General features: G+C 43.5%; 17 protein-coding genes and 1 long non-coding RNA gene across 21 annotated transcripts; 8 read left to right on the top strand and 10 right to left on the bottom strand.

Moving 5' to 3' along the window:
* The first annotated feature begins 2,663 nt into the window (after positions 1–2,663).
* Positions 2,664–3,756, top strand: Edg84A (Ecdysone-dependent gene 84A). Its single transcript, XM_001359185.4, has 2 exons — positions 2,664–3,097; positions 3,178–3,756. Exons 1-2 carry the CDS (start codon positions 3,086–3,088, stop codon positions 3,700–3,702), a joined length of 537 nt encoding a protein of 178 aa, XP_001359222.2. The 5' UTR covers positions 2,664–3,085; the 3' UTR covers positions 3,703–3,756.
* A 905-nt stretch (positions 3,757–4,661) lies between these two features.
* Positions 4,662–5,531, top strand: Ccp84Ag. The gene is made up of 2 exons (XM_001359186.4): positions 4,662–4,762; positions 4,859–5,531. The coding sequence occupies exons 1-2, from the start codon at positions 4,751–4,753 to the stop codon at positions 5,441–5,443; spliced, it is 597 nt and encodes a 198-aa protein (XP_001359223.2). The 5' UTR covers positions 4,662–4,750; the 3' UTR covers positions 5,444–5,531.
* Positions 5,532–7,488: 1,957 nt separating this feature from the next.
* LOC4802270 (larval cuticle protein A2B-like) lies at positions 7,489–8,579 on the bottom strand. Its single transcript, XM_033383877.1, has 3 exons — positions 8,554–8,579; positions 8,022–8,223; positions 7,489–7,962 (listed from the first exon to the last, which is right to left on the bottom strand). The coding sequence occupies exons 1-3, from the start codon at positions 8,577–8,579 to the stop codon at positions 7,519–7,521; spliced, it is 672 nt and encodes a 223-aa protein (XP_033239768.1). The 3' UTR covers positions 7,489–7,518.
* Positions 8,580–8,719: 140 nt separating this feature from the next.
* Ccp84Ae lies at positions 8,720–9,574 on the bottom strand. The gene is made up of 2 exons (XM_033380343.1): positions 9,484–9,574; positions 8,720–9,412 (listed from the first exon to the last, which is right to left on the bottom strand). The coding sequence occupies exons 1-2, from the start codon at positions 9,493–9,495 to the stop codon at positions 8,771–8,773; spliced, it is 654 nt and encodes a 217-aa protein (XP_033236234.1). The 5' UTR covers positions 9,496–9,574; the 3' UTR covers positions 8,720–8,770.
* An 895-nt stretch (positions 9,575–10,469) lies between these two features.
* Ccp84Ad lies at positions 10,470–11,380 on the top strand. The gene is made up of 2 exons (XM_001359183.4): positions 10,470–10,586; positions 10,660–11,380. Exons 1-2 carry the CDS (start codon positions 10,575–10,577, stop codon positions 11,287–11,289), a joined length of 642 nt encoding a protein of 213 aa, XP_001359220.2. The 5' UTR covers positions 10,470–10,574; the 3' UTR covers positions 11,290–11,380.
* Positions 11,381–12,260: 880 nt separating this feature from the next.
* Positions 12,261–12,779, top strand: LOC6897539 (uncharacterized). The gene is made up of 2 exons (XM_002137648.3): positions 12,261–12,534; positions 12,606–12,779. Exons 1-2 carry the CDS (start codon positions 12,383–12,385, stop codon positions 12,694–12,696), a joined length of 243 nt encoding a protein of 80 aa, XP_002137684.2. The 5' UTR covers positions 12,261–12,382; the 3' UTR covers positions 12,697–12,779.
* Positions 12,780–14,385: 1,606 nt separating this feature from the next.
* On the bottom strand, positions 14,386–15,320 carry Ccp84Ac. Its single transcript, XM_001359184.4, has 2 exons — positions 15,202–15,320; positions 14,386–15,119 (listed from the first exon to the last, which is right to left on the bottom strand). Exons 1-2 carry the CDS (start codon positions 15,307–15,309, stop codon positions 14,436–14,438), a joined length of 792 nt encoding a protein of 263 aa, XP_001359221.4. The 5' UTR covers positions 15,310–15,320; the 3' UTR covers positions 14,386–14,435.
* A 1,657-nt stretch (positions 15,321–16,977) lies between these two features.
* Ccp84Ab lies at positions 16,978–17,859 on the bottom strand. The gene is made up of 2 exons (XM_002137647.3): positions 17,756–17,859; positions 16,978–17,694 (listed from the first exon to the last, which is right to left on the bottom strand). The coding sequence occupies exons 1-2, from the start codon at positions 17,765–17,767 to the stop codon at positions 17,071–17,073; spliced, it is 636 nt and encodes a 211-aa protein (XP_002137683.2). The 5' UTR covers positions 17,768–17,859; the 3' UTR covers positions 16,978–17,070.
* A 1,326-nt stretch (positions 17,860–19,185) lies between these two features.
* LOC4802264 (larval cuticle protein A3A-like) lies at positions 19,186–20,207 on the top strand. The gene is made up of 2 exons (XM_001359182.3): positions 19,186–19,293; positions 19,377–20,207. The coding sequence occupies exons 1-2, from the start codon at positions 19,282–19,284 to the stop codon at positions 20,091–20,093; spliced, it is 729 nt and encodes a 242-aa protein (XP_001359219.2). The 5' UTR covers positions 19,186–19,281; the 3' UTR covers positions 20,094–20,207.
* A 1,331-nt stretch (positions 20,208–21,538) lies between these two features.
* LOC117184119 (uncharacterized) lies at positions 21,539–22,163 on the top strand. The gene is made up of 2 exons (XR_004469328.1): positions 21,539–21,698; positions 21,754–22,163. It is a non-coding gene; the product is annotated as an uncharacterized lncRNA (long non-coding RNA).
* Positions 22,164–23,931: 1,768 nt separating this feature from the next.
* Positions 23,932–59,030, bottom strand: pb (homeobox proposcipedia). Of its 3 annotated transcripts, none has more exons than XM_015182221.2 (9): positions 57,927–59,030; positions 56,763–57,370; positions 45,289–45,303; positions 27,369–27,526; positions 26,977–27,091; positions 26,424–26,555; positions 26,190–26,362; positions 25,372–26,123; positions 23,932–25,109 (listed from the first exon to the last, which is right to left on the bottom strand). In XM_015182221.2, exons 2-9 carry the CDS (start codon positions 57,286–57,288, stop codon positions 24,575–24,577), a joined length of 2,406 nt encoding a protein of 801 aa, XP_015037707.2. In that variant the 5' UTR covers positions 57,289–57,370; positions 57,927–59,030; the 3' UTR covers positions 23,932–24,574. The 3 variants fall into 3 exon arrangements, with proteins under 3 accessions (XP_015037707.2, XP_002137681.2, XP_003736700.3); XM_002137645.3 differs by lacking the exon at positions 57,927–59,030 and adding an exon at positions 57,446–57,552; XM_003736652.3 differs by lacking the exon at positions 57,927–59,030 and adding an exon at positions 57,446–57,552 and having other exon boundaries at positions 27,369–27,511.
* A 2,452-nt stretch (positions 59,031–61,482) lies between these two features.
* Positions 61,483–62,493, top strand: zen2 (zerknullt-related). Its single transcript, XM_001359181.4, has 2 exons — positions 61,483–61,635; positions 61,706–62,493. Exons 1-2 carry the CDS (start codon positions 61,576–61,578, stop codon positions 62,453–62,455), a joined length of 810 nt encoding a protein of 269 aa, XP_001359218.2. The 5' UTR covers positions 61,483–61,575; the 3' UTR covers positions 62,456–62,493.
* Positions 62,494–64,243: 1,750 nt separating this feature from the next.
* Positions 64,244–65,282, bottom strand: LOC6897536 (sperm-associated antigen 1A). The gene is made up of 4 exons (XM_002137644.3): positions 65,054–65,282; positions 64,738–65,001; positions 64,556–64,678; positions 64,244–64,476 (listed from the first exon to the last, which is right to left on the bottom strand). Exons 1-4 carry the CDS (start codon positions 65,155–65,157, stop codon positions 64,269–64,271), a joined length of 699 nt encoding a protein of 232 aa, XP_002137680.2. The 5' UTR covers positions 65,158–65,282; the 3' UTR covers positions 64,244–64,268.
* Positions 65,283–69,732: 4,450 nt separating this feature from the next.
* On the bottom strand, positions 69,733–71,555 carry zen (zerknullt). Its single transcript, XM_001359179.5, has 2 exons — positions 71,413–71,555; positions 69,733–71,348 (listed from the first exon to the last, which is right to left on the bottom strand). Exons 1-2 carry the CDS (start codon positions 71,482–71,484, stop codon positions 70,284–70,286), a joined length of 1,137 nt encoding a protein of 378 aa, XP_001359216.4. The 5' UTR covers positions 71,485–71,555; the 3' UTR covers positions 69,733–70,283.
* Positions 71,556–73,404: 1,849 nt separating this feature from the next.
* Positions 73,405–76,329, bottom strand: bcd (bicoid). Of its 2 annotated transcripts, none has more exons than XM_001359180.4 (4): positions 75,927–76,329; positions 75,787–75,862; positions 74,624–75,717; positions 73,405–74,535 (listed from the first exon to the last, which is right to left on the bottom strand). In XM_001359180.4, the coding sequence occupies exons 1-4, from the start codon at positions 76,080–76,082 to the stop codon at positions 74,251–74,253; spliced, it is 1,611 nt and encodes a 536-aa protein (XP_001359217.3). In that variant the 5' UTR covers positions 76,083–76,329; the 3' UTR covers positions 73,405–74,250. The 2 variants fall into 2 exon arrangements, with proteins under 2 accessions (XP_001359217.3, XP_003736699.3); XM_003736651.3 differs by having other exon boundaries at positions 75,787–75,799.
* A 3,984-nt stretch (positions 76,330–80,313) lies between these two features.
* On the top strand, positions 80,314–81,853 carry Ama (Amalgam). The gene has a single exon (XM_002137643.4). It carries the CDS (start codon positions 80,584–80,586, stop codon positions 81,571–81,573), a length of 990 nt encoding a protein of 329 aa, XP_002137679.2. The 5' UTR covers positions 80,314–80,583; the 3' UTR covers positions 81,574–81,853.
* Positions 81,854–97,814: 15,961 nt separating this feature from the next.
* LOC6897534 (uncharacterized) lies at positions 97,815–98,405 on the bottom strand. Its single transcript, XM_002137641.3, has 2 exons — positions 98,167–98,405; positions 97,815–98,106 (listed from the first exon to the last, which is right to left on the bottom strand). The coding sequence occupies exons 1-2, from the start codon at positions 98,266–98,268 to the stop codon at positions 97,852–97,854; spliced, it is 357 nt and encodes a 118-aa protein (XP_002137677.1). The 5' UTR covers positions 98,269–98,405; the 3' UTR covers positions 97,815–97,851.
* Positions 98,406–103,933: 5,528 nt separating this feature from the next.
* On the bottom strand, positions 103,934–114,811 carry Dfd (homeotic protein deformed). The gene is made up of 5 exons (XM_001359178.4): positions 114,007–114,811; positions 113,501–113,601; positions 113,258–113,435; positions 105,108–105,523; positions 103,934–104,826 (listed from the first exon to the last, which is right to left on the bottom strand). The coding sequence occupies exons 1-5, from the start codon at positions 114,809–114,811 to the stop codon at positions 104,509–104,511; spliced, it is 1,818 nt and encodes a 605-aa protein (XP_001359215.3). The 3' UTR covers positions 103,934–104,508.
* Positions 114,812–121,896: the final 7,085 nt, after the last annotated feature.

The following is a 121,896-nucleotide window of genomic DNA, read 5'->3' as shown; positions in this document are numbered from 1 at the left end:
CACGGCAGCCCGTATCTGTCCATTGTCCGTCGTCCGCTGTCCGAGTGGTGTCCGTCCGGCGACTGAGACGTGACGTGACGAGTAACTGGCGTAATTGGCGCTGCACAAATTGATGGATTGCCCGGCGCCGACTGTCACCGCTCCAAGAACAAAACTTGGCGGTATTTTTCGGGTTTCTCTTTGTAATATTTTTTTTTTCGGGTAAATCGATATTTGTGCCATTTTTTATTTGGTCTTGTGCAGCTTTTGACTTATGTCTTTTGTTCTTTGGCTCTGTAATGATTAATTAATTAAAAGTACTTATCAGCTGCGACCGAAACAGCGACGGCGATGGCGACAGAGCAGCCGACGCCTGATGCCTGTTGCACGGAGGCCAAGAGTTGTCCTAACGAGTCCGCCCGGCAGGTTCCCGTTCCCATTCTCTAATTGAATATGTAATTGGCCCAGACGTGCTCATTACGTTTATTAATATGATTTTAAGCTTCCCGCCCCCTGGTTTCCACCTGTGTTCGCAGGCAATTAGAGAGCGAATTCATCACATGTCCCTTCTGGACGATGGAGCGTCAGTCCTAAGCCCAGTTCCCTTTTGGTGGCAGGAGCTCTTCTTGTTGATTGATCCACTCAATTGTCGGCGCCCCCAAATTGTTTTACAGTTCTTAGGGATTCCCTCGCCATACGCCATGCAGAGCTGGGACCACTATGTCAGCAGTTGGGGAAAATGGTTCTCTTTTATTTAAATAAAGAAAATGGTTTCTTAAGCAATGGAAACCAGCTACTTTCTTAAGGTATTCTAGGAAATAATTTTTAGTAACACAAAAGTCTTTTAAATACACATAAATTGGGGCTCCCGTTTTCACATTCCGAAAGATTTATTCGTTTTCAAAACGAAAACATTTTCGTTGACGAAATTAAAAGTAAACGATTTTTATACAACGAAACGAACCTTAATTTCAAAAAGGAAAAAAAAAATGATAACCCATTGATGCATTAACATAAACTTGACATCTATATTTTCTTTCTTAATTAAAATTTTTTTTTAAATATCCTCAAATTTGGCTCGGAAAAAATTGGTCAGGACAACAACAACAACACCTTTAAACGAAACGTTTTGGCTGAAAACGCAATCCGCAAAAGTAAGTGAAAAACGGAGCCCGCCTGAATGATTCTCTTTCCCATTGCTGACAAGAGATGTGCTCAAAAATCAATTCATTAAATACTTTCTTAAGGATAGTCCTCCAGTCCTGCAGTTTTATTTCTGTTTTAAATCAGTTCAAGACATGCTTGAAGAGCATTCCTTCCATGTTCAATAGTAAACAAATATTCACATCAACGCACTCCACCCTCACGAACAATCTCTACTTTAATCCCGCGTGTAATTTGAAGCCATGTAAACATTGTCAGTGGGCACCCGGACCCGTCAACGACCTTGCCTTGGCTGTTTAAGATGCAGAATTATGCAAAAACTACCCGCCAAAGATAAAGACAGGCGGCATTAAGTTCAATCCCGCGCACATCAACAATCTTTCATTTTTGATTCGGATAAGGTGTGAGCGGGACAACTGGCTGAGCGGCCGCTTTATCCGCTGCGCAGCATGGATAGGCTGACCAATCGGAGCAGAGCAGCCAACGATTGGATTGAATATCTTTATAATGAATGCAACCAACAAAAGGATTATTGTTCCCTGGCAGAGATTGGCTGGAATTAGAACATATGGCATTCTAATGTAAACAGATAGAGATACTTACTTAGTTACTCCACTGTAGGCTGGATTTACTACTGCGTACTGCTGCATGAATGCCAAACAACCGGCATTCGAATTATTAATGCTCTAAATGAATTGAGTTTATTGGAATGAAATAATTTTAGTAAAACTCATACAAACCACATTTCAACAACGAGGCACGAGTTAAATGAGTAAGAGTGAGGGATTGATTGCTTCCGAATTCATTCGAATGCATTCTCATTTTTTGCCTGCACATTTGGGCAGCAATCAAAGCAAGCTGTTTTTGTCGTAAAACATGCTAAAGTAGTTTTTTTTTGTTTGAAGGTTTTGCACTTCATTAAAGAAATTAAAATAGCAAAACATAGCTAAATAAATATTTAAAACTAATCAGATTTCCGTCTGAATAACAATTTTCAAATATTTATGGAACTAAAACTTTTAAAATTGGCCGAAATAGCTATAAAATAGCCGATTTTGCAACAGCGTTGGCAATTTGTATTGCTTTTGCCTTAGCAATGCAGTGCGCATGCAAAAATTCGAATTCGGAAAATGCAGCTATATATACGTGGGTATTTTTCCATTCCGTTTTGCGCACTACTTCATTCTACTACTACTACTACTGAATGACGAAAACTGGAAACTACTTGGCACACAAAAGTGTAGCATACTTTTCGCTGCTTATGTAGATATGATGTAGAAAAATGCATGTAATCTGTATGTAGAATACACAGCACGGGCTGAGTTCCTTCCATATGATACATTCATACATATGTATGTATACATATATATCACTTGATCTGAATCAATATCTGGATCAAAAAATATTGTTCTTGACACTAGGGTGCCTCCTCAACTAGTGACATGGTACGAAGACCAAAAGCCTTGCAAGGACAAGCTTATTAATATTGTAGTCGACGTCGTAGTTGATCATCAAATCTGGAACCCCTTTTTATAATTTATGGAAAAACTCTTGGGCCAACCATCTTTCTCTTAGCCTCTTCAAGGAACCACAGATATGATAATGCAGAATGCCTGTCGAGTGTTAATGCAAAAATATGGAAGGGCCTGCAGCTGGAAACGGTCTGGAAACCTGTCGAATGTCTGACAAACTTGTTGCCGCATCTCGACTCCAATTAGGCGAGAGACTGGAGGTCTGATTACGTTGACCTTGCCACACTGTAGAGAGCACAGAACGGCAACAGGTCCCGGCGGGTCCCCCTGCAGATGCAGGGCAGTGTGGCATTGGGTCAATGAGCATCCAGTGTGGTATATAAGCTGGAGACCGCAGCGAAATGAATTTGTGTAAAGTCAGCGACCGACAGGAACAAACCTTAATCATCTTCCATTAAGATCGTCCAGACATGTTGAACAGAGTAAGCATACTCGTATAGTAGATGTGCGGCACTTCCCATTGAAATTTATCAACTCAACCATTCGATCCCATCCCCCACAGATTGCATTTTTTGTGGCCTTTGTTGCCGTGGTCCAGGCGGGTCTGCTGCCCGTGAAATCAGTCGGAAGCGAGGACACCTTCGATGCCCATCCACAGTACACCTTCAACTATGATGTCCAGGATGGCGAAACCGGTGATGTCAAGTCCCAATCGGAGTCCCGAGATGGCGATGTGGTCCGCGGACAGTACTCTGTCAACGATGCCGATGGCTATCGTCGAATTGTGGAGTACAGCGTCGATGCCGAGAGTGGCTTCAATGCTGTGGTTCGTCGAGAGCCACTCTCCAGTGCCACTGCATTTGTGGCAAGGCCTGCGGCTCCCGTAAAGTTGCAGCCTCTGAAAAAGCTGCCTGTCCTGAAGCCGCACTCTCAGGCGTCTGCTGTGGTCCATCGATCCTTTGGCCCGGCCTCAACGGTGATCCACCATGCTCCCGTCACCCATCATGTTGTGCACCATGCAGCCCCATCGCAGGCCATCATCTCGCATCATGTGCCGCATCCACAGCATATTTCTTATGTGTTCTAGATATAAAATTGGTTTGCTGAAGATTTTATTTGAATTAAACTGTTAAAAGTCATTTCTTTATAAGAAATTTGTTTTACTGTCGAATGCAAGGGATTTTTAAGTGGAAAGTACTTTATAATCTCAAGGGAGATAATTGAAAAATGGCTGTAAATGCTGAAACGGCCTCCAAAATGTGGACTTCCGCTACAATTAGCACCATTAAATATGGCTAGGAAATAACCAGCTTGCCATGATTAATTGAAAAGAATAGCCCCAAAAATACCCTACAAATAAGTTAAATCCAAAAGAATATCACCAGAAATACCTAAGCATTGATAAGCATTGACTTCTCTTTGTTTTGGGTGTCCATTCGGAAGTGCGACAGCGCGACACCATAAACATACGCTTGAAATCCCATTAACGTTCAACTGGAGCGACAGACCGGCTCAAAAACTAAACGTTTAAGGTCGCTAACTGGCGGTGGGGGGCAGGGAAGCCATATACCCATATAATGGTTAATGGTTTATGGGTGTGGGGCTGGGGGTGCAAGTGCAGAGACGATTTGAAAAACCGTTGTTATGCATTTGCGCATGCGCTGCATACGATATCGTTTAATAATAGTGCGAACGGGCATTTTTTCGAAAGCGAATGATCATCATCATCATGATGATCGATTCAAAGGCTGGAGTGCACGTTCGGGCATGCGACTTCTGAGGCCAATATTAATTTGTAGAGCCAAGTCCGCTCAAGTCCAATCCAAGCCAATCCAATCAAGAAGGCATTATGCTGGGGGCCTTTGTCACCGATCGCACAAAACTCAGCCTTGGTAGCCGCCCATCGTGTGCACCGTACTACCCAATACCCGATCCCCCCAGTTCGGGGACGGACTGCTTCTAGTCTTGAGCGTCTCGCATTTTGATATGGTCGGCGTCGTTTTGTGACGCAAGTGCACACCGTCATCGGGCAGGTTGCCATCAAATCGGTATATAAGCCCCAGTTGGACGCTGTTAAAATCAGTTCAAAACCAATTACGGTATCTAGAGCAACACCCCCCAAAAACAAAACAAAAATGGCATTCAAAGTAAGGCTCATGCTCATCCACCCCAAGGACTAAAAACCTGTGATATCAAGTGAACAAAGAATAGTGTATTAAAATGTGCCCATGTCTTAATTCCAGTTCGTGGTCCTCTTCGCCGCCTGCATCGCCGTGGCCAGCGCTGGCCTCATCCCGGCTGCTGCTCCCTTGGCCGCCGTCGCCCAGGTGGAGGAGTACGATCCCCATCCCCAGTACACCTACGGATATGACGTGAAGGATGCCATCTCCGGGGACTCCAAGACCCAGGTGGAGAGCCGCGACGGAGATGTTGTCCAGGGCCAGTACTCCCTCAACGACGCTGATGGCTACCGTCGCATTGTGGACTACACCGCCGATCCCATCAATGGATTCAATGCCGTCGTCCGTCGTGAGCCTCTAGTGGCCGCCGTTGCCGCCGCCCCAGCTCCAGTTGTCCGTGCCGCTCCCGTTGTGGCTGCCGCTCCAGTTGCTGTCCGTACCGCTGCCTATGCTGCTGCCCCAGCGCCCCTTGCCTATCATGCTGCCCCGGCTCCCCTCGCGTATGCTGCTGCCCCAGCCTATGCCCCAGCACCTCTGAGCTATGCCGCTGCCCCAGCACCCATCGTGAAGGCCGCTCCTCTGGTCGCAGCCGGACCCGCTTTCGTCAAGACCCAGTACGCTTCGCCTCTTATCTCGTACGCCTATTGAAGTGCCCGAATAGGCGCCACGACCAGATAATTGCCGTTAGTTGTTATTGAATAAATGGATGTGATCTAAATGAAAGCAAAACTTAAAAGTATTATGTGTTTTTGGGAGGGGGAATGCTTAAAATGTATTCTTAATCGTAATATTCATTGCTCTTAGCGAAGAAAAAAGTCCTTAGTGGAAATTTGGATTGTAAGATCTTGGTAGGGACTAGACTGTAAAAGGGAGACACAATTAAGAATCGATATTGATATAACATCTGTAAAAACAACAGAAAATTCCATTTGATCTCGAGTTAAAAGTGAGTCGAGTTGCAGTAATTCGTTATGGAAAATTTCCAACTATTTGCCCCAGATCATATATAAAGATTATCTCAAAAGCCTCCATTCTATGTGTGTGAATAAGACCTTATTTATTTTCCTTCCCCAACAGGAAGCGACCTATATATTGTTTGTTATCTACCCATAAGTTCCAAATTCATTCACTAAATTGTTGTGTCATTCTATTTAATCTTCTCTTGGGCTTCTGTAATCATTATCTTCATTTCCTTTCAACAAATAATCATCTTACTTTCTGCTTTGTCCCACGAAAAGTACTCAAAAGTTTACTCAAAAGAAACCGAAACTCACTTTCACTCTCAACCAACTACAAGCGTTTTCAAGGTCACCTTACAAGAAAGAACGCTCCACTCCTCGACATAAACTGTCAAAATAACACTTTCCGTCCACAGAAGTGAAACAGTGAATAATGTCAACGTAAATGGCCAACACAAAGCCGGAGTCCAACACGTCCAAGAACGCAGAGAATGTCGCGACAAGACAAGAAGCGTTTACACTAAGCAAATAAATTTATTTCGAGTGGCCACTAAATTGCTGTCAAGTTCAGTTTGTAAGCGGCACGGGGGAAACCCGCAGAAGATTTTTGTATTTTGTAGTCATTGCACTGGGGGCCTAGTGTGAACGGGGCTTAAGCGCATTGATGATGGGGTATGGGTCTGGTTCGGGGTCTGGGCTGGTTTTTAATGCGACACGAGCATTGTTGTAATTCGTCTGGTAAACGTTTATGGGCCTCGATGCGAGACGTTGCGCATGCGCACAGCCATTACGAGCTGCCACACTGTGGTTCGGGCTACTGTCGATCTTTGAAGCTCCGGCTGTGGTTGTTGTGACTACTGTGGATCTCTGGGCATGTGTACTTACATGCTAAGCATGGGAACGGGTCCGTTTTTGGCCAACGAAGCGCTCACTCCAACGGTAATTAACAATGAAAATTGACTGTGACCTTAACCTTTGCTGTCCGTGGCTCCATGCACGTTGTCCATTGACTGCTGTCGGTTGTCCATGGTTTGGGGTCTCCTGTCCACTTCTGTGACAGTCATGTGGCTATGGCTGGCCCTCTGCCTTGGCATATTTGCACTTGCCCACGTTCGAAAGTCTGCCGCCTCCTATCTGGTAGCCACTTTAAGATAAAGGAAACAATTTAAGTCCAATAATGTCACGTAAATCATTCTCAAGCCGAGTCGGACACAGGCCCCAGACTTGGCGAAAGGTTCGGACCATGCAGCCATCTGACCTTAACTGGTTTTTCAAGGGGGTGTCCCCGCGCTTTGAATGCACATCCAAGCCAAAAGGCACATTACATGCATTAAAATTCAATAAGCCTTCGAACGCAGATGGTTTTTTATTGAAATGTTCCAATGCGTTTCTTTCCAATCGGATGTCTGCCTCAATTTTCGATGATTGGTGTAAAATGGGTCGGGCCCGAGATCCAACGCCTGTTTAAATTTTGAGGGCCCTTAATGAGTTATTACCAGCAAATTGATTACCAGAAAATTGATTACAAAATACATGTGCTCAGGAGGGCTTTAAAGAAGAGCCAAGGTAATGGTAAATAATCATTGGAGTTGAGGTTTCTTTGGGAGGAATTTAAGGAAGAGCCTAGATTTTGGTTACCTCTCTTAGGGAATTAAAAAGACAATTAAAAAGACACTCTCGATTTTCTGAGCTTACAAATATTCAACAATTTATTCATCTAAAACATTTCGTTAAGGGATGAGGGAAGGATGAGAGCCGTAAGCCTTAGTGGTGCTGATGGTAGGCCACTGGCAGTGGGGCAGCGGCAACGGCCACGGGTGCCACTGACTTCACCACAGTCTTGACATGGTCGAGGGGCACGCGGTTGACGACGGCATTGAATCCGTTGATGGGGTCCGAGGTGTACTGCACAATGCGACGGTAGCCATCAGAGTCGTTGAGGGAGTACTCGCCATGGACGACATCGCCGTCGCGCTCCTCCACCTGGCTCTTGGAGTCTCCGGAGAGGGCGTCCTGCACATCGTAGGCGAACTTGTACTGGGGATGGGGATCGTACTCATCGTCGTGCTTGGCCAGCACGGGCTGGGCATGGGCAACGGCCACAGGAGCATGGGCATAGGCCACAGCAGGGGCTGGAGCATGGTACACCTGCTGGACAGGAACAACACCAGCACTAACGGCAGCCACGAGGGCAAGAACAGCGAAGAACTGGAAGGATGAAGCCAATTAATGAAAGAAAAACCTACTAGACTACCAGGATCACTCACCTTGAAGGCCATGGCTCTAAGTTTGGGAGGTTTGGAGGTTGGTTTAATGGTATCCGTTAACTGTTCCGAAGACAGGGAGGCTGTGGAATGATTTACTGGCCAGCGTGCACTGCTTTTTATACCCCTGCAAAAAGTGCGAAGCTCGAAAAAAGCGAATTGAAATTGATTAATTTTGCTTTTGGCCAAAAAATCAGTTTTGTCACTTTTGATATCATTTTTTTTGTATATTTTTTTTATTATTTAACTTATTAATTTATTGACTGGAAACGGGGCAATTACAATGGCCCACGCAATGCGAAAAAGATATATATATATATACATATATCAATTTATGCAATCTTTTGGGGAATGCAAATGTGGGGCTCTGCGGCTTAGTGTCATAGGCGAAACTCTCAGCGGATTTTGAACACTTTCACTATTCTGCCTTGAGTGGGATATTGTGTTGCCCGATTAATCTGTAGATTGGGAAGGAAAGAGACCTTAAAGAGATAAAAGAGGAGTGTCCGAAAGAGTATTTCAAAATGGAACTGACCTAGACAAGAAATAGAAGAGAACCATATAGAATTCGAAGCGTAAAACATGATAAAGAGATTCTTGTAAGATCCAGACTCTGAGGGAAGGTAAGAATTGATCTTCTTACTCTCAGAATCTTCTACCATAAGACCTCTAGAAAGACCCCACAATGAAAGCCATTCAAATTAACATAACAATCACAATTTATATTCATTAACAAAAACAAAAGTCCGATTTTACAAGTTGGCAATGGTATAGGTAGGGGCTGTGTACCTCAAAGGCGTGGAATAGGCAGCGGTGCGCAGGATGGGTGCTGGGGCAGCCACCGCCAGAGGGGCAGATCGGACAAGGGGAGAGGAAAGCGCCAGCGGAGCCGAACGGACAATGGGGGAGGCAACCGCAAGAGGAGCAGAGCGAAGCACAGGAGCAGCCACGGCCAAAGGAGCAGAGCGGACAATCGGTGCTGCCACAGCAACAGGAGCAGCCTTCACGAGGGGAGCCGCCACAGCAACGGGAGCAGCCTTGATCAATGGCTCAGCCTGCACGGCGACGATGGGCTCACGTCGGACAACAGCATTGAATCCATTGATAGAATCGGCGGTGTAGGTCACAGTACGCTTGAAACCATCGGCATCGATCAGGGAGTACTCGCCGCGGACCAAATCTCCGTCACGCTCCTCCACATGCCCCTTGTTGTCGCCGGAGATAGAGTCCTGCACATCGTAGCTGTAGGAGTACTGGGGATGCGGATCCACCTCCTCCAATTCGACGGTCTTGGCCAGGACGGGGACGGGTGCCGGAGCCACTGCCACGGGAGCGACGGTCCTCAGAACGGCGGCCTGCGCTGCCACGGCGAACAGAGCCAAAGCGATCACGATCTGCGTGGAAGAGATAGGGAATTTTAGTACACTGATAATCCTGTTTTAGTCCTCGCTTTATCCACACGAACCTTGCAGGCCATTTTTGAATGGATTTTTAGTTGGATTTACTGCAGTTGCTGTCTTGGGCTAAAGCCAAACACTGAATGTCTGACCCGTCTCGGGCCATTGGATTTTATACGCGATCCAATGACATTGATGACACCTAATTGGAATTCATTTTTGGCGGTGCCCACTGTCGCGGCGGCGCCTCGAATGCCACCTGCCTCTGGGGCTGGGACTGGGGGCTTGTAAAAACTGTCACGCACCATTTTAAACTCTTTGGTTCTGCTTAAAATGGCAAACTTTAATTATAAAACCAAGCTGCATTTTATTGATTACACAAATCCAATTTTAATTAGTGTTTTGTCAAAAATTTTTAGCTTCAGAAACTGCAAGACAAAGACTGGCATTAGATCTAGGGGTGGAGGAGATTTTCAGAAGAGACGGGCCACCCTTCCGACCCTATGAGGATTATGCAAGCAATTTCCAATATTATACATATACCTTAAAGAAGAGCCGTAGCAAATATCATTCACAAAATTTCCTAAGCATAGAGAAAAAATTTCAAAGATTTGCAGTTCGAAATGAGATTAAAATCATGCGCCACCATATCATTAATATGAACGTGGAATTACTCCTCAAATATGGTCTTACAATAATCCTTATAGAATAATCTGTTGCAACTCCCATTCGAAATCCCTGCACTTGATGGATGCTTTTTTAATGCACTTCCCCATTTACGCTTTCATTAACAGTCGCAGCAAACTGGTTTTTCGGAGCCACAGAAATACCTGTGCATACGCGTATTTCTTGGATAAATTGAATTTATTTCGATGACAGCACACAAAGACATTTTTCGTACAATAGAGCACGATTTCAATGTTACAATTTCCCTCCTTCTCTTCCACCTCCTATCGCTGCTCTCCATCCACGTTTAGCATAACTGAATTGCACTAATTACGCGGAGAGCGTGGTCATTGCCAGCCATTACCAGAAGTTGCTCCATATACGTATAAAAGCAGACTGTTGGCCCAGTTGCCCTCACAGTCCACTCTTCGCCTCACAGCAACCAACAGCAGCAGCAACCGCAGCACAAGCCCCAAACCACAAACCAATCAAAATGGCATTCAAGGTACGATCAGGAGAGAACACAGATACCATACCAAAGACCCAAGATCCTCATTCAGAATGCCCTTCCCTTCCAGTTCATCGCCCTCTTCGCACTGATCGCCGCTGCCAACGCCGGCCTTCTGCCCGCCGCCCAGGTCTACCACGCCGCCCCCGCCGTGGCCACCTATGCCGCACCCGCCGTCGTCAAGACAATTGCCCAGCCCGTGCTGGCCAAGGCCGCCGAGGAATACGACCCCCATCCCCAGTACAAATACGCCTACGATGTCCAAGACTCGCTCTCCGGCGACTCCAAGAGCCAGGTGGAGGAGCGCGACGGAGATGTCGTCCGCGGAGAGTACTCCCTGATCGATTCCGATGGATACAAGCGCACCGTCCAGTACACCGCCGACCCCATCAATGGATTCAACGCCGTCGTCAACCGCGTGCCCCTCGAGCATGTCAAGACTGTTGTGAAGACCGTCGCCGCTCCCGCTGTTGCCCACTATGCTGCCCCCGCTGTGGTCAAGACCGTGGCTCCCGCCTACCACACCTATGCCGCCCCAGCTGTCGTCAAGACTGTGGCTCCCGCTTACCACACCTATGCTGCCCCAGCTGTCGTCAAGACGGTTGCTCCCGTGGCCCACTATGCTGCTCCCACCCACTACGCAGCTCCCGCTGCCACCTACACCTCCTACGCCGCCCCCGCTGTCGCCTACCACCACTAAGTTCCATCCCAGCCATCCCCCATACCCATACCCATGCCCCTTCTTGTTATAGTTATACGAATGCCCCCTAAAAATACACAAATACTTTCCACAAAAAGAGTGTCTCTTCCTGTTCAACGACATCCGCTTTTAAGGATCAATGCAGCCTCAGGCACAGGTCAAGTCCGATTGGAGCTCGCAATTTAATTGAATTGGATTTAGTGCGGTTCATTAGGGTTCCACTCCATTCCATTGCCAATTAATTACGCTGCGACATTGAAATTCCGAACTCCAATGGAGTTTCTTATTCTTTCAATTATTCCATTTACTACTCCATTTGCTACACCCGCAACGATTTCGATTCGATTCGGCTCTGCTCTGGAAATTGACCAATCCTATCAGCAATCAATAAATCATAACAAATTCAGATCTAATAACATGAGCGCATTCATATAACTATGTCACGGATGTAGCTCTAGTAGTCTGGTATATTCTGAGGCAGATCGGAGCACGTGGTCATCAGCTTCCGGTTAGTGCTTGAGTAATTCTCCAATTGTATCTAACGGATTGAAAGTGCCGGCTTTTCCAGCGTCAAGTTCAATTCCAATTCCAATTCATGTTTCTATCATGACGCGGGGGACTCAGTTGCTCAGGAACTGGTTTGACTAGCGGTCAGACGTACGCCAGACAAGATCGAATCTCGAATCGTTCTTATAATCCCATTTGTCGATAGCTGGGTAATGATTTCGGCCCCGCTCCAATAGAAGTAACAAATTCGTTAATTAAAACATTGTATTTGAAAGTGAAATACATGAACTAAAGTTGAAGTGAACTGAATTGAAAGCGAAATTGAAACGGACACAGAGGCGGTCTTAAGGGGTCATTGATTCTTGGAGATATTTTGGAGATTGGAATAAAAAAGGATGCCTTGACAGTCGAAATTGTATTTCAAATTTTACAATAAGGAATATATCACTTAGCCTTGTCCCTACAGTCGGATTTTTCTATACACAGTACACACATTTAAAAAAATTGTTTAACAGGATAGTAATTGTTTCCCATATTCAATATATTAAATTTTTTTTTTGGTTAAGAGACAGAAACTTATGTAACAATGATGTCTTCCAAATCCGGCCAAATGGGTTCAAACGACAGCAACCTTCACTCTACGGATAGCGACTGTGCCTTGCAACTGAAACCCGCACCGAAGCTCGTTTGCATTCCACAGCAGCTTCATCGACACCGCCTATTCACCTCGGATATCAGGTAAGCACTAAGGACATAGGACTAGAAGGGGAACATACGTAACCCTAATAACACTTGGACAACATTAATAGCATCAACCAGCGTCCCAGGGAATACGAAGTTCTTGACAAGTCTTGGTCGGTTCTATACTTCGGGGCGCTCAAGGATAAGAACTCGAAGTAGCGCTGCGCTGGATGACCCTTCTGGTACCGTCTGGCACCCTGATAGACCCTCGCTGAAGAATTTTCAATAAAATTGATTAAAAGTAAATGGTTTAAGCTTAACTATGGATATCTCTTGGATTACTCTTCTAGAAATTAGCTTGCAAAGGAATTTCATTCGTTGCCAAGCGAATGCGGAATATTTCATTACATCATTTGGCAGAGAGTTGAGTCACTTTCCTACTACTTTGGCCATGATTGTGCACTTATCTATGCCACGGTAATGGCTGTAATGCAAAGAGAGAAAAGCTTCAACCCGAAAGCTCCAAATGGTATGGGTTTTATTTCCGAATGGGTATGGATATGAGCAAGGTGAGCAGGCAACTTTTTCGTATCATTCGCCAAAGGGAAGACGGAGATGGAGGTGTGTCTATCTATAAATAGATCTTCGCCTCTGTCTGTGTGTATCTGTGTGTCAAGTGCAATGCTGGGCATCGATCAAGCTCATATCGATTCGATCGGAGTCCATGTCCTTAGTTCCTTGCTTAAGTCTTCTATTTATTTCGTTGAAATTAAGAAACCGTCTTTAACTTTATCTTATCTTAAATTGTGTTCTACGATATTTATACTTTCGGACATTATTGTCCCACCAAGTGCCAGAGCAGAGCACTCGATCCACTCGCATTGCCAAAGCCACGGGCCGCAGGCCACAGGCCGCAGCCAAAGCTAAAGCCACACAATTGAGGAGCGAAAGGCCGAGAGCATCGAGGGCGAACCGGCATTTGGCCGCTAATGTGGTTGCGTTAGACCTTTGTGTGGGAATGTGGAGCAAATTATGTCTTGTCTTGCAATTGGACATACCTCAAGATCGAGTCAGAGTCCATACACCAAGTCGTTGCCGGACTTACTTGGCCGCCAACCGAAACTGATACGAGTATCAGAGCCAATACCCGCGTCCCGCGTATGGCAGCATGGTATGCCTCAAATAATTTGACATTCAATTTGTGTGCGACATTAAAATTGCAAAAAGTGCTATTGTTGCTACCGGATATTTTGGCAAACCAGACCGCCCGCCGCAAGACCCCACAAAACCGGTCTTCGAATGTGGAGCTGTGGCAACAGAAAAATTCGCATTGAATCATGACCAATCGGGAAACACTGTCGCGGTGCTTAATATGTAAATCTCACACTTCATTAAATTAATGCCAATTGTTCTCTCACATTACGCACATATCTTTTGGAATATGCTTGGATACAAATTTTTGTTTTGATTTTAAGGATTTCTTAAGAAGCGTGTGTTCTGTGTATGATTATTTGTTTGCCAATGGAATGTGTCTAATCTTTGAGATTTGATTGTCATCTTGGATTTTGGATTTATTATATTACAAGTCATGTTTGTTGTTTGGGGATTAGATATGTCGGGGAAACATATTTGTACAACCTTGATTTTGATTTCCATTCTAAGTTTATGTGTAATTTTTGTTTAAGTACAAAATCCCGCAGCCAATCCTGATTTATTTAGGATATTTCAAAGCGGACTCTGGACATTATTTCACTGTGTATACCCATGATATATATACACTTTCAACCTCCATAAATGAATTGGAATTTAAAGTTTTTAGGCATTCATCAAAGTTTATTCAAAATATGTACAATATAACTAATCAACAGAACTAAATTAATGTGGAAAATGATAGATCAGAATGGAATGGATGCAAGATAATACTTTCGCTTGTCAGATCTCTAGGAAGGGAGGATCTCCTACTGGTGATGGTAATACTCATGGGCCTCATGGGCAGCATGGGCGGGGGCGGGAGTCTCGTAGGTGGCATAGTGATGCTGGTGCTCCTGCTCCTGCTGCAGCTGCTGCTGCTGCTCATGATGAGAGGTGTAGGCGGGGGCGGTGTAAGCGGGAGCAGTGTACGCTGGAGCAGCATAGGTGGGTGCCGCATAAGTGGGAGCCGGAGCGGCATAAGACACGGGGGTCTTGATCACAGCAGTCGGTGCATGGTGGTATTGAACGGCAGCCGGAGCAGCCACCACCTTGTGGTGCACATGAGCCAGAGGCTCGCGATGGACGACGGCATTGAATCCGTTCACCGAGTCAGCGGTGTACTTCACAGTGCGGCGGAAACCGTCGGCATCGTCCAGCGAGTACTCGCCCTGGACCACATCTCCGTCGCGGGACTCTGACTGGCTCTTGGAGTCTCCGGAGAGGGCATCCTGCACATCGTAGGCGAAGTTGTACTTGGGATGGGGATCATCCGGGTAGACCTCGTGTCCGTGGGCATGGATATCATGGGCCTTCTGGTAGAGCACATGCTGGGGCTGGTGCTGGGGCTGAGCCTGATACAGGACATGTTGTGGCTGCTGCTGTTCGTGATGCTCCAGTGGAATGATGCCAGCGGATGCGGCTGCCAGGCAGCAGGAGACGAGTGCGACCAACTGTGGGCAGAAGACGATTAGATGTGGGATTTTTGGGATTGTTACCAAGCCAAAAGAGGTGTTACATCAGCTACCAACTCACCTTGAAAGCCATTTTGCAAGAGTTTAAGGTTATTGGGCAAAAGAAGCGAAACTTTGTCCTCCTTCTGTGGAGTGTGTGCCTTGAATAATAATCCATTCGGCGCTGCATTTGTATTTATAGACGAAATTTTCGTGGCAGCAGCAACCCAGCAACCAGACCTCATCATTTGGCCATTGTCTCTCCTGGCCTTTCTTTCACTTTTTCACGTTTTTTGGCTTACAGAAATCACTTCAATCTTAATTCATTTGCATGTCTGCCTCTCTTTCGCTCTTCCCCCAACGATTTGCACCCACGAGTCACACCCATTTTGCTATTGTTATGAATGAAACGCGGACGGACACACGAACGAACGGACGACGGACTGGCGGACACTTAGACGGACAGACGAATAAACGGACAAAACGCTAAGAGCAACTACAAAAGCCCGTTACAAACAAAAGACTTAGGCGAGCAACTTGCTTGCGATCAGGGCCGGGACTTGGATCGGATCGGGGACGGGGCTACGGTGCTGCAGTACTCTCTAGTCATGTAAGTAACCCAATAAATCCCACTTTGATCGATGCCCAGCATTGCACTTGACACACAGATACACGTACATACATACGGAGGCAGAAAGAGAGACACACCTCCATCTCCTACTCTATCCTCCCCCTTGGCGAATGACCCACAAAAGTGGTATGGTCACCATACCCATATCAATACCTATACCATTTCGAGCTTTTGGATTGAAGCTTTTCTCTCTTTGCATTACAGCTATTGCTGCGGCATAGATAAGTGCTCGATCATGGTCAAAGTGGTAGGAAAGTGACTCAACTCTCTGCCAAATGATGTAATGAAATATTCCCCATTCGTTTGAAGGCAAAAGAATTTTATTGGGAGCTCATTAGAGCTCAAAAAATAACATTTATAGGATTATGTTAGTGCAAAAGAGCCAATTGAAACTATTTCTTGGACGCACAAAAAAGGTACCTCAAATCTCCAGAATCTACCCAAGAATCAATGACCCCTTAAGGCCGCTTCTGTGTCCGTTTCAATTTCGCTTTCAATTCAGTTCACTTCAACTTTAGTTCATGCATTTCACTTTCAAATACAATGTTTTAATTAACGAATTTGTTACTTCTATTGGAGTGGGACCGAAATCATTACCCAGCTATCGACAAATGGGATTATAAGAACGATTCGAGATTCGATCTTGTCTGGCGTACGTCTGACCGCGAGTCAAACCAGTTCCTGAGCAACTGAGTCCCCCACGTCATGATAGAAACATGAATTGGAATTGGAATTGAACTTGACGCTGGAAAAGCCGGCACTTTCAATCCGTTAGATACAATTGGAGAATTACCCAAGCACTAACCGGAAGCTGATGACCACGTGCTCCGATCTGCCTCAGAATATACCAGAATACCAGAGCTACATCCGTGACATAGTTATATGAATGCGCTTATGTTATTAGATCTGAATTTGTTATGATTTATTGATTGCTGATAGGATTGGTCAATTTCCAGAGCAGAGCCGAATCGAATCGAAATCGTTGCGGGTGTAGCAAATGGAGTAGTAAATGGAATAATTGAAAGAAAAAGAAACTCCATTGGAGTTCGGAATTTCAATGTCGCAGCCAAATTAATTGGCAATGGAATGGAGTGGAACCCTAATGAACCGCACTAAATCCAATTCAATTAAATTGCGAGCTCCAATCGGACTTGACCTGTGCCTGAGGCTGCATTGATCCTTAAAAGCAGATGTCGTTGAACAGGAAAAGACACTCTTTATGTGATAAAATATTTGTGTATTTTTAGGGGGCATTCGTATAACTATAACAAGAAGGGGCATGGGTATGGGTATGTGTATGGGGGATGGCTGGGATGGAACTTAGTGGTGGTAGGCGACAGCGGGGGCGGCGTAGGAGGTGTAGGTGGCAGCGGGAGCTGCGTAGTGGGTGGGAGCAGCGTAGTGGGCCACGGGAGCAACCGTCTTGACGACAGCTGGGGCAGCATAGGTGTGGTAAGCGGGAGCCACAGTCTTGACGACAGCTGGGGCAGCATAGGTGTGGTAGGCGGGAGCCACGGTCTTGACCACAGCGGGGGCAGCATAGTGGGCAACAGCGGGAGCGGCGACGGTCTTCACAACAGTCTTGACATGCTCGAGGGGCACCCGGTTGACGACAGCGTTGAATCCATTGATGGGGTCGGCGGTGTACTGAACGGTGCGCTTGTATCCATCGGAATCGATCAGGGAGTACTCTCCGCGGACGACATCTCCGTCGCGCTCCTCCACCTGTCCCTTGTTGTCGCCGGTCAGCTTGTCATCGACTCCGTAGGAGAAACGGTACTGGGGATGGGGATCGTATTCCTCGGCGGCCTTCACCACAACCTTCTGGGCGACGGCCACGGGCGCGGCATGGGCATAGGTGGCCACCGCTGGGCCGGCGTGGTAGACCTGGGGAACGGCGTATCCGGCGCTGGCAACGGCCACGAAGGCGAGGGCGAAGACGAACTGAAACAGAGGGACTCATTAGATCGTTTCCAGGAGGAGCTCCAATATGAGGAGAGCTCACCTTGAATGCCATTTTAGTTTGGTTTGGGGGCTTGTGGGTTGGTTCTGTGCAGAAGAGAGACTGAGGGCTGAATGATATGGCTTCTGGCCTGGCCAGCGTATTTATAGCCACTCGTATGCACTTTCCTCGGCGACCAGGTCCGCGCTGTACTATGGAGGTGCTTAAGCGTGGCCTTCTGCATATCATGCTCCACATTAGCGCTCAGTCACTGCTGCGCTGCCGTTGACGCAGAAGCTGACGCAGACGCAGACGCTTACGCAGGTCGTGGTCGTGGCAGAGGTGGAGAGTCGAAGAGATTGTCGACATCCAACTGCAATGGCCATAATTATTTAGAAAGGATTCGGTATTTCCCTGCTGCCAGTTGCCCACGTCGCCCACAAATTGGAGCTGAGAGAGATGATTGCATCCACTAATAGCAAAGGGGATTTATCCGAGATCTTTGGATGGGATGAGGACTTGAGAATTGTTTCCAAGTTGCTATGTGGTTGGGTGGCCTTCATTGAGGTCTCTGATTATGCGAAATTGTTGATAAGTGTATGATGTAATCTTAATGAGGTGATGCGATATATAAAGAAGAAATAAAAGAAGGATCTTCAATTTTTTGAATGAAAACTTTATGAACGAAATGGACATCACATCAAATATATGTATGCTACATAATCCTTTCAAGAAAGAGGTTCTCTAGAAGACTTCAACATAATGTAAAATCTCTTTTTCTAGATGAAATTTGGAGCTATTATCTAATCAATTTTTCACTCTAAAAAACTGCCTTCGAGTATGATTGCTTACCCATAACGGAAACATATTAATCCCTAAGCTAAAGTTCAATAACCCTGATACATATTCCCCTAAGAAGCTTGACAAATGTTCTCCCCCAAAAGTTACATAGGTCTTATATAATATTCCCAAAACCTTAATAATAATCAAATCATCTACCTCAGCTCCCAAGAGGATTAACAGAGCTTAAGAGCTACTCTCAAGAATGTAGGAGTGAATATCTGCTGAAAAAAGAATGAAAGATCTGTTGGATTGGTATGAAATATCATAGACCGTTGCTTAGCGATGAAAACGGATCTGTACCAAGAGATTGGCTTCAATTAATATGCTATGAATCGAAAGTTAAGCATAATTAAAGCCAAACCCTTTCAATAACCTTTCTTTCACTCTTTTGTTCTGTGTTATTTGCAGAATCTTTGACCAAAAAAGAACCCAACATTCGCATTTTGCACACCCACAGAGCTTAGGCGCCACGAACAGGAAGTACGAGTTATTGCCCCGCAATTTCTGTACATTCAAAGTCGACGAAACATTAAATAGATTTCGCTGTCACCGCGCAGCAGATCAAATCTGAGCAGAGCAGAGCAGAGCAAAAGCAAAGCAGATCAGATCGTGGCAGGTCCGGGGCAGAGCTGCGCGAACTTGATTTACTATAAAAGTTGACGTCTGTTTCCAGAAAAGTATCATTCGCAGCTCAAGTTCACTTCTGTAAAGAACCCAATCGGCACAGCACAAACACACCTCCCAAAATGGCATTCAAGGTAAGTGCTCTCCCCCACAGAGTGGATCGATCGATGGATTACCACGCCTCACTCTCGCCTCCCGACTGTCCTCCTTCTTGCAGTTTATTTTCGCCCTCGCCTTCGTGGCCGTTGCCAGCGCCGGATACGCCGTTCCCCAGGTGTACCACGCCGGCCCAGCGGTGGCCACCTATGCCCATGCCGCGCCCGTGGCCGTCGCCCAGAAGGTTGTGGTGAAGGCCGCCGAGGAATACGATCCCCATCCCCAGTACCGTTTCTCCTACGGAGTCGATGACAAGCTGACCGGCGACAACAAGGGACAGGTGGAGGAGCGCGACGGAGATGTCGTCCGCGGAGAGTACTCCCTGATCGATGCCGATGGTTACAAGCGCACCGTCCAGTACACCGCCGACCCCATCAATGGATTCAATGCCGTCGTGAACCGTGAGCCCCTCGTCAAGGCCGTCGCCGTTGCTCCCGTTGTGAAGACCATCGCCGCTCCCGTGGCCCACTATGCTGCTCCCACCCACTACGCCGCTCCCGCTGTTGTGAAGACTGTGGCTCCCGCCTACCACTCCTATGCCGCCCCAGCTGTCGTCAAGACCGTTGCTCCCGTGGCCCACTATGCTGCTCCTGCCCAGTACACATCCTATGCCGCACCTGCTCCCGTGGCTCACTATGCTGCTCCTGCTCAGTATACCTCCTATTCCGCCCCAGCTCCCGTTGCCCACTATGCTCATGCCGCCCCAGCTGTTACATACTCCGCGCCCGCTGCCCACTACTCCACGTACGCTGCCCCCGCCGTCAGCTACCACCACTAAGGATCGTAGGACTCGCAGGACTTGCAGGACTCTGAGTTGTACATAGAATTGTTGACTTTATTATTACTGTACATTTATTTATTGACAGCACCAATAAACAAAATGCATACGACATACATATCATGAACAAAGAAGGAGATTTTTCATTGAACTTTTAAAATGGTCTCCTTTCGCTGAGTTCAGAGAATGGTTAAATGGAAGGATTAACTTCCGAAATCAGCTTAGGAATATTCAATTATATCTTCAAGTAAAGCCACTGCTATTCAGAATCCACAAGTTCTTACTCTCAGTTCACATTCCACAAGTTCCATTTAAAAAACTCTCCTTTCGAGCAGATTTCACATTTCTCTGGAAATCCGTGGGTTGCCTGGCTGTAAAGGACCCCTCAAAGGTCGTTCACATTATCCTGTTTTTCTGTTTTATTTATTTGCTGTTCGTTTTTTATTTTCAGAACTTGTTTTTGTCGGACAACGGAAAAAGTTCACAGACCAAAAAGGATTGCTGCTGCAATCGTACTCGTAGAGCGATGCAATTCCTTGCAGTCTCGCCAGGACTTTTGTTTCGCGATCCTTTAAGGATGCGATGCTCATTCGAGGGCAACGAACTGCTTTGGCCTGCTTGATCGTTCCGCTGACGATCCCTATCCCTATCCCTATCCCTAGACCCCCTCTGTCTGACGGGGCAGACAAAATTCCTGTGCTTTTGTCTTGCAGATTTCCATTTGAATGGACGAAGGACTCCTCCCTACCACAATCGCAAAGAATCCTTTGCCTCGCTTTTATCTGTTGTTTGTAATATAAAACGGAAATTATGGGGTCATGACTTTACTTGCATGAATGATAAATACTAAGGGGAACATTCGAATCAGTTTCATTTTCAGTTTCGCTTTTAGTTCTAGCTGAAGTTTTAAGGGTTCTCTGGGGGTTCTGTTCTGTTCTGTTCTTCTTCCGCTAGTTCTTCCCACAGTTAAATAGGAATTTATGTGGGACTGGGGTCCATAGAACACCTGCTGTTGCTGTTCGTCGCTGTTGAAGAACAATTCTGGAGTCTAGAGGGGCGATCCAAGGTTAGAGGTACTCCAATCTCAACTAGCCAACTGCTGGCATCGCTTAGCCCCTTTTGCCGATGCGATTTAACTGACTAATCAAGTGGAAGATTTCAGATTTTTGGGTGCTGTGCTGTGCTGGACTCTTCATCGATAGCGGCCGTAGCCGGAACCCTTCTCAACTTCATCATCATCATTATCAGCCATGGAATATACAGCCCAACAACAATGAGAACTGACAATGCAACCAGACAAAAACAGAAAGCACAAGCTCTAAAAAACAAAAGGAGAGAGAGACCAGAAAAAACCCGATCAAGTGAGTTTAAGGATCGTCGAACCTCAAGCAGGGGGTAAACTGGCTTTCGGCCTCTCGTATAAATAGTGCATCTCCGGTTCTGGCGGCTCATTCAGTGTTTTGTGTTGAGTCCAAGAGGTTGGGCACAGGAGCAGCTTGCGATCGCGCTTTGGGGTGTAGCCGGACCAGCAAAAACTTCACCTTTTGGATAACGTACTTTTCGGATGCAGTTGCGCCCAGTCCATCAAATGGCAGATGTCTAGAGGTAATCCCATCCATTAGGACCAATTATAAAAGAATTAACATTTGAGCTCTTGCAGATTGCCCTTCTCTTAGATGTCAGCCATCGGCGTACTCGAAAATAATGCCAGGAAAATCCTTTCGATTTCGGTCCAGTCACAGCCGCCTCTTCCAACAGCACCACTTCCAACAAATCCTCTGCACAATCCACACACACACACAAAAACCATTCTAGGACCAGAACCCAGACGGAGCTAGCTAGCCTCCTGGCCCACACACCTTTTTGGCCCTCATCACGAAACATTGAATCGTTGGAAGGTCGCACCACACCCATCCATCCATCCATCCATCCATCCATCCAGCAACACCCCACCAAACGTCGTTTCGGAACTTTGGACAAAATTCACATTTGTGTTTAAGTTTAGGTGTAAACAATAAACAAAAGAACAACAATAGGCTACCAAAAAAAGTAAAAAAAAAAAATCGAAAACAGAGTATTGTTTTTTCTGGATTTTGTAATAGAATTTCATGCTCTCAGAGGAGTTCAAAGAAGCTCCCAAATGATATGATCAAAGTTTGCTAGATTTTTGATTAACTAACAATCCTCAAGGCACTCAAATCTCAAAAACATTCTTCTCCCTTTTGGGACTTTTACTTTTCTTTGGGCTTGTGATCAAAGAAATCGCTGAACAAAATCTATGAAATCATTTCGTTAGCAAGAAAGGCCGCAATGCTAACAATAATTGTATGTATATCAAGGTCAGAGCAAGAGGCAAAGCCTATAACTATGACAGACCCACCATGTGAGTGCCCCCTGTACAGTCAGCAGATTTTAAAGGTTTACGGCACACACAGGTGCCACTGCTACTGCCAAAAAAAAAGCACAATAAAATACATACATCAAAAAGGGGCAAAAAAGGGTAAAAAATGTCTAAGAAAAATGATAAGTGAACTGGTTTTTTTTGGTGTGTGCAAGTTTAATTGGCATTATTTGAGACAGCAGCAGCCTGGTTAAGCAGTTGGGCTATGGGCTTTGGGCTGTGGAATTTGTAATTGTAATGGCCATAAACAATTTCCAACTATTCCGCTTAGCCGTTTGTGAATTGCATTCGCCGCGTCGATTAACATAAACAAAATTCCGAGTGGAGTGTTTCCTTCAGAAATTAAGCAAACCAAACTAAATTGTAATTAACAAGCTCCACAGCTTATCTTTTTTTCAACAGTTGTCCAATAGATACAATATATCTTCAAGATACGAACAGCGGCGACCTGCTGACGGCCAGCTGTTGGCTACTGAAGTGATTATTTTTATGATTTTCAATACAAATTCGTTTCGTTGTGACCTTAGAGCTGCTGTACTGTGGAATCGTGCTACAGTGGTCTGTTAATTAAATTAATTTAGCCGACAGTCGGGCAACTCCCTTTTCATAGAGGAGGTCCATGTCTGTCCAGTCCTTTGGGGAAAAACCAAACAGCCAGACATTCTGTGACATTATTTAGGTTTTAGCCCTGCACTCGACATGGACACGGATACGGATATTGGACGGACATCGACAGGGACACCCAAACAGCGCTCAACCAATTTCCAGCAAACACTCGGCCCTGGTGATCAATCTTAAATTTTCACCGCTACTGTCAGAATTGTGCGTAGTCGACGACATGGGACTGGGACTGGGACATGTGCATCATGTGGCTTAGTTGTTCCTGGTCCAGACACTCTGTCTCTCCCGAATATACCTTAAAACGTTGACAGGCAAAACCCAAAAATGCTGGTTGACGAATGAGCCTCGGAGTCGGAGGCCCTCTCCCCGGGGAAAAAGCTGTTGAAAATGCTCTCTGTTCTGTTCTGTTATGCTCTGTTCTTCTGTTTGCCTGCATCTCATGGATTGTTCAAATGAACCATGAATGTTGGCACTTTCCTTAATCAAATCAAAACGAAAGTATTTTAAAAGTTATCCCTGAATTTAGGTTGAAATTTCATGTTAAGTCTAGGAATTTCTTGAAGTATTTTTTTCGCCTTTTAAAAGAGATTTGTTTCAGCCATTGTTTGGCATTTGGAATACGTAATCCCAAAATGTTGAAAAGCAGCGGGATATGGCCTCAAGTTCCATTTCGAACCCCAACCATTCCAGCCATCAATCATCGCTTGTCAATGGCTGTGGACGTCTGCATGTATTGCTTGCTCCCTAAATGGCAGATTAAGGAAACGTATATGTACAAGATGTGAACTCAATTGCTGTTTCATATTCATATCTTAATTAGTTTTTATTCTTTCTCCTTACAAAGATGTATATTTAAGCCATATTTATTTAATTATTTAATAGTTATAGTGTATTTTTGTATAGGGGGGAAATTTAAAGGCAACGTACAAACATTACAAACATTGAAATAATTGAGTGTGTTCCTTAAGACTCTAAATCATAGTTCTTGAAAGAGAAATTGCACTTGAATCGCGGAGGAGGGATTCAAATTTTGATTTCGATTTATAAACTTTTGATTTAAGCTACTTTTAAATATTTACAAAATCAACAAAAGAATAAGAAATTAATTTGATTTGCTTAGTTTTAAGAGAGACTTTGCTTGTATTTAAATATTTGTTTGATTAGTTGTTGAATTTTTCTAGCTATTTACAGGTTTACCGGTGTTTTCTTTTATTTCTGAATGGGAGAATTTTCTGTTTGACTTTTAGCCAAAAGCAAAATTTATCTTTATCCTAAGTACAGATGGAATAGAACTCTTTAGGGTTAATTCTTAGGAATAGTATTTACAGATATGTGCGCTATGTGGCTACAACATCGAAGAGAAACACAGATACACACACACACTTACACACTTACAGACAGACAGGCAAACGGGGAGGGAATTAGGCTAGAACTGTACAGTCGCCTCTTCCTACACGAACTAACTGAGTTGGTAGTACTCGGGTGCAAAGTCATTGGCCAGATTACTCAGGAAATTGAAATCCGATGAGCTGTTCGAGTTCTCCAGGCCACTGATCGCAGCAGCTCCGCCGGCACTGCCTCCGCCACTGACAAAAGCCTGACTCTGGACCGCCGGTCCCCCGCCATTCAGTGCAAAGCCATGGATATGCGATGGCGGCGGTGGTGGAGGAACAACACCCACTCCTACACCCACTCCAACGCCCACTCCCACGCCCGCTTGGACTGCTGCTGCGGCAGGATTGTGGTGGGCATGGAGATGGGCATGCGCCTGCGCCTGCACCTGAACATGATGGTGGGGGTGATGGGTGTGCGTGTGCGTGTGGGGCGGTACAGGGGGTTGTTGACCCGCCTCGTAGTAGCCAACACCAACACCAGCACCCGCAGAACCAGCGCCAGCGCTGCCTGGACCGCCGAAATTATTGTAGCCATCGCAGTTCTCCATCTGCAAGCCGAGAGCGCTATAAGCCTCGCCCGTGCCCAGGTGATGCATGTGTCTGTAATGAGAAAAAGGAGGAAATATGTAAAAAATAATCAAATTGAATTTGATTTGAATTTGAATTCAAAATAAAACGGTTCAGCAACATATGCTGCTAAGAGGATGTTGCGGAACAGTTTTAAGATTTCAGGTTCAATTTATCGCCGCTATAGTGGCGCCATTCGTGCTACATTTTACATGTAGTCGAGACAACTATTACGGCACAGCACAGACAACAACCGCACGAGAATATTCAACAAAATCGTTTCAAGTCTACTTACTGCTGATGATTAATGGGAGCCTGTTGGTGTTGCTGCTGTTGTTGAAATACCACAGACTGGTGTTGTTGGTGAGCCTGCGCCTGCGCTTGATGTTGAAAACTCATGTTGTCGTAGTAACCACTGTTGAAATTGCTCGGTCCGTTGATAGGTGGCGTCTCAAAGTCGCCAACGTGGTGGTGTTGTTGTTGCTGCTGCTGCTGTTGGTGGTTCATGTATGCACTGCCGTTGGCGTCGTTGTAGTTGTAATAAAACTGCTGCTCGTGCTGCTGCTGCTGCTGGCTGTTTTGGTGGAATGTGGCAGCATTGGGTTTGGGACTCAGATACTCGCCCGCGTGCAGCGACTGTTGCTTGTGCGGATTATTGTGGTGCGGCGAGGCGGCGAATTCAATATCGTATTTGCCATAATAGTCCTGTGGCTGTGGCTGCTGCTGCTGTTGCGGATGCAGCTGCTGCTGCTGTTGCATTTGTTGCTTTGGACTAGGATAGTAGCCAGGGAAATAGCCACCAGCTGAGGCACCTCCACCGCCGCCGGCACCAACATTTCCACCACTACTGCTATCGGTTAGGGGTGTGGGCGTGGCAATAGAATTGGCATTATTCTGGTAACGTTTCTTGCCCTTTGTTGGGGGAGGATTGGCGGAGGCGATGACGGCATCCGAGTCCCGCCGAAAGCTGACCAAACTCGGCGTAGAGCTCTCATAGCCAAAGGGCGATGCCTTCGATGAGGTGGACACTGCCTCTTTTTTGATGACCTACAGAGAGATAGAGGATCCATTTGAAAAAGGATTTTCAGTCAGAGAATATGTGTTGATCCTTACCTGATTCTCATCTTTCTTCTTGACTTTGATGGGACTGCTCTCCTCGATGTCCTCGTCGAGGCTGACACTGGAGGCCACACTGGAGTCGGCACTGATCACATTCGAGGCGGATACGGTGGTGCTGCCAAGCAGATTCGAGGAGATGCCCGTTTCCAAAGAGGAGTTGGGTGTCACTGAGCGAAAGAGATGTTCGATATGAGTTCTAATCCAAATCTTTGACTTGAAAACACTTACGACTTCCCGCACTGGGATTATTGTTGGTGGCACTCGGCGTATTATTGTTGTGTCCTCGGGAATTGGACGTCGAATCGGGTATATCATCGGAGGGCAGTTCGCAGCCTTGACACGATTTCTTCGAATTGGAGTCTGGGCATTAAAGGTAAAACAAAATGCGAATCAGTAGGTATATAGCTGTAGAAAATTGATGATTTGTTTTCATAAGCTGGAGCTGAAGGCTGGAAGGCAGAGGACCAAAAACTCTCACACGAAAGGGGTTAGGGTTAGCCGTGGCATCCCACCACTGACAATGATTGATAAGCTACAGCATCTTTTACTCTTCTCCTTAAAAGCCTCTCAACTCAACGAAAACCACAGGCGGAAAAGTAAAAGTGGAACAACTTGTTGGATGAACCTGGACCTGGTGCCCAATGGAAGGGTTCCATTGAGAGTGCGGTACAGTTTCATGTATCCTTTAGGGATGTATGTCAGAGGTGTGATTGGAAAGCAAGGAAATTTCCTCTTAAATCTAGTTTTATTTATATAAATAATATACATTTGCTTTACTTACTGCTATCGGATTGATCATCGTCGCCTTTGAGGCTGTCTTTGTTGTCCTCATCGTCTGTTTTTGAGAGCGTTTGCCGCTTGTGTTTCATGCGGCGGTTTTGAAACCAAACTTTTACCTGCAAGACACCAAAATTAGATTAGTTCAAGGCGTCAAGGTGTGCAATTAAAAAGTAGAGAAGAAGCAGGAGGGCAGACACAGGAATGAGAGGAGGCAGTACCCGCCTGTCAACCCTGTGCTGCATGCAATTTGTCAGCGAAATAATGGAATTCCTTCAGTGCGAGTGCAAGCTGCTGCTGCCACAAAATGGATTGGCGGAATACATTGGAATACATTCTGCAGAGCAGAGAGCTGCACTGCACTGCCAAAATGGGGGAACGGAGGGAGCGACTCACCTGTCGCTCGGTTAGATCCAGGCTGGCTGCTATCTCGATTCTCCTTGGGCGGCATAAATATTTATTGAAGTGGAATTCCTTCTCCAGCTCCAGCAGCTGGGTGTTCGTGTACGCGGTGCGGAGGCGTCGGGGCAGGCCGTTTTCTGGAACGAATTCAGCTGCAATTGAGAAATTGCATTTTGTTCTTTGAGACTTTGGAGAGTGAATGTGAATTTTTGCTATCTTTTCTGCTTGGGGTTTCCAAACCATACCATATACCATCGACATTCCTGCATTCGCTGTGTCCTACAAGTTTTCTGGAAATCCTATCTATCTCTTTTTCGTGTAATCAATCCATCAGTTCGTCACCGAGCATAACTAATTCAATGGAAATGCTAGCCAACTATGGCAGTAACTTTTCCAAAAGATTCTCCACCACTACCTTCCGCCCAAAAAACACAGCACTGCAGCTGATGCCGCCGCGGCGGTAAGTTTCGCTTTTTCGCAGTTCGGGAAATACCTCCGAGAGCGTTAAGTAATTAACAAAAATCTAATCAATCAATCGGTGATGGAGAGACATGGCCACAGAGCCGCCGCCGCTGTGGCTCTCAAGTAGTTTGGCTACCGAACAGAAGCCGCAATCAGTTGAGGCAGTTACCAGCATGGGAACATGGCTTCCAGGCGGCAGGGCAGGGGGAGATGAGAATTTCATTTGAATAAAGTGTGAGATGAGGGAAATGCTGCGCTACACGGAATGATATTCATATTTTGACTGTGAATCCATGGAAAATCATTGTTTGAAATTTCTCTTGTTTCAATAAGGGATTTTACCGTGAAAAGTAGGCGAAACCACCCTGAATTCGTTGTAGTACCCAAAGACTATAAGGATATAGCCTATTCCTGAGATTAGGGTCTCTTTTGAAGAGATTAAGACCAGTTTAATAGTAGAATAATAGCAGAAAAAAGAATACTGAATAACAAATAGGAACTCTCATGGAATCAAATTAATTCAACTAAAATTCTGGCTAATTTAAAAATACTAAAAGTACTGAAAATACAAAAAAAAAAAACTACTAAAATACTAGCATATGTATATTTAATAAAATCAAATTAAAAATACCACTAAAAATACTTAATAAAATACCAAAATGCACGAAAAATATCTCCCTCATGTGGTATTTATGAGAATTGCATAGAACGACACAAAGAAAATATAAATTTGAGTACTGCTATACCTTCCCGCAATCTGTAGGGCTAGTGCTTATATATTTTTGATCGCCCAAACTTTGCTTTACCTCAAAATCCCTGTACAGAGCCCAAAAATCCTCCCACTAGTACCCACAAAACTTTCCTCTTTCTAATGATGGAAGATCGGGGAAAAGAAAAGTTGTTTCTACTTGAACGAATTGAAATAAATGTGCCACCGAAATAAAATTCGCATTGAGTAGTAAAGAAATGCGCATATCATTTTAGGAAACACTGAACATTTGATTCCCTTACCCCGCCACCCCACACCTTCCCAGTGAGTTTCTCCACACCTTATTTGCATTGATGCGATTGCAAAAAATATTTTTCTTATATTTTCGCGACTTTTTTTTGGTTTGGCAACAGCACACAAATTTCCAGTTGAACGAGCTGCGTAAACAGAGTCTCAATAGCGGAAAATGGCAGCAGTGGGGGCGGGAGGACCAGGACCAGGAGCCAGGAGCCAGACATAGACACTGATTGAATTACAGATGCGAAGCGAACACTCGGGGTTCCTTCATCAATACTCGCAAAGCGGATGCCATAAACACCACCTGGTGGGGCACGGCCACGGCACACACACAGCAGGGTGGGAAGAGGAGAGGAGAGGCCATTTCCCCAGAACGAACGCCCGGAGGCGGGAGCGTGGAGTGCGAGTACCGTGTACTTTGGTTACTCGTACTTGTGCGAAAAGTGCCCAGAGATATAGATACGGAATGAAAGCATAAATTTCGCACAAAAGTTGCAGCCGAAAACTGTTTACGAGCCAGAGGGCCACCAGGCGCAGGCAGGGCACGGCACGGCACGGCAGGCACTCAGGCAGAGCCCAAAACGGCAGTCAGCCAGAGGGAAAACTGAAAAGTAAAGTGCACAAAAGCAGAAAATATGATTTCCTTTTTGGCGACGACAAGCAAAAAGATAATTTTCTAAAACCCGAACCCAAGCCCCTCTCGAAAGTGCCACAGAGAGAGAGAGCGAGAGAGAGTGGGAAAGATTCTAGGCAGAAGCCAAGTTGAGTGCAATTTCTGCAGCCTGGTCAAAATGGAATCCATAGCGAAAGCATTGCACCACCCAACACCACCCAACACTGCAGTCCCAAAAGCAAATGACAGCTGCCTGCTCTGCCTCTGGTTCTGCCTCTGGTTCTGGTTCCTGGCTCTCTCTGGCTCTTTTCTAGAGGTGGCTTGGAAATTACAAAATGAATTTTGTTTTGTCATGGCCCCAGAGATGAAGGAGGAGGCAGAGAGGCGCCCAGCCGTAGCCGTAGCCGTAGAGACATTGGAAATGTCATCAGCATGGATGAAATGCCGGAAAAGTCAAAATGGAAACTTATCAGCAAAACTACAAACGAAGGAGGAGGATACTTTGCAGCAGCTTTTCGGGATTGGATTGGGTTTTGTGGCAGGACTCAGGGATTGCCTTCAACTTAAATATTAGAAATCATCAGTTGGTTATTGTTTGCTCGTAAATCTCCTCCTTTTTGGTTGGAAATAAAATTAATTTCAATAGCAACATTCAAGCAGACAGCAGAGGAAGCACTTCTGCATGATTTACAGCCAGTCCTTTTTGGGAGGAATAGGGATACACTTATTAACTGCTTCAACAGCATCGTTTACATGTTAACACTTAAACGCACTCGTTGTCCGCTGTCCACTACGACCGAAGGACCTTCTTCTGCTGCTGCCGCTGCTGCTGCTCCTGGGAAATTTATGTTTCTATTTGGGGAAACCCACAAAAAACCTGCCAGAAGATGCCATGGCAAAGCGAGGCACATTTAACGCATTTGCCGCACCTTTGGTCTGGAAATTAAAACGAGCGTACATTTTGCAACAATTGCACAAAGATGGCTGCTAAAAAAAGGGAATACTATAATCAGTACAGAGGGAGAAATCAGCCAGTATAAACCCAAGAGATCTGCAGAAGGGAGACCATCAGAACTGGTCCTAAAAATCTCATTTAGTTCCTCGCAGTGTATATCCCTCACCAGTTCTTCAAGTAAATCATCTGTGGTCTCTCCCCCTCACATGCCAAGGAATTTCCAGAATGAATAGTATGTACACTCGTGTGTCTATTTGGTCAACACTAACTACGAAGTACATACATAAGTAGATGGTAGGATGGTGGTATGGGGGCTTGTGTATAACCATTTTTTGGGCTCGACCACTTGCACATGACCACAGTCCATAAGGATGCACATTAAGGACATTTGCGGCCGGGTCAGAGGACAAGAGCGGTCAACAAGGTGGGACACAGACCCGGACCCGAACCCGTACTCGGACTCGGACCCAAGTGGCAAAAAATGACCTCAATTTATCTTGTAAATTTTCGTGTTGGTCTAGCCAGAGGAATGGGGAAACATTTTCCTTGGCCAGCTACATTCCGTCTGATTCTTGAGGTTCGTTAAAGCTTTAAGACTTTGAGCAAAAGTATCTGACAAATTCAATCAAAGGGGTGGCACAATAAAGAAAAAAAAAGCTAAGACTTGGATAAGACAATGCCGATGCGGCATCAGTCAGAAGTCGGTAGCTGAAATGCCAAATGCTGATGCGCGTTGCAGTAGAAATTCTCATTCATTCATTCAGCAGCAACAGCAGCAGTAAAAAAACGAGATACAGATACAGATACAGCAACAGCTACAGCAACAGAGCTACAACAGATACAAATATGTAGCTGCTGGATATATCTTATTGTCGGTGTGGGCCGACCGACCGAATGCGCAAAGAGCAGAGAACCATTAATCATTCCGGCCAAAGGAAGACAACAGCCAACAGACAACAGAGACAGCGAACGGAGACGACGATGGAGCTGTGGAAAAAGTCAATTTCTCATGGAAATATTTTGTACGAGTATCTGCTGTTGTCTCTCCACTTGATATGCATTCAGAACTAAACCAGCTCCCAGATACAAACTACAAAAAAATGGGAGCACCCAAAAGATGGGAGTATAAATATTTTATTGGATCCCAACCAGCCCACTCGAAAGGAGCATCTCGAAGAGAAACAAAGGATATGCGAAAGGCTACGAAAGTCTTCAATCATTTAATTGTGGCTCTTGATTGACAGTTATGCGAAAAGTACAACCCAATACTTCTGAATGGGCCCCGGGTCCTTGCCATTGGATTAGTTTTAATTAGCGAAGCAAGGAAAAAGGGTTGAGCCGCAGTCCGGGGCGGGGGGAAAACCCATCCACACTGGCCGGGCGGCCAGACAAACATTTCCGCTCCAAAACTTTACTTTAATGCCACGAAAGAGAGCTGCCACAGTCGAAAAAGATAAATTAGAGAAATATATTTAATGACTTTTCATGACCAGCAAATGTCAACAAAACAGCAGACAAAACTCTGAACTGAACCCCCGGAGGAGGATTGTTTTGATCAGGAGACAGTGTTTTGGGCTGGAGGTGTGAAAATTTTTGATTAATGTTTAGGGAAATGTGGAAATATCTTAGGGAAAGGTATTGTAAGAGATAGGATCTCTTGAAGAGCTGCTGAACCTGTATTTTCGAACGAAATTATAGCATGAAGTTTTCATTCACATATTTTGGAGGTGGAAATTCAAATATTCCATCACAAATTCCCATTGGAAAAAGATACATGGGTATTTTTTATATGACACACATTTCTATACCTTATTTCATTCGTCTTATCAAAAGGCCATTAGGCCAAATAACTTTGAAACCATTTTAAAATTGTTTCATATTTGAATTGTGTTTGTTTTTCGACGCAGATTTTTCTCCGCCATTTTCCCATTCATTTATTTTCCAAAAAATTGAATGAAAAAGAAGCAGAGAGAGAGAGAGAGAGAGAGATATAATCAGGGGAAATACTTTAAAGCGGCACAAATTGAAAAACTTTCAACATGGCCCATGGACTTTTCCCTCTGTATATATTTATGATATTTACGATTATATATAGGGACAATGTCATTTCATACAAAAGGCCATGTGTTGTCGAAGGGAAAACAGAGACAGAGCGACAGAGAGAGAGAGACAGCGATATCTTTTGCTATGGAAATATGAAGGAAAGCTGTTTGGTAAAAACTTTTTTCCAACGCTTAAGCCTGGGTCCTCGTCCCAGCCCCTTTAGAGCTGGGCTGTCATTTTGGCCTGGTGCTGGGATTCTGGTGGCCTGGTGCTCCTTCTGCCAGACTTCCACATCCTCTATATCCTCCTCCCCCTTCTGCCACATCTTTCTCTTCGGCTGGGCTCAAAATATGAAATCCATCAGGGATGGATGCTAAGAGCTGTCAATCAAAATCAGCGAGGGAAACTTTTTTCCATCCCCGCGCTCTGCTCTCTCTCTCTTTCGCTCTCTCGCTGGCATATAGAAAATTTACATTTCCTGGCGCTCTACCATCCTCTCATCCCCTGGTGGATTATGTTTTTGCATGTCTGCCAGATTGAAAGCGAATTAAAAATGGGAGAAAAGCCGGCGAAAAAAAAAACTGTTTAAAGCTTCATCTCAGTCAATGGAAAATTAATGTCAATTTAAGAGCCCGCCCAGCCTCGATTCTCTCCATTCGGAAATTGATTTTCGTAAAATACCAAAACTAAACCAAAGCTCGACACGAATGCGATTACATGGAAAAGTACAGAGAGTCGGACAATACTTAGTTCCACCTTAACGCCCCTGTTAAAGATCCCAAGGCAGTCACGCAGGTGGACAGCCAAGGCAGTCTTTCAGGTGGAGATCCAAGGCAGAGTCTTTCAGGCAAAGCCCCAAAGGCAGTCTTTCAGTTGCAGATCCAATTGTATGTCCAAAGCAGAAGCTGCCATAACCAACAATAGACCCCATGACATGACATTGAGAGGCCTTCCATGGAAAGCCTCTCGCTCTCTCGCGGTTTTCGCAAACAATGGACAAGAAAGCGTGCCGACATAGAAATGAAAATGATTAGTCTCCTTGCTTCAGGTTGCATGAAAAATTATTTAACGAGTAAATTGTAAGGCAGCACACAAATGCTACTCAAACAATCTCACAGCCGCAGAAACAGATACAGATACAGGTCGGACAAAGACAAATACTGAAGCTGAAGGCCAAAAATCAGCTTATGATCGTTTGAAGTCTTGACACCTCCAAAAGCCGGCAGCCAGAGCTCGCTCTCTGTACAGTGAATGAATGAATATGAATGATGTGGACTAGAGATGGCAACGTGATTGGTAGGAGAGCGATAGGATAGGGAATCACGAATAGGTAAAGTGATCTTTGACCTTTGGATGATTCATATTTATATTAGTTTTAATCTGGAAAGACTTTCTTGGACTGAAATATTAACCATATTAAACAGGGTAAAGTGTTTACTGAGGATAAAGAAATATGTATATATCGGATAACTTATCATAATAGTCACAAATGCATTGAATTGCAGAACGATTAGTCTTTAAGATCGATTTCTAATGGCAAGCAACTCTGTTTTATGGAGATGGTAATGCCTTGAAGAGGCATTGACAGACAGAAAAAAGCATTCTTTCGATACAGTATCATTAATTTAACAACTTAATTCTTCTCCTTTGCTGAAGAGTGTGATTTTTGGCATACATTTTATAACTCTTCTGGGTTCTTAAGTAGGACCATTCCATTCGCTTTCACGATCGCTTGACACACTCGCATCTCTAACGACAGAGTCCAGAGCAGAGCACTGGCTAGGGCACAGCAATGGCCGACTTCTTAACAAAATATTTCTCTCTTTTTTTTATGATTAATCAATATTTTGTGTTTGAGTTGCACACAAAAGCGTCGCCAGGCAGCAAGCAGCCAAGTGGCAAGCGGCAAGCGGCTCAGACCAGAGGCTGACTGACTGACAGACGAACGAACGGATCTCTCTTGGGCATTTCTTTTCGGACGCTGGCTGCGGCAGCATTTGACAGATCAGCAGCGTGCGCTGACAGCTTTTGTGTGCCGTGTCTTTGCTTTTCTGCTCTGCTCTGCTGCCTTCTGCTCTTCTGCTTCTCTCTTTCCGTTTCTGTTGTTTGCTGTTGGCAATGCCTGAGCATAATTAATGATGCGCGATGAGGTTTTTGGCGGGGGGGACTTTGGCTTTGGCTTTGGCAATGGGGTTTTATTGTGCCCTGATCATCGCATTGGTTTCACGCCACTCCACGCCACTCGTTTGGGCTCTCTTTTCTATGTGAGAGTACATTTGTACTCTCCAGTGTACGATATTGATCTCTTGGGCTGAAATGAAGCTTGAATTCTGGCCTTTGATTGATCTGGCTACTGTTTCATTTTCACGGTTTATTGCTGATGAGTTATTGAACATGGAAACCAAAACAAAAGTCACAAGAGTCGGGGCTAATAATTGGTTTCGTGTGTGGGGGAATGGATGGTAGCAATGGGAGCCATTATGAATGGCATTTGAGCAGGGAATCGTATGACTTTTTCCCTTTGGAAGAACTTTTAATATATAACTTTTAAATATTTGTTTTACTATTGCTTTTCCCGGGAAATAATTATTTTTTTAGAGTTTTGTGTCTAGGAAATGTACTTTCAGTGAAGAAAGGAGTATTTCCCTTCTACAGTTAAATATCACTTCAATTTTTATGAAGAAATTTTCTTCTGTGAAACATTTTCATTGAGAATTACCTTCCTTAATTCTTGAAAAATGCACTAAAAGTCACTTTATTTTCATTTGAGTTTCACCAAAACAAATTGAAATATTCTTAGATTTTTCTTCTGCTCGATTTGCGGCACATTAAAATGCAAGTAATTCAGGCTCCACCCCCGACAGAAATAAGATTTCTTTCCGAAATGGGGGATAAGCAAAGCGCCAAATCATGGCTCGCACCACCCCAAAGGGGAAAAAAAACCACAAACCGGAGACGCTCCAGGAAATTGCCGCATTCCCTGGCATTCCTCTGACTCGACCTGTGGTCAGGCTTCAGCTCCGCCCCAAGGCGCAAAATGGAAAATATCTGCGAATGTCTTGCAGTGTAGGGGATGGAGGGGGCATGGAGTGGAGTGGAGCTCCAAGTGACTGGAAAAAAGTTGCCTTGAAACAACGAAAATAATGCCTCATTTTTTTTCTTATCGCCGCAATAAAGCAGAATAAACGCTTCATTTCCATTTGTCTCGCAAGTGGAATCGCCCCGCAGCCAACTTCAGAGTGGCCGCGTCACTTGTGGCAGTGGCAAGGGGGCAAGCGGGCCAGCGGGCCAGGGGGGATCTGTGGGCTGTTGGCCACCCAGTTGTTGGCTGTTGTCCGTCCACAGAAGGTCCGTCAGAAGGTAGTTCAATGTACATGGGGAAGGGAGGGAGTTGTGGCGGCAGCAAAGTACAGAAAAAGTAAAGAAATAAAATAAAAACCGTTTACACGCGGAGCTTTCTTGCGTACTTCTTTTTATACACTTTAAAAGGGGTATAATACTTTTGGAAAGGGTGTTTGATGGAGAGAAAAGTCGGGACTTATGAATCCACAATCCACAATATAGATTTTTATAGGTTTCGTTGCATAGACCCCTTTGCAGAAAGAATTCTTTACTTTCTAAACATAATCCAACAAAATTTGAAAAATTACAATGTAATACAGTTTTCTATAACGTTTTTGAAAGGTTCTCCATATCCAAACACTTCGAAACTTACAGATCTTAAGGGTATCTATAACTTCGCCTCTCTACAAAGCTAACTTTTATTTTCTTTTGCTCTTTTTTCATTTGGCCATTTTTCCTGTTCTTTGGACCTTCCTCTCCTCCATCATCGTTGGTTTTCTTTTGCCACTTCTTGAAGCGGCATTTTTATCGCATCGCAAGTTTTGCTGCTTATTTTAAACACGAACAGCAACAACAACAACAGCAACAAGAACAGTCCGAACCGGCGGCAAGAAAAAATTATATTCATTGTGGAAGAAAAAAAAAACAGCATTTGGAAAAAGAGGAAAAGAAAAAGCAAAAGTCACTTCCGGCATGCCAAAAGGAAAACGCGAAAAGTCTGCGATGGCTAAAACTAGAAGAAAAAGAGAAGAATCAGAGACAGGGACAGGGAGAGGGAGAGAAGAAAGAGAGTGCGAGAGAGAGAGAGAGAGTGTGGAGGGGCTGTGACCAGAAGTAGAAGTATTTTCCACTTCTAATTAAATGGAAACTGGAAAACCTATGATATGACTGCAGTAGAAAGGTATTTTATGATATGAAATGATTTGAATATCTAAGAACAAAGAGCGCGAAAAATATATAAAGATAGATCAACAGGTAGATCTGGGAAGACGATCTTGGAACAACTAGAATGGGAAACTCTTCAAGGAAAAATCTAGTAAACGTTTAAAAGAATATACAAATAGTTGGATAGATAGATAATAGAAGATCTTTAAACAAAAGCCTAGAATATGATTGTTATATAAAAAATTTTTTGGTCGTCGTCGTTGTACGACATTTTACTCATATCGGCGCAAGTGAAGCGAGTGAGCCGGGGGTTGTCGCCCGAACAAAAGGAGTCCCTCTATTAGGAATATAAAAATAGACTCAAATAGATAGATCATAGAAGAACCACAACCAATAGAATGAGAATTTCTTCAAGAAAAAGTCTATAAGATTTATAAAACTTACAATCTTTCATTTGATATCTAATATACCTATTCTATTACAATATCCCAGACAAAATTTCATTGCCATATATCATTTAAAATTTACAATTACTCGTTCCATTACTTGCGTTCCATTAACTAAATACTTCCTTAATCAATATCCTTACTTAAAAGCACTCAACCTACTCCCATTTCGAACTTAATGACCTCTTGACCAATTAGCTGCGAGTATTTATGCACATTTTGCAACATTCTAACTAAAGCTTTCAGCACACCAGCCACTTAACAGCGAAAAACTATTTAAAAATGCTATAAATCTTCGGCCGATAAAATGGCAGGGGGGCTGCTTTGTTACTTTGTAGCCGGGCCAACACACACAAATTGGTTAATTGACACAATGCTTCTATGGCTAAGCAATTTATACCCTACTTTTTGATGGGAAGGTATATGGGTTTCCTTGATAAGAGTGTCCTCTTTCATTCTTATATCATTTCTCATACTTTTCTCAGAGTATAGACCGTCAAAAAGAGCATCCCTCCTTCGTCTATCTTTAGTGAGAGCCACTTTCTTTTTAGTTCCAGTCTAGCGTGTTGGGCAATCAACAAGTTTTAGTTTGTGTGTGTGTGTGTGCTTCTCTGTGTATTTTGTGTGGCTGTCGCAAATGCAAATTAATTAACGGCTGCGGCTGGCGCTTTAATTGCGGGTCCGGCTCCGACTCCGACAACATGGCGTATGCGTGATGGCCCCCGCCTGGGTTCCCTTGCGATCCGGTTTCCGATAATTGAATTTCAACGGGTGTTCGCATGCGTTCAACATGATGATGCAGCTGTGTGTGGACGGAGTATCGGTCTCGTCTGCTGCTGCTGGAGCCTCCAATTTGCCACAAGCGCCGCCTTTTCGATATGAGTTATGGCCCACAGAACGCAAGTTGCAGCCAATGGGTTTCCATGTTCTGTGCGCTCTCTGGCAGTGCGTAAATTTGTCCCCTAAAATATGCTCTGTTCTTGTGGTGGCTGCTGTCGTTTTGGTTTTGCTCTTTTGCTCTTTTTTCCTCTGTGCCTTTTGGCCAATATTAACCCTGGAGTCAAAGTCTTGAGACATAAATCATTTAAATCACTGAAACCTGCAGCCTGCCTGCCATGCATGGCATGCCATGAAATGGCCTGGCCTGGCCTTCCCCCCATTGAGGTCCTTGGCAGCTCTATTCTATGGCAGAGACATTAAATAAATCGCCTGCCTGCCAAATGTTTCACATACGAATTTGCCTAAGGAACGGCAACACTCCTTGTATTTTTGGCCAAAAGTTTTGCATTTTGTCTTGCTGGCCGTCAAAGTTTCCACCTTTTTTTGGGGGATGGGTGTCCCATTCCAAATTCTTGTCAACTCCATGTGTAGCCCTCGGGGGGCATTACATACAGGTGGCGACATATGCTCTGTGTCACATAGTTCCATTCAATATTGTATGGTATGTACATTTATTTCCCTTATTTATGCATAAGCTCTGGGCTCTGGGCATATATCATTCATGGAAAGTGTTTTGCTAGTCAATTGAGCTTTGGGGATACATACTCGTATATTTCATGGCAGTTGCTTCGAAATTGATGAAATGATTACTGGGTATTAGGAGGCAATTGCACGAACGATTATGTGCCCGTCGATGGGGAAAACGAATGAAGTGGAAATGTGGCCTTAAGTTAAAGATCTACAACAATTGAGGTGGAATAGAGATCTTTTATCTGCATAATGTTAAATGACCCAAAACTTATACCTTTATGAGTAGAACTTTGGTAGAAAAATGTATCTGTAGAGCAGCTTTGAAATATAATAAAATTGAACACATAAATGGGCTCCAAAGGCCATCAAAAACCAGAGAGAATGTCTCTGATAAAAGGCCCCAACTGATTCACCTTTAATCATATGGTTTTTGTTCTGTTTCCTTAATATTTTACCTAATTTCCCTTCAAGCCATTGTCTATCACTGCCATCGATTCCATCAATAAGAGAAAAAACCAGAGACAAAAACGAAATGATATCCGGGGACTCAAAGGACTCTGGGAGGACCGAAGGATGCGCAGTGCCTTAATTGAAACCGTTTAAATTGCAATTAATCACTCAATGGCGAGGATGGGCACGAATGTTGCACAGTTGTTGCCGAGTGCCGCAACGAATGCCCCACACACACTCACAGACACCACAGCGGGGGAGCTATAGATGGAGGATGGTGGCTTGGTGGGACTTGGTGGGGCATCGGCATCTGCCTGAGAATTACTGTCACCGCAGAGTGACTAATTTTTATCCTTTTTTTTGTGCTTCTGCCTTTGTTTTAATTCGTGGAAGCCACTCTGTGATGCCGAAGTAGCAGCCACAATCCCCACAATCCAGACACAGCGGCAGCGGCGGTAACTGTTTAATCGCTTTCGACATGCAGATTTAAGTTTGTGGTGGGTTTTTCTGGGAGGTGGGGCCGGACCGCTTTGATAAGTGAAAATATTGGGCGACAACCACCGCATGGGACGGATGAGGATATGGCCAGAGCGGTGTGCCATGGACCCAGCCCAGAGGAGGAAGATGGGGGGAAGAACACCCGATAACAACAACCCCAAACCCAAACGAGAACCAAACTCCGCCGGACGCACGCACCGGATACGGATAAAGGAAGGTGTGTGGGCTCCTGCCTCTGCTTCTGGCTAGAGTTCCTTCTTTTTTTTTTGTAAGTGGAAATAAATTAAAAATGGGTGGCATCCTCCTTCTGGTTGCTGCTGCTGCGCGTCTCGACTGCGTCTGCCACACGCCGTCGACGACGTTGCCAGCTTTTGGCTTCAGCTTCCAGGCTTCTGGCTTTCGGGTAGGTAAAACTTTTGGATAAAACAGTTGAACTTCAAAATGTGAATTTGATTAGGATATTTGCATAAAATTCTGTTTCTGCGCCAAGTACACTCCTGCCAGATCCCCCTCCACCACCCTGCACCCTCCACTCTGCACCCACAACCCTCCCCGAGAAAGTCAGCCATAAAAAATCCCCAAGAACATAAGCTATGCAATGGCTGGAAGGAGGGAGGTGCGCTGTAAGGACTACGAACAGGCGCTTGAGAGCCAAGTTGTAGCGTATGTTCGCTGCCGGAAACGGAAGTATATAAGTCAACCTAGATTTGGTTTAGTAGCAGCTATCCTGATACCAAGGACAAATGGCCTTTCAGTCGGCAAAACTTGTCGAAAAGCGTTCGCTCTCGAAAATCGCTTTAAGAAAAGCGAAATTTAAATATTCCAAGCGCTCCAATAAGGAAGGTGAAAAGAGTGTCTTAAAAAGGAGAGTATCCTTAAAGTTTTACGACTTTTAAATGTACATAAAAAAAGTAAATGATGCGAAGTCGGGCAGGTCTTGGGGCCTGCCCCAGTTTTCAAGGAAAAGATGTTCATGTTTGGTCATAATTCTTAGATCTTAGAATTTGCAGCCTGCAAATGTGATTGTCCTCCAAACAGATCTTTCTATTAAATTTTCCTTATATTCTTTCTTTGTAAAATGATATATAAATCAAATACAAAATGATCCTTAATTAGAGGTAGAGTTTTCTCAGGTCAAACCCTTTCCAAGGATCTGACAATGGAAATGTGTCTTTGACTTACTTTTATTCCCCCATGAAGTGCTTACAAAACTCCTCCTGCAATCAATGATCCTTGATTTCCAGACAATCCCTCAGAACTCTACATTTTATGCTACTACTATCTGCAATGAATACAATCTAAATGACTCTTTTATCTTCCAAGTCCTTGGGTTGGACATATCCTTATGCAATAATCTCTTCTGATGGTGCACGTTCCCCTTTTGCTAATGTTCTATTATCTCCTCGTCATCTCTGCCTCATAAACTCTCCCTTTCAAGACGATTCCGCGCCCTCCCATGCCACCACAGGAGTCTTGGCCACAATTAGTCTCTTGTCCCATAACTGCAGCTAATAGTTTCGTAAATAGTTTTTGGCCAATATTTACATGAGTTTGCCTCCGTCTACTGTTTGCTGTTCTTTCTTTTTGTCTTCTGCTACCATTGTGAAAATATTTGTCTTCAAATTGTGGCCCATTGTCTCTTGGCCGCTGACGAGAAGAGGCATCGGCATCGGCCCTCTCGCTGAGCGTACGCATCCGCTGCTGCTGCTGCTGTCCGCGAGCCATCGTTGACGTGCGTCTGTCTCATCCTCTGGTGTTTTTTTTAAGGTATTTCGTCTGGCAGTCTGTCTCTTAGTTTTTATCTCTTTCTGTCTCTTAGTTTCTGTCTTTTTCTGCCCTTAGTTTCTGTCTTTTTCTGCCCTTAGTTTCTGTCTTTTTCTGGCTCACAGTAATACCTCTCTATGTGCCTTACAAAACGTGTTCATTACAATCCTCCGTTTGTTAGAGCGCTGCTGCTGCCGCTGCTGTTGCCGTTGCTGCTGCTGCCGCTGCTGCTGCCTTTGCCGCCGATCGGCCAAATGTGTCAGAGCTGAAACGTCATGATTAATGATGCAAACATGTGGGCCCTGGTCGTCCGTCTCCGTCTCCGACTCCGACTCAGAGCCGTAGTAGACATCGCCCCGGACTCGACTCGGAGACGACTCGGCTCAGAGACAACGATGAATGCGTTTACGAGGGCAGAGACAAAAACAGCCCGGGGATAGGGCAGGGCTTGGGATGGGTCTGGGGTCTGGGGTCCGGTCTCTGCTCTCTGGGTCCGAGGTCTCTGGTCATGGGAATGGGAATGGGGAATCGGTACAATTTTATCAAGGTAAATTAGAAGACGAGACCAAAAACACGAGCACAGCACCCAAAATGTAAACATCGAACACTCTCTGAACATTAGGCGAAATTAGAAATTAATCCTGCCACTGCTGCAATCGAGGGGGAACGGGAACGATAGCGGGAACCCACAGTTGCAGAGGGAGTGGAGAGTGTGTCTCTGAAGGTCTCTTCTGCATGGGGGAGTGTTTTTTTTTTTGTTGGTTGGTTGTCTGGAGGCGGAACTTTAGAGGTCAGGGCAAAATTAATGGTAAATCCTCATGACGGACAAGCTGGCGCGTAGTCGTCATAGATGATCTATTCGTTGAGGTTGTTGGAAAATGTAAAAGAACAATTGAGGAAGTCTCAAATTATATTGTTGGACAAAAGGATATGTACAAACATTAAATTTAATGTGGGGAAAAGTTTAACCATTAAAAAAAACTATTAAAATAAAAGATAAGAAGAAACGTATGAGAAGAGTTCTTATAAGAAAAAGTCTTTGAAGAGTAGGAAAGTTGAGACATATTTTGGTGGGATGTTTCTATCTATACTTTTAATATTTTTCTTAATTTATTTTATTACTCATGGAGTTATAGTTTTTTGAATTAAACAAGTGATCTTGTTACGGAAATATGTTCTTGATTTTTTTATATATATAATCTTTAAAATAAACTTCAACCAAGAAGCGAATTTTTTGCAGAATTTTTAACAACTTTTGTATTCTATTTTACATATTGCAAAAATACAAAATCCTCTTTCTACACAACAAAAATTAAAAAAATACGTTTTTTTAATCTAATTGTTTTTTTATATTTATCAAAATAAATTATGAAATTTAAGAATTTAATTTTTTCCCTGATTTTAAATACAGTCCCTTAAAAGTGATAGATTCTCTAATTTCTATAAATATTTCATGAATAATGCAAGGCGAAGTCTTTATGCTATCTCTAAGCCCCGCAAAATTTTGTAGGAAATTAAGAGACACTCTCCACTGTCCAAATTCTAGCGTATATTTTTGTCGAGTCTTCAGAATTGTTCGGTTTTCCATGTACTTTATAGTCCTCTATGTATTTACTATATGTATTGTATAAGCCTTGCATATCCTATGGCTTTTTGTGTGTTCGTGTTGGCTCGTTGTGTTTGCATTAGAATCCTTCTGTGAGGTAACCAACCAACCGACAAGCAGCCAGCCAATAACCACACGACAATGCCCTGACCTCAACGTCAGTCCTTACACAAACACACAAGGACACACGTTCCTGGCCAAGCGAATGGTTACCGTTTTGCGGCTGGGAGGGAGGAGCGGGTGGAGGGAGGAGGTCACTCTACAGTGGTGGTGGTTTGCATGGTGCGGGACTGGTGTGTGTGTGGGGCAACCGATACAATAATTGCTCTGGGGCCCCGGTCTTTGTTGCGGTCTTTTGCCGTGAATTATAAAAAAAATAACCAAAAGAAAAAACTACGAAAGAAAGAAGAAAAAAAGCACACGAACAAGAACCGGCTATATAAAAAAAAGCCGCCATGCCATAGCCAAAGCCATTCATTCATTCATGCTCGTGCATGTGCCGGTGGTTCAACACACAGATACACACTCGCACAGGGACACACACGGGGACAACGCGGGTACACAGGGGGGCCAAGTCATGCAATGGTCAGGAACCTCTGACATGTTCTTTTCGATCAGACAACGACCACCACCAGAAAGGCCACGAAAAAAGAACCCAAGAGAACTTCCAGAGAGGGAAAGAGAGAGAGAAATGGATGGGGGGAGGAAGGGCGGTGGTGGCCCAGTGTTTGTCATTGTGGGTATTCATGCAAGTGTTGCCCTTTCCATGTTTCAGCGTGTCTGTGTGTGTGTGTGTGTGGAGTACCTCAATCATGTAATTATTTCCTCCGCAACAACCGCCCCTCTACCAATACCACAAAAGCGGAAAGAGAGCGGAGGGAGAGCGAGTAGGTGAGTACTGGTCAGGGGAGAGAGCGTGTTTACAGGTACACTGACAAAAAAAGACACAAAATTAAGAAAAGAAAAAAATAAGGGGCTTAGGAAACCCTGGATATCCATATACCATGGGCAATAGACCTTGGCTTTTGATGAAACTTTGAATCTTCAATGAAATATTTTTGATTGAAGAGTATTTAAGAATAGACCGACTGTTTAAATGATATTAAATGGTATTTTCTACTAAGGCAAAGCTTTATTAAAGAGTAAAGCCATCGTCTTAGATACTTATTCATTTCATTGTCTGGCTTAAGAGTGAAACAAATATAACTATAATCCATCAAAATTTTAATTTAAGATATCTTTATATTATGTATTTAAAAACGTTGTGGGTGTGCGAAGCGTGTGAGCAGGGGGTTGAGAGGCGAGGCGAGTGCGTAGGGCCCTGGACCCTTAGTTTTCTAATATGAAGTGTATCTATGGGTTTACTAGCCATAAATATATATATGTACAAATATACCATAAGAAACGTGTCTATTCTCCAGAAATCATACTCATTTTCATCTTTTTTTCTGTCTGTAGAACTAAGCCCAAAAAATGGTAGCGTGTTTGGTTCAGCACTACCTTACTCCTCCTCCCCTGCTACTCTCCCCCCTTATAAGTAAACAGCAACAAAAAATGAAATAAGAATGGTCTACATATACATACATACATATATACTCATATACTTATATTTCTTCTATAGGTACATGTGTATTTATGTACCTCTCCTCAACCTTCAGTGTCTGCTGCCAGGCATTAAAAAACTTTTCGTGTTTTCGTTACTCAATTTAATTCAGGTAAAAATTTGTATGTTTTTTTACTCTCTCTACCTCGCTGTCTCTCTTTCGATTCTCAGTTTGTCTCTGTATCCCCTCCCCGTTCCCATTCCCATTCCCGAAGACCAGTCAGACTTAAACTTTGGTCACGAACATGAAAAAGCGACGTTTCCGCTGAAACCGTCTCCAAAATGGTCGTCCGCTTGATTGGTTCACTTTTTTTTTGTTTTCTTCTCTGTTTGGGTTCACTTTTTTTTCTCAGTTTGGGTCAACTCTAGATGATTTCGATACACAAAATGGTCGTCACAAAAAAACAAGCCCCTCAATATATTTTCACAGAATTGATATAGTTTTTTTCAAGGGAAATTATTATACAATTATTGAAATTTCATGAATTTCGTTTTGCGGTTTTTTGGCAGAGGTTTCTATAGGCTGGCAAAAATGTTTTTAATAACATTTAATCAGGGCTTTTGCGGTTTTTGAGGGATCTACTACTTGAAGTGAAGTTTCTGTATCCTACAGCGAATGCAAAATGTATCTTTGGTGCTTTTTTTTTTGGATATACTCGTACTTTCAAGCCAATTGGAATATGTTTTTGTTTTGTGGTTGAAAATATATTGTATTTTATGTTGCGCAATGGATGAGTAATTGTTTTGCTTTCTTGTAGGGGAAGTACTTACTTATGGAGTTATCACCTGAAATGGAGAATCAGAAAGGGAGTTTCGATTAGAAAATTACAAGAAATCATTTGCAAGGGATCTTTATAAAATACATATATATACATAAAGGATGTGCTTACAGGATCTATTTGGAGTATTTTTCATTGGTATATGATGAATATTTTCTTTAAATAAATACTGAGAAGGAAGTTCTGTATTTTCCAAGACTATTTCCCACCGAAAATAATTTAATTCAAATAAAAACTCTACCTTCTATCCCCCAAAAACTTATTCCATCTTTAACTGTTGGAATATCATAAGATAACTGCCAGACAAAATGCCAGTCATATTCATGAGCTTCCTTCCATATAGAAATGGGATTGTTCGCTGATTATCGAAACAAAAATATTTGCTAATCATGCAGATGGTGCCCCTTCTTCAGATGCTGCTGCTGCCACACGAAAATATCAAATATTGCTTATGAAACTGCATAAACTTGGGCTGCCCCAAGCCCCAAACCCCACTCGGAATTAAGTTCCCGGCCAGACGCTATTATTTCCGACAGCATGATTTTATTTGCCTTCCATCCACCCATCGACATCATCATCATCTTCATCATCATCCAACCCCTTAGCTTCCTTCCAATAATAGACTGCGGAGAGAGCCCGAACTTCTCTGAGACATCCTTGGAGTGGGGCTTTGGCTTCCCCTCTGTGTTTTTCCTATCGAAACTTCTCAATTAAGTACTGGGGGACCAGGAGGAAATTGTTTGGGGGTCCGCTTGACCGCTCGTTACGTGCTGCATGTGTCGACTGTGGCAACTTCCGCCTTCTCAAAAACTTTGAGGTTAATTATTTTCCACTTTTGAGCCAAACTAAACTTCAAAGAAAGAAAGTTTTGCTACATCCCACATGTGTATAGGGGATTCTTTATGGAGAGTTCTCTCTCTGCTGCAGCCCAAAAAAAAGATACATAAAGAATGCAGATACTTCGTTGCAACGCAGTCTGCTGCTGCCTTTACAGGTGACTGGAAACGATGTGGCAGGAGTCTTAAAATATTTACACACTTCAATGAATATTTAATGATATTTTTGGCATTAAACCAGTCTCCCATAAGTTTTCATAAAGTCCTTTAAAGGCTGCTTAAAAGGGACAAAAAATTGAATGGAGAATCGATAAGTATATGAAGAACTAAAGAACTTTTCTAGAGACAGAAACTAAAGAAAGGGATTGAATATTTAGGATCAGTTCAAAAATAACATTCAAACATTATACATTGATTCCAAAGTACCTCTTTAATAAAGTTCTATGCCGAATTCCAAGTCATGACCTGCCAATTTTTGAGCATAATTAGAGTACATCTTCATCCACAGTTCTGTGTTAATTCGACCTTTCTATCTATCTCCCCTTATTTTATAATTGAAATATCTTACGTGCCACTCCATTGAACAGCGCTTTCATTACGTTCTAGACTTTCCCTGGTTCCACCTCAAAACACTTTCTAATCATACTCAGAGACCATTTACCTAATTGAAAAGAATGTTGGGAAAGAGATCCGTCCATCCATCTATAGGTGAATATTTTTGCAGTTTAAACTTCGGATTGAAGGCAACGCCTTGGACAGTTTTGTTTTGGGAGAGTGTTACCGTTTGGCCATTGCCATTCGTTTCATGACTGACAGCCGGGTAGGTGTGACCATGCTACTCATTCATTCTGACAGTTTTCCCACCCACTCTTGCACACGAAACGCAATTTGTTGGATTGTGGGCTGTGCCCCATCGAGAAAAGGTACAACCACCACCACCACTACGTCTCAAAAAGGGAGGGGCAAGGGCAGGGGCACACGAGGCAGCAGGCAGGCAGGCAGTCAGGTTTTGGAGGCTTGTGGCGCCAAAAAGCATTTCTCGCAGGTCGCAAGTCGCGTGTCTTTTTGGCTCAGTTCTTTCTTTTTCTTTCTCTGGTATATTTTTTTTGTTTTTTGGGATTCTTGCAACTAATTTTCATTTCCAGCAGAGTGCACCTTTCGCCAGCAGACAATATAGAGAGGCTAGAGAGCAGTGGATGGGGCTGGAAAGTGAAGGAAAATCTTATTAAAAAGTGAACAGAGTGCGATAAAATTGAATTTGCATTCAAAAGCCATTAACCGCAGCAGTCACTCAGTCCTGCCTCTCCCCCAAAAACCTACTCTCCCACTCTCCCCCTCTTTAGTCTGTCTTTTTGGCGTTGAATTAAAAATAAGAAGTGGAAAATCCTTGAACCGCAGCTTTAATGGAAAAAGCAAATTATTATTTCAAGCACATTTTTGGTGCCGATATTTTTGCATTGTTGTGACATCTGTGGGGCCATAAAATACCATCCATACATACGTGATATATACGCCAGATATATCCAATAATTATTCTAGATATCACTCGACTGGAAAAATATTATTTTAATTGCATATCAATTTCACGCTCTTTAGGCCCCCTCCAGCGAAGCAACAAATTGTTCGAAAAATCATTTGGCCAATGATCTGAACGATGGCTCCCACTTTTTCACCTTTCCACCTGCCTTCCCTCACCCATTTTGGCCACCCAAAACCCACTCATCATATTAAAGCTAAACGATTTTGGGCTGCCCCCATTATAAGGCTCAGGGAACCATGGACCCCAAGCCCATCCCCTCCTCTTTATTGGTTCACGATTGTCCCACTTATTGCTGATATTTTTATGGCATGTTACATCTATCACGTTCCATTTGTCCACGTCCATGGTGTCCATGGGTGTATGTGAATTTTAATTAATAACTCCAAAAAGAGTTGTAATTACCAACGAACAAAACGTATACCTATTTCGGTTCGTGTTTTCTGTGTGTGTGTTTGTGTGGATTTACATTTATGTTACAGACATTCAATAATTGCAGTTTATTATTCAAAGCGAAGTATTCGTTTGGTGGCACCTGTCTGTGGCATTTTGATTGTTTGTGGAGTTAAATATATAACTTCAGGAATTTTTAATACGTTTTTGGAAATATTTTAAGGGAAATATTAAATGCAAGTCAAAGAAAGGCCTGGAAACCTATGCAAAATAAAAAAAAAAATAGCATTTAAAATGTATTTTAACCACATTTCCATCTGATTATATTATTTGATAGCCTTCAAAACAAGTATTCAAAAAGTAAGAGCTCTCTTAAAGCCTCTTACCAGCTCTTGTTAGGTCAAATCTACATTAAAATAGTCCCAAAATGCACCTTAAAGCCTTAAGTCCTGTCCAATCGATCAATCGATCAAGCATCTGATGCAAGATTGACATAATTATTGCTCTCTTGGATTGCTTTCGCTCGTCGCATGTCAATTAAAATCACGATTTTCAATGCAAATCAATCAAAGACTTCTGGACTTCAGAAACAACAATTGATGTATGGGCTCAGAGAATGAGAGATTTCGTATTCGTTTTTTTGGCAAACATGTCAGACCGTTTACAGATGACAAATTCATTTTTAACACGACACAAAAGTGAAAACCGAACCAGGGAGAGATACAGATACATAAAGAGGGGGATACTATATGCTCTGGCTTAATCATCAGCAATGAGACATTGCATTGCAGGATGCCCAAAGAGAGAGAGAGACGCTTATGTGATATGTCTGACATTTGACTGCTCTCCTCCTTCGTCTATCTGTGTATCTTGTATCTGTAACATGTGCATTCTATTCGTAGCATATACTCGTATCAAAAATTAAAGATTCCCTTGCTAGACTCCTGTTAAACGGAAGCTTAGCCTCTAACAAAAAAAGGTCAAGTCCAAAATGATGGATGATGCCTTGACACTCACCGACACACACAAACCTCACTCTCTCACACACAGATACAACACTCACTCACACAGTGATATGTACATCTGCAGCAGCATCCCCAAGTGACAGCTTTTTGCTCCGTTCCGCCCTTTTTCGGGGTTGGTTGCCAAAGAGCAACTTCTTCTTGGAATACACTTCCACAAAAACCTTATCACTCAGGTAATATCCGCTTTCGAGACTTGGTCTATCCATAATTTTCGTTTATCATCGCAGCGAAATCCCATAAATAATAACCGTTAACACAGTGCTCAACAAGCCACAAATTAAAAACTACAAGAACCACTAAAAAATGTGTTTCGAACATTCTTGGGAAAATTTACGACCAACGGAATCACGTGTCAACCACGCGCGCCACACCCCAACCCCAACCCCAACCCCCACCCCAAAACAACCTCTCACCTCTCTCGAAAACGAAACCCAAACTCAAACCGAATCCTTGAGGATGAGGCTGGAACCCCTCCTCTATGTTTCCAGGGGCTTCCGCAGCTGTAGATATGATGCATGACTCGACGGAAAGCGGTGTGTCGTCGCCGACGTCGTCCTCTCAAGGATATTCCCATTCACGTGCTAAGCGTATGCGAAATTTTAAATCTGTTTGCCACCGAATGAATCCGTATCCGTTTGGTGAATTTGAATAAGGAATGAAATCCTTACTGTGGAAAGTCAACAGGCACAGGCACAGGCACAGGCACACAATGAGAGAGAAAGAGAGGCAGAGGCGATGACAACACACATAAAATCCATTTTCCACACAAACATTAGTTTTATTTAAATCAGAGACACAGACACACACACACACACACCGCCTGTAGGGGTTAACCGGGGGTTATCCAGGGGTTACGACGTTATCACATGTGAGAGCGTGTGTGTGTGTGTGTCCGTGTTTCCTCCTGCCAGTGGCTGTTTGTGTCCTTGTTGACTTTTCACGCTCTTTTAAACGCCGTTAAATATTTTTCAGTTTATTGCCTGTTGTTCTTGTGGCTGCTGCCTTCTGGGGGAAGACCTTTTTGTCTGAGTTTAACGTTAATCAGAGATTTAAACTAGGTCTTCATATGAGATATATTTATAATAAATTAATGCCTTTTGGGGTGCGATTTTCGGGTGGTGATGTGTCATAAGAGTACAGGAAATAACTTGAATGGAAAATGAATCTGTTTTGAATGTGGGATATCTTAATTAAAGAAGGATATTTATGAACACGTTATGGAATATCTTATAACTTTTTTGGGATCATATGAAAGTTTAATGCGTAAAACTTACGGATATTTGGGGATCTTCAGGGTGATCTTAAAGTCCTCGAAACAGAGCTATATTTTGGCTATTGCTAGAGGATATTTCTTTGACTTTGAAAATTGTCTCCCCCTTTGTTTTAGGAGCATTCTCCCTTAAGAAATATTGCTCTACAAAAAAGCTCTATTCTGTAGATGATTTCACATACTAATTTATAGATCGTTTAACTCTAAGAAAGAATCATTCTTGAACTATATTAAGCATTCTACTAATTCGCAGACTTCCGCAAAGTAAAGTCCCCTTTTTAAAAGCCACTATATTCCAGTAAACATGACGAAACTCAGAATATCAGTCGGTAAACACACGCCCAGCTAATCACCCAATACATGATATGATAATTTACGACAATTGGTGACAATCTTTCTTAATATTTCCACCATTTTATTTCGTATTTTCAGAGTCATTTGTCTTTGACAACACCCTTCGACTGGGCCTGGCACCGTAATTATAGTACTACTCTCCCGCTCATTGATAAGTTAAGACTGTAGTTTATGCAAAAACTTGATAATTTATTAATTTATTATAGTTGTTAGAGTGCACTGCAGCCCCCAAACAGAGTCATGCCACCTTTCGCTGCCACATCTATTGTCAGTGAAGTGGAATGAAATGCGATTAACTTTGCAGTTGAGTTATGGGAACTGGGTATCGGGTAATAAATATAGGTGTAGGTGTACTTCCCCCACTGCTGATGATACCATAGCCACTAATGCCAACAACTTAGCCAACAACACAAAGCCCTCTGCGTGATAAAGTCGCTAACAAGCAATTTTTATGGCCGAAAAATCCAATTCAAATGTTTACAAATCGTTTAAACTGGGATCTGCAATGAGGCTGAGTCTCTGAGGCACTCTCCCTCTCGTCTCCAAAGTAAAAAAAGACATAAAAATAAATCGCGTACAAATTGAAAATAATTTCAGATTTGATTTTCTTCTTTCAGGGCAAGAGAAGAGCAAAAACTGGACAGAGAGATATCTTCTTTAGGGAAATTTGCGGACAGGCGGGTCAACCGCCATGGCGGGGGGTGGGTAGTCCTTGTTCTCTCCAGGAACAAGGACTAGGAGTGGGGGCCCTTCCATTCCACTAAGTACACAGAGAATGGAGCGTAAAAAATTTTTATCGTCGCGGTTTTTACGGAATGTGATCCACGGCGATTAAGTGCGCGGCTTTTGTGTCATTGTCATGCCCATCCGACGTTCTCGGGGGGGTTTCGTTTGGGGGTGTGGCAGGTCCAGAGCGAGCGATTGCGGTTGCGGTGGGAGTCGGTCTTCTCCAGCAGTTTATTTGCAGGGAGTCCATGTCCATCCCCTCTCACTCTCCGCCCCCTCATAATGTATTCAAATTTTTACCAAAAGGCAAAGGCGAGGCCAGAGTGTCAGTGCATTCATTTCATAAAATGCTTTTCTCTCATACACTTTTCTCCCCTTCCTTCTCGCTTTTCCTTTTTTGCTTTTTTTTTGTGCTGGTGAGTTTTCCGGTTTTTTTAATTTAATCGTGAGCAAATATTTTATTTTTCACTGGAACGCTTTTAGCTAAATGAGTGGGAAATAAAATTAAATCGATATTGGTTGACGTTAAACAAACTTTTTTCCTTTTTCCTCGGGAAATCGGCAACCAAATGACCAATTTTAGAGGGAAATTAAAGGACAAAATGGAGCGTAGACGATGGCCCGGGAATTGTTGCCCTAAGATTGGTTATTAAGGTTTATATTTCAATTGGAAATTCCTCTCTCATTCTTAAGTTTTTTCCTCTATCCGCAGCAGTTGCTGGCAAGTGCCTGCACCACTGCCACATTAATGTTTATAATTCCCTGATAAATTTCGCCCTCTTTGCGCTTTAAAAAATAATGACAAATCAGTTTGTAGATAATGTAAAAAGCCAGCGAAAAAAATTGCCTAAAAAAATAATAATCTTAAAATTTACTTTGGGCCAGCCGCCGCCGACGCCGGCGGCCTTCGAGCTTAACTAATTGTAACAGATTTTTTTCCACACAGTCATGCTGGAGAGGGGAAAACCGAAAGAAAACCCCAGGAAAAAGCCAAAGAAAAATATGGAAAAAACCCTTTGGGGCGTAAACGTCTGCCCGGCATTATCCTGGCATGAGTCCTGCGGTCTCTGCCAATTAGAACCCTTTTGTTGTCTCCGGCCGCAAGACGCTGTGTGCACTTATCTCCATAATAAAGTCGTAACAATTAATTGAAGGCGACCCGAAAAATCCCCAAAAGATCCACAACTGAGGTGAAAGATAGAAATCCTGAGACACAGCCCATGGAGATTTTTCATCGTTTGACGCGTAATTAGTCCACCAAAAAATTATTTGACGAGCCTCGATTAATTTAATGCTCGGTGACATGAATTTCAAGTTCAATGCAGTCGGTTTTACCTTTTCTGCAAAGGAGGAGGCGGTGGCACTTATCTGCTGGGAGTTTTGTGGTTTAATGGATCTAAATGGGGCTTGTGAGGGAAGAGGAGCTCTAAAAGGGGTTGACGGGATATATTTTGATGGGTTTATCTGCGATTAGCTTTGTTTGTGAAGTAAGCAGATTCATTTTATGAAAGGTATAACATTTAGTGATCACTTTTTATATAAAATAGACGTAAAGTTTATCGAAAACTTGCCTTTAAAGAAAATGGGAGATAAAGAAGGGTTTGACGGAATGGGTTTTGAAGCGTTTATCTGAGATATGCTCTGTTTTTAAAGATAGTTGATTGTTTGTATGATCAATAAGTGATCATTTTCTAAGCGAAACTTTCATAAGTTTATCGCAAAGTATCGATATTTGGTCGATATCGTATCTTAAACCACATATCGTTTGGCTAGTTTCAATATTTGTATATAAACGGACGTAGTTATCAAACAAATTATTGAGTTAATTCACTATTTTCCTAATCCTAATTATTTATCGACTAACGATCGCCTCAAAAAGGCCAGCATGTAATTTTATAGTTGCCTAAATCATTCCCCTTGATTTACTCGATTTTTGAGAGACCTTCCTTTCAATTTGCACCATCGAAAGTCTATTAATGTCAACCACACAATTATTCTCAATCGATAACTAAATAAATCTTTCAGAAACCCTTTCCCGCCACCCCCGATGGCTTTGATATGGGAATCTGTTCAAATTTCCCTGCGAGATCTGCATATCTGAAATTGATATGGATTCCCCTTGGATTTCGCACCGGATTCGTTTTGCGAATGAATTCGAGTGTAAAGGTTAAAATTATAAATGTGCAAATGACTCATCATAAATAAAATTAATAAAAGGCAACGCGCGCCGCGACTCTGAGTGAGAGAGAAGGGGAGAGAAAGACGAGACCTTCATTGAGAAAAAGCACAACGCATCAACATAAATATTATGATAAATGGTTTGTTATAATCGTAATCCTCGGGGGGTAAGTTTCCAGTCGTGCCGCACGCATTTTTTATGCCCCGAACGAACCCCTGAACCATTTCGAACGTAACCTCAACCAGGAGTCAGGATGAACTGCTTTTGGTCCTGGCGCAACATATGGTCGATGGGTGGAGTGGATTGGAGTGTAGCAGTGGAGTGGAGTGGAGTGGATGATACAGATGGCGCTGCCAATGGATTGCCGCCTTTCAATAGCCTGGACCGGGGCCCCAAACAAAGTCAAATTGTTTTTTATTGGTTTCCCCCCACTCCCCCGCCAGTAGATCCCGCATATCTTTCTCCTTTCCTTCCCAAAGAAGCCATGAAGTATCTCGCAGATACTTGACGCTAAAAACTTGAACATGTTGCACGACAATTACAAACTTTTCCTTGCAGTTCATTACGCCTAATTAACACTTGCCACAAATTTTATTGTTTCCACTCATTCGAGTGGCGCGTACAGCAGAATTTTTGGTGGCAGACACAATCATCATTCTCCTCTCCACATGGAATGGAGCTCATCCTCTGAAGAGTTCTACGCGGCACGCATTAAAATTCAGGATGCGTTGCAAACAATTTGTGGCAAACAATGAGTGCCCCCGTCGTAGAGGAAGCAGGAACAAGGCAACAAATTGTTATTCCAGGCGGCAGAAGGCATTTTGTGTTGGGGATTGCCATACGTTTTTGGTGAAAGGATGCATGTTAAAGGTTAAATTCGACTTTCAACTGTTGATTTGGGTGGTAAAAAGGGTTTCAAGGGATGGAGGTTTCATGGAAAGAGGTTTAAAGGTTGAAAGGAAGGTCCAAATTTTCAATTCAGAAATGATTTCCACTTCCTTTACTCCTTTACTCATTTCTCTAAGTAATGATCTTTACTTCAATCAAAAGCCGTTTCTCTGCAAAGATTTGCCTCCAGAGTCTCGTTTAGATCGTTTACCGTTTGACAAGGAATTAATTTGACAGCATTAACAAATTAAACTGTTCAACAAACACTCCACACACACACTCTCCAGAACCCAGCGGTGTGCTCTCTCCATCTCCTGGTATGGACAGACATTTACAACATCATTTGTAATCCATATCGCTCAGCATGTCGTCCTCCACACCCTCACCCCATCATCGGAGCGAGTCCCTTGCCACAGAGTGTGCGGCAGTGAAAAGATGTATTGACCCTTCAACGGGATTCAGTGTCGGGCGCTTCGGAATGCTTCACGGCTATTTATTGGCTCACTTTCACCCGGGGAACCAGAGAGAGGGACCAGAAAACCAACCAAAGGGAAGATTTTCTCTCCCCCTTCTCTGGGGAATACAACGTGCATGTTGCCTTTTGCTTGGCTGGACACATTCTGCACTGTGGCAGCCACGTGTTGGGATTCTGAGGTTAAACACACTCTAGGACTCTACTAGACACCTTCCAGGGGATTAGTGTAACTCATTTGTCAACACAAGGGCAGTGGTATGAGTGTGTGGTCGATATTAATTGGCATTGTATTAGTTTAAGTCAGCGCAGGGGCAAATAGTCTCACGGAGATTTGCATTAGTTAACGCTGCAGGAGGTAAATAGAGGCGTTTGAATGGGAATATGCTGACCTGATGGAAAGATCTTACTTCTGCAAGAAAAGCTTTAAGAGCTTAAAGAGTTCATTCGAGTGGCGACAGGAAATTTACGATTACGCGAGAGAGAAGAGATGATCCATAGAGCAGAAACATTTGTCTGAGTGATCTCCATCTCTTTCATTCTCAGAACAAGTACGACAGCAGCAGTCTTACATTCGCTCTCTCTTTCCTCCAGCCGCTTTCTTGAGCAGGAAAGTCGTATCATGTCAGTTGGCGAAGGAGTAAAGAAGATCAAAGCTTTCCCTGCTCTGGATATCAGGATATCTTATCTTCACAGTCAAAGCTTTTGTGATATAAAGCTAAGGCAGCCACAAAGCTTAATCTTCGTAAGGGAGTAAGAGAGATCGCACCTGCTCTTATTGCAAGCTTCGCGCCCAAGTCCATAGCTCTGCCCGAAAGAAATCAAAAGCAGCTGCCAAGCTTCTTCATTCCTTTCCGCTCTCCACCGCTTCTCACACATTCAAATTTCCGCTGCTGCCTGCTCGCCTTCTGTCCATCCGATAAAAGTGATTAATTGAAACTCTCTCTCTCTCTCTGTCCCCTAATCGTGTATCCCTGGGCGAAGTAAATGGGGGAATGAATTGGGAGAATGGCGAATGGGAGGCAAAGCTTTAAAATGGTGCATGCAGCAGCAGCAGCAGCAGCAACAACAGCCGCGAAACATTTTATGTGCTACACAAAACCTATCCCCAGGCCCTGCCTGTCTTGCAATTGCAACTTGCAACATGGCAACCGGTGCTGACTGCCCCTGCCTTTTCCCCCCTTGATTGAGGGAGCAGAAAAATAAAAAGGGGGACAGGAAAAAATATTTTGACAAATGAACCTAAATAACAGGTTGCAATCGCTCTCCGAGAGAGAGAGAGAGCGGAGTGTGGTGTGGTGTGGAGTGGCATGCAACATGGACAGGAAAACGTATGGTCGGACAACCTTGATACCTCATTTATTTTAAATGCGGCTGTGTCTCGATCTTTTCTTGGGTTTTTTCTTACGAGTATTCGTATATTTCTTGCGCAAATGAAATCGACACATTCGAAGGGAAATAAATGAAGCATTTCCAGAGCGAGCTCTGGCCTGGTCCGAGGACTGGTCTGCCTCGAAAATTGTTACAAATGATCGCAAATAACAGATCTTTGCCGGCACATCATTCCGTAGCTGTCCATCAAAGGAGCCGTGCCCGTGCCCCCAGACGAGACCAGACGAGTGCGTGTGTGTCTCTGATCGAGTGGGAAACGCAAGGAAAGGAAAGAAAAGGGTGCCCCGTTCTAGAGAAGGCGCCGCCATGCTGCGTCTCTGCCTCATCGTGTTGCAAGGTAAATTGCATTGATTTCTTGATTAATGAGAGTTTCGCATTTCACTCTTGGACTCACCCTGATTATTATTGTTGCTGCTCTTCCGCGATGTCTTCTTCTCCTTCATCCAGGGATACTCCGGCACCGAGTCCATGCCATCCGGTGTCTGTGGCATTGGACCCACACCCACCGGATATCCGACGCCGACATTCACATTCACATTGACACCACCACCACCACCGACGCCGACGCCGCCGCCGCCTCCAACAGGTGTTCCCATCTTGGGACTCTCCGGACTCAGGTGATTGAGAAACTCGGCCATCGAGGGCTGCGAATTGATGAAGCCACCCTCGGAGGCGGCCATCCAGTAGGCCGTGTCCGCGGCCCGTTTATCACAGTTCGAGGCCATCTTGTTGACCAGCATCACCGCCGGCACCGCTGGAGCACCCTGCTGCGTGCCCTGACCCACCAAGCCACCAACACCAACACCCACGGGGAGTGCTGTTTGTCCTCCCGTTTGCACCTGCAACGGATTGAGCGGCGACTCCGATTTGATCTGCGTCCCCATTGGGGTTGTGTCCAGGGTGCTGCAGACCTCTTGCATGGCTTCGAATCTTTCTTTATTTTCAAATTTCAAATTTGTTGCTGTCTATTTTGGGATTCGTATGTATTTATTAGCTAGAAACCTGTAATGAAAGCAAATATAGATATAAATTAATATCAAGCGAATTTAAGAATAGAAAAGATAACAAAAAAATAACCTTTTCTTTGAAAAATTCACTAAATAGAGATATGTTTGAAGCCTTCTTTTAAATTTTTTAAAATACTTTTTATTAGAATCAATCGAATGTTTGTATTTTGATAAGAGTGTCTAGGGTATACATATTTGGTTAAATCACAAAAATGCATTTTTCAGAAGCCGACGGAAATCGGAGCATCACCTTTTGGGTCTTTGAAGAAGAGCAATCTTTGAATACTTGAAGAATGAGTACTTTCTTAGGGTATGATGTTTCTTTTTAGAAGGCTTTCGAAAACCGGAAATCTATAGATCGAATCAGATAGATATTGGACTCTTATTGGAAAATATATACCAACACATTATGTTCTTCAAAATAAGAGCTTATCATATCTGCATTTTATTCATAAACTTTTCATGGCAAAATGGTATTATTATAGAACAGACTATGTTCTAATTCCGAAATGATATCAATATTCTATTGATATAATGATATTTTCACCTACCATTTCAATAAGATCTTTTAATGTTGATTCAATTCCATATTGTATGTTCTGTTCTAAAAGGTTTTATTTGTATTTTTCACTAGGGTTTTTTCACTTCACTTTTGTCTTCACTTTTTCCACCACAATTTGTTTAGTTTAACTTTTTGTTTTATTTTGCAAAACTTTTGCAATGCAATGCGGGTTTTTAGTCGAAGAACCCCCATGCGTTGGGGCCTATATGGCTTATCTGTGGGGTCCGAACCGAGACGAGAACGAGGGTAAGGTAAAGGGAAATGGGAGCACACGGAATATTGTGATTGTGGTATGGCCGACGACCGTTCGTTCGTTGTGTACTCAAGCGCTGCAGCGCCAAGTGCTGCTGCCACCGACGACAGTTTTGGGTTTAGTATCGGTTTCGGTTGCACACACCTCTGCTGGTGGCAGCCATGGCGACGGACGCGAAAAGGCCAAAACACACAGTCACAAGTACAGCAGCAGCAGGCCAGCACCACGGTGCGTATGCGTATGTGGAGGTTGTTGGTTTTTCACTCTGTGTAGAGTTGTTTTTTTTTGCTTTGGAGAGGATCGTCAATGGCCACAGTGACACTCACTCACTCACACTCGCACGAACCGGTGGAGACACTTTTCTCCACTCACATACGCACACAGTAGCTGTCTCTGTCTGGCATTAGGTAGGTGCGCAGTAAGTAACTAAGTAACCGGTTTTTCGATATCGCTGTTGTTGCTCTTTCAGGTGGGTTCCAATGGTGGCTGAGATGCGTTTCAGATACGAGTTTATTCTAGTTTAATATAAGCCAACTATTTGATAACTTTTATTATTGAAATTCTTGCTGGAATAGTTATAAACATAAGCTTCTGCGACGCGACTTTGAGAACCTCTTCGAGAGGGAGAGAAACGAGACCGACTGAACGGAGAACAACGACTGGCTGGTGGCGAGACTTGGGGCGGCTTGCGCCTGTGGGGCCGAGAGCTTTGAGAGAGCAGCAGGCAGCCAACAGCCAACCAACCAACCCATCCAATAACACCGAACGCACTGAAATGCGCGCCCAGCACTTGAGTGGTGCTCTGCGGCAGGCAGCAAATCATTTCAAGTAAATTTCCAAGTCAGGACTTGCGCAGTGCACAGCTCTTGGCCGTCGGGTCGGGGGTAAATAAGACCAAACCCACCAAAAGATACAGATACAACGATACACACACACACATGAAAGTCTCCAGTGCGCTGATTGGTCGACTGCTGGTTTTTGTATCTTTGTGGTTGCTGTCGCTTTGTGGCTCTCGCTCTGCTGCTGTCGGCTGTCATTTCCGCAGCGGCTATTGCTTTTTTTTGTTTTTGTGCCCGCGGTTTCTTCTGCTTTTGTGCGTTTTTTTTTTTTTGTTAAACGTGTTGCTTGTGACGGAATTTATTTCGTTTTTGTTATTTACACATTCCGCAGCAGCAGCAGCAGCAGCAGAAGAAGAACTGGTAGAAGAAACAAGGAATAAAGAAGAGGTGCAGCAGTGGCAGCAGAAAGCGCAGCAAAAGCACTGCCAGCAGCTCCTCTCTCTCGCTCTCTCCCTGTCGTTTTTGTTGGCTTTCGGGGATTTTTGACATTTCGCTATGCTCATCGCTCTTTTTGTTTTGGGCACCGCTTCTTCGCTTGTCTAACCATCATGTTGTCAATCTTTCGCTTTTCACTGTTTTTCCTCGCTTGTTTTCTCGATTTTATTTTGTTTTTGCGGCTTGTCGCTCATTCTTTTTCACGCTCTGTTTTTAGTGCATTTCAATGGAGAGTGGAGAATGGAGAGAGATTCGCTCCCCGCATCCACCCCACCATTGGGATCCACTGTTAAATATTGTAATTATGTGTAGATGTTAAAACATTCATGTCATTACAGGTGTAAATAACATTATTACGCAGAATATTACATGAGGGGGAGGCACCTTTTATTGGGGCCTAAATTGATATGACTTTTAGGAATTTATATCCCATATGTCCCATATATAAGCACTCGCTCTGATGGTTTGGGGATAACAAAAGTGAAAGCATTTATTGGTCCTAATTGCATATTCAAAAGGCTGCGAAAATTAAAGTTACTTCTGGAAGATATTACTTTGCGTCAAATTGGAGATTTTTGAATGGTCTTTGCACGAGACCAAAAAACAAGGTTATATTTATAGAGGAGTAATTCACTTCCTCATACTTACAATTAGGAATATACCCCCAAAATCTCTTTTAAAAACTCATAACCCACTCAGCTTCTAAAGCACCAGTATTCACAAATAAAAAAAAAGTTGGGACAGATAATTGTACGACTTTTTATAGGAAGATATAGCTGAAGATAAAGCGACCCAAGGTTAAGTTTTTTACCATCTTTACACCTTCTGAAACTTTAATTTTTTTTTTATAATTTTTTTGTATGTTATGTTTTGATTTTTAAACATTAGTTCTTTAGTGGCATCGATTCACTAGAAAATAAGCTAATAACCACTAAAATTGTCTAAAGAATGACAATAGTACGATTTTTTTTAGTAAATCAACCCTTTGATAGTCGGTAGGTACTTGGAATTATCTGTCGCAAAAGTTCTCCAGAGATTTCCAACAGCAACTGCAGCAAAGATCCTCAACCTTCACTAAAACTTCACACTGATCATCGGCTAAGGACAGGGCTCAGGATTTCTATCGTGATCACCTGATCACTTATGAGATTCTCCTGTAGATTGGACTACTTGTTGCAGGACTAGTCCAAGAATTCGTCTTAGATTTTGCATAAGCCTGAACGATTGTAAATCTGCGGCATGTAGCACGTAGCACATGTCGTTATGGCTATGGGCCCCTGAAGATGTTTTTATAGCGGGCGATTGGATTAGCTAGAAGTGACACACGTTTTATGGTCAGGGGATCAGTGTTTTCGGATCGCACGCACCATGCTCTTATGCTAAACAGGTAGTTTAACCCTCAGATATTCATAACTCGTCTGGAAAACCCCGGGGAAAACCGAAATCTTTCTCGTTCATGATAGATGGCTACCTGATAAGAGGGATTGGGGTTTGATTGCAAAAGTTTTGCTGTACTTTCAAGGAATTTTTCTATCACTTAAAAGTTCTTCTTTCTGATAAGAATACTCTTTTGAAAAAGGGTTTACATAGATCTTAGAAATAGTTAAAAACCTACCATTACCAAAAAGTGAAGAAGATTTTGGGTCCCTGCCCTAAATGTAACTATAAAGAACTCCTTTATTTGCTCTCTATTCCGCATTGAAGGCTATAGAGAATTCCTTTTCATTTCCTCATTTCCATAAGATTCGAGCCAATGCTATCCATCATTAGACACAAACGACGCAATCAGGACTCACGCCATCGTGTGTCGCTATCGTGGAAAGTGTCGCTAGCTGAGAGACTCTGATTCCGATAGACGCGACATCTACTGCAATAAGTCGCTGTCCAGACCAGACCCAAAGGAGAGAGCAGACCAGCCGGCTGCCCAAAAGTCCCTGGCGTCTCGCCCTACAGGTAGGGACAGGACGCAACCGATCCGATTCGCGGTCCACTGTGTGGGCGGGGTACCTGAGGTGTTTGGTATAAAAGCAAATGAGACAACTTCTCAGGCATCTAGTTAAAAAACTGAACTGTCACCGAGCGAACACACAAGAAACAAGCGAGCGAGGAAAATGTTCTCCCCAAATAATACAAACTACTTTGTTGACAACTCTTCCATCTGTGATTTTCTGGTCGGTTTCAAAACATATCTTTCAAAAGAAGATCGTTGAAATTAATCCGTAATATTCTATAAACTTTTAGATGTTTCCCAGTGAATCATCGACAATGGAAGCCGCCCCAGTAGGTGCCACAAAATCCATGGAAAAGTCCAAAAGATCCCGCACGGCCTTCACCAGCCATCAGCTTCTGGAACTGGAGCGGGAGTTCCATTTGAACAAATACATGTCACGGACACGACGCATTGAGATTTCCCAGCGACTGAATCTGACCGAAAGACAGGTGAAGATCTGGTTCCAGAATCGCAGGATGAAGTCCAAGAAGTTGGCCAATAAGCTGGTGGCCAAGGGAGTTCTGACCCCCACAAAGTTGTGCGACCTGCCACCAAGGGAAGATCTATTGGAGCACGAACATATTGTGGAACGTCTTTTGCAATATGTGAACACAACGGTGGAGAGTGTGCCCCAACCAGAAGTAGAGCACACCGGGATGCCTCTACCACCTGCTGGTGTGCCCCTGCAACAAGGACACATAACGCCACCCTACCAGGCGTATGACTACCTTCAGGAGTTCTGTCCAGCCCCCTTGACGATCGCAGAGATGCCCATCAACCAACTGGAGCCGCCGATCAATCAAATGACTCAAAATTGGGCCAGCAATTGGTTTGCGCCTGAATCTACCTCGGAACCCCAAAACCTACCGATTCCCAGCTCCAATCCCTACGCCCCAGATCTTTTTATGGGTCAAAATTTGTGCTGGGATTCGAATAGTAGCTCTTCTGGGGCGTCCCTGCAGGTGGACTTTGATTTCATACAGAATTTGATAGACTTTTAAGACATTTTTGTATATAATATAATTTTGTTGTTACCCAAGTTGTACATAAATATTTATATGACTGCCAAAAGGAGGAAATTGTATTAAGATTTATTGTAATGATTTTTCCTTTAAGGTATTGACAGACACCTAAACTAAACAAAACTTCTTGGCCAAATTGATAACCTCAGAGATTCCTTTCAGCTGGTTAAAAAGATGAAGCCCAAATGGCAGCCATTTGTCCACAACATTTTGGTGGACAAGGACATCCCCTAGCCATACCCCAGCCCCCTCTCTCGTTCTGTTAGATAAATTGGTGTCATCACATCATAAAGTAATTTCCAGCATATTGAAATTTTCTTTGGCTTTTCCTTCTGGATGATGCCTGCCCCGGATGTTGTGTCACATGTGAGAGGAGGAGGAGGAGCAGTGTTCCCTCAGATCATATTAGATTTGGCCATGTTTTGTGAACAATATTTCATCGTCAGCTGTTGTCCGAGTCCGTGTGCCATTTTATTAGATATTTTGATTATGCCAATAATAAAAACTTAGTCGAATTTCATTATCGATAAAGTTATGCCTTGAAAACGTAATATGTTTGTAGATAAATGAATAAAGTTGTTGTGCATAAAAAAGTATATCTCTGCCTAGTCGTATGTTTTTGGTGTATTAAAAAAAAACACATTTTATTTATAGACATCATCGTAATAGATAATTATTTTGGATTCTTATCATGATCGGGCTGCGGGGCTTAATGTATTTCTAATTGATATATTTTCAGTCGATTGGTTAGCAGAAAAACAAAAACGAATTACAATCGAAAAATTGTGCCATGAATTGCTGAAAAATATATCCATAAACAATTGATTGATGGGCTTCTATATGTTTACATATATTTAAGATTATCCTATTGTTCAGTCGCCATAAAAACGGTGGAACAGATATCAGATAATTGAGTTAAATGGAAAGGATTAATGAGTGGGATAAGAACTCTGAACTTTGTGCCGACTCAGGCGGGTAACGACACATTTTGGGGGCAGCACACGCCATGCCCCCACCCCATGCCTCCAAGTACAAGATGCAACTACCGCAACAACCGTGACAAGTACAACATTTGTGTCGCCTGCCTGGGGCTTCAATCTGTCGCTCTCTGCCTATGCCACGCAACCTTTGACACGCATAAATGGAGCACCCACCCATTCCACCCATGAACATCCCCATCCAATGCCATTGCTGGAGTGTCAGGTCTCCGTTCTACGGTCTGCTGCTGCCGCTGCTACTGCTACTGTTCCGTCCTGGCCATGGCCGTAACCCATCCCGTTCTCGGGGGCACAAACAAAGATCGCAATTTGACTCTACACCACGGAGCTGTCAGCTGGCAGAGAGTGAAGGAAGATTGATTACCGCCATCGAATTGTTTGCCCTCCTCATCCAGAGAAGGGTAGGAAATAGAGAGGAAACCCAGAGAGGTGGGAGGGGTGTGCCAGGGCCAGAGGATGTGTGTCGTCGTCGTCGTCGCCGTCTGACTTCGATTGAATGGCATTGGAATGGCATCGAATCGAATCGAAAGAGTTGAGCTACCAAACATGAAATTCCTGCTGTCATATGTAAACAAAACTTGAAATATTCTAGGGGTTGGACTATGCCCTGCTTTAAAGTTTAAAACAAACTTTGTATTCAGTGTTTTATGGATTCAAAATCCAATAAAATTAAAGAGCAAAAATATTCAAAAATGTATGATAGTTTGCTCCTTCTTTAGCTATACATTTCTTCAATTATTTATTGTATTTATAAGTTCTCCTTCAGGCACTCTATTTCTACTGCCAAAAAGGTTTTATTTCAACTTTTCCAGGAATCCATCAATAAACTCCATTTGCTTGGAATTAAATTTGCGGGCATATTTCACACAATTCTCAAAATTGGACTCATCGTTGAGCCCCTTGTAGGCCATGGCCCGATACAGCCACGCCCTCAGATTCTTCTCATCCAATTTGTTCAAAACGTAATCACAATCGACTATGGCCCGCTTGAATCGGCCAGATCTACAGATGGAAGAGAGAGAATAGCTTTTGTTAGAAGAGGGAGCCATCCCAAAGATATTTGGAGCTATTTCTTTCATACTTAATGAAACAAAGAGCACGATTTATGTAGAGAATGTGGCTATCATTGATGTTTTCGATGGCCTTGCTGAACATCCGCATGGCAGTCAAGTAGTTTCCTTGCCGATACTCAGAGTTGCCCAATCTATGGGAAAGATGGGAGATATATATCTATGGGTAGAGATTGTGAATGGTTGTACTTACTTTCGAAAGTTTTGAGCTACGCGCTCACGTTCCAGACGCGCCTTGGAGCTCTCTTCATGATCCACATCCACCTGCCTCATGAATGTAAATCGATCTTTATTCCCATCTGAAGGATCTGCTTTCTTCTTCTTAGATTTCAATATGGGAATAGGAACCTTTTTCGGAGCCAAAGGCTTCTGACGCTCGGTGACCATGAAATTGTCTTCGGTGACACTTTCCCCCCTCAGATCTTCTTTAGGAGCTTCTGCCTCCTCTTCTCCTTCCCTAAATATAGAGGTTTTATAATTCAATTTAGGGAACCTTGTCCATCACTTACTCCTTTGGCTTTTGTAGACTCTGTAGCAAGCGTATGACATCCTCAACTGTTGATTCCGTGTCCAGAAAACTTTCATCCGTTTGCGGGTGCAGCAATGAAAACATATTTTCCCAGATATTAATGTCCAATGACCAAAGGATTTGAGTAAATATTTGTGTGTTTGACTTGACCTTTGTTGGGTTTTTGTTTGTTTTTGTGGTTCGTACAGCTGGGCAAACGTATCGCAGGGCAACCCACAAAAAAGGGGAATGTATGGTTGCCCCTAGCAATAGTCGCTGTTTACTGAAGGAATCAGTGCCTTTAATATCGATAGTATCGATGATTTAGTGGGTATTAAAGAAGTGATTATATTGGGATTATTAGTCAATTAAATTATCTATGGGAGTCTTGAGAAGGAGTGGTTGTCTGAGGAGATTTTCACTTTCATATCCTTAAGGAATCCTCTCTCCAGCTCCTCCCCTTTCTCGCAATCTCCAAACTTTAATCAAATATTTACTCATATCTAATATTATATCACATTAAACCTCAATTTCGCCAGTCATTTGCCGTGAATCGCTTCCATGATTATGGGAGTAGACTAGCATACACACTCGTGCAGCACTCACGCTCACATGCACATTCACATTACTTTTCATTTAATCTCATATAATTTGTAAGATAAAGAAATGCATACCAGAAAAGTGCATGAGCGTTGCTTGGCTCAAAGGATCAATTATAGACTATAAAACATAATGGCATCTAATAATAGTCGAGCCGCAATCTGAAGCTCCAAAAGACTCCAACACGCTTCAGACCCTCCAACTCTCCTTTGGATCTGCACAACCACTCCACCATCTCCACCACTCCGGGTCTCCATCAGTTAACCTCTTTCAAGTCCCCATACTTCGGGGCTCCTTCCTCGACTCCTTCTCCAGATCTCTGCCACCAACAGCACTCCACTCGCTTTTCCTTCTATATTTCATACACTGAAAAATATACTTTTGGAGTGCTAAAGATTTCGATAACAGACCCCATCTTATGTTTATGTAAATGGATATTTCAATCTATATTCTTCCATGAAGATAAATCAACAAAACTGCAAAAGGATCAGCATATCATTGTAGATCCTATTTAGATCATATTCTGATTCCATATCTTTCCTACAAAGCCTCAGCAATCCACCAATCGTCCATGTTTTTTGCCTCAGTGTAGAAGTGCATGTTGCGGGGACATTACCTTGCATTGGATCCGCCTTTTCCTCCAAAGGAGTGAGGAGGTATATTATGGGTGGCGGATATGTGTCTGTGTCGTGTGTTCCAGGCATTTAGGAGCCATACGGACACATGGACACACACGGACACGGGCAAAAACCGGACATGGACATGCTTAAGCGCCATGTAAGCAAAAGGAGAGAGGAAACGGAAAGAGGGGAAACACCAAATGCACAGGAATAAATAATTGCAGTGCACTGCAAAAGGAGAGACACAGAGAACTGTGCAGAGAGGTGGAGAAGAGCCACAGAGAACTGTGCAGAGAGCCAGGAGCCGAGTGAACTGGTTGTGGCACCCATGGCCTGCCTGCCACTGCCACACAGGCAAATGGACAAACGACAACGACACCAAATTGCTCACATGACGCACAGCATTTTTTATTTTCTGCCACACGAATATTCGTTCTGTTGCTTAGAGTTTTTCCACCGTCAGTTCCTTGTGGCAGAGAGAGATCGAGGACTGTGGCCTGTGTGTGTACTGTGGCGGCATCATCAGCATAGATTGCCATTTCGACGTAATTGTTATAAATGAATTTCACGTAATTTAATTATGGGTTTTAGACCGATGAAAAATATACCAGCCATCGGGCCATAAATACGAATGGGAACCCCCAACCCCTACCCCTATACAGACATATACGGGAGGTCACTTGCATATGTTGCACATCAGATGGTGTATGGAATTGAGAGGGTTGAGGGATGGTTAGGGGTAGCCGAATTAGCCATGAAATTGGTCTACGGATACAAGTATCTATGAGGGTATGGGATATCCACTTGAAGGAGCCACTTGCGCTGTGGAAACAGGAGATGGAAAGAACTCTAATGAGAGTCTCCTTTGCCCCAAAATATTATATATTTCCCCAAAAAAAGAAACAAATACTTCTATCCGAAGCTTTGAATACCCCACAATATTCATTGCCAAAGTTATTTCTTCCTTCTTTTCTGTTGATACAATTTACCATACCCTCTTTAAGGGTATTATCAAGCCCAAAATAACAGCAACAGATGCTTGCAACAACCTCACGGCTCACGACCCCCATGACTCAAGGGAAAGGCGCAACAAAATTTCCATTGTATGCCCAAGAATTTCCCTTTTTTGGGGCTCCCCTTTTAGCAATTGGCATTCAAATTTTGAAGTGATTTTTTTCACGCATTCACAATCTTCCATGGAATACAAAATAAGTAGAGTTTTTCCCTGCTGCTGTTGTGCCTGCTGTGCCACTATATATACATTTCTTTTTTTTTATTTTGGGACAGGACACGGCGGGACAACACCGCTGGCATATGTGGAATGGAATGGAAAGGAAAGTTTTTTCTGGGCTCTTTGCACGATTTGTTTATACGACAGGTGTTGGCCATAGCGTCGGGCGTTGAGGGACTGACACGTCTGTGAAATGTCATAACGTTTAAACGTGCCAAAAATATTCAAATTTCTGGCCAAAAATATTCAAATTATGGCCAAAAATATATAGAGAGAGATAGGGAAGGAGTGTGGCTGTGTGGCTGTAAGGTAGAGATAAGTAGAGCTCTGGGCTGAGCCTTTTGGTTGAGAGAGTTTTCATGGTTTATAAATTATGGAAAAATGTAGAACTTTTAGGGAGCTACCTTTGGGTGCCTTCGGGATTTATAAACTTTACTCTTTCATTATTTCAGTTCTAAAGACCCCTCTTTAGATGCTCTTTTCCCCACCTTTTCCCTCAGTTAATTAAAGATAGAACTATTCCTCAGTCGAAAGCTCATTTCATTTGCACAGAAAATACATTTTGGTCGGCTGTCGCCAAGGATTCCGCGAATGTCCTGGCCGCAAATTCAAAATTCATTGCGCGGCCAGCAAGGAGGGAAAGCTCTAAGGCGATTAGCCATAAAAATTATAGATTCAATCTAATTACAAAACGCTGTGGTCCAGGCAGAGAGAGAGAAATGGAGAGGGGGGAGGAAACAGCCAAGTGAATATTTAATTTAATTAACAAGAAACAATTTGAAATGTTTTTTTGGCGGGAGAAGAGGCGGCTGAGGCTGTGCTGTGCTGTGGCTATAGAATTTATTGTTATGACCGGGCCAAGGCAAGTGGCATTGTCATCAGGCCTTCAGGCACTCGACTGTGGCTCTGGCTCTGTCTTTGGCTCTGACTTTGGCTCTGTCTTTGGCTAATAAAACCGCAATGTTGCCGGAATGATTGAGGAGGAATAGAGGAATTCCAAACTGAACAATAGAAACAATCTGTGCCTGTGTGCTGTGCTGTGCTGTACTGTGTTGTTGGACATGTTTATTACATTGGCATTTCGCGTAATTTTCTTTGCTTTTTATTCGAGTTTGATTAGCTGTGCGGGCCGGGCCGGGCCGGGCCGATTGCCGAGCGATTAGCCACGCCCACGACTCGCATCTATATTCATTATGGGGATAGAGAGAGAGAGAGAGAGAGTCTCAGCCTCAAAACATGTGGAGGACATGCTCCCAGTCCAAGCAGAACCGCACCGCACCGGACCACATGTCAGGAAAATGTCAACAATGCGCATGAAAATTCCATGGTTCTACACCCACCCCTTGCCCTTCCACCCCTTCTCTAAGCCACATGGCCACCACACTCTGTTACTCTTTGGGCACTGGCAGTGGCAAGTGGCAGCGACAATTTCCTCCCAGGGGAAGCAATTTGCCACACACCAAACACAACCAGAGGCGAGGCATGTCCCTGCCCAAAAGGGATGTCCTTCCTGTCCTCAATCCCCCAAAAGGAAGAAAGGAGAGTCACTTCAGCTGGAAAAGTGTGTTTGTGTGGTGGAAATTCCTTGGAGCTGAAGCTGAAGCTGAGTGTCGCATTTCCGCGCCGAAAGACGCTGTCCGGCAGCACTCGCCAGAAGGCCCAGAGAGTCCAAGTAATGTGTGCGGTTAAATATCCATAAATCAAATCGTAACACACACCACCTCAAGGGCAGCCTCCGAAGATGACCAACGTGCGAGCATGGTCCCAGCCGAACAAGGGTCTAGCAGGGTCCGAGGACCTGTCCAAGTTAATGCGGTTGACACTTTTCAACGACCTTAATAGATGGCAAATACAATGGAAATTCCTCGACTTGACCTCAAGTCGTCCGCAATGGGACATTAAATGGAAAAGTGAAACCAAAGACAACCAACACTGGGACACAAATAAATGCTGCTACTAAATGCTAAAAATTAACTCTCTCTCCAGAAAAGTATCCACTTTTATGGGGGGCAAGCGGGTTGTTCAAAGGACTGGTGGGTTTTCACGGGATGGTAGCAAAAGTTTAGCTGGGAAAAGTATCAAAGAAAGGCGAAATGTATTTGAAAGTTGGAAAAATGGAGTGGAATGGAAGGCAAGGCTTTGTAGAAAGTTCATGAAATGATAACTGAAGGTATTATTTAATATTTCTAGATTTATTTTCAGAAGGATATCAATTCCAATTTTGTATCCTTTTTTAATTAAACCAATTTCTTTTAAATAATGAGAGCTTTAAATCTATAGATTTAAAGATCAAACTTTCTGTTCACGTTATCTCTTGTTTTGTATCCAAAAACAACAAGTTTTACAATGATCTTTGTATAATTATGATCTTTAGATAAGCTAGAGGGAAAAAGCTTTCATAAAAACTATGTTTCAAGGACCTCTTTCACCTCTTATTTCCTCCAACTTCCTTAAATATAAACAGATCCATATAAAACCCTGAAACAGTTGTGTTTTTTATAGGCAACCTACATATATTATATTTTATGTTATTTATAGTAATATTCAAAGTTTTTAATAGAAAGATATTCTTAAATTCCAATAAAATACCTAATAATAATAATAATAATATCGAAATAAACAAAAGTTGTGCTTGTCACTGAGTTTTGGGGGGCGACAAATGAATTTTGCGTCCAAGTGCCAGAGACGTTTAGAGCTTAGAGATATCCTAAAGATACTTAAGAGTATAAAGATACACACACCAGAGACAGATACACACCTGCAGCTACAGTCCTGAGTTCTTAGTTCTGATAGTTGTAGCCAGCGCCGGCCACACAGGGATTGATGTGGGAGATCGACAGCTTTCGGGACTTGGCCGCTGGCTCGCCCCACGCCAGATTCATCGAGGGTGCCGCATGCACCACCGGTACAGTGCTGGAGGAGCCGCCGCCACTGGGATGCCAGGCTGGGGCATTGGCTAGGACAGGTCCCGCCTTGGACTTGGACCAGGCCTGGGCAGCTGCCTCCAGATCCTGTTTGATGCTCTGCAAGACGAGGTCCACATTGTAGGAATAGTGGCCAGAGGACGACACTCCAGATGATCCAGAAGTAGTGCCGCCAATGGCTGCCCCAGGGGCAGAGGGGGCTCCTGTTGCAGCAGCTGGCAGCGCTGTGCTCTGTGCGAGATGTTCCAGGATCTCGCTGAGATCGGAGGAGCACATGCTGTTGTTGTTGTTGTTGTTTGAGATATTGGGGATGGCTTGTGGCTTGGTCTTTGCTTGGCCGTAGAAGGAGGCGGCGGAAGCAGCCACCACTGGAGGTGGAGCAGCAACCACAGGAGGAACGGCTGCTGCCACAGCAGGACGCTTCTCCGCTGCACTGGCGGCCGCCTCCCTGGGATCCTGCGAGTAGGACATCAAGCGCTGCACTATACCCCGATGGGCACTCTGCTCCGCCTGGGGCTGAGCCAGCTTAGCACTCGCCTTGGCCTCACGATGTCCCTGGATGTCCTTCTTGAACTTCATGCGTCGATTCTGGAACCAGATCTTCACCTGTCGCTCGCAGAGGGACAGTCGCTGGGCAATCTCGATGCGACGTGTCCGGTAGAGATACATGTTGCTCTTGAATTCGTTCTCCAGTTCCACCAGCTGGACGCTGGTAAAGGCAGTCCTGGAACGCTTTAGCTTCACTCGCTGCGTATCCTGGTTGGGCTGCGAGGACAGATTCTCATCGGAGGAGAGCTGTTGTTGCTGGTGGTGATGCTGCTGCAACGAAGGATGCTCTGGTATGCTGCTGACACTGTGCTGCGTGTAATTTTGCAGAGAGGTAGGCTGCAGATTCGCCGAATGATGGTGTCCATAGAGCAACTAATGGAAAAAGATAAATTAAATTAGTCAGATCCTTTAATTAGAAAGGGTTAGTATGACTTACATCGCTGTATTTAACCACTGGCGGAGCTGTTGTTGGATGATGCACTGGATAGTAATGCATGACGGATGACATGATCTCGGTTTTGGGCTGCTGATGTTGTACACGGAACGGTCCAGAGTAGAATGATATGCTGCCCTATGCAAACATTCTCTCTTTATATAGAACTCTTGGTCTTGGTCTAGGTCTAGGTAGAGGGTCATCTTTCAGGTCAGGGCCCGTTGCGTTGCGAAAAAATTTGCCTAAACCCGCGAGTCATAAATCCCCTTTTTGGCCTTCCTTTCGTCGCACTCGCCGCCATCGTACTGCCGATGGCACCATCCAGACTAGCCAAGACTCGTGCGTCTGAGTTCCAGTCGGAAAGGAGTCCTGGGAATGGGCAATCTAGAGGCTTGTTTTGATCAAAATCCAACCAAGGATTTGGCAGTTACGTGAGACACTGCCGCACGGGGTCGCGGCCAAAGTCTAGCCAGGTAGACAGTCGTCGTCTTCGTCAGGCACTATGCCTGATGATGATCTCAAAACCAAAGACAGCTCTGAACTTCGTAGCACCTGTTGAAGAAGAGTCGAGTCGAGTCGCCGCGGCCGGCCGGCCGGCCGGCGCTGAAAGTGAAAACGTTGTGCGCCCCTCCCCTGTGTTTCGTGTCGCGGCTTTTGGTCGCTCGCCCCGTCCCACAATTATCCTCATAATGCAATGAAAGCAACGCTGCGAAAAAGGATACTCCTCGGGGAGTTTATGGCACTCGTTTTGTTGCTGCCATGCAGCAGAAGCCTCAGACTATGCTCGTCTACTGTGAATCCAAGCGAATCTGTCGCGGTCCTTCGATCCTCGGACTTGGCAAACATTTTATTACTGGCGCTATCGGATTTGCTCCTTCTGAGAATTCGCTAAAAATATCCATGGAACAAAGGCGAAGTCATAACAGGGGAATCTTGTGAGGCATCTGTGGTACAGTTGAGGGGGGTATCTTAAGTTGAAATAATAATAATGTTAATCCGACAAAATTTTAATAATATTATTCGGAAGAGATTTGAGGTCTTGAAGTTTAGTGATACAATTTCAAAGGAATGCAGGGGAAGAATAGTTTCTGAAGAAGTGCAAATATATCTGTTTATATTCGCTTTGAATCATGGTCTTTAAATATTAAATGTGGAAAATATGAAAATGTGAAATCAGCAGGACTTTAAAATATTTTACAAATGTACCGAATTATATATGATATATGATGATAATCATACAATAAACTTCTTTATATCTTATATCAAATGCTAAACAAATTGATACCTTTTAGTTGTATCCATATTTACCGCATAATACATTATATCAATATATCTATATATATCAAATTAATTTTAGAATTTTTTATAATATATAAAAAGGATCACAATCATTTAAAATAGTATAAAATATTATTTTTTCATATATATATTTCGATTATGCTCTAAAAAGATTCATTCTTCCTTGGGAATTTCCCCCGCACACAACCCACATCCATCGGAATAATCCACCTTTGAGAACGCGCCCATTTCTGTTGGGCTTCAATAAAAATTGGGAAACACTGGAATTTCCAATCGAGATTCGTTCATGCAAAGAGAGCGTTTTGGTTTCCCGGATTTTCCATAATTTATATCAAAGAAAATTGAGGCAACAAGTACAAGCTGGCCTGCCGACCAGCGCTGACGGCGCCCACGTCAGCCTGTACACGGCCTACCTAAATAGTGCACACACAGAGCCGCATCGGTTCGGGTCGCGGATATGTTCAGGTTCAGCGGATCAGGTAACTATATAAACACAGGCAGCTGCTGGTGGTGCCAAAATATTTTACGACTCGCGGGTTTCGGAGAAATATCGCGAATCAGATTTTACGACATGCATGTGCGAGCGGGAGGATAACGGGGCCCATAAAAGTGCATGTTTAAATTCATAAGATTTTCGGAAAAACCACGCGAGTTTTCGTTCAGAAAGATTTTCAACATACGCGCCTGGTGGCACAGTTTTTGGGAAGCATATCATATGTTGTTTATATATTCCCAAAGAATTACTTTACACACAAAAAATAGCTTATAAAAGAGAACATATGACAATGGTGCACCGTGGTTCTTAAACTACAAATCGAAGCTAAGCAGATTTCAATGCAACTTGAAGTGATATTCAAATGGAAACTTAGGATATAAATATATGATATAATATAAATAATTCAGTAAAAGAATCCTAGAACGAAACAAATGTTTGGTTTGTCTTGGCAGACAATTTGCTGACATTTCTTGAAGAAAGAATGTCCAAATGTCGAAACAAGCCAACGCTTTTGTCATGGCGTATTCGGAATTGTTTAAATGTTCAATCTTTAGCTGGTAATAATACAGTTTTGTATGATTACCAACCAAGAGAAACATTTTGCATTTCGATAAGTACAGGTTTTAGCTATGACAAAATTTGTTACAGTACAGAGATTCCTTTGCTTTTGAGGAACTTAAAATGTGGGAAAGAACTTTCTCTGGCATACGTTCAAGCCCAATAAAACACCTCGTTCGGTTTTAGCAGGGTATCCCTGGGCTTTTGGGGGAACACCCAACCAAAAACAAACGAAGCAACGAACGTATGGCAGAGAAAGTTGCCGATAAAAGTGAGGAATATATATAGTATCACTTGAAGAATCATTGAAATGTGCCGCCTGCTGACTAGGCTAGTACATAAAAACACTAAGAACAAATTTACAATTCAGGCTTACAAATAACTACGCGCAGATATCTACAATCAATTTGGTCTTTGTACAATCAGGAAACAACAGATATGGTTGTTTTTCGCTTAAGTCTATATATAAATCTACCCCGGGAATACTACTAGTTGAAGCAGTAGGCAAACTGTGTGTTGCCTCCGGCATTACGATGCGGATTATACGCTTGCATTATCGTATCCATCGTACATTGATATTGGTTCGTGTCATGCATCATCCCCAATGGCGGGGGCGGTGGTTGGGCCTGTCCGGCCGATGGTTTGCCAAATTTGGCAAAGGCTCCGCGACCCGACAGCACCCGCATGCCTGTGCTCATGTCATCGCTGCTGCCATCGTCACAGCTTTTGTCTAGACCAACCACAACCGTATGGCTCTTTAGCGGCTCCAGGTTCTACATGGGGATGTGAATGGAAATGGAAAGAAACATGGATCATCTAGTGGAGGAGGAATGTCGGAAGAGAGATCATCCGATCGCTCACCTGCAGCGTCGTCGTCTTCTTGTTGGTCGTCCCATCGTGCATGTCGTCGGCTATGTCCGTGTCGCCGACAGCCGTGGCGCAGGGGCCGCCAATGCCACATAGACTGGGACTCTCGTCATTTTTGGGTGTTAATGGCTCATAGACCTCGGAGCCGGGCGACAGGGCAGACGTCACCACCTCACCCGCCGCCGACACCGCCGCCGCAACGGCAGACGATGCTGTTCCGGGTGCGGCTGTAGCAGCAGCAGCAGCTGCGGCGGCGACACCAACACCAGACAGGGCCGAGCGCATATAATACGAGTTGTTAAAGTTGTAGTCGGCCTCCGGCTCGTCCTTGACCACCCGACAGGCACTGGCCGTCTTTTGTTGGAAATCAAAATGATGATACAGTTGCTGTTGCTGTTGTTGTTGCTCCTGTTGCTGCTGCTGCTGTTGCTGGGCCTGCATCTGATGCGGCACGTGGTTTGTGTGCGGCAGTTGATGGTGCAGGTGCTGCTGCTGTTGCTGCTGATGATTCTGATGGTGATGTGGCGGCTGCTGTTGCTGCTGCTGATGGAGCTGCTGCTGCTGTTGTGTCTGAAAGAACTGTGCTCCATTCTGGGGTCCTGGTGCCCCCGAATACTGTCCATGGACGTGGCCCACATGGCGCTGGCCCTGAGCCTGGCCATGGCCATGATTGTAGTTGTAGTATGCATTGAATGTCTCACCATAGTGCTCCACCAGGTGGGCTGTCGTTGCCGAAGGGGTGGGCGAGGGAGTCAAGGCATTTGGTGTGGCCCCTCCGCCCAAAGTGAGATTCTGCAGACTGGGCGGGTCTCCCTCGCTGGTCTTGAGGCCCGGCGACAGAGGCATGCCATCGTAGGACTGATCTTTGTGCTGATCCGATTGGATTTTGTGTCGACGACGACGATTCTTGAACCAGATCTTCACCTGGGCCGTGCCCAAAGCCAGTTTGGCCGATAGATCGGCCAGTCGTGGTGCGGTCAGGTAGCGTCCCTGCAGGAAATGCTGCTCCAACTCGGCGATCTGACTGCTGGTGAATGTTGTGCGAGTGCGTCGTGGCCGTCGCATCACCAGGGAATCAGGCAGCTCCTCTGTGGAGCGGGGGAATGGGCTTTAGAAATGTCACAGTTTCTGTGTTTTCTGCGTGTTTCAGCACTCACCGGGCTTGGGCATCTGGTTGGGCAGATAGGGACGGATATAATTGTAGTTAATGGCCCCCGTTCGCTCGTCGAAAAGCTTTACACGATCAAGGATCACACATTACAACAGCTTTTCCTTGCTTTAAACGAAATATTCTTACCAAATCAAAGGGATTCCGAAATTGTGGCGGCAATTGCAGCTGCGGATGTTGATGAGGATGGTGGGGATGCGGATGCGGGTGGGGGTGCGGCGGGTGTGTGTGTGTGTGCGGCAGAGGGTGATGATAAAAATTTTGATCTGGCGGCGGTTGCGCCATTTTCCCCACAACTCCTCCTCCTCCTGCACCACGCTTGCAGCACTTTAGCACTCGTTTTAATTGCCCGATTTCCAATTTGAAATTGGGAACGGGAAAATGGTATAGTTCCTAATTTGTTGGGGTAACCGGTTACGTTCGAGACTTATCTTTCCAGCATTTTGTGATCCATCACGCATACATATATATTTACATATTCAAGGTGCCGTTATACGCAGTGTGATCGATATTCCCACTTAAGCCCCCTCTATTTAAACGGTTTAACGACTTGTGGTCAATGGCGGAAAATAATAGTGTTTGTGAGTTATTCATCCTATCCTCTTCTTTACTTAAGAAACACGAATTCTTTCACCTCCGATAAAATGATTCAAGTTTCAATATCTTTGATGGAATATTAAAATACCCCCTTGGTTTACAATGGGTTAATCATTCTCCGTCAAGGATTGCAAACCATATTCCTCGATTTTGATATTCCGCTGAATATTACTGGCTAGATAGAATATTTAGCCATGCCCACATAACTATATCCGATTAATTAAACTATTCTGAACTTGACTGGCTTATTTTAGACACTTGCTTTTATTGCATTTTGCGTAGAAAGAGGTTTTAGTGAAATAAGTCAAGCTAAAAACAAGTAGCGAAATAGGTCAGTCAAAACAAACGAAAAAGGAAATTCGTTCATATTGCTCAATTTTGATATTCCATTGAATAATGCTGACAAACTAAATCTCTAAGCAATGCCCACATAGTTTTATCCCATTGATGAATACATTTTCTACAAGATTGGATTGTTTTTAATCCCTGCTTTTATTGCATTTATTGTAAAAAAAGGTTTAATGGAAAAAGTTCACCAAAAACAGAGTCGCTATGTTGCGTGTAGCCTTTGTATACCCTATTTTGTTAATTTTATATGAAGATCAAACGTGATTTATTAAGACCTTTTCTCAAATTGATATTCTTTAGACCTATTCAAGTACATTATTAGTATCTTGTGTATATTTATCTCGATCCTGACACCTACGGAGTCTTGGATGACAAACATTTTCTCAATTCTATAACATCCATTTCCCCCAGGGTATCTGTGCATGGAATTAGCAGCATGTTGCAAAAGCGAAACTGCGGCGAATCGGGTATTGCCTATATTTCAAGCTATATAGATTTGCCCACTTAGCTTTATCCCATAGTTGAATACGTTTTCTACAAGATTACAACTTTAAATTGCTTGTAAGTATTTTATTTTGACCAAAAAACGGTTTTCAAGTAAATGTTGCAGCAACTTTTGTGTATGGAATGGGACTCATGTTGCAAAAGCGAACTACGGGGATTAAAAATGTTGGTCAAGACCAGTGTGACCCTCAGAAATATACCGAAATATACCGTCTCATTTAAAAAATATACCATAAATATACTGACGAACTCCAGTTATAAATATCGATGGTGTTATTGATTAAAATATTAATATCGATGCTGTTATTGATTACAAAATTGATATCGATGCTGTTATTGATTATAAACTTATTGTTATCGATGCTGTTATTGATTATTTTCAAATATACCGAAATATACCAAAAATACCGAAAATTGTGCTGTTAGGCGCAATCAACTGCCCAGTGACGAGAGCTGATTGCTACAAGATGTTTGGCGAACTATTTGAAATTCTATTCAAACAAAAACTAACAAAATAGCCAAAGATGTATTTAAATTCTGTTTAAATTTTGTGTTGCTAACAAAATACGTTTTAATATAAATTAGAAAAAACAAAAAAAATTAATTTATTAGTAATAAAAGTCATTAAGCTTTAATTTTAGAAGAAAGTACCATCCAACATTCTTGTTTTTCTGAACAATTAGAGTAACACTTCGCTGTCAATTTTTAAGTGAAATATTTGAATGACATTTACCGAATAACTGACGTGTTTGCTTTGTGGATGTGGCAAGTAGTTTCTGTTGCAACTTCTGCCACTGCTCTGCCAACTGGCAACAAAAGTCAATTCATAGGCAGAGACAGTGGGAGAGTGTGTTCGAGTGAGAGAGCGGGCATCCAGCCAAAAGGCAAACAAAACTACGCGCCACCCAAAAGCCAAAGGATACACACGTATGTATATACACACGCATACGCATACAGTGGGCCACAAAATTCACACGCAGTTTGTGTGACAAAAGGAGTTGTACGGAGACCAGACCCCGGATCCGTGTACTCCCCTCTGTGCTGCCACAGAGAATCCCTCTGGTTGCCTCTCTCTTGTCCTCTCCTGTCCCTCTGTTGCCGCTTGCCGCCTGCCGCCTTTCCCTTTGCTCTGCGAAACACCCGAAAGAGTCACTGACAGAAACAGGATTCGGGTAATAAATTACAAAATTTGACATTTTCTGTTTTGGATCCGCTTGAATGTGAACGAACATACAGCCCGGTTTCCAGCAGCGGTTCGTTCTGTCTCTTTCTATATGCGTCTCTCCCTCTCTCTCGCTTATAGCCCTGTCTCTTTCGGTGTGTGTCCAGTTTTCGGTCCGAGAGCCAAGTCGAGCGTTGCGTTTGAGTGCATAAAGCAGCCCAGTCCAGGACCCTGGGACCCTGGACATCGACAGCGACGATGATGATGATGCTGATGCTGAAGATGATTATGATGATGCTGCTGGTGGCTGCAACAGAGAGAGAGAGAGATGGGATATGTGGCAAGGACATATAATAGAAGCGCCCTATGAGGTCCCACCAGATAGTTAACTTGAAATTTATTATTTTACACAATTTACAATTATCTGATTCGAATGTGCACTCAGGGATATGCGAGAGGAAAAAAGCGGTTTAGAGGCAGTGTGCAGGATGCATTTTCAGGCTGCATCTAGCCCTTCCTTTCCCCTCGACTGCAACCTCATTTCGTTGGAAAACGATTTAAGATTTTGATTTAATTTTCCCAAAAACTATGAAAATGCCTAGTTTTTGTCGGTGTCTCTTAAGGGGCGAGTGAACAGACGGTGGAAGCATCATCAATCATTGCCTATGAGAACAGTGCTTCACCCTGGGATCAGGCCTCATATTTGGTTTAAGGAAATGTCTTATTTCTGTTGGGAAATATGGAAATTAAATGGAATTTTCAAGGGTTTTTTTGGTAGGGAAATGCTGGACGGCCATATGGTGTTTAGAAATCATTCTTTAATCTTTATTTGTTTCAATACCAATGAGATTCTGGTGCTTCGAGAGTAAAATCTTTGATATATCGTAAAACTATAGCCATTTTATATTTATATTTCATTTTTAAGATTTTATTTCCTTTCATTCTCGATTTTCCAAACGAAAATCGCTTAATTCTAAAGATTTACTTTCAATTCCATCTTAAATTTCAGGAATTCCCGCATTAAATTTCCCCTAGAAAGTCCCAGCATGGCTGAACACCAGGCGGAAATATCCCACACCCAGTGCCAGGCTTTGTGCCACCCCTTTTTGTTCCAGTTTTCGCGCTTGCGCCTCTCTTTGCACAGAGCCTGCGAAAGAGACAGAGCCTGGCTCGCTCTCTCTCTCTCTCTCGGGGACCGTCAGGATCGTGACCGCGCGGCATTTCCAACAAAAAAGGCGAAAGGTTATTCCAGAAAAGTTCGCTATTGTTGCCGTTATTCTGGCGGCGCGCCATGCCATAAATCATTCCCTGTCCCTGTGTGCGTGTGTGCGTGTACGCACAACATTCCCACATTTTCCAAGAACCCCTAAACGGTTTATGGCCGAATGGCGGCACAAATTTGAATTTCAGTTTGCCCGCGGCGGCTCTTTCGCTTGCGCGGACACTGCAATCCGCTCCACTCTTATCATCAGAAGTGTGGGGGAAAAAAATAAAAGAAATCGGGGGAAAAGGGCATCCAGCCAGCAACATCGAGCAAAACAAATCAATTAGAGAAAGAGCGAGCAAGCGAGAGTGCATTGATAAGAGCAAGGTATAATAAATATAAGGTGGGACAGTACCACTCCACTAGAAGAGTGTCTCTCTGTTGCTTTCTTTGTGCTTGCAAAGATGGCATGTACAGGTGCCTATCTCGTACTACCTTACCTCATCCCTAATAAACCTTTGCTAAGTGAGAGAACATCCAACATCAAACAGATAGAAAGAGAAATAAATATGTTAAGTACAAAAACAAACAAGACGAAGGGCGATAAGATCCCCCGAAACAGTCATTGACTTTGGTCTTCGGCAAATGCACTGAGAGAAAAGCAGCAGCAGCTAATTGAATCACCTCAAACCGATCACACTCTCCGTCCTTCGTTTGCTCTCAGTGCACAATTTTCGGTGCCGCTCTTTCTAGTTATCTCTCACGAACTGCCAGCGTCGGCGCGGCAGCAGCATAAACGAAGACGAAGCGCAGGCAGAAAACCGAACTTGAGCCGGGCTCAGGGTCCATCATCTCCAGCGTTTCATTCAAATCCCGAACGTTGCGCACTGAACATTGAACTCGCGTTTAAGAAAGAGAGAAAACCCGTGTGACATAAACAAAGATAAACCGGGGAGAGTGTGTAATCAGCCATGAACAATCTCCGGCTTCGTCTTCGGCTCTGCCTTTGCCTCTGCGTGGGCCTCGCTGCCGCAGCCAGCGGCGCCCCCGTCATCAGCCACATCACCAAGGATGTGGTTGCCAGCGTCGGCGACAGCGTCGAGTTCAACTGCACGGTGGAGCAGGTGGGCCAACTCTCCGTTAGCTGGGCCAAATCGGACACCAACTCCATGCTCTCCATGCGGAATATGCTCAGTCTGCCCGATCAGCGCTACAACGTCTCTGTGACGGAGGATCCCAAGGCGGGCAATGCCATTTATACTTTCCGGATAAAACAGATCGAGGTGAACGATATGGGTCCGTACGAGTGCCAGGTGCTGGTCTCCACCTCGGAGAAGATCACCAAGAAGCTGAATCTGCAGATAAAAACACCACCTGTGATTTCGGAGCGAACGCCCAAGACCGCTCTGGTCACCGAGGGAGAAAATCTGGAGCTGACGTGCCATGCCAATGGTTTCCCCAAGCCCACCATCGCCTGGGCCCGCGAGAACAATGCCATTATGCCGGCGGGAGGGCACCTGCTGGCCGAGCCCACTCTCCGCATCAGAACCGTGCACCGCATGGATCGCGGTGGCTACTACTGCATCGCCCAGAATGGTGAGGGCCAGCCCGATCGTCGCCTCATCCGCGTGGAGGTCGAGTTCCGGCCACAGATTGCCGTTCAGCGTCCCAAGATCGCTCAGATGCTGTCGCACACCGTGGAACTGGAGTGCTCCGTTCAGGGCTATCCCGCTCCGACGGTCGTTTGGCACCGGAATGGCGTCCAACTGCAGTCGAGCCGCCAGCACGAGGTGGCCAACACGGCCTCATCCTTTGAGACAACGACTTCAGTCCTGCGCATTGCCAGCGTGTCCGAGGAGGACTTTGGCGACTACTACTGCAATGCCACCAACAAGCTGGGTCACGCCGATGCCCGGCTCCATCTCTTCCAGACTGTCATCCCAGTGCCCTCCCTATCGTAGGGGTCCGGTCTGCAGACTCTGCCTGAATTCCCATTCCCACGCATATAAGACTTGAACTTTTACTTTAATGAACTTTATTTCGGCAATTCTGTGTCTGTGCGGATCGGATTGCTCCGGATGCGGCCTCTGTTTATATTATTAATGATTCATTCAATTAGCTCTCATTCAGATTCATATATTTTCGGATACACTTGAAATCTTTCGACTGCTTGTGCCTTAAGAATGCCTTTTTGCATATACATACAACAAATACAAAAAAATACCATATATAGTATAAGTACATAGTGTTCTTTGATAAATTTTAATCGGTCTTTTCCTATATGGCGGGAGAGAGAGCCCCTGGGGTGCTGGAGATTCTTTGAAGGGAGTAAATGTGGGAAGGAAGTAACTGGATGGATGGGAATACAGTAAAGAATGCTATAGATTATGGAGTTTAGTGGAGTAAAGTAGATAAGAGTGGTATATAGATCGAAAGTTCATCTTTCAAGCGGTTTTATGGAAGAGAAGATTGTATTTATGCGTTTTTTTGAGATTGTAGCAGATTCATAGCGTTGAAAACTGATCGTTTGTAATTCCAAAAACATCCCATAATGAAGAATAATGCATTCTATACTTATTTACAAATATTTATCATACTCCAACGATATATGTTCTCACTTAATCAATTTCTACAGTACAGGTTTATCCATCTTCAATCCAAAACCATTTGAAAAAGTCCCTAAATCCTGCAGTGAAAGTCCCACCAGAACGAGCGCACACAAGTGGTCCTCCCCTCCGAGTCCCGAGACCCCAAACACACACAGAGGGGAAAAAGTCATTTAGCAAAAAGTTAACAGAGCCCGCTCAAAGTGCCACAACATTTAACTCTTCAATCATGGTTAAAAAATGGCAGCCAGTTCACCTCTTGACACGCACCGGGAGATGAAAAGTGAACCCGAAAGTAAGTTGTTCTCATTGTAATTGAGAGAAATGCGGAGGCATTTGTAAGAGGTCTGCCACCGACAGGAGCAACAACTATTTCGTGTGTGTGTGTGGGTGTGTGTTTGCCGCCATATGAGGCATGTCCCCCCGCCCCCAAGAAAGGGTGGCTGGCTGGGTCCATTACGGCCCGAGGACATTAGTTTAACTAGACCCCAAGTCAGAACAGAGACCCAGTACCCCCATACATCGCTCACTAAAATCAACACTTGCTAATGACTTAATTGTTTCCATTAGAAACCCGTTGGCTGGCAAAATGTGGCTGTGGAATACTACATTTGGCCACATATTTTTCATGCTGTTGGACTTTTTCGCACATGTCCTGTCGCTGCTGGCTGGCCCCCCCTCCTGCTCTCCTACTAAACGAAATCCTGACTAAATGTCTGTCTTTATTGTAATTGGTATTGTTGCTGCCCGCTCGCACGCACTCACAAGGCACTACAGGGATATGGCATGGCAGAACACGTGCATCCTCCTTCCTTAGGAACATCATTTCATTGTCTGCCTCGCTGGCATAGCGGCTGGGGGGCGAAGAGAGAGAGAGAGAGAGAGAGCGACGGACCGACCGACCATCATGGACGTCGACGTGGGTTTTATTGATTTTCTCCTTTGGTTAAGAGCCAACCCCCGGAGAGAGAGAAGACCCGCTGCAAAAGTCGATTGGAACGCAGGATGTGCCTCTCCGAGCGGCTTAAGGGTGGAATTCGTGTTGCACAGAGGCATCTCGACACCGACGTCCCACCCCAGGCCCACACGGAAAATGGCAACAGTATGTCCTGGCTAAAGGCTCTCTAGATGTCCGTTCCAGTGGGAGCAGCATGTGTGGGAGTCCTCGCGAATGCATTTGTCCATGGGGGAGGTATGGGCGGTTGGAAGCTGTGTTTTGGCGCCTGCGCACTGCCGTCCATTGGTTTACCTTTCGGAGACTTGCACTTTTGTTGGATGCTGGAACCTGGAACACCATCGAAACACACAGAATACTCTTGGCTGCCCTAATGGACGCCTCCACCAGGCGGACGACACGACACGACACCGTTCATTCGTCTGGGATCTGGCGGCAAGGATGCTCTGTGGCCCGCTCCCGTATTGCCGTATTCCTGACCGTATTGTGATGATGGTCCGTCGTCCATTTACGACCTTCTAAGTTGTAAACAAAGGCTTTGGTGTTGGTTTTACGATGATGATGGGAGGACGCTGTGTCCTAGTGCTTGGTGGGTGCCTCAAGATGCTGCTGATGATAGTGCTGATGACTGCTGCCACCACTGCTGTTGCAGCTGCATTCGAGAACATGTCATCGCAATAAAATCGCCGTCGTGTCCAACGAAATGTGAAATTTGATTGGGTGAGTATCCTTCTCTAAAGATTTGCTGTAATTCCCCTCCTAAATTGTGTGCCGCTGATGAGAATTTTGTTTGTGCCAAATGACAGTCCCGAAGATGGTTCTTTGGGAGCTCTTTTTAGGGACCTCATAATGTGAATGGAAGCTTATTATTACTAGTGAATATTGTTCTGCTTTTGTGCTGTTTCTATCTAAATATTACTATAATTCTGTCCAACTTTCTGAAAGTATATTATGCCATAACCTGAGGTGATTTACGTCCATTCGGACCATTACTTTTCTGCTTTTACTTCTGGCTACTTGCCAGGATAATTGTTTACTGTGTATTTGATAAGTTGCCAAATTAGAAGTATCCAAAAAACACACACAACATTGGCTTACAAGATGAGCAATAAGTTTGGCACAGACGAAACCATTTTCAACCCTACCAGGGTAATAGTTATTGATGATCGCCGTAAAGCGATTCACGACTGTCTGTCCTTGAACCTTTTCTTTCTGGGAAAACCTCTTTAGAGACTCTTTGCTGATGAAAAGCACTCGGGGGAATCTAGAAGATGGTTCAAGATCATAACGTAAAACTAGCCCTGAAGTTTAGTTCGATTTATGCACAAGGGTGCGAGGAGACTGTCGCCAAAGACTGTGTAGTCGTTGTTGAACATTTTCAGACCAAAAGATCCTACGTTGTGGGGTTCTGGGACCGACTCAGCTGCCCAGCCGAGCAGAAAAGACGAAGCCGAGTAGCGCGCGACCTCTGTCTATGCCATAGAACAGATTTCTTGTATTGTATAGGTCATAATATATATCTTCGGCCACCGAAGTTAGCCTTTCTGATATCCCTATCATAGTCACAAATATGTATTTTTTTATTAATTACAAATATATACGCTTATGACAAAAAAATGAATGTATGGAAAATTGATTTTATATCCCCACTAACCCATATACTTTTATTATATTTAAGCCTATAGAAACAATTTAAAATTAAATTAAATAAAAAGTTACCAGAGCAGCCTCTCCCGCCCGCCATATGAATAATGTCCCAATTATGGATGTCTTACTCCCTCGCAGAAGGCCACTGTGTGGGAGTTGTGGGTGGCAGCCAGGGCTGTGTCAGATGCAAATGAATGACTGCCACGCCTACAATCAGATAATTATGACCATGTTGCGTGGCCATAAGTAATTGCATTGTAATTAATGCGGCCTGGCAATGCCATTGCTCTGCTCTCCTCTATCCGCTATCCGCTCTACGTTCTGCATTCCTGTGTGTTTCTGTTTGTAAAAGATAAATTAGTAAATGAATTATCGGTGGCAATAGTGGGGCATTAATTGAAGTCTCACGCTCGCGATGGCTTGATTTATGAGGGGCCCAGCAATTTATAGACGAATGCATAACCATTTTCCCTCATATCCGTTTGGAAAAAGCGAGCGAAGGAGAGCGGGGGAGAGAGCGGGGGGAAAACTGAAATGGGGAAAAATGGTAAATGGCAAATGGAAATTGGAAAAAATGCGGCAATAAATAATAATTTAAATATTCCATAAAAACGAATTAGCCAAGCGTTGACTTAAAGCCAAATATTTACGAGTGGGTGGGACATTGTAGGGGGGGTTAATGTTTGTGCGAGAGGGGGTTGTGAATGACATGCAATTTGCATGGCATGCATATGCATGAGGGAGCCAAGGAGGATCCTGGGGGATTGGTCGGTCGCTTGTTTGTTGCGCTGTCATTAATCCCTTCATGTGGAGAGGAGACAAATGCCAACTGCTTTGTTGCTCTTGTCCCCAATCTCTGCCTCTGCCTTGTGCTCTTGTGTGGCACATGCGGTCTGTGGTTTTGCTGCTCAAATAATAAATTTAACTAATTGCCCAAACAGCCAGAAGCTCAGAAATACCGATTTGCATTGGCCAAACCAGATATATATCCCTCCCATTCAACACTGACCTCCCCAGGCATCCATCCTGCTCCTCCTTCTGGGCTGCTGCCACACATCCATCCTGCTCCTCCCTATTGGGCCACTAATCCCTCCTAAACTCGGTCCCCAAAAACTTCTGGTACAGTGGAGGGCGTGGTGGACAGTGTCGTAGACAGACTCCAAAGTTGGCAATGAATTGAAAGAGTTTTGCCTTGGTTTATGTCTCGGGGATTACCCGGGGAATTAATGCCCAATGATTCATGTGGTATATCCCCACCACGCCTTAAAGACTGTTCAAATTATGAGCTTGTTTCGCTTTAATTAGAATAATTGGAAAGAATTTTACAGATCCCCTAAAGAAGCCATTCAATTTGATGTAAATGATTGAACAAATTTTGTGTTTGAATTGGTGATTGCTTAAAAGAGAAATAGTCATTGATGGAATACTTTATGAGGGTTATATTCGATGTGGATTGTTTGAGAAAGGGTTTATTATTCAAGAAAAAATAGAGTATCCCTTTCATCGGAAAATTCCCATAATCTGGGTTTAAAGACTTTTAATCAATCACTTCCTCCAAAATATCCTTCATCTGGACTTTGGTTTAATTTAGACAGAATTCTTCTTTGTTTAAAACAATTTTCATTGTTAAATTTCCGTAATTTCCCCTTTAAATATCCACCTCTGAAAGTACTTCCTGGGGCACCTTTAAACGATCTCATTTACCACCAGGAAAACTCTTTATCTTCTCCTCTTTGATAACGAAACCTGCAACATTCAAAGGCCATTCAAAAGTGCTCTTGGGTAGAAGAATTGGTAGCATGAGGCGCCCACCACTCGTCACCGCTGCAGAGAGGAGGCTTAATGGGGGACGGGACCCTTTTTTTATGCCCCGTATTCCTGGTTCTGGCTGGGTGCTGGCCCTGCGCCAAAAATGTGTAACGCGTTTCGCAGTTTGGAATTCGCCCGCGAAATGTGCCTTTTTGTGTGTGTCGCATCTGGTCGCTGGTCGCTGGTGTGCCGTGACGGCCGGCCACGCCCATTTGCTGGGGGGTGTCCGAGTCCGGGGCGATGTCGTTGTAATATTTCGACCAATTTAGATAACTGTTTCCATTTGCAATTAAAATGCAAAGTGCAGATACAGATACAGTACGCAGAATGCAGATACAGATACTCGAACGGACAGATGCATTCGGCGAGCGCGTCTGGCGGTTAAAAATTGGTGTCGCCCCGAAACTGAAATTAAAACTTTTCCTTGACGACCGACCACCCATGAGGGTGGGGGGCAGAGGCAGGGGCAGGCACACAGTGGGCGTGGCCCGTGTGGCAGATAACCGGTTGCACTTATCGCAACGAACTTCAATATCACGTTCTTACACTTTGGGCCCTGCCTCTGCCATTGTTGAAAATTAAAAACGAAATGAAATTAAAATAAAAGAAAAACAACAAAAAAAAGAGGACAGAAAAGAGGAAAAACAATGAAGGAAAAACCAAGAGACACGCCGCGCACTGCCGACGCATTTGCATGTTAAAAGTTTTCGCACTGCTGGCATTTTATTTTCCCACCGCCTCCCGGCCACATCCTGCTCCCAGTGCCAGTGCCTGTGGTTTTTGGCAACTTCTGGCGGAAGTTCTGGGCCACCGCCATTTCGGTGTACGCTCCTCCGTCTTTTATGGTAAAATGTGGTGGGGGTGGGCGGATGGTACAGGACAACAGCATGGAGGTCCTTGGCTCTGTAAGGAGAAGGAGCGCAGGCTGGCTCTCTGTGTCTGTGTGGGCCAAATATATTTATGTTTTTGACATTTAATTTATGTTTTCGCTGTGTCTCACTTAAGTGCCTGATGACACAATGAACTTTGGGGTACAGCCAGCGGTGGGGGGGGGCAGGTAGCTAGTGTCCTGTTGATTGGGCATTGATTGCACAGGTTCAAAGGTCTTACCAGGCGAAACGGAGGCTCTTAAGTGGGAGTAATTTTTGAAGGTATCATAAATCATGTAAATGAGACAGGAGTGTAATTGAAATTTAATTTTTGATTAATCAGAGAGGTGTTTGGCAGGTCTTAAGTGTTAGGACACGCATAGATCATCATTAGTCTAAGGAGATAAAGATTTTCCATAACTATTCCTAAAACAGCACATTAAAAAATTCCCCCTTTAATCTGAATCTCGTCCAATGTGCTCTCCAAATCATAATCTTATTAGTTTTTCTTTCACAAAATATCTCCTTCAATCCACAAGATGGATTCCCTGCATCTCTGGGACCGACCTTCAGATGGCTAAATCTGATTTTCTCTTGGCGTCGTCTGTCGGAAAATGCCAAAATCCGTTGTGAAATGATGAGCAATTTATCTCTGCGCGAAAATCTGGAAGAAATCTGCTGTGTAATGAATGTCCCACGATAGGTCCCGCATCCTCCCTCAGCACACTCCTTTCCCCTCCTGCAGCTGAATCTCCCTCCTCCTGCGTTTATCAAACACTGTAACAGTGCGGGCGGGGGGGGACTGTTGGGGGCGGACATTATTTGGTTTAAGGGGTTTTCATTATAACATGCATCGCACGCCGCGTCGCGTCGCATTGCTCTCTTCTCTTTATCTTTATCTATGTATCTCCTTGGCAGCATCAAGCTGCTTGGAAGCTGGAACTCGTGTATCTATCAGGAGTATCCACACTGCGGCACCCAGCCACACCCACCAGCAGATGAAATTCGTGGGTGGAGCAGGAGTGGGGGTTGGAGGCGTAACATCATGGTCGTGGGCTACATTAAAATGTTGCCAAGCGGCGAATCCTTCCAGCTGCACAGCGACAAACATCACCGTCTCCCGCTGGTGGTCCTTTTTCTCTCTCTCCTCCCTGGCTGATGCTGGTCCTTCCTCCCACTCCCTACTCCTGACGTTGGCACTGCTGCTGCTGCTACTACTACTGCTGCTGCTCTTTGCTATAAATAAACTGCCGCAATCGCCAGCATCATCGTCGCATCTGCAATTGCGTATGTCTGAGCGGGGGCGGTACGGAACGGAACGGAACTGAACGGAGAAGGAGTAAAGGAAAGGACCATGAGAGAAATTTACCGTCTGAATATGCCGTTACCTCTGCTGCTGGGCTCTGCCTGTAAATCTTCTCCTGGCTCTGTCGCTGCTATTAGCTCTGCCGCTGCTGCTGCTTTTAGCTCTGTCTCTAGCTCGGCTTTTGATTCCGTTATTGAGAGTGGTCCTGGTAATCTGGTCTGCTTATACCAAGGTGTCTTAATAAAGGCTAAGGTCTGGCCTTTGAGTTTCCTTGTGCGTCCTAAATTATTCGCTTATCTCGACATGTGCTGACGCAAGTGAAACAAAGTATTGGAGGGAGACAGCGGCTCCTTACCGAAAAGCACCTCTTCATAGAACAGCAGATCACGCGCTCTCAAATTCTCCCGCCAACGCGTCGCTCTCATGTGCACAAGAGAGCATTTAAGTCTCTGCCGAAGCCTCTGCCAGTCTCTCAGCTTTTGCCTCTGTCTATCCCCTTTTAGCTATCGCATCGCAGTCGACCGCTATCTTTGATACTGCCACTGTTTTTACCCCTGCCCATGATTGAGTCTCTCTCCCTTTCATTCTGCTGCCTCTTCCACTCTGTTTGTTATTGGTATTTACGTATTCGATGCGTGGGTCGCTCGGCTCTGGTCAGACTTGGGGGGGTTAGAGAGGTGTGTCTGGACTTTCCACTTTTGCTTCTTGCCTGCGAATGCTCTCTCCCACTCCAGCCCTCCCAATGATGTCTGACTTGGGTCTAACCCCGGGCTGTTCGCATAAAAATTTGCATATAATTTGCGTTTCAGTTTTTTGCTTCTGTTTTGCTTTCTACGCTCCTTTGTTTTTGCTTTTGTTTTATTTGCTGTTGGCGCATTTGTATTTTATGTGTTCGCCGCATTGTTTTTGGGCAAGGAGTGGGAGGGGAAATTGGATTGGAGGCGTGTCAGAGGCGTAGTTTTCATTTTCTCTCTCTAGCCTCAGGATCTTAGTAGATGAATATTTGTTGAAGAATGGTTATTGCCAGAGATAGAGACGGTTTTCACTTAATTTGAGAGTTCCCAGTAGTTTCGTAAAGTGATTTCCCCAAGTTTCGTATTGATTACAATGTTGCAATAACTCCATCTTAATCAATCCACCCAATTCGCTGCATTTTAAGTAACTTTTATATCCCCCAATTACAATTCCCCAATTCCCGCAACTAATTAATTGTTTAATGCACTCCCCGACATGTAGTACCATGCTCCGTTCCGATTCATGCCCCCCGCCATGGGGCATTTTCCACTGTTTTCCAAAATGGCCGTTTGCAGTCATTCCACACAGTACACAGACAGAAGATAATGGTTATAGGGGGCATGTGGCATGGTGTTTCAGAGAACAGAGGAGGGAGCCCGCACAGAGTTGGAGATTTTAATTACCTTTTGAATTTATGCTAATTCATATTTGAGTATGTAGCCGGGCACATCCACATCTGCGGCCAGCATGCTTGTATCTCTATCTGCAAATGTATCTCAATGCGTGTATCTGCAAATGCACCGGGCACACTCGCCCCAAAGTGCGGCGGGTCCAGGGCCACGGCCATGCAATTATGCCTGTTTAATTTGGAACCAAATTTATGCACCACTTCCCAGCCGTAAACTTTTGACCAGGCCAGGCACCACGTAGCGGGACTTAAAGCAGGGCTCTGCCAGTGGCAGCAGCATAAAAGCTTCAAGGGGGGTAGGCAGTGGAGAGATCTCTTGAGCTCATGCTGCTGTTGAAATTGCTTTTGCATCCGGTGCATTTTCAGTGCGAATCGCTCCACAAGGTCCTCCTGCTATTCCCGAAAAAAAACCGCAAAAGCGTGAGTTTTACAGTCGCCTTCCGATGAAGCCATTTTGCTATACTCCACCTCCCTCCTCACCGCCCACCCGGCACTCTATCAGAAGGAGAGAACAGCATAAGAAGAAGACGATGCTAAGTGAAAATGGAAACTAACGGAAACCAGAGTGGCACAGCGGGATCCCCACTGTGGACGTGTAGGCGGCGGGACTGTGGAGCGAGAAGAGGAAGTGCCAGAGCAAACATCAAATGCGAATGTTCAGTGCAGCGCACAAATTGAAAACAAATGGCACCAGGCCCAGGCCCTGCACAAAATTATTTTCTCTCCTTTTCCGACTTGCACTCTTTTTTATGTCTGGCTCTTTCCGGTACACGCTTTATGTGCGTCTGTCTTCCTCTAGCTCACACTCGTTTTTTATGCCTGCTCTTTCACTGGCTCTTAAACGGATTTTTCTTGGTTGAATTTTTTCATTAGCTTTTTTTGGGGTAGCTCTGCAGTACTGCCATACCCTTACTGGCGTTTGGGGTATTAGGAACTGAAGCGGACATTGATTGACATATGAAATTAGAAAATGTTAAAGAAAAATTAAATAGAAATTGTAGAAAAGTACCCAAACAAAAACTCGTAAGGAAGAAGTATGCGAAGTAAAAATCTAAAAGGAGATAACATTTTCGGCTTGCTTCCAATACACTTTTCTTCATATTTTTTTCGCTTTTTTCAGTACAGTCAAAATGCGCCCATTAGAGAGCTACGGCTACGTGGCCCGAGCCTTTTGGCCCATAACTCACAGCGAATGACCTTCTGCTGCAGTCAAAAAAAGGGGAGCGAGAGTACAGCAGAAAGAGAGGGAGAAATTGGGGGAATAGCGAAAAGGAATGGGCATTGGCAGAGCTTTTAATTCCAGTACAAGGCTGCAAAACAACCGAAAAACCCCGAGAAACGAAGGAAAAACTAAGGAATGAAAAGCGCAGAGGGACTGGGACTTGGTCCGCTGAGGATTCCGAGCTCGTTGGGCATTTTAAGCGATTGCCAGGCCATGATAAATTGTGGAACTAATTTAATTAAAGTTTACGGCAGCCACGGACCACGTCCCTGACTTCTTTGGCTGCAATCTGCACACTCTGAGTCAGACATTGTACGGATACAGTTACATTTACTGCTACAAATGCAGATACTGCACAGATAAAGGGATTCAATTAAGGGAAATACAAATTATTATGCAAGAAGAGCTGCCTGCCGTAAAAAGGTTGGGAAAAAGTTTTGGGCAGAGATAAGCAAATTAGAAAACCCGCATTTAAAAAAGTTTTTGTTCTGACATTCTATAGCTAGAAAGAAATATGAATTAAATTTTACTGAAATGGCACCAAAAAGTATGCTAGGGCTAGTGAAATATTAGACCAGCAGATCCACATCAGTAATATTTAATTTAAATGCCACATGAATTCAGTTTTCTTTGCCCACTTTCAAAGTGCCTAAATTGTGCTTCCAGAAGCCAACGCACTGATCGTAAACAAGATAGGCCGCAAATGCATCCTATTAGTGCAAGAGAGATGGAGGGAAATAGGAATCTAAAAATAGAAACAGCAAAACAAAAACTTTGTCGGCAGGTGAGAGCCGAAGATGGATGCTCTCGAAAGCCTCGGTCTCAAATGCACGAGTAAGTTACGGACTAAACGAAGCTGAAACTCAAATGCAGCATAAGCATGTGTGAGAAGTCACGAATTAACAACCGAAACGAAGGCTTGCTAGTTAAGCCAGTACATAAAAGATAGAGAGCGAACTTCAGACGCTCTCCGCAAGTAAACGCAAAATGCAAAGGCAAGGTGTTGTTATTAAAGGTGAAGCGTTTACTGGGATCTTTTCTTCCGCCCCTCTGTTACGCTCTGTTTGTGTCGATTGCATGCAAGACCGAGAGGGATAGTCGGAAATTCGTCACCTTATATTAAAACACCTTGCCATTGACATACAGCCAAGCATTACACAAAGGTGTAAGCAGGATAGAGCGATATCTTGCTCTGTGGTAAGAGGCTTAGCAACAACAAATATTTATTCAGCCAGATTTGACAACATTTGCGGGAATGCACAGCACCGAACAAACAATCTGCTCTGCTAACTGTGATTAATGGCTTGAGGTTGCAATTAATGCAACTAACTATCGTGTCGAGCACACAGCCCTGTACCAGTAATAATGTAATTACAAATCAGAAAACAATTTCGCCAGGACATTCCATTGTTCGTCCGTTAATTTATAGTGTTGGTACAGATACGACACAAACATCAGTAGCAGCAGCAGCAGTAGCAGCAGGAAAAGGGAACATAATTAACACAAGTACATATGTTTTTACGAGGCGCATCGCATACATCTGATATGGTACGAGTATATACAGAATTTATATAGTTGCTGCTGTGGCCCAGAACGAGCTCATTATGCGCATTTCGTTTGGCATCATAAATAAACGCAATTTTGCTGTAAATTACAGATTAAAATGAAAACTAAAATGCAACTGGGCGTGGCCATGAAACCCGGAACCCAGCCACGATGCGGATGTGGGACAGGCGGAAGTTTGCATCGCTTTGGATCTCGAGACATAAATTACAAGTTCATTTTCATTTAATTGCACATTTGTGTACACAAAATCGTAAATTGCGCAACACCAGCACCTCCCCACCAATACAATGTGTGTGTGTGTTTGTGTGTGTGTGTGTCTGGAGAGGAAATGTGTATTTCAAATTATGATTTCTGCTTATAAAGTTGAACTCGTTTCAGGTTTCAACCTCAACGAGCATTTCCTGGACTGGACCAAGTTAAGAATGCAAACAAATTTAAATATTAAATGCGTTGGGAGTGCCACTGGCAGTGCCGGACAAAGGTAAGAGTTGGGGCAGAGGCAGAGGGTGCCGTTGCCATAGATAGGTATTGTCCTTTCAGGAAGACAGGACATCTGCTCGCTTGTCGCTGGGACTTCCCTTGGAATTGCAGCAGCAGCCATGTCCAGAAGAGAACAGAAGTAACTAAAAACAAACTTTTGCCTCAAGTACACTTTGCTGTCTACCATTTTATTTTCTCCATCTTTTTGCCTCAGAAGTTTGTCTTGTTTTTCCAAATTGTTATTTTACTTTTTTTGTTTTGGAAGGGGGTTTGGAGAAATTCCTCATCGCCTTTGGGTAGATACTCGAACGATGCCAAAAGTTTTCTCTTTTCCCATATTTATGGCAGTTCTTCTTGTTCCTGTTCTGTTCTTCTGGTTGCTGTTTACTGGGGGATATGGCTCTCTTCCGGTTATCAACTACAATGCAGAATACAGCCCTGTGCGTGATCGGATCTTTGATTGCAACGCTCCCGTGACCTACCCTGTAGTTCCGGGCTTTTGTTTATATTGCGCCCGATGTATTTTCGAGTGTTTGTGTCGATTATCAGAAGCTCGTCTCTACAGGTATCTCACAGGGTAGAAAGAAACAACTCTGAAAGTGAAAAATGGACGAGAAAATGTTATGTAAAAGTAAAGTGTTAGATTTATGTGAAATATAACATACATTTGTAGTTGTTAAATAAGTTTTGATAGAGTTCTCGACATTTTCATTTAAGATATAACTCTTTTTTATACAAATATTGAGCAGAATACTCTCCTGCTCTCATTAAATAAAGGCTTTACCAGTAAAAATTAAGTTTTCCTTAGTTTTCAGTCCATTTTCAACACGTACTCACATTCTTTAACACCAACCTCATAAAACTGCCTTTTCATTGCTGGCAGACATTCAACATTAGCTTTCAACATTTCTGCTTCTACTTTAGGATCACACACAAAGGAAAAAAGGAAAACCAAAGACCATCAAAGCCCAAAAGCAAATACGAGACATAAACTTGGCAAACACCATGCGGCGTATACTTAATATCAGCAGCAGGGCCACGGACCACCAAACAGAACCAGAGCCACCACCACAGCCACAGGATCCTGAGCCAGAAACAGACCTAAACCAGAACCCACCTATAAACGTCATCATAACCAAGCAAACAAGAAGAAGTAAGAATGAGAGGGAGAGGGAGAGCCTCCAAGATGGAAATGGAGAGGGAGAATGGGTGAGAAAAAGAACAGAGTCAGGCCCATCGAAATCATTATTTATGTAGGAAAAACTCCAAGCTCCTCCCTTTAAGCATCTGCAGACAATGGCCCTGGTGCCACCTCCCCTGCGTGTTCGTGGTGTTGTGATTTTTCGCCTCAGATTTTCCACGATTTTCTTCACACTTCGCTGTGGGCCCCTCGCGAGGGAGTTTGGTTAAGTGAAGCGCAACTTTTATGTGGGCCTGAATTATTAATAAACGTTAAAAGGCAACGCCAATTGTCGAGCCAGCCGTTGGACAGCTTCACTCCTCGCTTTAGCAAGTTTTCACCTGTTTTCCAAGGACTTTTTCCCTGGTCTTCACCAGGGTTTTCCCTCCCATTTTCCGCACTGTCTGCACTGTCATAGTGGAGTCGGTTGATGTTTTATGTGCTAAGTAGTTGGGTAAGTCACCTGCGACAAGTTGCCCGAAAGCTTATTGCTTTACTTTACTTTTCCTCTTTTTCCCACTGATTGTTCTTCTTCTTTTTCTGCTGCTGCTTCTGCTGCTGTTTCAATCTTCTTCTTTACATTTCCCATTTTGTCTGGGAACTTTTGATATCATTTGTCATCGCATTGTATGAGAAAGATGACTTCAAAGCCTGGCCAAAAAAAAAAAGATTTTCTTTCCAGGGCTGTTAATGTCAAAGTGCAAACATTAACACCGTGGAGAGAAAATTGTTGTTGAGGTATTAGGAAAGTTATGAGAGTTCTTAGTGGAAAATGGAGAGGGGCGATGATGTATAGAGAGAGAGTTTGAGGATGAAAAATGACAGCAAATAAAAGTTTTCTTTTGGGCAAAGAGATTGAAATAATGGGCAGGTGATCAATGGTAAGAAATACAACTATAAATAAGGATGGAAATAGTTGAAAATTGTTGGGAAAATGCCCATAAATAAAAGGGATCATTGGCTGCAGCTGATGCGTCAAAATATCACTCAATAAAACATAAATAAAATCTATTTTCACTGCATTTAGTTGAGATAGAAAAAATTCTATAAAATTCCTTTAGATAGCTAAATTTAATGCTCTCTTTTTATGAGTATTTTCCTGATTGAAGACAGGAAAATATAAATTTGAATTTCAGCTTATTGACAGTTTCCATTCGACTTGATTTAAAGTTTGAGTCTTCGAACAGAAACTCAACTTTGGAGGGTAGCCCCGACCGCTGTCAGTGCTCCAAAGTGATATAAAAATGCCTCACGTCTCATCAAGGGGAGGGGTTGGGGGCTGCTGGTTTTATGGCAGCTGTTGTCCTTGGGGAGGGCTGTCGAGGAAAAGCAAATGAAAGAATGCGATTTATTTTCGCATTGACAATCGTTTGATTTTCGTTGCGTTTTTCCGTTTTTACGAGTGGCTCGGTTGGGAGGAGGTTCTAAGCGGATGGTTTTTCACCCAGGCTCCCACCCCCCTCCGCCCCCACACACCCAATTCTTGTTGGCAATTTCTTTGTCATTTCGAAATCGTTGTTGTTTCTCGGGTGTTTTCCTGCGTTGTTTTACTCGATTTTGCCATGTCCTTTGTTTTACTCGGTTTTTCCCCATGTCCAAGCCCCCGCTTCAACCATGTCCTTTGTTTTAGTTGTGCTCTCGCCACTCTCCTTTTGCTTCTGGAATTCCCTGTCCTTTGTTGCCACTTTTCCACTTTTCCAATGTTTCTGTTTGCTGCAGCTTTCAGCACATTGTCGAATCGTATCGGTGTGCTGCCAACGTGGCGAAAATGTTGAAAATATTGGTGGGGGTGGGGGGGGCTGTGGCTGTGGAATGAGGAACCATTGAGAGGCAGCTCGTAAAATGATTCGCACATATAATTGCTTTTGTTGTGTGGCACTCCTCTCACGTTGTTCCGCTGCGGATCTATTGCTATCCATCTATCCAAACACCCCCGTGGCAGCCCCCTAAAAAACCATCCCTGCCTCTCCTCCCCATTTTGCCATTTGCCCTGGACCCGCTGAAATCATTCGTCAGGATTTATGCGAATGAGCGACAGTTTTTGCCATTCGTTTGCAATGCCATGAAAGGAACAACAATACGAGTGCCATCCTGCCACAAGGAGGAGGCACTGTATGGCAGGGGCAGGGCCCTGCCAGCATAAGCGATGAATGATGGTGTATCCGTATCTTGGCGCTAAAGTATCTTTGTATCCGCATGCAATGAGCAGAGTAGAGCGCGCGAGACCAAACCAAACAATTGCTGAATATATTTTACGCGTTTAGTTGCCTTCTCTTTCGAGGATAGTATGGCCCTCTCTATCCCTCTCTCTCCCTCTCTCTGGGAAGAGATATTTGGATTTTTTTCTACTGGGGATTTCCCTACATCTCTGCTCTCTCTCTAGTGCTCTTTCTGTTGCTTTTTTCCTTCCTCTCTGTCTGTGAGTATATCCTTCATTGCTGTCTTCCTTTCCCATTCCTGTATTTTTTTATTAATTCGTTTTATTTTCCTTCGCGTGACAAGTTGACATAAATGGACAAATTGAGCTTTTAAATTTGTGGAAGAGGATGGACCAGGATGGCAGGACATGGAACCAGACGACCAGAGCAACAGAGGACCAGGGGACTACGCAGGCAGGAGTCTGATCCGTGTAGGAGGACCAGCAGGAGCACTGGTATCTGAATCATAGCACAAGAGCCACCAAAGGACCAAAGGAGCACCATGAGCACCCATACACACAATATCCACCATCAAATAAATACAAATTGTTTTGCAAATAAAATTGATTACTCCGCAGCAGGAGGAGGGCACAGGGAGGAGGGAACTGTGGAAGCTGTGCAGCAATATTTATTGGATTAACATAAACTGAAAATGCCAGAATTTATTGCCCTCCCAACTTTAGTTTGAGTTTCAGTTTCATTTTCATTTCCATCCAATTGCCAATTCCCATTTTCAGCTACCATTTTGGCCATGGCTTGCCCACAGCTGTGGCCGCCGCTGCTAATTATTTTTGGGGTCAGGTCCATTTTATGACCATTTAATCACGAACAAATCGAGGAATATTCGGAATGGCAGAATGGCAACTATTTCCATAAATCAATGCACTTTATCCACACTTGAAACACTGTTTGATCAATTATAAAAATAAATAAACACTAAACACTTGGCAGATAGGCGTTTATTTATGGCATCTGGCACTAGGAGATACGACACCAGCTCCCCAATTTGGACACACACTTGGTTACTGAGGAAACGCGACGTTTTTCTGTCGATGGTTGGGTCTCCATCGAGGGTCTAATAGGCGTCTGTACGGCCTGTTCTCTCTGGGCTGAGAACGCTGACTTCAGTAGACAGTAGGCACCATTCTCCATCCGGATAAAGCCGAAACGCACGGCCTCCTTAAGGGTCTGCTCTACTACCTCCAAAAGTCTATTTCGTTGCTCAGGATTGAACTGCAAAAGAAACCAAAAAACTAACACATGTACAAATACTGAGGACGGGATAGATCTCACATCATAGCGCTGCGTAAAGTGTTCCACTATCTCGTCCAAGGTGGCAATTGTGTTCAGAGTCAGCAGAGCTCGAACCACCAGATGATCACTTTGACTGGACATGTTTAAATCAAAAATGATTGTGTTTCTTACAAGTATAATTTTGTTTACCAAAGAATATACTAGGATTTTTCCAATTGTGCGAAAAATCAGATAACAAAACAAACAGCTGAAAAACTAAACTAAAACAACTAACAAAAGGGATTAGTGAGATATCAAAGCCTTCTATGGGAGTTTTTCCAAATTAATTATTTTAAACAACAAATCGAAAATGACATATATTTGCATGGGAACGTGGGGATCAGCAGAACTCATAATTTTCTAATATTATTTAAAAAATAAAAGAATAAAACATATATGTTTGTTTGTTTCAATAAAAAGATTTTTGAATTGCATCCAATAGAAGAAAAATCATGAAATGTTATTCTACATAAGCTCTACATCTCAATTACATAACAGCTTAAACCTGGTTCGTGTCACGACTAAGACATTCAGTGGAAAGTGTGTTTCCCCTTTCTTATATTCAGCATGTGTAGTATGGCCGTCTCTTTCTTTTAGCCAGTACTTGAACCGCGAAATATGTGGAGTGTGTGTGGAACTTGTGTGGCAGCTACTCCGCAACAGATGGCGGCAAAAGGCAAAAATTTCTTAATAATTATTAATTAATTATAATTAACTTAATGATTTGATAAGAGATTAATATCAAAAAATGGTCATACTAACAAGATTACTGAAGACAAAGCATAGGACAATTTAAATATTGTAAAACATTTTTAATGAAAGCTGTAATAATATGGAGTTAATCATTAAAATGAGCTCAGACAAAAATATAAAATAGTTTTTCCTCTAAGTGTTTAAAAACTTAACTTTAATTTACAATAACTATCTATCTATCGTATCGCATCTAGATGGTTGATTGGAAATTTAATTAACTTTAATTTTTTTAAATATCTTCAAATACCACTGGAAAAGAAGTTAGTTTAATTCAAGTAAAGTTTTTATGATGTTAAAAATGTTAAAAGCCATCAACTGGGACGGGGACTGCGGGCTAAGCGCCTGAACCCTAGTATTGTTATATTTTTTGTTAGTATAATCAACCCCCAATCCTCCATATGACGCAACCCATCCAAAACAACCGAAGTTACATATGTATATCCCTCTCGAGCAGAAATCTTCCCAAAAATCCGAGGAAAAGGTTTCAAAATATCTTTTGAAATGGCTAAAAACTTGGAACAAACCACAAAACACACACAAATCGAAACAGCCTTCTTAGAACCAGAACCAGAACAAGAGCCACTCCCCCAAAAAAGAACCAACGCCAAAAGCGTAACATTTGTCAAAAAAATGTCACCAAAAAGTGTGTGGGGGGCGGGGGAAGCGGAGGCATCTTCTTCCTTTATTTCTAATGCTACTTCAACTGCGAATAAGACAGAGAAGAGACAGGGAAGAGACAGGCGGCATGTCAACGAAATAATCAACAAAAGGACATAAAAAATCGTGGGGTCCAAGCGAGCGGCAGAAATGACATGGACGGCTATGTGAACGGAATAAAATTTCATCAGAAATGCTACTACTGTCAGAGAATTGCAAATGGTTGGAAATTGCTGGCTACTTTCATCTGTTCGGGGCTCTGTTTTTGGGGAGAGAACTTTCACTGGCACTCGAGGGTGGTGACGGCGTCGAGGGTTGGAGGGCTGGAGAGAGTGTGTGTGCATAGAGGGATGAGGGTGAGAGCACACACTCTCACACATCACATCATATATGGGGGACTTACGGACCCTTCAGGCAAGGCCTGTCTGCCTGCCTGCCTGCTGTTGCTGCCACATCAAGGAGCTGTCAGTCGGAAGAACAAAGCACTCAGTAGCGCCACTAGGGCCAGGGCGGCCATGATGCTGATGCAAAGATGGGGGACGGGACTCTTGGACTCCTTGTCCCAAAAAGGAGACTGCCTTCCCCCAAAAGAGGACCCCAACAAAAAAAGAAGAGAAGGTGTTGAAGGCCGTTCCACTTGCTTGAAATTGTAAAAAAAAAGAAACTGTCTCTCTCTCTCTCTCTTTCTCGAAATCGAATAAAATTTCGTAGCGAAAAACCCAACGAAATGAAACGAACGAAAGGAAATGTCTGCAATGTGCAGCCTTGTGATTAATGATCGAATGTCAATTACCGCAGATACTTCGTACTCGCACTCGTAGTTTTGCTGCTGCTGCTGCCCCTGCCACGGCGTTGCAAAGAGCTCGACCAAAGAGCCAAATGGTAGAGGGAATATTAGGACACATTCTATATAGAGGTACAGAAATACCAAGAGAAGATCCCATTCCCCTTTTTGAGGGTCTGTTTTTAGTTGAATTATTCTGTGCCCAGATGCTTTTATATAAAGGCAAATATTTTGGTTTAATATCACAGAAAAGAGTTCTTAAATTTCCTTATTAAAAACTTCTAAATTTTGCTCATATTTCAGTGCCTAATCTTTGAGAATTTTTCGTCTAGTTCAAAGGTAGTTTTTAAGCATCTCATTTCCTCTAACTCTTTGACTCTTCGCAGCGGTAGTTCTGTAATCCAGTCTCATCCTCTTTCATCCCGGATTATCCCAACAGAAGTCAAGGGACACGGCTCAACCCTTTCTGGCTGTGCCAGCTCGTCCTTTGTGCCGCTGCCGCTCCTGGAAAGGACGAGACAAAACAAAACCATTAGCTGCGTCTACTGTTGCTAATTTCATTGGCTCGGATCGGCACATACATTTTTTTGCATATCGGAATAGCGAAACGCCCACCAAAAACGCCCACGCGCAATGTCTGGCGGCGGCACAAGTGAAGGAAAGCGGATTATAAGGGGTCGAAAAAGGATTCTCTAGGAGGCAAAGGTTCTCCTGCTGCGAGGTTTGACTTCTTCTAATACGCCATTTGATGAATGCCGAAGTGGGTTTTGCCAAGGTTCTGGCCAGAGGGCTACCGTTTTGTGATTCTGTGCCCTCTAGAATTCCACTGAAAACTGCCATCTAATTGTTTTTCACCTTGCCAATTAGTTGGCCATTTAATGGCGCTGTCAAAATAAACACTGAAATCAGAGTCAAGCCGTTTTCAAGTGGCATCAATTCTCATCAAGTTTGTTGTTGAATTGGAAACAAATTTTCCCTGTGGCAGGAGCACACAAAAGAGATCCCGGGCATAAATCAATGTAGTAGTGCAGCCCAAGGCCAGAGTCACAATTATGTGCAACAATGCACCTCAAGTGTGGCCCTTGGCAGGAATCAATCAAGTCTCATCACTCAAGTCGTTCGTCCCCTTCCATTGTGTATATGCCCCTGCCCCTGCCCGGCCCCTGCCGCTCGCTCTTCTTTCGATTTAATTAATGCCTGGCCATTTATTAAATTGGCAGCTTAGTCTCTCCTTCCATTTGCCACATCTTGTGGCAGGGAGCCTGCGGTTGGTCGTACTCCTCCGTCCTCCATCCTCCATACTCCATTCTCCATCTACTGCCTGCCTCCCTGTGCGTGCAACCGATCCAGGCCTAATTTGTAACCATTAACCCATGTATTATGTTTGACCATGCGAGTGCCTCCTGCCTTCAGCCTGGTCCCGGCCTGGCCTGGCCTCCTTTTACCCCATACGATGGATGGATGGATGGTCGGTCGGTTGGAGTACGGAATATAAATGGTCAGAGGAATGGCTGCGCTGAGTTTTGTCTATTAAAAATCATTTAGAACAAATACCCTACAGATTTTGTGGCCTCTTGAAAGGTGTGAGAGTCGTTTTCGAGGGTTTAATGGATTGATGGGAAAGGGTTCTAGGAAGGGTTCTGGCTTTAAAATTGTAGATCCGATCGAATTCTATTGATTTCTGACGGATTTGGTGTGATTTTGGTGGAGTTTTCGTTAATTTATGGCTACAGATATTTAAGTTTTTGGAAATTTGATGGCCTAGAATTCTTTCGGAATTATGTTTATATTTTTCTTTAGTAAATTAATTGGTTTTAACACCTCTTTATGATATTTTCTGTATCTATATTCTTTAACCAAAAAACTTGTCACAAAATCCTCTTTAACTGGAACCGTGTCTGCGGTGGGTCCTCTTCCGAGGGCAAGTGACAACTGAAGCTACCGTTGGTCATAATTACGAGTGATATTCCATAACGTACCCCATGCTCCACTCCAATCCCCTCACTCTTCTGTACTGCTATCCCTGTCAAAGTGTTAAATTATTTCCATAACACGTGCTCATGCTCTCGTAATCACTTTGAGCTGCTAATTTCAACAGGGGAGAACGCAATGTCAACTTTTTGCTGGTACTCATCCGCGTCCTCCTTGTATCGTCCTCCGTCTGGGTTTCAGGTCTCCTCTCCTCGTCTTCAGGCTCTTGTTTCGTTCCGGTCTATAAGTAGGTCTTAATCCTTTTATCGCTTGAGGCTTGAGGCGAGTGTGCGGCGCGCAATTTCCAGTTCCAGCTCGGACTGGACTCCGAAGGAGCAGGAGACAGTGCTGATCATTTCGCAATGATAAATTAAGCGCTAAGAGTGTTTCCATGTACCCGGGCACGACAATCCACTGTCCAAGTCAGGGGTAGATTGATTGTGTCCCAACCGAGAGGGCACTGCTACTCCCGATCCCCTGGAGGAGTCGTCTCTCCGGTCATTGTCAACGAGGAGGAGTGCACGCCTGAATAACCACTAACAATTCGCAATAGGACTTCGATATTCGAGTGAAATGTGTGTGCAAAGACCAGTTTATCCCCCCTTCAGGATCCCCATTCGCTATGCAATTTCTTGGGAGAGATGATTTCTTGTTGAACATATTTCCAGAAGCCAACAGGTGCCAATGGGCTGTGATCAATCATTGGACGAATCGATTTTTAATTAAGAACTCTTGTTAGCATTTGGTGACCCCGCCTGCCTGCCTGCCCCGTGCCTCCTTGCCACACAGAGCCCCCAAAATGTTGATTGGCAACAAAGGCCTGTTGAATTCTTTAGCGCGAAATCCCCCTCCGAAACACGAAACACACAAAAGGAGTTTGGATCCCAGCAGCGTTTGGGTCATGATGTTTAAATTTGTCCTAATTAGTTGACAATGAGCGATGGATGAATCAGCGGATTATCATCGTGGATAAGTCCCCTACTTGGGTTATGTGTGTGTAGGCGGGTTAAGAAACTTGTCTTTTTGAGGGGATGTTATCCATCAAAAGGAGTGTGTGCTTCAGTCATTCAGGAATAAAGTTTGGTTTGAAATTTTTGTTGGTTACTTTTGAAGGAGTTCTGAAAGGGGAATTAGCTTTAAATCTTTTTTGATTTACAGATCTATGGAACGAGTGCAGCATTCAGTTGCAAAGCAACACCAGGCCAAGCGGATTCTGAGATGAAACGCATACCGACAGATGGGCGCTGCCGCATTACGCGTTCCTGCTGAAAATTATGGTCTCTATGGGTTGTTATATACAGAATTCTCCTGTGGATGGACAAACATGGCTCGACCAAAGATCATGTCCGCCGAAGCTGAATATTCACAGAATATATTATCCAAAAATATATTATATATTTTCCCATAAAATCCATCAAATCATCTAACTTTTCGTATACCAGTATTCGCAAAAATCTTCTAAAAGTTTATCTTTTTCGTAGGGTACCAAATATATATATTTCTCCTTCAAATCATAAAGTGATTCATTGATTTCTAACCCAAAATTCAGTATTTTTCCTTAACTTTTTCCTTCACAATAAATTTCTCTAAAGTTTTCACTAATTATCTTTCATTTTATATCATTTATTTGTATCCATAAAATATACGTACGAACTTACATACATCTAGACGACGCACAACAAATGCCACACTACATTTAATAATAATAATAATAATCATAATTATACATATATGCAATCCTATATACTAAGTACTATATATAGATCTCTATTATGTTGTACCACTTAATGACTATGACAAATCTTTCTAGGCTTTATACAAAAACTCTCTTATACCTGATTCTTAGGGGGGATGCTTAAGTACACATATATCTCATATACAACATTTTGTTTGGGGTTTGAAAGGATTTTGGGTTAAGTGAGGGTTCGATTACCTAATGGTCGATGCTTAACTTTAGTCTAACTAACTATTTTTGTTCACTGTATATTCCGATTTGTCCTTGGCCTTGTCCACAGAGTCGCAAGGTTTTCGTTTTTAGAAAAGAAAACAAACACAAAGATCTACAAAGGAAGTGGGGCTGTGGTTTGGGTTGGGAAATTTACATGTGCTTAAGGTTTGTTTCTACATTTTCTAGCTTGACAGCTTCCTACAGGGCCGTCAGATCGTAGTCCTGTTGCCTACAGTGCTGTAAGATCGTAGTCCTGTTTGATGTGTAGCTGCAGATTGGTCATGAGATCGGATTGTTGCTGCTGCTGCTGTTGATGATGGTTCCCATGGAGACTCGTATGTCCCACCATTTGATTGTTGTTCGTATTATTATTATTGAGGTTGTTATTGTTATTATTATTATTGCTGTTGGTATTATTATTATTGCTGTGATGCTGCTGAGATCCGACATAGGCATTGCCCGGTTCAGAGGCCGCTGGTATGTAGGGAGGATTCCCCAGAGAAGAGCTCACATCGCCAATGCTCTCCAAACTATCGGAACGAATGCACTGGAATAGAGAGAAAGATATTGTATAAGTATGGTTTTAGATACTTTTTGGTGGATAAATCTTAGAAGTTTTGGGCTATAATATCTATGAAAGATATGCAGAATATTCCTAGCTTTGGTTCCATATCTTTATCTTGGTTTTTGAAGCAGACGCTGATCTTGCATCAGGATCCTCCCATCAATTAATGATATTCTGATTCAGGCCACGCATAAACCCCGAAGGAGTCTGAGGACCCGCACTTAAAGTGCCTTTTCTGTTGACTTTCAACACGATACACTCACCTCATTCATCACTGGAGTCTGCTGCTGTGGGTTCTGCTGAGACTGTGGCAAGTTCTGGGACTGTGACTGTGACTGTGTCTGCTGCTGCTGTTGCTGTTGCGCCTGCTTCTTGGCACTGGTCCTCTTGGAGGTCTTTTTGGCTACCGGTGTTGGATTGCCATTGGCGTCGACCGTCTTCTTGCGCACATTCTTGGTGTTCGGCAGCTTGTTGTCCTTCTTCCACTTCATGCGACGATTCTGGAACCAGATCTTGATCTGACGCTCCGACAGCACCAGCGTATGGGCGATCTCGATGCGTCGCCGTCGCGTCAGGTAGCGATTGTAGTGGAACTCCTTCTCCAGTTCCAGGATCTGGTGTCGTGTGTAGGCGGTGCGTTGGCGTTTCGGTTCCATTCCCGGTTGATACGAGCCATTCGCTAAAAACGAAGAATATTTTCCATAATTAATGGCTTTGAAAGGAGGAACATTATATGGAAAGGGGAGTGGCATCCACAATTAATACACTTCAAATTGCGTTTCTCAATAAATCTCTTAGATAACTTGACAACCCTTAAAAAAGCCTCCGCCAAAGCCAAAAGTTTTCCTTTCACCTTGGAAGCGCGAGCACTGGAACTCCTTTTTGGAGGATGTGACGTTTGGGACGGGGTTTTAGTTGGGAGTAGAGGTGGGGGGTGGGGGGTGACTGTGTGCCAGCGGGGACATGAAAGACCTCCTTGTGGCAGGATAATTAATCAAAATCAAACAGCGCGCCTGGGCTGCGCTTGTCCTTGTCTGTCCATCGAAGGTTGCCGCATTTCGCGGCCACAATTTAGTTTTTCCCTCCCTGTCCAGGGTCGCAGCCTTAGCCCTTCCGCTTTTCCTCTTTTCCGCTTTTCCTCTTTTCCGTTGTCTTATTATTTTTTAATTTTTATCGCCGCCAAATAAATGCCTCGCACCTGCCACCGAAAGACCCAAAAGATGCCCAGACAGACATTTGGTGTCCATTGGATCAGAATTGTTGCACGCTCCATCAATTTCAATTTGCTGCCACATCTCCGATTATGTTGATGTTTCCATCAGAGTTTTCTCTTCGTTGCAACTGTTTCACATCCGCTGCTCCATTCGGGTTTTTGTACATTTATAAAAATTTCATTGCGTCTGTGACAGACAGCTTTCGATTTGATAGAAATATTTCAATCCCAGGCGAGGCCCAAAACTTAGATTAATGATATATTCTGTCAGTGTGTGTCCAGCGCTCTTCGGTGTCCAGCCAGCCGGCCGTTGACAGCCCCACAGGGTGGGAGGTGGGGCTGTGGGTTGGGTTGGGCTTTGTGGGTGGTCCAATGAAGAGAATGCTTGAACATGGGTCACTCGATTGGAAAAAGAAAAGCACAACAGATGCGCCTAAGATCTGCTGACAAGTTTTTTTTTATTCGCTTGTGGGTTTCAAAGTTGTCGAGGATTGGATTGAGAAAATGAAGATTATATTGTAAACTTCAAGGGTGGACAGCCAGCACTCTTAGATGGTCATCTGTCAGTGGGGAGGAGTGGTTCTTTCTTGGGGTCGATTTAGGAGAGTTTTTGTTCAGGAGGGGTCTGTTCAAGGGAGAATTTCTCTATCTTTCCATAGATAGAGGTATTTTCCCTTGGGACAAAAGGGTTCAGGGAGTCATATGTTCACCAATTTATGCTCAAAAGTTTATCTTGAAAAGGTTTATATACCAGAACAATCATAGAGTACTTCCATTAAAGAAGTGATAGTTTGGTATGCAATTTCCTTATCAAATAAACTCCTTTATAAGGAATTTTTTTATAGAAATCCTAATAGTAGTCTTGCTTGAGCAGGATATAAGGTACGTAGAATCTTCGGAAATCCCCAGAATCTTTTAAATCCTCCCCAAATAAAGTAAAAATTATAGAAAATCGAAAAAACTTCCTTTGCCTTACCAATTTCCTTTTCGTAATTGCATGTAATACCAAAATTCTTGAAATTACAGATATCATGAAACCGAAAAAACACAACTTAACAAATTTTCGCGGCATGAAATGAAGAAAATGAAACCGAGAAACCAGTAGGAAACGAAGAAAAAGGAAGAAAAACTAAACCAAATCGAAGGGCAAAAACAACAGCAATATCAATTACAAAGGGGAACACCTTCAAAGAGAGAGAGAGGGAGAGAAAGGACAGGGAAAGAAAAACACCTTTAGAGAGGGAGAGGTGCAGACATGTAGGACAGAAAGAGAGGGCGCGACAAAACCCAATGTCAGCTGCTGCTGCGTCAGGGGCCTATGACGCTGTCTGTGGCGTTGGCGTTGGCGGCGGCGGCATGCTGCGTTAATTCGTTTTTAATAAGTGCGTATCATTTCATTTCAACATTTCAACGAAACTGCCAGGGCAGACCAAGAAAAGAGAGGAAGAACTCAACGAAGGCGGAGGGGAAAGAGTAAACAGCAACGTCATGGTCGTGGCCCAGAAGAGGAACCGAAAAAGAGTGCCAATTGCATTTAAAACTGCCATAAGAATGGCAGCCAATTTATGAAAATGCCAAATCATACAAGGCCAAGGAAATCAAGATTGCACAAGTCCCCCCACCAGCGGTTGTGTTGCATGTGGCAAGAGAGCGAGAAGGCAGCGCTAAAGAGCTGCCAAATCGGAAAGAGAGGGGGAGCTGCAATATCTATGATATTGGCGCTCTCTAGGGATTTCAGTGGGACTTTGTGTGTGCCCCCTTTCCGATACCTCTTCGCATTGAACCCTCCTGAGTATTCCTACAATATATTCCAAATTCGAAGCCCCTGACTCATTCTGAAAACAGTTGTTGGCTGTCGGCATGTTTGTCCCATCCTAAAAAATTTCATATGATTTATCATGCATTTGTGACTCTACAAATTCATTCACAGAAAGAGAGGGAAAAGCCGGGCTGGGAGAGAGAAGAGAGCGGGTTCCCCCACATACCCAAAAACTATGTCAGACATTATTTCATAATCTCTTTTGTCTGGCGGCCTCATTTGGTGGGCCCTAATCCCCCAAATCCCAAAGCCCAATCCCAATTTTGAGGTGCGGTGGTGCCACCAGACAACTTCCGGGCTTCTCCTTTCGATTCGATTCGATTCTCCCCAGCACTTCATTCATTTTGCATTCGTTTGAGTGATTAATTATTCAGATAAGCTTTAAGCCAAAGAGTGTGTAAATATTTTTGTGGTTTAAAAAAGAAATTTGACTCGTGCCAGCGACAAACAAAATTAAAGATGGAAAGAAATCAAGCAACAAAAATATTTAACATCTGTCATAATTCATTTAGATGAACATTCATCAGAAATCATTTATAGAAAAAACCTGTTCCCCCTAGGAAATCGCTTCACGTTGCAGTTTTAAACAAATTGCTAGAAATTTATAATTTTTGAGATCTGCACTAATGAATGCCGCATTGCGCATACGCCGTGCTATCCATTCCAGCTGGGGTTCCATTCCAAGTTTAAACTTTGGATGTTTCTTACCCCTTAAAGTATCTGTGTGTGAGCTCATGGCAAGGCAACAAAAAAAGAGTAGAAAAAGGCAAGTCAACATTTCAACAACAGCGGGAGCTGCATCAGCAGCTTGTCAAGTGACTTGCAATTTGTGTGGCACAGCCAGGCGAAATAATAAAAATAAACATGAGCTCATGCTACTTACACATGTATGTGCCCCCTCCCCAGAGCACACCCCCAAGCCCCCATGGACCCATACATCATATATATCGTATATATATGTATTTTTGTGGCTCCACCGTAAAGTACCCGCAGCAGCACTTGAACTGGTTGCCGCCGCCACGCTGTGGGAGAATTGTTCTACGCCATGAATTTTTGTTCATTTAAACGCAAAAAATACTTTTGGGGCTCAGATTTTACCAAAATGGCTAAGAGCTTAGTGAGCATTTAAATTATAAAATATGTTAATTTATGCGGTTTCAAGGAGTTGGCAGAGATTTATGAGTCAATGGGGTACTAATTTGGGCTAAAACAATCTGAAAAATAAACTATAAAAAAAGTAATATTCAAGTATTTTTCGCGTAAAAAAATATAAATGGTTTGAAACGTATTTGTATGAAAAATGGGTTAAAGATATACAGAATGGAAATAAAAAGTTGCCCAAGAAACATTTTTAAAGAATTTTAGAGAATTTCCTTGTATTTAAATTCCCTTCCATTGCATACCTTCAAAAATTCCCACAAATGAGCCCCACTAAAATCATGTTTCCCTTCCCCAAAAATAGTGTTTATTTCACTTTCCCCTTCTCATGGCATAGCCCAAGAGAACGCACAACAACAAATGACCATCGAAAATGTTATTCAACTAAAAGCCAAACATCTTAGGCACTTGTTCCAAGACTCGCAATCGTTTTGTTTGTGGAAAATAGAATGGAATGGAGCCGCAAAATACCAGAAGAAAGACAGTAAGAAGCTCACGACTTTTAAGTCTCCGGACAAACAATGGAGCGACCTTGAAGATTCGTTTGCTTTCAACAAAAGAACACAAAGACACGCAGAAACCTCTCCAAAAATTGTCTCTAGTCTGTGCGAAAGATATAGAAGTATGGAAGTAGAAGTACAATGGTCGAAGGCAGAGAGCAATAAATGTACGCTAATTAATGCCAATTTCAATAATTTGCAAACAGTTGGGAGCTTCAGAGGAGAGAACTTTTATTGGCGTAAATTGCCAAATCAAGATAGGGACGGGTATATGTTAAAAGAAAGAGAGAGAAGCTCCATTCACTTGCTAGAGGGGGATCTCGCTAATTATGCTTTGTGCGAAGAACTCAGCGGAGATTCGGTCTCTGAGGCCAGTCTCTGGGTCTGATTCGATGTCTGGGTCCAGTATTTGTGTCTGAGTCCCCAGTATCTGTGTCTGTGCCTCAGCTGTTCGTGCCTCATCTGTCATAAAAGGCGAACTTCTTAATTTTTACTGCGTCATTTTCATCATTGTCATGCCCTGGGCCTGGGCCTGAGCCTGGGCCGCCGCCGGTAAACATTTTGCAAAAGGCGCAATATTCCAGTCGAGTTTTTACAGCATCTGTGTGTGCTGTGTGCCTTCATGTATCTGTATCTTTAGCTTGCACTTTTTTTTTGCCGTTGAGGCGGCTTTTCCGCAAGTCATCGGGTAACTGTGACTCTCAGCCTCAGTCTCTGTCTCAGGTCTCCTCCTCCTGCCCCTCTCGTGGTGTGGAAACTTAATCGTGGACTTGCCATTGAAATTCAGTTACAAGGCTGTTCACGTTTCACTGTTTATTGAATGCCCCATAGCCGCCACAGCAGCAGCAGCAGCAGCAGAGTATCTCTCTTTTTGTGTGTATTGTATATCGTATAAAACATGAAACTTGTACAAGTTTTAGCCACCTCATCTCTTGGGCCTCTCTGTCGTGCATGAAATCAATATTTTTCACCCAAGATTATGAGAGGTTTCCCTCTAACACATTAGCATGTGATACCTTCGGTTGAGAATGGTTTGATATATGGGAATTTCGTTGTATGTTAAAGCTGTGTTTACTCTAAACAACAAGTTTGGGACTTTAGATGGAAGATAGCTCCATTTTCCAACGAATTTTGATATAGATCAAAGCAGTTCCTACTCACAGTATAACCATACTTATAAGAAATCTTCATCTATTAAATCATTTTCTGAACCCTTTTTGGCCACTTGAGACATTTCTAGGTGTACTTAATACAAGTTTTCTCCTTTTCAGCCCAAATATGAAGCTTATATCCCTTTTCAACACCGTTTTTCTTACCTTTTAAAACTTTTCATGGTGCATCCAAGCTATTTTCAGTCACCAATACTTTTAGAAATTAAATGATAGCATATTTTCATAAGATCGAAGTTTTTACTACTCCCAAATCAACTTTTCCCATATCAAAATGTCATTTCCAACACTATTTTGCAAGTTTTAAAGCAATTATTATAAAGGAATCACACTCTATTAGGACTCTTTATGACTTTTACCAGTTCCACTGCCATCCCAAACTTTCATTTAAGAACCTTTCATTCTACTAAATCAACCTAATTTCCACAATCAAATCCCACTGTCCCCTTACCAACACTCAACAGTTTTTGATACCTTTTCAACACTTTTGTTGAATCTATTAAATAATCAACAAAATTGCTCTCTAAATACCATTTCACACATCTCTTTCAAACAAAACTTTGAACAAGTTTTGTGTTTTGGTGGGCCGTAGGGCAAAAAAACAAAAAGAAAGAAAAACTATAATAATAAATTGAGCAAAAGACCACACGCCACATCGCATAGTTTTTTTTTTGTTGGGCCTCTAGTCGGCAGAGGCAAGTGTTAAGCGAGTGTAAGTCATTTGTAAAGGGAACAACATGACACCGCTGGGGTACGGGGGGGGACACAGGTTTTGGGGCACATAACGAGACGAGAGACTCCGAGACGATACTCCGAGAGAGAGAGATGATGCACTGGCGATAATCAAGTTTCGTCTTGTTCTCGTAGTCGTGCGCTCATGATAAATGTCACAACATTAACATCAAATGACACGGACCATCCGTCACTCAGTCGGAGCCAAAGTCGAAGTCGGAGATGGAGATGGAGTCGGGTACGGTACGTACCTTGCGACTGTGTCAAACATGCCCCTGAGCGATCGTTTGTGCGTTCGTCTGTCCGTCCGTCCGTCCGTCCGTCTGTCTGATGGACTACTTTGATTTTTGATTTTTCTGATGCTTAGAGTCAGAGTCAATTCCCCAAGCGTCTCTCTGGAGTGGCCCGATGAGGCGCGTCGGAGTGGCGTAAAACGAAACATTATAATTACCCATTTGGGTCAAGGTTATACCCAAATTGGAGTACTCCATCAGGGCTCTGGGTCTCTCTCTGTGCTAATTAAAAAGCAATCTATCAGGGTCCGTGCGTGGAGACTCCTCGTGGGCCTCCGCGTAAATGCAGTCGACACCTACTTGATGCCCCTAAGGCATCCCACTCCCATTCCCAGCCATGCCCCATTCAGTAATATTAAAACAATAAGCGACGACAATCATCAGTTGGTAACCCACTCGACACTCGGACATATGGCTGAATGAATTCCTACGTTTTAGGCTGCGACAATTATGGGTAATTATCTGTGCCACATCGAAGTGGAATGGACTGTGGCTCATTCAGTGCTGCTGTTGCCTTCTGGTGAATGGTTTTGAACTCTGAAATGGAAACCTGTTCTCGGATCTGCATTCAGTTTTTGTATACAGCATTAATGGGGCTGTATATTCATAAAAGTTGTAAAGGCAAGCTCAAAGATTGGGTGATGTGAGTGAATGAGTGTTCAATGAGAGGTTGGACATGGTAACAAGTATTTAGAACTGTTTGAGACATTTTACAGAATTTCGAGACTTATTGAGGGTGTTTAAAATCCCGTTAGATCCGGTTACTAAGCTAGAAATCACTTGAACTTGGTTTGAATAATAATAAAGGGAACAAGAATTACTAGAGCCTAACTACGATCAATAAATATACCTAAAATTTTACTCCATTGCAGACATATTTCTTAGGAATCAATAAATATTTGTAGTCGAAAGGTTATAGTGTCGTCCTATGTTTTTGTTTAAAAAAAAAACTCAATTAAGATCCCACTTTCTTAAGGAAGAAATCACTGACATTTACCCTCAATCACTACGTTTTTTTTCCCATTAAGTACAATGTAAATTCCTATATTCCCTTGATCATTCCAATGATATATCAATTGACTCTGTGACGTCAAGGAAAACGAAGCCTGCGAAGCAACTTCAAGTGTCGAAAGAACCACTGGTAGAGGCCCGCAGAAGGCCTACATTTTGCAGAGAAAACTCACATAAAAAACCTAAAGATATAGTATATATAGTAAAGGAGCAGTATATACAGGAACATGTCACTTGGGTTGGTACACGGTCTTTAGCCTCTCCGACATGAGGCGTGGCAGTCTTGATTTTGATTAATGAGCTTTGGGAGTCGCAGTCGCAGTCGCAGTCGCAGTTTTCTTTCTTTGGCCTCTGTGTTTTTCGCCAAAGAGCGAACATTACAGAGGGGCCTGTCAGTGGATCAAGTGGGTGTTGGCAGCTAAGTAATTTAATTAGCATACCCCGAAAAAAAAATGGGGGCACCATGTCTGGGGGTCTTCTGGGAAAGGAGTGGGGAGGGGAGGAAACTTTCGACTTACCCACACCCGCCACATGGATCTTCTTCATCCAGGGATAGATGATCCGTTCGCCGTCGGTTGTTTCCGCCATCAGATCTTCGTCGCTGTCGGAGTCCCCCAGATCGTCGTCGTTGTCATTGGAGAGGAGTTCATCAGGTGATCGATCCAACATCAGACGATCCTCTTCCGACATATCATCCTGTATAAATCAATGGTTAATTTGCATTAGGGTTCTCTTCTAGGGTTTATTTTTTGGTTTATTACCACTTCGGATCCCATATCATCACAGCGCAATCTCATTCCCAGTTCTTGCAATTGTTGTCCGGCAGGTACAGCTTCTTCAATGCGTTTCTCTAGTTTTAAACCTGCATTGAGAGCAGATTATTATAAGGGGGTTACAAGGAGATGGCTTATAAAGTTGTAAATTAAAATATTCGTAGGATTTAGTTGATATTTTCATGAATTTTATGGTCTAGGCTTATAGTAGAATCTATAGAGGCCAATCGAGCAGACGACTCTCTTTTTAGAACAAAGATTGGAGCTGTTTAAGAGTGCTCTCACAATGATTGATTCTCAAAAAGGCTGATTTAGCTTAAGATTATTCACATAAAGAATCACCCTTACACCTAACGTATTCCCTTTCAGTACAGTTCATTACCACCTTGGAATAGGTGAATTTCTCGTATAATACAACCACGATTCCAAATCTAACCCTGTTCAGACTTCCGTATTTTATAGAACTCTCATTCCTTCTCCAATTGAAAACTCACCTAATTCCTGGAGACCCAGTGCTGTATTCGTGGGTGGTTCTGTGGAGGAGCATTGCAGCGGCAGATCCATCATCTGGGAGTGCGGCGAGTGCCCCTGAGAGTGTGTGCTGCCCACACTGCCATTCGCAGTGCCATAACCCCCGCCGTAACCCCCGTAGTATCCATTGGAGTTGGCGATGGCAGCTCCTCCAGAGCCGCTCCCACTGTTGGGGACATTCACCGACGGCCCGTAGCCGGCATTCGAAAGCGGCGCCGGATCGGAGTGCACGGCTCCGGCGGAGATGAACTCGGGGGCATGGTGGACGTAATATCCGAGGCTCTGGTGGGGATGCGCGTGCGGATGCGTATGCGAGTGTGGATGGTGGCTAGAGGGCGGTGTGGCGGCGGCATAGTTAGTGGTGTACCCACCGGCGGATGGCTGATGGACGCCGGACAACGCACTATTGCTGTGGTGGTGCGAGTGCGGGTGGGTGTGCGAGTGCGTGTGGGGATTGTGGTGATGGGCCATATAGTCGCTGACCATATCCGCCGGATGCATCGCATGCGGGTGACCAGACATGGCCGCTGCACCACCTGTCACCCCGCCAACCGAGCCACCGACACCGAGTGTTCCACCGCCGCTGCCGACTCCGACTCCGACGGCACTGTTCATGTGCCCCGTGGAGGCGGTCATGGAATAATGACCATTATAGTGATGATAGTCATCGGCCACGGGCGGAAATTTCGGATCCAGGCCATTGCCCATGGACATGGGACTCTGGACGTGATGGGGGGCATGTGGATAACCCATGAGGAATGAGCTCATGCTGACGGATCAGCCTTGGAGCACCGCCTGATCTTCCTTTCGATTTCGGAGCACCACTTGGCCTTCTACCGGAGCACCAATGTATATTCTAGTATTTCCGATTTCTGTTAGACGTTTTCTGACTTTTCAGTTTCCAACACTTTCACTCGGTTCGCACATATTCTTTCTCTTTTTTGAGTATTTCTCACACACTTTTCTTCAATGCTTTCTTTATATTTGCATTCTTTGGGTTATTTTTTTATAGGGGGCTCTTTTGAACACAACGCGAAGCTTTTCGCGTAACCGGCGTATGGAAAAACGGGAAAATAGAGAGATTTCAACGGAAAAACTGACTCTGACTCACGAGTGCTATGCGAACGTCGGAGAACCGTTCCATTCGAGCCGTGCTTTTGTTATGTTCCAGCAGGCGAGCTCTCGGCGCAAGCGAACCTGTTTTCCGTCTCCGTTTTTCAGTCTTCTCTCCCTCACTCGCGCTCTCTCCCTCACTCGCGCGCTCTCTATCCCTCTCTGTTTACCGCCATTCCATCGCCAGACGAAACCCGATTTACTGGTTTAAGAGACAGACACCGAAGGCCGGCCCACATGGAGTGTTTCGGCACGGACACTGTGGGCATTTGTGGAAGCCATGGCTGTGGTTCCTCTTCGTTTCACGCCATTTTCCACCACCAACTCGGTTATTCTCTCTCATTCTCTCTGGTGGTGAGGATAGAGAGAGGGATGTGTAAGTCCGAGCGAGATGGCATGACTGTTGGTCACACCCATTGAATGGGATTACAGTGGCGGAGAGGAATATTAAGACTGTTGACAAAGAGCAGTGTTACAGAGATTTAGATATATCAGATATATCAAAAAATATTTAAAAAATAATGCATATCTCATTGATCATTTTATTTGATATTTATTTATGAAATATTATCACTTGAATATTGTATCATAATAATTTTAATTGACAATCTAGTTTATAAGAAAACTGTGCTAATATTTATATATAAAACTAGGTATGGACGAAACTTTCAGTAGAACTCCAGCTCTTCCATAGAAAATATTTGTAATATTTTAAGGAAATAACATCATTTAAAACTACGTGCTTGCTATTATTACAGTCATTTCCATCTCGCTTTACACTATTTTGATAGTAGAAACACCAGTTACTAATCCATACTGACTTTCCTGTCCACCACTGTAACCAACCACTGTTCCTATTTATTCAGCATCGACTGTGCAGCCATACATGGACACATTTTTGGTTATTTTGCTGCGGGTGTGTGTGTGTGTGTGTTGGTGATTTGACAGTCATGGCGCATGCTCGAAAAGTGAATGCCAAGCACCGCCCATTTTCACTAGGCTTTCATCGATCCCGCACACTGTGTCTGTGTGTGGCTGCTCTGGACCAGAACCAGACCATTTATTTTCCACTTTCAGAACGGTCTCTTCTTATGTACAGATGCAGCAGCAGACTCTTGGCCGGCAAATATCGATCAGAGAAGAGAGAAAAAAAGACGTACATTGAATGTTGATTTCTCTGACGGAATCGGCTACCGACTTGAGAGGAGGCCGAGAGGCTGTTGTGAGACCTGGGGCTCTGACTTGCAATAATTTCAATTGAACATCGAACGAATATCACTTTGGCATTATGTTTTCCTATGTGATTATTGTTGTGGTTTGTCTGGGTGCTTCAGGAAGCGTTGGGAAGGGGGGAGGCTTGGGTTTGTTATCATTACTACCGTGATTCCATTGTTGAGATGAGCATGACGGGCAGATATTCAAATGAAGCGAACAAAACATGGAAAATCGATAGAATGATTGTTGTATATGCCACAGAAGGTCGTACATTTAACGCTTTAATATGGTTTTTTGTAAATATTTAGACTTGCTCTCCGACTTTCCACCAAATCCATTAAATCATTGCCCCTTTAACTTTTAAAAGAAAACCACTTTGACTCACACTTTTGCCATGTGTGACCGCGTCTGTCGCTGCCTAATTGCCGAATAATTGAACCACGATACGAAACAAACACCTCCATCCATCCCATCTACCTACTCTCTCCCAATTGGGTCCACGTGCTATATACCTATGTATATACCACCTCCTTCATCATTGTCCACGTCCCTGTGTGTGTGCTGTGGAGTATGGCCACTAATTAATCGACTTCCAACTGATTCGATTTTGATGGTCACCATCAAAACGTCATTAGGTGCCGTTAAGTGTATAAAACTTAAATTTAGTTTGTGGTTCGTGCCATGTGGAATATATGAATGAATTTCTGTGGACTTAGGTCTTCATTTTGCAGTCAAAAGTGTTCAAATTAATTGACTAGTGAATGCATACATATACTAATAGGGGCAGACTTTTGTTGGCTAATAGTATTGTGTGTTTTTCATTAGGATCTTTATTATTTATTGGCAAACATTAATTCCATCAAAGTATTGATATCTTTATTTACTCTTCTGTCGATTTGATTATGGGCGGTAATATGACGCTTAAATTTAGATAATTCTGAAGGTTAAAAGATAAGAAATCAGATCAAATCCATCAGAAGCACTTCTTCATAGAAAAACAGATAATTGAGAATATTTCTATATTTAAAACCAAAATTACTTTAAAATTGCATCTAAAGCATCTTCAGCTTTTGTTTGTTCCCTATTTTCCCTACTTTAGACTCCTCCTGGAGGAACTTTTGAGCCCGAGCGCATTAGTGGCTGCTACATTGAATTTACTCAACTCTGACAGAACTGCTTAAGGTGAAAGGAAGACCATCCAATGTGGGAGCCAAAGGAACAAAACTCAGACACAGACGAGGAGCAGAAGTTCTCTGAGAGCTTTGCGTCAGTGGCAATGGAGGGAAAAGGATGGTATACAAAGAAAGAGGATTGCATGGGATGGCCCAGGATGGTTGAAGGAGGGTTGTGTGTGTGTGTGCAGAGCATTTGAGTCCAAAATCCCAATTCAGATCCAGCAATCAGTTGCGACTGTCAGGCGGCGGCAAAAGGAAGTTCACTTGCTGCACGAGGCAACACAGAAAATGTGATTAATGATGCCACCACCATCGCAACATCCACATCCACATCCACATCCCAGCCATATTACGACCACCAATGCGAATATATATACACACAAATATATACATATATATACCCCCCATATATGGTTTGTTTCTTTGTTTTCTGTTCTGTTTGGTTCTTTAAGCCAGCCATCAAAAGTTTTTGATATAAACTTAAGAAACCCAAATATGAGGTATTTTTTATGCAAAATGGGCGGCAACCAAGTCACTGATTAACCGACTAATATGTGTAATTAAGGTTAGGGGAAGGGATAGGGGAATAAAACTTGTGTGTTCATAAATATTTTAAGAGTTTTCTAAGACATTTCCCTAAGCTGAAAGATTTCATCTCTCATCTAAGAACAAATCTCATTTCTTTCCTTACTCTTTGAAGAGATTTCCTAAGCTATTGGCCAAAAATGCCATTAAAACTAATTTCCATAATAAATGTAAACCCAATTCCTCCTCCCAGCCCACATTTACAACACCCCCCTAGACAGCCTTCAGTTAGAGACTGGCATTCCAATCAATCTGGTATGGAAATTGTGTTAACGACATGTTGACAAGTCGATGGAGTCGAGGAGGCCTAAGCCGGAGATGAACCCTGGCCAGGGGGGAATGGGAATCGCATCACAGGATGTTGATTAGCTGGAGAGACCTCCAGGAGGAGCCTTCGCCTTCTGCTTCCAGCGAAAACAACAGGACAATGAAGGTTCTTCTCCAAGGAATCGCTTGCCAAATGATTGATTGAGTGATTAATGATTGGCTGACTGACTGACTCGAGCCCCCGTGTGTGTGTGTGTGTGTGTATCTCTGGGAGCTTAAGAAATTAAAGCTTCTAACCGATTTGACTTTTATAGGTATTAAAGTCAAATTTACAAGACGAATCGAAAGTTTTGCATGGAGTCTAGACCCCAAGAGACGTCTCCTGCAAACAATTAAATCTGGTTCAAGCGTTTCTTTGGCCATTTATCAACTGTCTCAACTGTTTACCTGTCATATTATGACCAAAAACGGGGCCTAGATGGGGTCCCATCCACTGCGGAGATGAATGTTTAACGAAATTTACACTGCGGCTGTTTAAAATAATTACACGAATCACTTAAATGAGTCGAAGTCAAACGCTTTAGGGGCACTAATATCGAAGCTGAAACCGGAGACCGAGGACTGTAGACTGAAGACTGGGCATTCGACAGGCACCCATTATCCATGACAGATTATCTCTGATTGATTTTAAGTTTACTGCACAAGACCATAATGGAGAGCCGGTGCATGTGGACCAGGCAAGGGCTCGAGGCCAAAAGATCGCCTTTTTGCCGCCAATTGGTTAAAAAAGATGAAACCGTAATTGCCACGCATTAGCTCCAAAAACTTAGGAAATCTCCAGCCAAATTATGCTTAATGATGGTGGCAGTTTAAAAGCCCCCCCCCCCCCCCCCCTATTTTTCAAAGTTCTTAGAGTTTTCTCAAGACCCAAGCGGAGTTTAGAAATTGAGAAGAAGATCTTGGGTTTCCAAGTAACTCTATAAGTTTTCGTTCGAGTCATTTAAAGTTCCATTAAAATCTTTTCATTTAACTGAAAAAATTGTCATTCCCGATTTCGTAATTAGTTAAGACATCAAATGCATAGTTATAGGCGAATAATTATTCACTAGAAATTCGCATTTTTCTTAAGATCATGATAATTATGGATCATTTAGCAAATGACAGCAATAAATTCTGAAATGAAACTCATCTAATGATCAGGGAATTGTAGGGATGTTCTTGACATTTCAAGAGGGAAATTCGACTCTTTACATAATCGGAAATACATCAAAGAAACCGTATATTTTATAGAATATTTGAGAGAAATTCTTCATTAATTTAAATCGCCTTAATCCACCCTTGATTGACCCAAATTCTTGCCAAGAGGAAGTCTGTTTCTCTTGGTGAAAATATTTACAAAACTTTCTTTAAATATTTTTCACACCAAGCCCAAGATATCGCCTCATTCCAAAAGCCCAGCTTGAGTGTAAAATGGTACAAAAAGGCCCCCGAAAATACAAAAGACTAGAGCGCTTATCCATCAAAGAAAGTTTTTCTTTTGGTTAGTCCGAGCCGAAAACCTTTAATTTAGTGAAACTTTTTGAAGACCGCCGATCGATGCCGCTGCCGAAGCCCCGATGGATGGGCCTTTACTCAAAGCTTTACTCAAATTTCCAATTACGTCTGTGTCAATCATAATTAGTAACAACGGCGATTTTTCATTAAAGGGCTACACAAGATATACTGAACAGCAGCCGAAGAAAACTGGAATCCCAGAGAACTGGAATTCTGTTTCTCACACATATATGGCGGCACGGATCGGGAGCAGCTACAACATATCCAGAGGAGATATAGAGAGGCGATCCAGAGGTGGCCCAGAAGGGAGGAGGAGCATAAACGTGGCTAAAAGCGAGGCTCGGTTTTGTTGTAACATGTAATTTGGTAAGGCCTGGCGGTGTGTTATGAATGTGACTAATTAAATTTAAAGATATCCCAGAGATGATCAATCTTTGAAGCGCATCGAAGATGCGGAGATGGGGCCTAGGGATGCGGGGCAGGCACCGAAAAAAAAAAAAGAAAAAACAAAAAAAAATTTCACAAGATACAACACAAGAAGAAACAACAACAACCATCAGCACCCAAAGAGCACATTTGTTTCATGATTGAAATAATGATTAATGAACGCACCGCCAAAATTCAATTCGAATTTACTATGTATAGCCCGGGAGGGACTCGAATGCGATTGGGAACCGGGGTACCAGCGACCAGAGACCAGCCGGGACGCCGACTGTGTGTTCCATGCGTGAAATCCCAATCCAGCGAGTGGGACAGAGGCCATGCCAGAAACTGGAGGAAAGAGACGGTTAGAGCCGCCGCCACGAAAGTGCATGTGGGGCTCCCATGCTGGTCAACAACTGCAGCAAGCAGCAGTCACAGTCCTGGCCATAACCATCAATTACAGCTCTGTTTTCTTTTTTTTCTCATTCTACAGAGAGACACACTCTCAGTCGTTGTTCCTTTTGGAGAGAGAGAGAACGTTTTCATTTTACTTGAAATCGGCCAAATGGCTTTGTTAACAGCTTTTGTGCAGTGGCTTGGTTAATAAATGTTTATTTAATTGACTGCATATGTTCACGACTTGCTAGCACTCCCTACACCCTACACCCTACACCCCACACCCCACACCCTTCCATACTCCTCCTCAAGCGACTCCAATCAAGTTCAGGTTCAGTTCAAGAGTCATAATTATCATTCGGCTTCTCATCTTGCTCAACATCCCCATCCCCACAATTGAGCAATTCATTTGGCTTGTCATACCGATAAGTACTTTGGTGTAATGCTCAGATTAGAGACACAATCGCATTCGCGATTCGTATAGCAATTGCAGTTCTCCAGCGAACGAACGCTTTAATTAATGAACAATGCCTAATTGTCTGATGCCCAAGTTGCAGTTTTTCCAACTCACTTTTTTCCAAGTCACGAAACGAAGGCTTGAACAGTTTTCCATTGAAGTGGCTTACACTCTTGGCAAAGAGGCTGGGTCGTTCTAGGTTTGTTCAGTGGAAGGAAACGATTATTACATGACGTCTTTTGCTGGTTAGAAGTAACTTTTGCTAAGATTAAGAAACAAAAACTATGACATCATCAAAAGTTGGCCAAAATACAGACTTTTTTGTGTACCTTGCAATTCTTTACAAGACTTTTTCTGGAAAAAAGAACCAAAAAAGAAGAGATTACCATGAATTTATAATAATTACTCTATTTAAATACAAATCTAAATACTTTTTATTATAACTTTAAAGGGTATTCAATTGTGTTCACGTAGCCTAGTGTATTTTGCCTTTTGTTAGTTTTAAATCGCCTTTGGATTTTTGTTTTTATTAGCTTTAAAAATATAGTATTTGCTATTCCAAGGAAATATTCACAGCAAAAAATTAGACAAAGTAAAGCTGTAATTATCTAAAAATTATATGTCATAGTTACTCCTAAATAATATTGAGGAATATTCACTGTTTTTTT

This window comes from Drosophila pseudoobscura, chromosome 2, assembly GCF_009870125.1.
Source record: "Drosophila pseudoobscura strain MV-25-SWS-2005 chromosome 2, UCI_Dpse_MV25, whole genome shotgun sequence".
Taxonomy (NCBI): domain Eukaryota; kingdom Metazoa; phylum Arthropoda; class Insecta; order Diptera; family Drosophilidae; genus Drosophila; species Drosophila pseudoobscura.
The sequence above is the reverse complement of the archived record's forward strand: the minus strand, read 5'-3'. Positions and strand labels throughout refer to the sequence as shown.

Coding starts and splice junctions, on each gene's coding strand:
- Ama (XM_002137643.4), top strand. CDS start 80,584: ATGAACAATCTCCGGCTTCGTCTTCGGCTCTGCCTTTGCCTCTGCGTG.
- LOC6897534 (XM_002137641.3), bottom strand. CDS start 98,268: ATGTCCAGTCAAAGTGATCATCTGGTGGTTCGAGCTCTGCTGACTCTG. Junction 98,107..98,166: donor ACTTTACGCAGCGCTATGAT/GTGAGATCTATC, acceptor TTTCTTTTGCAG/TTCAATCCTGAGCAACGAAA.
- LOC6897536 (XM_002137644.3), bottom strand. CDS start 65,157: ATGTTTTCATTGCTGCACCCGCAAACGGATGAAAGTTTTCTGGACACG. Junction 65,002..65,053: donor AGTCTACAAAAGCCAAAGGA/GTAAGTGATGGA, acceptor CTCTATATTTAG/GGAAGGAGAAGAGGAGGCAG. Junction 64,679..64,737: donor GTAGCTCAAAACTTTCGAAA/GTAAGTACAACC, acceptor TCTTTCCCATAG/ATTGGGCAACTCTGAGTATC.
- LOC6897539 (XM_002137648.3), top strand. CDS start 12,383: ATGATGTCTTCCAAATCCGGCCAAATGGGTTCAAACGACAGCAACCTT. Junction 12,535..12,605: donor CTATTCACCTCGGATATCAG/GTAAGCACTAAG, acceptor CAACATTAATAG/CATCAACCAGCGTCCCAGGG.
- zen (XM_001359179.5), bottom strand. CDS start 71,484: ATGTCATCCGTCATGCATTACTATCCAGTGCATCATCCAACAACAGCT. Junction 71,349..71,412: donor CAGTGGTTAAATACAGCGAT/GTAAGTCATACT, acceptor TTTTTCCATTAG/TTGCTCTATGGACACCATCA.
- pb (XM_015182221.2), bottom strand. CDS start 57,288: ATGCAAGAGGTCTGCAGCACCCTGGACACAACCCCAATGGGGACGCAG. Junction 26,363..26,423: donor TAATCCCAGTGCGGGAAGTC/GTAAGTGTTTTC, acceptor TCTTTCGCTCAG/TGACACCCAACTCCTCTTTG. Junction 25,110..25,371: donor GCTCCCATTAATCATCAGCA/GTAAGTAGACTT, acceptor TTCTCATTACAG/ACACATGCATCACCTGGGCA.
- LOC4802270 (XM_033383877.1), bottom strand. CDS start 8,579: ATGGTTCTCTTCTATTTCTTGTCTAG. Junction 8,224..8,553: donor CTCTTCTATTTCTTGTCTAG/GTCAGTTCCATT, acceptor TGATATCAAAAG/TGACAAAACTGATTTTTTGG. Junction 7,963..8,021: donor TTAGAGCCATGGCCTTCAAG/GTGAGTGATCCT, acceptor TCATCCTTCCAG/TTCTTCGCTGTTCTTGCCCT.
- Ccp84Ac (XM_001359184.4), bottom strand. CDS start 15,309: ATGCAGCGCCGAATGGATTATTATTCAAGGCACACACTCCACAGAAGG. Junction 15,120..15,201: donor CTTGCAAAATGGCTTTCAAG/GTGAGTTGGTAG, acceptor TTCTGCCCACAG/TTGGTCGCACTCGTCTCCTG.
- zen2 (XM_001359181.4), top strand. CDS start 61,576: ATGTTCTCCCCAAATAATACAAACTACTTTGTTGACAACTCTTCCATC. Junction 61,636..61,705: donor CTTCCATCTGTGATTTTCTG/GTCGGTTTCAAA, acceptor ATAAACTTTTAG/ATGTTTCCCAGTGAATCATC.
- bcd (XM_001359180.4), bottom strand. CDS start 76,082: ATGGCGCAACCGCCGCCAGATCAAAATTTTTATCATCACCCTCTGCCG. Junction 75,863..75,926: donor TTCGGAATCCCTTTGATTTG/GTAAGAATATTT, acceptor GATCGTGTAAAG/CTTTTCGACGAGCGAACGGG. Junction 75,718..75,786: donor CAACCAGATGCCCAAGCCCG/GTGAGTGCTGAA, acceptor CCCGCTCCACAG/AGGAGCTGCCTGATTCCCTG.
- Dfd (XM_001359178.4), bottom strand. CDS start 114,811: ATGAGCTCATTCCTCATGGGTTATCCACATGCCCCCCATCACGTCCAG. Junction 113,602..114,006: donor ACTGGGTCTCCAGGAATTAG/GTGAGTTTTCAA, acceptor CTCTCAATGCAG/GTTTAAAACTAGAGAAACGC. Junction 113,436..113,500: donor ATGATATGGGATCCGAAGTG/GTAATAAACCAA, acceptor TGATTTATACAG/GATGATATGTCGGAAGAGGA.